The following is a 144,179-nucleotide window of genomic DNA, read 5'->3' as shown; positions in this document are numbered from 1 at the left end:
AACATCTCCTCCCTTCCTATGCAGTTCTCTAATTATGAAATGACCATCATAGGCTGTCAAATTATGGAATGCTACCGGCAAGATAGAAATTTTACGATACTGTAAGTTACACAATTGATGTGCTGATCCCCTGTAAACACCCGTTAAATGACAATGATCGCGAACTTTAATTTCATTATCTGCAATTTCCTTCTCACATATGTGACATAATGTAGACGAAAGAAATTCATTTTCTTGCTCAACAGTTAATGCTAACATTGGTTTCGTATCAAAATAATAGGGCGCAAGCGTGTCCACCAAGTTATACATCTCATCTACGAACCATTTTACACAATCACTACCTCGATAGAGTTTGAAAGAGCACAAATCTCTGTCAAAACTACAGTGTAAATAATATGCTACGCTGTATGGCACATGTTCGTGAATTGGAGTTGAATGTGAGGTGTCATCACTTGGAAAACAAGTAGACACAGGTTTCAGTATGCATTCTGTGTCAGCATACACAATAAAAGGCACTGGCTCTTTAACCTTATACTCGGTAAAGTACACTAGCCGTTCGCTATCCGAAGGCATTATACTTTTGCCCACCGGAAATTGTATACAGTTATTAGTATGCAAAGCTAATTTTTCCTTATTAGAAAAGTAAGACAAAACACCGTCTGCAAATATAAATTCTATTATGGTTCTTCGTAAGAGATGAGCGCACAAGACGTGGAAGATTCTTAATCAAACAAAAGTGATACTTCTCACTGTCGCCAATCTGAAGCATTAGAAGATCTACGATCTTTTCACACGTTTTATGTGAAATGTACAAAGGTACAAGAGTAAACTCTTTTTTGTCATCATTCCGTCCTATGCACACCCAGTTGTTCTCGTCATACTGCGCTCCGAATACATTCACGGAGATTTCGTTTTGATCTTCAAATTTTCTCATGTATCTCATTTCCATCGGGATTGGTATGTCTTTTAAATTTAAAATTGCATTATAATGTGGATAAGAAGAAATGCGATCTACATGATGTTTAGCTGGAACTAAGCCAGCAACTACACTCCACGCAAAGCAAGCATCTCGTGTGTTCCGCAGATTAATAACTGCTTTCTTGTTTCGAATTGCTGTAGGCAACGTTAGACTAGTTGGCGACTTGCCCACGTGAAAACCTACATTTTTATTAATGTTTATCCGCAATTCGCGAATTCGTAGCAGAGACCATCCCGAATCACGAGCCTCGAACTCTGATAATTTTTTCAGAATCGGTCTCGTTACATGTTCGTTGTACCATTCTCTTAAATTAGTACCTTCAGTAATTTCAGCGTTCCTTGAATGAAAATAATTGTTATCGATTTTATCGTGAAGGACATGTTGTGTGCAGAGAACGGTATTTACTTTTAATGCTTGTGTCTTGAGTGCTTCCTTCACGTATTTATTAAACCACACGTAAGATTTATCTAGGAACTCTTCGGGGAGTAAGAAATCATCGTTAACATTTACCACCGCTAGTGTGTACACTCTGCGCCGAAAAGCTTCCTCGATTTGTTTACACTGGAAAGCAGACAAATCTTCTATCTGAAAAGTTAGTCCATTAACAGCGCGAGCGTGAAAATAAATTTCTAACATCTGATTACGCATTTCCTCTAGCTCGTTAAGATTTTCAATCAGCTTGAACTGAGCTTCTTCTCGCTCGTCGCTAGGTTCGAACCGATATGAAATTAGTATTGATCCATTTACCTCCCTCATAAACGCGCGAATGCGTTCAAACGCTCTATCAAAATGAGTTTGCATTCTACCCGCATCTTCATCTGTCTGTAAATTAATGTCTAGTTTCCTACGTTTGCTGCTCGAAGGATACTCCATGACTACAAAAAAAAAAATTACGATTTGGTGCTAAATTTTTCAGCAATCTCAAGACAAGTCCAGCAGTTGCTGTAGCAACGACTTATCAAGAATGTACAATCCGTCATTACACAGTATAACCATCGAGCTAGGTCACTACCTTCTGCATCGCGTGAACAGTGTACAGCTTCGCTAGGAAACTCCTCCTGAAGCTTCCCTAGCAATGTATTACGGTAATAGGAAATGTTATTTGAATTTTGTGACGAAAAGGAAAATTCAATTTTATAAATTTCTTCGAATGTATTATAGCCAAGAAATAGTAGAAAATGTTCATTACTTGAAAGTTCACTCAAAAGAAATCGCACTACAGCAGCTGTCACTTCCTGCTGGCTTTCATAAGCTTTACTCAGGTTCGTCACATATACTGTATAATTAAAAAGAGAACCCCCTCTGTTCCATAGTTCAATACAATTAGCACTCACTTCTTGTTCTTGTTGTGCGCTCAGTTGTCCCGCTTCATCTTCAACAGGCTGTGAAGTAGCGACCACATCCTCCTCTCGATGTACTTGCAGACGACGACTCTGTATGCTTGGATATGCTTGATGTTCAGTTCCTGGTTTAATCTCAACTTTCTTCCACTTCATCATATTACCACCTCGGACCTGAAAAGAAACACCACATACTATTTTCAATTAACAAAACAATTATGCGAATACGGCGAAAAAAAATTACATTAAGAACGAAAATACTCTCTGCATACTTACTTAGTTAAAATAGATGTCGTAACTGATGACATTCTACTGTAGGAAGCACACTTGATGGTAGCCCCTCTCCATGCCTCTGTACATCATTTTCAAGTTGTTTTTTAAAGAATTTATTTCTTCTATTTCTTCTGCTGTAAGTTTTGAGAATTGCGCCGGCAGGAAAACACTCACAGTCTCCTCATCTTCCCCTTCTATATCAACGATTATTTTCCTCCCAAATCTTGTTTCTACCGCTCTCAGCGCTTTAACCTCAAATGGATGGTTAAGTTGCAACTCACTTAACTTTCTATTATGAAATTGTGGTGCCTTGGCAATTTTGTTTAATTTCATTAACATATCCATTTTGTTGAAACTGCTATATCTTTTTTAAAATTAACAAACTAAATAAACTTACACTTACTGAAGAGGAAAGAAAAGTAGTAGTAGTAGAGAACTCTTCCCACTAGATGATAGTTTTCATGTTGTGCTCTGCTCCTTAAATACTCCCTGCCACCACCTTCACTCCTCACCAGTAGGCTGGACTTGTCACTAGTTCACCTTCACTCAAAATTACAACCTACAATAAACATCCTGTTCGTGACAGAGATAACCTTCAACAAGTTAGAAAGCGGATCTTGCCTAGTAACAGCTGCACTGTAGCACTCCTTAGTGTTTCCCCCTCACCCCTCTAGTAAGAGAGGAGTGAGGGATCATTTTTTTTACATAAACTAACATCCTGTTCAGCTTTCACCAGCAAGTGACCTATTAAAGCAAATCCAGTTGCCACATAGTTACTGTACCTTGCCCACAAGAGTAACCTTTCAAGAAAATTAATTACCTCTTACATAAAGACCTCTGAGTGTGTTGTCCTCATTCTACATGTGGTTGACCCCCTTAGCCAGTGAAAGCTACTCCAGCAAAATCCAGTCACAGCACCTTGCCCCCCCACACCTTTCAAGAATTAATTACCTCTCACATTAAGACCTTGCAGTATGTGTAGTTAACATTCCACACACGCCTTGCCAAGTGAGAGGCCCCTTCAGGGAGTGAAGCGCACGGGGCATGCGCAGTGGCTGCCGCTGGTCCAGAATTCTTCTATCGAAAATCTGGTCCAGCTTTCTTCTAGATACTCTACTGTAAATACTTTCAGAATGTACATAGTGTATAGAAACAGAAACTCTCTCGAGATTAATCATCTACTTTGCTTCAAGACAATTTTATGTTTTATTCCTGTACATACTGAAGAATTCTGTGTGAAGCAAATAAATAAGTTATGTTCTTGTAAACCTTATCTCGTTTACAACACAACACATTGGCGACGAGGTAAAAAAAACTACGTGCCATCTGCCACCAACACATTGGCGACGAAGTCAAACAGTGGTCAGTGTGTCGCCCACTCATTCGAAACGAGGTACAAAACTGATTAAATTCTGTGGTCAACTCATTCGCGACAGGGCAACAAACTCCTACAGGATATCATCCACTCATTGGCACAGTGACACTATACTCCGTAACTATCACCACTCCACATTGGAACCTGTACGGCCTCTACCAGCAGTTAGCCTTTTCTACAGTGCAACTATTAGCCTCCGTCGAACTACGGACAGTCAGCCGACATTCCAAGGCTCTCTCTCGCTCGCAGCATCTGTTCGGCCCGCTTCAGCTTGCTTGCTCTCTCACACACTCCCAGCTGTTCCGGTGAAGGTCTCGCCTACAGCCAGCTTAGTACACGCTGCTAGACTAGTTCTTTTCTCTCACGCATCTCAACATGGCTACAGCCGAACAGCTAGCTGCCGTATTGCAAGCTCTACAGCAGCAACAACAGCAATTCATGCAGCAACAACAAGCCGCATTGCTCACAGCTATGCAAACTCTTTCTGTTTCTACACAGCCCTCAGCAATTCCTCCGTTCTCTGCTTTTGATCCGGATAAGGAAGAATGGTCAGTCTATTTCGCCCGCCTACAGCAACATTTCATATGCCATTCCGTCACGGATGACAAGCGCCAACGTGCACTATTTCTCAGTTCGGTTGGCAATGCTACGTGCGAATTACTACAAAAATTAAGTCCAGAGGAGCAACTCTCTGAAGTGCCGTTCGCACAGCTCTTGGCCCGTATCACTGAACACTATGCTAAAACCCCGCACATAGTGGCCGCTCGCTACAAATTTTTTCAGAGCAGGAGCCAACTGCATCAGACTCGTGCTGAATGGATAGCGGAATTGGCGAGGTCTAGCTAAACCCTGCCAGTTGATATGTTCCAAGGACGGTTGTGGTACGCCCTATACCGATTCCCTCATTCGGGATATGGTCATTCTGCATACTCCTGAGGACAAAGTTCGTTTTGACGCTGTCAAGAAGAGTAACCCTTCTTTAGAAGACGTCCAGCGTATTGCTACGGTATACGAACTTACTACCAAGACTGCGGCAGAAATAGCTTCTAAACACGAAGTCGCTCAAGTCTCTACTCCAGCCCGCCAGTCCTCTGCTACCTTCAACCGCGCAGCCAAGTCGCTCTCTACCAAGCATTCTCGCCCGGTTCCCTCTCGTTCTTCTCCAAGGAAGCCCACTTCTAAGAGTAAGTCGCAACTTCTGCCTTCCTGCAGAGGATGTTTCAAACATCATGAACGTCGTGCCTGTCGTTTTTTCAAAGCCACTTGTGAACGATGTAATAAAGTAGGACACATCACGACTGTATGTCAGAGTTCGCTCCGCCCTGCTAAGACTCCTGCAGCGCGCTCGAAGCATATACAGCCCCGACAGGACATGGAAGTTGATCAGATAAATCTTATTCTTCCCACCAAGAATTCTCACAAGATCATCGTTCCTCTATCATTCTCTGATCGCTCTGTCGATTTTCAGTTAGACACTGGATCACCTGTCTCTATCATTAACCTGGCTACATATCACGACTTAGGTTCACCTTCATGCTCTCCAGCTGACATCCAGCTTGTTACATTTAACAAACGGAAGATTGACATTAAAGGCCAAATCACGCTTCCAGCCAGTTATAAAGGAATTCGGAAGGTCATTCCACTACTCGTAGTCAACAACTACACCGCATCGAACATTATGGGCATGGATCTCTTTAATTTATTCGGCTTCCAGATTCATGACAATATCAACGTGGTATCTACTTTGCAACCTACTTCTGATATTAGGTCTCTCCTCGAGCAGTTTCCTGAAGTCTTCGACTCTACGCTCGGAACCACCAAATACTATACAGCTCACATACAGCTGAAATCAGGAGCTAAGCCGCGCTTTTTCAAAGCACGTCCAGTACCCCTGGCACTTCAAGACCAGGTCACTAAGGAGTTAGAAAGATGGGTAGAAGCTGGAATAGTGGTATCAGTCAATTCCAGTCAATGGGCCACTCCACTAGTTGTAATTAAGAAACCTGATGACAATGTACTACTTTGTGGTGATTTCCGATCTACGATCAACACACAAATCGACACAGATATATTTCCAATTCCCCGTCCAGAGGACTTATTCCGTCGTCTAGCTGGTGGACAATTCTTCTCTAGAGTGGATCTTAAAGAAGCCTATCTACAGCTACTTTTAGACGAAGAATCCAAGCAATTTCTCACACTCAACACTCCTATCGGACTGCTCCAGCTCCAGCGCCTCCCGTTCGGCGTCTCTTCCTCAGCGGCTATTTTTCAGTGTTATTTAGCTCAACTCACCGCCTCCATTCCCGGTTGTGCTAACTACCTTGATGATATTATTGTGACCGGCGCAGATCATCAAGAACATCTCCATAATCTGCGCCTTCTTCTCACGAAGTTGAAAGACAATGGCCTACGAGCGAATCTCGCTAAATGCACTTTCTTTCAGCCGCAAGTTCACTACCTGGGACACATCCTCGATAAAAACGGCATTCAACCTAGTGAACGGAATGTCTCGGCGATTGTAAACATGCCTGTACCACAGAACATCAAGCAGCTCCAATCCTTCCTAGGCAAAGCGAACTACTATAACAAGTTCACTCCCCGCTTCGCTTCAGTTGCAGCTCCATTAAACGCCTTACGCAAAAAATGTGTTAAATTTCAATGGTCTCCGCAATGCCAACAGGCCTGGCAAACGATCAACAAAGCCCTTGTTCAAGCTGTTCAACTCACTCATTTTCAGCCTGGCAAGCTCATCACGCTAGCTACTGACGCATCAGATTACGGCGTCGGTGCCGTTCTCTCCCAGAAGGATCGTTACGGACAAGAACGCCCCATCGCCTTTGCTTCGAAGACACTTAATGAGCATCAACGTCGGTACTCCCAGATAGAAAAAGAAGCTTTAGCAATCATCTTTGGTATTCGCCGTTACAATGAATATCTCTACGGCAACCATTTCCTGATCATTACTGATCACAAGCCTCTAGTACACTTATTCCATCCTGGTAATAAGATCACTGAGCATTCCCTCAGAAAGCTTCAAAGATGGTCCATGTTCCTTTCTGATTATTCCTATCAGATCGCCTATCGTGCCACATCCCAGCATTGTAATGCTGATGCCCTCTCTCGCTTACCAGTCGGTCCTGATACCGCCTTCGATTCTCAAGAATCAACAGGTTATTTTCCCAATTAAAGATGATTGAATAAAACATAATATATAACAAATACACCTTAAATAACACTAATTTCCTAAAATAATAACCAAGTTCAAACGAAATCTAGAGACCGTTTTTTATGCATATTTACAGAACCTTAACCCATTAACGCAATGCCTTATATAATATTGTATATTTTCAAATCCTTCGGGTTTAATCTACTAATCATTGTTTTATTCTCTTTGACGTACATCTGGCAACTCAGCCTGATCGATATATTATGTTATAGTTCTCAACTGGCTGCATAATTGCATTGTGAGTTGGAGTGTGCCTCTGTGAGGATCAACAATGGATGCGTGCTTCAAGTAAGTAATTGTTGATAATCTATTCTATTCTATTCTGTTCTATTCTCTTCTATTATATTCTATTCTATTTTATAATTGGATACTTAACAGTAGAAAGGTGCAAAGTGCCAAATTTATGAACAGACGTTATAACAAAAAAAACTGCCCATTGTGCAGTGTCCGAATGTCTTCAGTTAGACATAGAACTCGAAGACACCGTATCCACCTTTCCTATTGACGCTACCTGCATTGCTAAAGCTACGGATAAGGACAGTACACTTGCTACGGTCCGTACTTACATCCGCAATGGTTGGCCCCTTCAGAACAAACTTCCTGCCCACCTTGCGCCTTATCATCGTATTCAGCATCGTCTTACGACTCGTGCCGGAGTTATACTCCTTGAACCCGGCACCACCTTCCGAGTGGTTATCCCACCTAGTCTACAGGCACAAGTGCTCGACTTGTTACACCAAAGTCATTGGGGTATATCCCGTACTAAGCAACTGGCACGTCAACACTGCTACTGGCCTGGTATTGATGCCGCCATCGAAAAGCTCATCCGCCATTGTGAACAATGTCAAATTAATCAGAATGCCCCGTCTTCTGATCTAGCTTCATGGCCTCCTGCTACTTCTCCATGGGAACGAGTTCACATCGATTTCGCAGGTCCTTTCCTCAATTCCATGTGGCTCATCGTCATAGATTCTCTATCGAACTTTCCCTATGTAGTGGATATGCATTCGACTACTACTACAGAAGCTACCATTCGTGCTCTTCAGAAAATATTTACAACTGAAGGCTTACCTCAAGTCCTAATTTCTGACAATGGACCGCAATTTACAGCTACTGCTTTTAAGAACTTCTGTACATATAATGGCATTCGCCATATTCTAGCACCGCCTTTTCACCTTCAATCTAATGGTGAAGCTGAACGCTTTGTACAAACTTTTAGGAAAAGTATGAAAAAAAGCTAGACCAAGCATTGTTACAACTCTTAAGCAACTACAGAAGTCTGCCCGGCGCTGATAATGTCACTCCCGCACAAAAGCTCCATGGACGACCTCACAGAACTTTACTTTCTCTGTTGCAGCCTCTTCCGGCCCAGCCTAAGACCTCGCCAACAAAGTTCACCGTCAACGACAGGGCCTACATAAGGACATTCAAGTCAAACCCGCTCTGGTTACCTGGTGTCATCCGCAAATCTTTGGGCCATCGTCTCTACGAGATTCGGACTGCTGAGAAACGAATTTGCCGCCACCAGGACCAGATACGCGTGCGCTACCGTCCATATCCGGCTATTGATTCTCTTGTTAAGCCAGATAAATCTATTGCTGAACGAGCTTTAGACCATTTAATAACTATGGGTTCCTTTCAGGACGATGCGGCGCCACTCCGCCCAGTCACAGCTCCGGACAATACAACAGAGACGTCAGAAGCTCCTGCCCAGCATCGTAGCCGCCGCCAGCGCCGCCGCCGCTTCACGCCGTATCGGCGTATTTAGGAGGGGAGGGTGTTGTATGTCCTCCGCTCTCTTCGCTCAGCGCCAGCCAGCCGCACGCACGCAAGCGTGGATCATTCGAGACTCGACGCGCAGTCTTCAGTGCGCGTGTCTGTTACGTCGTGTGCAGTATATAAGGAGCTCCCTGTCTGTTACTCATGAAGATTCTCCCCAGTGTCCTGCTCCAGAATACACTGAACGTCGAACACGGAGGCTACTCCTCTTAAAAATGTGTCTCGACCAGGTGGACGGAATTCTGGTAGTATGAGGTTTCACCTCAGGTCACTACTCCACTTTCCCGTTCCTTCATCCATGTCGAGCCCCGATGTTGTATGCCACACATCCCCAAGCTCACTCAAGCTCCGACACACACATTAGATTCTCTAATTGTGGACATAGCTTTCATTTAGTACAAGCTTATGAACTCAGACACTTCAAGTTAGAAGAAAATCTCTTAGCTAATCTATGCTAGTGACAATGATAGTTTTCAACTATCACGAACTATATCTTTCCCAAGAACTATCTTTTCAAGATAGCAGTGAGTGTAAATACATTCAGAGTGTACATAGTGTATAGAAACAGAAACACTCTCAAGATTAATCATCTACTTTGCTTCAAGACAATTTTATGTTTTATTCCTGTACATACTGAAGAATTCTGTGTGAAGCAAATAAATAAGTTGTGTTCTTGTAAACCTTATCTTGTTTAGAACACAACACTCACCATGCTTTTAAATTCGTGGTTGTTCCTCGGGTAGAAAAATTTGAGGAATAAATAATAGAGAACGAAAATAACATTATTACCGACCAAGGAACCACTTATAAAGCACAAAGATGCTTGGTGTCTAAAGGGGGTGCAAAATCCATGTCTAAGGCCCCACAGAATGGTACATGTCGCGAGTAAAATAGAACCATGGTATGTGTCATGTTGGGGTATTAATCAGAAGTAGCGAAGACTCACGGTGTTCCACAAAAGATGGTACTACTCACAAGTATTGCAATACGTACAAGTAACGCAGACCTAAGGTGTGTCTCACACTATGGCCCAACTCAGAGTCAACGCAAACCTAGAAGGTTCCCCACCTAGGTGTACTAAACACGGGCGCCGGTATTCCCGTGATGTTCCTCACATAGTGGGTACTATTCACAGGCAACGCAGACCCACGGTGCTGCACATATAGTGGTACAACTCATAGGCTACGCCCAGACCCGCGGTGGTGCACACATGGGTACGACGCACGGGTACTGGAATCCACTAGGCCAGGCTTTTTACTGCAACGAATCACAAACATATTTCGTACCATGTTAGTGATACTACTCGCAAGTACATGCAACCCATGGTGTTCCCCGCACGATGGTACGAATCAAGAGTAGTTTCATGGTTCTAATGCATTCATCCCTTGGTCGCCCCTTTTAGTCGCCTCGCACGACAGGCAGGGGATACCGTGGGTGTATTATTCGTCAGCCTCCCCCACCCACAGGGGGTGTGTGTTTGGTCCGCGAGAGGTATTTTATTTCCCTCAAGTCCGCCGGCAAGCCGGTTAGGACCCCCCTATCCGCCACCTGGGACGCGCCACGTGGGAGTATCACCTCTCCCCCTGCTACGCCTGCGTAGCAGGTTCGTGGCGCTTAGATGGCAGAAATCATCTAGTAGCATCTGGTAATCGTCGCAGATGTGCTGGAATTAACTGTTTCAGCACTGTACGTACCCAGTGCTTGAAATGCAACCTTGAACTCTGCATTCCTTGCTTTGTTCCTTACCATACAGTTGAATAACGCTAAGAAAAGATAACCAAATCGGTAAACGGTGATAGAGTGATGAACAAATGCTTTTTCTTATGGCTGCCACGTTTTTCATTTCATGGTTTGTTGTACCCATATATTTTACACAAGTGTTTTTGTACATTATATGTTGAATTTGTAGAATGTGCTTGTCGCCTATTAAAATAATAATACATTTACAAAGATATTAATGATAAAATGAAATGCTCCCACTCCCGCCTAGCGTGATCATACGGACACGGTCCCTCACGGGGAAACTACTGGGCGGAAATGCGTAAAACTTCATATACATACTCTAGACACAATCAGAAGCAACATGTATAACAAGCAAATAAAAATTCTTTTAAAAAATCCGGCGTTAACGGGTTAAATAAATTTAATTAAGGTAAATCTCCTTAAATAATTGACATTATTAAACTACATGTAGTATCTTTTACATATTAACATACCTTACAGATAGGGCTTTACATTCATGAGGTCAATAGGGCATGTCTGATTTTAGACGGGGGTGAGTGAAAAATGTCCACTGATGCACCCACCTCATTCAGTGAAGTTAGTGCCCTCACAAGCCATGAGTTAGCCCGAGCCACAGTTCTCACTTTAGGCAGATGAAAAATATACCTTTGCCTAGTATTGCGACGAGGAACATGTAATGGAATCAGGTCCAGTAACGTTGAGCAATCCACTCTGTTCGTCAGACACTTATGAAGAAAGAAAGCATTGGCACATCTGCGGCGTGAGTGCAATGTCCTGTCGCGAACTTACAAGCTAGGTATTTCACAAAAGTAGTTGCACGATCAGGGAAACAAATTAAATAAATCAGAACTCATTTTCCCAAGGAAGATCGTAGCAAGCGTGGAAGCAACTAGGCTAAACAGAGGTCAAGTGGATAGAAAGAGAAATAATACTTACTGACTAAAATCATAATTCATTTTCGGATTACACCAAACTTTATTGAGAGAAGGTTAAGTAATAGTAACTAAATTTCAATTTCAGTCAGGCAAATAAAAGGGATAAAATTAATAGGTGGTAATTAAAGCTTAACCTCAAATCAAGAGAGGAAAGTAAAAAGAAATTAAATTAATAAATCGTAATTAAAGATAAATTTCAAATTCAATGGAGTAAAATAGAAAGGAATTAAATTAATTATACAACCTTCAGGTTCTTTAAAATTAAAAACATGGAAACCAATTAAAATGAAAATAATCTGAGCTCACAAACCAGTACTTTCAAGAAATCTTCAGAGAGGGTAAACTAGGAATAGGAAACAACCCAAAGAAATGAACCCAAGAATGGGGTACTTAATTGATCACTTTTCCCAAACCAGGTTTTCACACAACAAAATATTTCAGAGTGAAAAATGTTCCTTAATGACCACTTCAACTGCAGAACCGGAGCAGTAACATATGAAATCCACAATAAATAGATTCCACCAAAAACATTAGGAAGAAGAAAACAAATAAAATATTTAAGTGATCCACAGTTAGAACAAGTCGTCAAGGTCCAAAATTATCCGCATTAAAATTTTAGTAAATCACAACAGCCAAGCATACGGAGAAATAGAGACGCATTACAGAATCACGTCTCATCCCAAGAGCCGAAATCAACAATCTCACTCGAAAAACGCCCGTCAGCTGTCTGCACATAACAAAGGACAGAGACGGCAAATGTCAAAATAACAGGGGCAACGCCCACACAATGTAAACACTGTTGTCATGGCGACGGGGTCACATGACGAAGGACCACAAAATGGCTACCCACCCAGAAAGAAAAAAACACACAGCCGAATGGTGACAAGAAACAATTTCCAACTCTTAATGACTTCCCTGATGGGGATTTTCAGATTATAAGGAATTAACACGTTGAACAACATTACAACCAGTTACACCAAGCCCCAAATAATTGATAATTAATTTACAATTAAAAAGATCTAAATTACAGTCTTTCATTGATAACGGCAGAATACTTTTCTTGTGCACAAATATGATTTAGACAGCAAAATATTATCCTTTGAAGTACTTCATTAAGCCAAACGAATTTAACTTGGGTTTATCTGGTTCCCTTCTCACATCGTTAGATTTCCTGGTAACAAAAGTGGACGCTTACTTACAGATTGTACTAAGGTCGTAGAGAAAAAAAAATTAATAAAAGGAAATAGAACGGCGATAAGGACATCGCCCCTTGGCAATGCGATCACCCAGGGTCAATTACAACCCACATCCTTTCTTCTTTCTTCACTTAAAACCGGTCAAAATCCAACAGTAATCACAGAAGCAGCTCCGTCGTGTCTTCACTTTTCAAAAACAAAACCAGTCGCCTATTATCGTGCGTGCAAGGAGTAAAAGTGAGTCTAGTTCCGTGGTTGCTCCTAGGTGGCAGCACAGACTCCACAGCATGCCTACCGAAAGCCGGCGCTACAGTGGCGGACAGCGTAACTATTATCTCAAGACATAAGACACTCCTAGATCAATTTCCATGAGTCGAAATAATTATTAAATTTATCCTTGATCAAAAGGCAACTTGACAAGTCTCCAGGCACACCACAATACGCGTCCGAATTCCGTGACAGTTCCTCCTCCCCCGAAAGACTAACATGGGGTAGGACGAAACGAAGATGATCGGAGATAAAGGAGCACTTCAAATATACATGCAATAAAATTTCTTACTTGACGTTTCTAGGAGAAGTGAGGTTACCGGTTAGAACAAGATCCTTGAGCTTACATGATAAGCTGATAACTCAACAGGCAGTTGAAGCAGATCAACGTGCGTCGAAGTCCATAATTAGTTTTGTAGAACAACTTCACATCACTCCATACGATAATGATCTGTTAACACAGAAACAGTTTATTTTGAAGAAGTAATACACCAACCGTTATAGTCACTTCTGATATTTGCACGAGGTTTCATACTAAATTCCCGACGGCAAGAACCAGGTTTCAACAAACTTTAAACAATACTAAGAAATTAATTTTTCTAAATGAAAATTTGGGGCTTTTACTATAGAGAAAGGCACGATTCACATTTTTAAAAAACATTTACATACACCCAGGAAGAAATAGTAAACAAGTAACCCAAGAAATTAGTGCATAAAAATCATTTAACCAAAGGGAAACAAGAAGCATCATGGCCATCGCTACATCATCAGGCATCCAACCACTCCACGAAAGTTACCAACAGAAGAAACAAAGAGATACAAAATAAACCCCAAAGAAGGACCCCAAGAAAGGAGTTACATAGAAAACCAAGAAAAAATTACCCCAGAAAATAATACATAGACCAAGGACAGGTCTCAAACAAATTCAATTAAATAGAAAACAAAGAAAGTTAAAATATACTTTGAGCATAATAGCACAAGCACTACCCATCAGTGAGTTAAATGGTCAATATTTCAAAATCTTCGTTGTAAAACCAAAACTACAGAATCATTTCAAAACTAGGATCAACATCTCACGGATTCAAGGCATCACAAACAGGAAGGGAAAGGAGAAAAGGATACAACTCAACCAATAGAAGAAAAACACAGAAAGCACAGAATTCAGATCAATGCCAATTCCATGACTATCAGATAAACCATTTTCAAGCAAGAGTAGCTCTGAGCCGATCGGTTGGAGATCTTTTTCAAATCAAGATGGTAGGGCTGCGCATAGTCGGTCCTCGACAACAGATCACCCAAGAAATACCAAGCAAGAATAGTTTACAGATCAACAGCAAACACTCCTCTGAGCATAATAAAGAACATGGAATTAACAGGACAGAAACGGAGCTTAAAAAAAAATCAGGAGGGAATACAATCCGGAATCTAATAACCAACCTATTATATGGCATCACTAAATAATTCATCCCACAATGGCACATCCAATCAAATCAAAAGGCAAAGGTGAGACCTCAGATTAGATAACCAAGAAGGAAGATAAGGAGCGATGCCCTACACAACGCACACTACCGGATGTCCCTTACAGAACCACTGGGGAAAAGAAAACGCCATAGAGTGGCACATAACATAAATAGAACCATGTAGTAAAAAAAAGCAAACTCAAAATTACGTCGGATTAGCAGGTAACGCAGAGAAACGTGAGATGAAGCAACCAAGTACACGATACCAAGAAGAAATAAATAGCAAGACAAGTTAATTCACTATGAGTTGCAGATACACCTCTTAATTCCTCCCAAAATCTACTGAGACACAGAGGTACAATTGAAAGAAACACACTCCCATACCAAAGTGCCATAGCTACTAAATACTTGACACGATACCCATAGGAACGACCACAGACAAGACACATGGGTTAACTCATTAGAGTTTAAAAGGTAAACATCTTCCACACCATGATCTTCAGCCATAATTCCATCTCAATAAACATTAAATTAGAATTACTCCACCAAAACATCATAAATCAATGCCCTTAGGCATACCGATTAGGTCCAAGAAGATACATGCTTCGGAAAAGATCCCATTAGCAAACCAAAATAACACTAACAACCAGTAGATAGGTAAATTACATAACACCAGCAGTGATCTGCAACTCAAGAATGAAAACAAACCCTAGATACCACTAAGGTTGAAAGTTAAGGAAATTCAACAACCATACTCAAGTAGTGCACAACCCAATTCCATTACACCAGAAGTAGATATTAGAATTCCAATATAGTTTCCACCCAAGTAAGCAATGTAAATACATTTACCAAACAAAAAAGATCAGGGAACGTTTCACACTTAGAACAAACCCAAAAGTGGTTCACAAGGCTAACCAAGGAGAGAACACAAGGTCATTGAGCTATAGATAAGTACAAGGTATCATTATGTAGGAAATGAGGCTCGATTAAGACACAGAGTCCATGCACTAGGCAAACGAAACATTATCTCCATCACTAACCAACCATACAACATCTAAGCCAATAACCACTCCAAAATAAACGACATAGGACATCACTCGAATCACTACCAATCCCACACACTCACACCCACACAATGAAAAGATGACAGATGGAAATCTTTCACACAGTAAACACACACGATTCATATCACCACAACTACTCTTCAGGATAGCAATGAACAAGTCACATCGCGATAAATTAATCTGGTGTTCAACATTCAATGCGGAAACAACCAGGACATGATTCCTTAGGTTAAATTACCCACTTAATGGATAGAAACTATCTGAGAAGTACAATTAGCAAGGTAAACACCATAAATTACTAAAATGGTAAGTCAGAAGTACACCACACAAGCATCAGTTTTCAAATAAATAATGATGATAATTTGGGAAATAACACAAGAACACTAAAACAGAAAAGATTACCAAAATTTCACAAGTAACAAGTTCCCAATCAGAAAATCATCAATAAGTTACCAAATGAACCATCCGAAAATACTTACACAAGGCAAATAATAAATTCACTCACCAATCATTAGTATGCAAAACAACTTCAACAGAGGGTGTTAATTCTCCACCCGCGTTACACTTAACAAAAGGTTTCAACAAGAAAAATTACCAGTTAACCAGGTTTAATTTGAGAAAGGTGAACACGCCTAATACGTTTAACAATTGGATCACTGACTAAGACGGATACCGGAGTTAGAAACTGCAACAAGGTACAGGGCCCTTGATACCTGGGGGCAAGTTTAGCAGAAAACTTATGGACAGCCTTGCTGATGGGGTAACACTTTACATAGACCTGATCACCAACTTTCAATTCTGATGACCTTCTGTCTTTATCATACCTACTTTTAACCTTTTCGTAGGACACAGCCAAATTTTTCTTCGCCTCATCCCAAATTTTTTGGACATCTTTAGGTTTAGAGAATTCAGGCAACAGATCTTCAATAGACAACAGATTAGACATAGGAGAATATGGAGTATAACAGAACATAAGATCCATAGGTGTCTTCCGGTGAGATTCATGAGTAGCACAGTTGAAGGCGTGGGCCAGCCAATGCAAACAAGAATCCCATTTGCATTGGTTGTCGTGATGATATGCAATCAGAGCAGATCTTAAATTTCTATTTACCGGGCGAGTTGGCCGTGCGTGTAGAGGCGCGCGGCTGTGAGCTTGCATCCGGGAGATAGTAGGTTCGAATCCCACTATCGGCAGCCCTGAAAATGGTTTTCCGTGGTTTCCCATTTTCACACCAGGCAAATGCTGGGGCTGTACCTCAATTAAGGCCACGGCCGCTTCCTTCCAACTCCTAGGCCTTTCCTATCCCATCGTCGGCATAAGACCTATCTGTGTCGGTGCGACGTAAAGCCCCTAGCAAAAAAAAAATTTCTATTTAACCTTTCAGCATATGAAGGGTTCGGATAATAGGGGGTGGTAGTAACGTGGGAGATGGACAATTCAAATAGATATTTCCTGAAAGAATTACTCGTGAAGGAACTAGCATTGTCCGAAACCAGAAACTTGGGAGGACCGAAGGATGAGAAGATGGAATTTAGGCAGTTAATAGAAGTACGGCAGTTGGTGGACCGGGTAGGGAATATCCAGCAAAATCTAGAGAAAGCATCAATACATACAAAGATATGGGTGTTTCCTAGGGAAGAGCGGGGGAAAGGTCCTACGTAGTCTATAAACAACCGTTCCATGGGGCGAGAGGCTTGGGAAGATGACAGCAATCCAATTCTGTTGTTCAAGTTAGGCTTACTAATGCCACAAGATTGGCAAGATTTGATCATCGTTCTAATGTCATGATCCATTTTCTTCCAAATGAAAAACTGCCGGATCTTTTGCCTGGTTTTGTAAGTACCTAGATGGCCACCAATGGGTGAAGAGTGATAGTACTTAAAAATGATGGGTACAAGAACCTTTGGAACAACGATTTTTAGGTTACGGTCCTTCCGACCCTTACAACAAAGGACACCTTTAGACAAAGAATAGGGTTTTACTTCCGTACCATCATTAATTGCGTCTATGATCTTCAATTCAGGATCCGACTTCTGATGATCTTCGAACTCATGATACAATAGAGGAAAGCCTGAAAGGATTGCGCCGACACCAACAGCATTGACTTCAAGTTCTCCCACATTAGGATTCAGTTCAGACTCGTCATTCCCTTCGAACATTCTACTTAAGCAATCTGCAATGACATTCTCAAAACCCCTAATATGACGAACGTTGAACTTGAAAGAAGAAATACGGAGCGCCCACCTGGTTATCCTTCCGGTTCTTTTGGGCCTATTTAGCGCCCAAGAAAGAGCCTGATTGTCTGTTTCCAACTCGAAGTTCACATGCTCAATGAATGGTCTAAACTTTTCAAGAGCGAACAAGACTGCAAGACATTCTAGTTCATAGACTGAGTACTTACTTTCCAAACTATTAAGAGTTCTAGATACATAGGCAATAGGTCTACGCTCACCATCATACTCCTGCAAGAGTACCCCGGCAATAGCCTTATTGGAAGCATCGGTTTGCACAACAAATCGCTTGTTAAAGTCAGGAATTGCCAACACCGGAGCATTGGTCAAGGCAGCTTTCACAGAGTCGAAGGCTACTTGTTGGGCGTTACCCTAGGTGAACTTCACACCTTTGCGTCTAAGACAATTCAAGAGAGCAGCAATTTCTGCAAAATTTGGAATGAATTTCCGAAAAAAAATTGACCATACCAATGAAGCGGGCAACACCTTTAACGTCCCTAGGAGGTTTGAAGTCCCTGATACCTTGAGTTCTAGACTGTTCTATGGAGACACCATCTGAGGAAACTACATGCCCCAGGAAGGACATGCTAGGCTTTGCGAAGGCAACCTTAGATAACTTGACAGTAAGTCCAGCCTTCTTCAGGCGTACCAAAACTTCCCTAATATGTTCTAGATGTTCTTCGATGGTGTTTGAAAAAATTACGACATCGTCCAAATAATTATACACAAACTTGAACTTTATGTCCGACAGAATGGAATTTAGCAGCCTCGACAACACAGCTGCTCCACAGCTCAGACCGAACGGCAGTCTCAGGAACTCATACAGGTTCCAGTCGGTTATAAAGGCAGTTAGGGGAATGGATCTCTTAGAAAGGGGGACCTGGTAGTACGCTTGGTTCAAGTCCAGAACGGTGAAAAACTTCGCCCCAGAAAACCATCCGAAACAAGTGTGGAGATCAGGCAAAGGAATCGATTGGAGTACTATCTTACTATTTAGGGCTCGATAGTCTATCACAGCACGGAAACCGCCAGAGGACTTGGGCACTAAGAACACCGGAGAGGCATATGGAGAGGTAGAAGGTCGGATAACACCATCCTTTTCCATCTGTTCCACAATCTTCTTCAATTCTAGCATACGTGGTGGAGACAGACGATACGGAGGAGATCTGACCGGTTGATGATCTAACAACTCAATGTCATATTCTAGGACATCAGTCAACCCTAATTTACTTGTTAAGACTTCCGGAAATTCTTTACAGAGTTTTCGCACTTGTTCAGCTTCAATTTCCCCTAGATGCCCCAGATCAAGGCAATTCAGATCACTATCCTCGACAGGAGATGGTAACCCACACACGAAGGAATGGGTATCTTCAATGGAGCACCAACCAAAGCAAACTTAACGTCTGGAGAAAATTTAAAAAAGAAATTCCTACTCTGTAAGTCTAACACTAGACCTACGCTAGACAGAAAATTCGAACCAAGAATTACGTTACAAGTCAAATTAGGCGTTACTAAACATCTGACCTTCCAGGTGAATCTGCCAATCCTCAACTTAACCTTGACTGAACCTAAAATTTTCAAAAACTGAGAGTTAGCAGTGACGCATTTGACTTTCGTAGATTCCAATTCCGGCAATTTACATGGAGATTTCATTTTATAGTACCATGTCGAATTAATTAGCCACACCACACTTCCGGTATCAAGTAAAGCGTTTACCGGTTCATTATTGATTTCTACGGGAGTACAAGTACCTTGGGAGGGAACATGAACAGAAATCTTGTTACACTGATGCGGGCAAATAAATTTTTCAGACGTCCAAGGATTTTCAACGCTAGGCCTGTTACATTCTAACTTGTTGTCTTCTAGTCATTGCTTATTACTCTGAACTGACAAAGGGCAGTTTTTCTTGACATGTTGATTGGATCCACAGGAATAGCAACCACCAGAATGACGTTTAACAACTGGACAAGTGTTCCTCAAATGACCTCTAGATCCACAGTTAAAACATTTCCGAACATTTCCATCCTTAGCAACTGAAGAGACAGTAGGATTCTCAGGTCTAACAGGAGGAGGAAGGTTGACAGGTCTGGTAGAGTCACCATGTTTGACGTCCTCAGCGAATGAGCATGCCTCTTCCAGTTCTCGGAAATGGGTGGGACATCGGGTTAAAGAGAGGTAGAACCGATACGAGGGTGATATGCCTTTTAAAATCCTAGCCACCATCTCGCTTTCCTGAACAGAGATCATAAATACCTTGCAGTAATCTTCTCAAGTCCAACACATAAGACAACAAATTTTCATGTAAAAACTGAGTTCTGAAACAGTGTTTGGGAATTAAGCTCTGGAGAGCAAGAGATGGAATGAACTTCCCTAGTACTAGCTCATGGAAAGCATTGATGGATAGGTTCCGTGATATAGCTTCCGAAATCTCTCTTTTCAAAATCCCTTCACAGTGAGGGAATAGAGCACGAAAAATACCCAAATCGTCCACAGAATAAACATTAGCTGTCTCCGTCAGCTCCACAAGAAATCTTAAAAACCTGATGCATTCCTCAATAGAGTTAACAGAAAAATTATTTACTCCTTTAAAAATCTCCTTCAAACAATTAGGAGATGACGCAGAATTAACTCGAGTTAGCAAGTTTTCCAGAACAGAAGTTGTGATACCACAGTTACATGGGTTATGAGGAGAGGATACAATAGTATTTGGAGAAGGTTCAGACGAAGGCGTGATGGAGTTAACTTTCTCAGAAATTCCCATATTACTAACATCGTTGTTGATCAACAAAAGGTCAAGTTCGGCTGAAATGCCCGAAACAATAGTTATTAACTTGATACATTGTCATAATTTCGTCCTCAGGCTTAACAGCAAGAATGTCCTGGATGCGCCCAAGATAGTGATGAGCTCTGGCCTTTAACCTGTTCACTTGAGCTCTCGAAGGAGGTAATTCGGAAAATTCTTCCCTAATAACGTTAATTTCTTGCAACGAGTCACATATCACACTTAAAAATTCCCCACACTTAGTTCGATCAATAATATACAGGTCAATGGGAACATGAACATTTGCTGTCAGTAAGGCAGCACACTCTCCTATGGCACTAGGTACCTCTAAATTCCGGATCGATAGTTCATATATCAACTCAGCCTTTCGAAGCTGATAGGGAAAAATCACAGTACGAGACATAGTTTTTTGGGTAAGGAACACCGAAACCAAGATTACGCCCAATACACACTTCCTTTGCTAAGCTTATTTCCACTAAAGAACAGGCCGATCAACACCCCCAAAGAAAGGTTATGAGTGACGCATAAGAGCCTTCAGGCACCGAGAAAACAATAAGAGATCCAGTAACCTTTACTTCCCGGTTAATTTAGGGTATCCCAAACCCATTGAATCATCAAACACAAGACAGGAAGACACAGATGCACGCCAAGACAAATAACAGTGTGAGATGTTTTCACCTTTCTTCATGCAAATAAAATTCTCAATTACAAGACTGAGAAATTACTAAGAGAAAATCAAATAAAATAACTCACCGGTTGTCAGCCTTATGATTAGATCAAAGCAAATTTCCAGCAGCAAGCTAGCATACCAAGCTCCCAAGCCAAAGAATCAGGAATACATAACCCTCAGATACCTCACACAGCAGCGATGGGCTCCCCCAAGATGACAAAATGCACATGGAACAGAAATATATTTGCATCAACACAAGTCGAATCTTGCCTTCCTCTTTACAACTAAGCACTTTCAAAATGTACCTTGTTATTATTTTAGTCAAGATTCAATAATTCTCAAGATAGGTAAAAAAAACCACTAACAGTTTACTAAAAGGGAAATAGAATCAGAGAGAAAGTTAAAATTCAAACAAAACAAAAGAACCACGCGAACTGATACCAAAATACTGTCGCGAACTTACAAGCTAGGTATTTCACAACAGTAGTTGCACGATCAGGGAAACAAATTAAATAAATCAGAACTAATTTTCCCAAGGAAGATCGTAGCAAGCGTGGAAGCAACTAGGCTAAACAGAGGTCAAGTGGATAGAAAGAGAAATAATGCTTACTGACTAAAATCATAATTCATTTTCGGATTACACCAAACTTTATTGAGAGAAGGTTAAATAATAGTAACTAAATTTCAATTTCAGTCAGGCAAATAAAAGGGATAAAATTAATAGATGGTAATTAAAGCTTAACCTCAAATCAAGAGAGGAAAGTAAAAAGAAATTAAATTAATAAATCGTAATTAAAGATAAATTTCAAATTCAATGGAGTAAAATAGAAAGGAATTAAATTAATTATACAACCTTCAGGTTTGTACCGGGCGGTGCACCTCCATGTCGCTTATTTAAAATTTGCGCCAGTTGAAACTCCTCTGCTGGAGGAAGTCTGAACTTTATCTACGGTATTAATTTTCTACTTTCTCAGAAGATGTCACTACCTGGAAATTTTGGAGTTTTTGAACTGTGTCATTTTCGACGTATTTTTGTTTTGCTTGTAATAAGAAGTGTGAACTTTCTCTTCTAGAGGACACTACTGAAGATCAACAATAGTGCACCCTAGTGCGGAGTGAAAGAACTGTTTTTTTGGAGAAAATTTAATTTCAAAAGTTTGTTCTTTGCTAAATTTCTTTCAGTCATTGTTTAAGTTGGCAATATTAACCCTTTCTTTCCCCTTCTTTTGAATTTAGCCAATCCCGAAATTCTTGAATTAATTTTCCACCAATTATGTGTTTCTTCTTCATATTGTGTAGGGGTTTTCTTGGTTAGCCAATAAAGTTTTTGTGGGAGGGTGTTCTCATTCCCCAAACGCCTCGAACTTTCCGCGAGAGTATATAAACTGCTGATTTTAGGGTCTCCGGGCCACTTCTGTTCCATCTTTTCGTGTGTAAAGAACATAGCAGGGGGCGGGAAGCGCCTCTTTCTTCGGCGGCAGTCAACAACCAGGTAATGGCCGATTAATTACTTCTTTTCTTGCTTGCTCAGCAGTTTAACTCTCGGGGCGGGTCCGAAGTTTTTCCATAATGTAACCTTCCTTAAAATGTAAAGACACTTGGTATCTATTCTATCTTTAAACTGCATATCGGGATAGAGAGTGCTTAACCCTCTCGAGCTCCCACTCATATTGTTTTGAGGTGAACTTATTTTCTCAACCTATTCTTCCTTAACATTATGTAAATTTGTTTCTTTTCTAAAGTCACCTCCGTAGTATGGGATTAGCCCTTGCATCAGTGGCCTAGAGCCAAATTAGGTTTTGAAACAAATACATTAGGAGTGCAGATCGCCTCCTCTCAAATTGTTATTTTAGAGGTCATGTAATTACCCTTTTTCATTTAATAGACCTCAGTAGGTTGGGTATGTTACCCCTGTGTCTATGTCCTGAGAGGACAACTTGAAGGTGGAGTTTGGTGTGGCCTTTGAGAGGTTTAAAGTTTGAGAGCGTGTGGATCGTTCTTGAAAATTAAGTGTTGTATGCCTCGAGGAGGCTTTTCTGTGTAATTTGGAGCAAGTGCTCTTGAACATGAATGGGGTTTTCTGCCCCTCTGGTAAAACTTATTTTGGAGTAAAGTTGGGCTAATTGCCCTAGAAGTGTGAATTCGGGGCTCGAAGCCCAAATACTGTAAATACTGTAATTGCACCTTTTGTTGCCTTGCTACTCTGTACCTGCCGTACTTGCTATTTCTTAATTTTGGAAAGAAAATATAACCTTGTTAAATTTTAAATTAATTTTACTTTCGTAGCTTGAGACCTGTTCACCACCCCGCACCTTCTTTCACCTCTAACTACCACAAAAACACGGTAACAAGGTTCTTTAAAATTAAAAACATGGAAACCAATTAAAATGAAAATAATCTGAGCTCACAAACCAGTACTTTCAAGAAATCTTCAGAGAGGGTAAACTAGGAATAGGAAACAACCCAAAGAAATGAACCCAAGAATGGGGTACTTAATTGATCACTTTTCCCAAACCAGGTTTTCACACAACAAAATATTTCAGAGTGAAAAATGTTCCTTAATGACCACTTCAACTGCAGAACCGGAGCAGTAACATATGAAATCCACAATAAATAGATTCCACCAAAAACATTAGGAAGAAGAAAACAGATAAAATATTTAAGTGATCCACAGTTAGAACAAGTCGTCAAGGACCAAAATTATCCGCATTAAAATTTTAGTAAATCACAACAGCCAAGCATACGGAGAAATAGAGACGCATTACAGAATCACGTCTCATCCCAAGAGCCGAAATCAACAATATCACTCGAAAAACGCCCGTCAGCTGTCTGCACATAACTAAGGACAGAGAGGGCAAATGTCAAAATAACAGGGGCAACGCCCACACACATGTAAACACTGTTGTCATGGCGACGGGGTCACATGACGAAGGACCACAAAATGGCTACCCACCCAGAAAGAAAAAAACACACAGCCGAATGGTGACAAGAAACAATTTCCAACTCTTAATGACATCCCTGGGTGGGGATTTTCAGATTATAAGGAATTAACACGTTGAACAACATTACAACCAGTTACACCAAGCCCCAAATAATTGATAATTAATTTACAATTAAAAAGATCTAAATTACAGTCTTTCATTGGTAACGGCAGAATACTTTTCTTGTGCACAAATATGATTTAGACAGTAAAATATTATCCTTTGAAGTACTTCATTAAGCCAAACGAATTTAACTTGGGTTTATCTGGTTCCCTTCTCACATCGTTAGATTTCCTGGTAACAAAAGTGGACGCTTACTTACAGATTGTACTAAGGTCGTAGAGAAAAAAAAATTAATAAAAGGAAATAGAACGGCGATAAGGACATCGCCCCTTGGCAATGCGATCACCCAGGGTCAATTACAACCCACATCCTTTCTTCTTTCTTCACTTAAAACCGGTCAAAATCCAACAGTAATCACAGAAGCAGCTCCGTCGTGTCTTCACTTTTCAAAAACAAAACCAGTCGCCTATTATCGTGCGTGCAAGGAGTAAAAGTGAGTCTAGTTCCGTGGTTGCTCCTAGGTGGCAGCACAGACTCCACAGCATGCCTACCGAAAGCCGGCGCTACAGTGGCGGACAGCGTAACTATTATCTCAAGACATAAGACACTCCTAGATCAATTTCCATGAGTCGAAATAATTATTAAATTTATCCTTGATCAAAAGGCAACTTGACAAGTCTCCAGGCACACCACAATACGCGTCCGAATTCCGTGACAGTCCTCATGCCCATAGTCTCACAAAAAGACTCGTAATCGGACGAAGGGAGAGAATTACCCAAACCCTTGTAGCTGATCCATTTCATGAACCTTATTTGGACTCTTTCCAAGTTTTGTATTAAATACTCCTGAGAAGGCAGCCACACCTCGCAACAGAATTCTAACGATGGCCTGATTAGGGCGCAAAACAAAGTTATTAGAGTTCTAGGAGAAACAATTTCCTTTCAGAAAGCCAAGTAATTTAAATCCTTTCCTAGAAATCTTGTCTAAATGTTTCTCGAAGGGAAGACCGTAGCAGTTTGAAAGTGTCACACCAAGATCATTTATTTCATTCACACAAGCTATTTGGAAATTGCATAAATGGTAAGGGTAATTTACTGGTTCTAACTTGCGTGAAAATGTAATTGAATTGCATTTTGAAATATTCAAAGCAAGCAGCCACTTTTTACACCAGTGACTTAGTAGGTTTAAGTGAGACTGTAACAACTTACAGTCCAACTCACTATTTAGATCGTCAGCATAGAGAAGGCAATTACTGTGTTGTGTAACTGATGTTATATCATTTGTGAATATGACAAATAATAGAGGACCCCGTCACCTATGTGATTCGATTTAACTTGTTTACCGATCCATACGGTTTTATTTTGGATTTTGGTTTCTTTGACCAGTAATTGATTTTTTTTAAATTTGGGGCTCTGTTTTCGTGTGTTAAATATTTTTTCTTCAGTGTGGTTCTTACATTCTTATTACATTGGACTGCTTAATTTGATCTATGTTTTAAGTTTTGTTTTTCTTCCATGTGTGTTATCCCTCTACAAGAAATTGGTATAAACCCTTCACGTTCCTTCACCGTAGATATTCGTCCCACATTTAAATTTATTAAATTTGAGAAAGTTAAAATTTTGTTGAAAATTATGTACATTGGTGCACCATTTCTAATATTTGTTATTTGGGAAAAATAATTTTAAATTACTATATCCACTTTAGTTTCCCAGATTTACTTATTTTAACAAAGTTTTCTTATATTTTCACCTGTTAATTCCACGAACCTGCTATGCAGGCGTAGCAGGGGGAGAGGTGATACTCCCACGTGGCGCGTCCCAGGTGGCGGATAGGGGGGTCCTAACCGGCTTGCCGGCGGACTTGAGGGAAATAAAATACCTCTCGCGGACCAAACACACACCCCCTGTGGGTGGGGGAGGCTGACGAATAATACACCCACGGTATCCCCTGCCTGTCGTGCGAGGCGACTAAAAGGGGCGACCAAGGGATGAATGAATTAGAACCATGAAACTACTCTTGATTCGTACCATCATGCGGGGAACACCATGGGTTGCATGTACTTGCGAGTAGTATCACTAACATGGTACGACATATGTTTGTGATTCGTTGCAGTAAAAAGCCTGGCCTGGTGGATTCCAGTACCCGTGCGTTGTACCCATGTGGGCAACACCGCGGGTCTGGGCGTAGCCTGTGAGTTGTACCACTATATGAGCGACACCGTGGGTCTGCGTTGCCTGTGATTAGTACTCACTATGTGCGGAACACCACGGGGCCCTTGGGACCGGCACCCGTGACTAGTACCCTAGGTGAGGAAACTCATCGGTTTGCGTTGGCTGTAAGTGGCGCCATTGTGTGCGAAACACCATAGGTCTGCGTTACCTGTACGAAGTACAGTACTTGTGAGTAGTACCATCTTTTGTGGAACACCGTGAGTCTTCGCTACTTCTGATTAATACCCCAACATGACACATACCATGGTTCTATTTTACTCGCGACATGTACCATTCTGTGGGGCCTTAGACGTGGATTTTGCACGCCCTTTAGACACCAAGCATCATTGTGCTTTATAAGTGGTTCCTTGGTCGGTAATAATGTTATTTTCGTTCTCTATTGAATCCGATCCACTGGTTTTTGTTTGCTTGTTTTGTGTTTTGTTGGGTTCCTGTCCATCCATTCATTCTTCATGCCATATTTTATTTTTATTTTGGTCAGTGGATGCCTTTACAATTTTTGTTCTTTCATTTCGTACCATTAGGGGCCGATGACCTTTGATGTTAGGCCCCTTAAAACAACAAGCATCATCATCATCATCACCTGTTAATTCTTTCTTTTTGGGTAATCATTTCCTAAGATTAATTACAGTTTTAATGTAAGTATAGAGGTGTTTTTCATTTAGTAATCATCCTTACATTATCCTAGGAATCCTATTCCTTTTTTTAATGATATGGGTTTCCAGCTTGCTTCCCTAAATGTCTGCTTTATTTCTGGATAAGTTTTATTTCTTGATTTGGTTCATATTGGAATAATTTGTTTGTTCAACCTTCCCATTTCCCCCCTCTCACGTTACCCCAATGGTGTTTGTTGAGCGTAACGACATTCCTGTTTTCCTTGGGGTAATGTTGCAAGGCATGTATCTCATAGCGTATAGAGAGAGTGTTTCTGCTCAAGCATTCGGCTGTGCGGGGACATGTGTTTCAGAAGGATACTACATCAGGGTACATGGCGCTCCCACTTGACGATTTGTGGATAACGTCTGGGCTTTCTGTCGTTGTCACGCACGTACGAGGACCTTCCCCAGGCAGCACCCACCTTAAATTTTGAATTTTAAATATTTTTTTGTCTAGAACTAACCCTTGAGAGGGGACCGATGACCACATGAACCTTTCAGTCGCCTTCTTCGACAGGCAGGGTTTACCTCTGGCTGTATTCAAACCCTTACATCCACAAGCCAATTTGGCCCTTCTAGACGCCTCGTACGACAGGTAAAGGATACTATGTGTGTTAATCTACTACTCCCACCCACATGGGAATCACCTATTTGATGTACTCATCGTATTTCAATTACACCCTGTGGAAGTACCAAGAATTGTACGAAAGAAGGTTTCGCAAATGACCAGAGGAACTATCGACAGCAGAGCTACAGGAAACTATAGCAACTGTCACCGGAGTGAGAGTGAAAAGATGATGTTTGTTGTTTAAAGAAGCTTAACAGCTAGGTCATCGGCCCCTAATGGTACGAGGTGAACGAAATGAAAATTAAAACTTCAAAATGTATCCACTGACTAGAATCTAAAACGTCAAACACAATGGCACCACTGATGGGTAACACAACCCGTGGCGATTCCCACAAAAGGATACTACTGACAAGCAACGCAGACCCATTGTTCCTCACGTAATAGGACTAATCATGGGCGCCAGCCAAACCCTTGGTGTTTCTCATATAATATTACTAATCACAGGCAACGTAGACTCGTTTCTCAGAAAGTGGTACTACTCATAGGTAGCGCAGACCCGTTTTGAACACACGGTAACGACACATTTCAGTGCAGCGTTGCGGCACATGGACACTAGTCCGCGCAGCCGAATGCCCACCCCTCCACCTCGGTGGAATACACACGATAGTACTAGCTACAGGTAACACCCAGATCCGTGGTGCTTCTCACCTAAGGGTACGTAGATCCATGGCGCTCCGTGGTGGTACTAATCGCAAGAAAATCCAATCCATGGTAATGGTACTAATCACAAGTAGTTTCATGGTTCGAAAAATCATCATCCCTTGGTTGCCCCTTTAAGTCGCCTCTTACGACAGGCAGGGGATACCGTGGGTGTATTCATCATCTGCGCCCCCACCCACAGGGGGTGAAAGTGAATAGAGTTTATACGCATCTCATGACGTCTTTTTATTATTTTAATGCATACCATCTATCAAATACAATATAATGAACGAACATTATAATACATTAATTCGGACACAGTCCTGGATACTTGGAATCCTCTTTTGAGTTGCGACAAGTGTCTCGCGGGGAGCCTATCTTGTATACTTCTTGATCGATTATATTGCCACCCATTCCATAGTTACACACGTAGTACTGACTGCACTTCTTCTGGGAACCCTGTCCACCGAAGAAAGCCGTGTACCCACAGCCTATCTCGGACGTATTAGCCCAAACAATCTGCGTGTAGTGGCCAGTCTGCGCGGAGGTCGATCTGGAACAGCATGCCAGAGTAAATAACACAGATATAAAAGTATCGATTGATTGATTGATGATTGTTGTTTAAAGGGGCCTAACATCTAGGTCATCGGCCCCTAATGGTACGAAATGAGACGAAATGGAATGACATATTAAAAGTCTAAAATTCTCCACTGACCAGAATGTAAAAACGTGAGAACGAAGAATGAATGGATGGACATGAATTTAAAACAATCAGTGGTTGCGACCCGCAATGCCTCACATGCACATAAACAGACGTGACAATATAGTATTACTGACCAAGGGACTACTGCTACAGCATAACACTGAATGGATTGTGCGTGCAGTCAAAAGGGGGTCCTAAATCGAAGTTATCGGCCCCTCATAACGGTACTGATCGCTAGCAAAATAGAACCATGGTATTTGTTCTGTTGCGGTACTAATCAAAAGTAGCAGAGACTTGCGGCATTCCACACATTATTGTACTACTCAGAGCTTATGAAATTCGACATATAATACAGACCTATGTTTTTCTCACTTTGCGGCGCCATGTACAGGCAACGCAAACCTATGGTGTTCATCACATAAGAGTACTAACCACAGGGACCTCTCCCTATCCCGTGGTGTTCCTCATATAGTGGGTACTAATCATAGGCAAGGCAGAACCATGGTAGCTATCATCCCATGGTCCTGCTCATATGGTGGTACTAATCACAGGTACTGCAAAAGCCGACCGCGCGGTGCTCCTGTGTGCTACTGATCACAAACCAATTTCGTACCTAATGTAGTAGTACTACGCACAAGTAAAAGCAACCCTTGGTGTTCTCCGCGTGGTGGTACTAATCACAAGTAGTTTCATGGTTCTAATACAATCAACCCTTGGTCGCCCCTTTTAGTCGGCTCTCATGACAGGCAGGGGATACCGTGGGTGTATTATTCGTCTGCCTCCCCCACCCACAGGGGGTGTGTGTTTGGTCCGCGAGAGGTATTTTATTTCCCTCAAGTCCGCCGGCAAGCCGGTGAGGACCCCCCTATCCGCCACCTGGGACGCGCCACGTGGGAGTATCACCTCTCCCCCTGCTACGCCTGAGTAGCAGGTTCGTGGTATAAAAGTATCTTATACATACAAACCATATATACATCTATATAATAAAAGGAAGTGTCTGTGTATTTTGTGTGTGTGTGTCAGCCAAATCTACATGCCCATAGACCTGAAATTAACATAGGTAGATGGAAGAGGATACGAATGCACCTCGAAGCCGGATTTTTCATTTTCGCTTTCGTTGGTGATTTCTGAACGAAAAACAGTCGGAGAACGTGTGTTGGGATATGATAATCCAACGTGCTGTCACCGAGTTTAAAAATGCATAGATTCACTGTCGCAAGGCAACATACATAAGATAGGTAATACAGGTCAAGGAGCCACTTTAAGTCCATGGTGTATGAAGCCATTTTCAATCCCAAACACGAGGAGCCATATTCAGTCAGTCCGTGATATTCGAAGTATTTGTCTGTATATGTGCGATGCGCAGCCAAAACTACGAAACGCGATCTAAAGATGTATTTTCATAACAACGTAAAAAATATAGGCGAACAAACGCTTATTTTCACTTAATATGCCGTAGATAGGATCTGGAGAAAGTGCTGCGATCTGCAATATGTTCTTTGAGAAAGCGTATAAGGTGAAAATGCATACATAATAAATACATACATACTGTTACGATGGTTTGTGGATTTGCAGAGGTGAAAGAAGGTGCTGGTTGGAATAGGTCTCAACTACAGAATTAAAGTTAATTTAAAACTTTGACAAAGGTTATATTTTCAACAGACAACAAGGTTTAACAATTTTCATATAGACTTTCAAAACTCAAATAACAAGTCAGTAACCAGCCAAAATCAGGTACAAAGAAATTACAAGATTTCGGGGGTTATTACCAAAATCTGGGCTTCAAGCCCCAAGTATAATTCCTGAGCTCTCAGCTCACAACTACCATTGCTGAAGGGCATAAAACCCCTAAGTACAAGGAGCACTTGCTCCTAATTACAGTGTTAAGAAAAAGAGCAGTCCCGCTCTCAATTTGACAAGCCTTGCGCCCGTTTTCAATACGAGCTCATTGAAAGCGTATCCTGGCATCAATTAGATTTATTCTCTAAAGAATGGACAAGGAAATAAATCTTATACAGCGAACAGAGAAAGAACCCTGGGTTGACGTGCAAGTGTTTTCGACGAGAGGTTAAAATGCCAACCCGGCCATAAATTCTCACAAGGAATGACCGGGAAGGACAACAGGCGAGCTGGGAGCGAGGATAGACAATTGACCACGAGGAAACAACACACTCGATATCCAGCTTCACGGTTAAAAGTAGTGTGACGGAAGTGTCATAAAAACAATTGAAAAGTAACGCAATTGAGCCCAAGTGATACATTCACAACAGATCTGAACTAACGTCAAAAACATTTGTAAACAGTGTTTGAATATTAACGATAGGGTTAGTGAACAAGAAAAGGTGTTTGGATAACATAATAGTAGATAATTTTAAACACTGGTTTAAAATTTTAATAAGTAATGAGTGGCCGTGAGGAAGAGGAACTGTTGGGCTGTTTAGAGATGGAAAGGATTGATAAGTGATGTGAGGAAACAAGGAAAAGACAGATCTGATTTGTGGCAATTCGGTGGTTTAATATGTAAGTTCAACTATTAAAAAAAAATACAATTAGGAAGTAGCTTTAGTCTAAGGAACTGGAAATTGTCAACAAGTACGTTTGTATATAGTGTATAAATATTAACTATACGGTATAGTGGATGTTTATCTGTAAAAGTTAGCGAATAAGTATTATAAGAGAGATGGACAGAGGCAAGGAAGAGTAAGAGGGGAAGACTGGGGATGGAAGGGGTAGGGGTATAAGAGACAGACGGGTGGGATGGTACAGTCCCATCCCTAGGTGAAAGAGGAAACATGTCCGCTCACAGAATAACAAGTGAATCAAGATGGTGGCAGGAATGAAGTAAGACGACACGATTATAAGCGGAGCAGTAGATAAATGCGTGACGGATCGTATGATGGACCGGCATCCGCCTCTACGATTCGCCACGTAAAATGAGGAGAGAAGTACGAGTTATAGGTGGGGGTAATATCTAACCCGGGAGGAGTGGCTGATAGCGGTGCTCTGGGTGGGATGGCTCTCTCCTCACAGGGAATGCCGCGTGCAGCCAAAGTTTCTTTTTCTTTATGTTTAGTTAGCTGTAGAGAGTAGATATGGGTTAGTATATTAGAATTAAGGTAGGGGATGCCCTAACATGCGGAGGTGTTCCTCGCATGCCAGAGGCATCTCAATAGTTTTAGACAAGTTGGTGCAGTGCCAGGCTGGATATCGCCGGCATGGACACCACTAAATAAGTAGAGTAGTTAGTAAATTGTTTTGTTTGGTTTATATTATTTTGTGAGGTTTTTTGGGTTCATAGTTAATAGTTTTAGTGTAGATAGTTAGAGCTTTACATTATATATAATAGTATGTTAGTTTATATTGTTTTGTTTTGGTTTATATTGTTTTGTTTGGGTTTTTTTTGGTTTATGTGTATATTATGTTCTTTATTGCCTGTAACCGATGGTGCAAACTCGGGTGGCAATAAAGAGTTATCTTATCTTATCTTAACTAACGTCAAAAATACAAAGTGGAGGCCTAGAAAATATGACCAAGCTCGTACAATAGTAGAAAGTTTAACCCAAGCCCGCACAAACAGGGGAAGAATCGAATTCAGTGCAAGGAATCACCACAAACCAGCCAATGAGGAAAAGCGTCATGTAAATTATCCCTGTAGGATTGGTTAAAGGCAAGAGAAACCAAAATGAAGAATATACTGGAGGGAGAAAAACGAGTTGATAAATTTAGCCACGCAGGACATGGAAAGGCACCCTTTAATCCTTAGTGGTATCATAATCGCAGTTGTAGTCTTATCGACATCAGAATTCTTAGTACTGTCGGTCTTAGCATCATTCGTCGAACAGTTTATTTCTCGTTCATAGATTGTCAGACTCTTGTACTTGTGAATCGGCACGCGAGTTCGTGTTACTTTGAACGTCTCACTGGTACACTCTACATATTGACTGGTGACGTTCGTATTTACAGACAGATGCATTGAGACACTGTTATATCGTAGTAATATTTAGATATCACTTTACCTCGTGTCAGAGAGTTGTCTAGGCACTCTGAATCAAAGTTCGGGAACGCAGTTATCTGAACTTATAAGAAAATAATAACCAGAGAAACAGTTATTTTAATCAGAGTTATCATTTTACAATCGAGTCCATTGGAACATGCGCGACGGTGGAAGGCTATTGTTCACCGCATAAAGTGACTAACGGGGCTTGACCGACGTCGAAGTCCAAATCGTGTCCCGGAAATACAGAACAGTGTTAATTGGCAGTGCGGGAAATGTTCTGTCGGGCGACCGCGGCGCGAACGAGAAGGAAGACCCATGAACTGTGAGCAGAGGGAGAGATAGACAATGTTAGCACCGACATTTAAAACCATTACAAATTCTAGGATGCTATAGTAGCCACACAAACTCAGGAGCTCAGTTACACATAGCTCATAAGGTGACCGTAATTTTATAGTGTCACTAGGCTACCGACAAGACAGCAGTGCACGAGATATTCCGGAGACGCAGCCTCAGGAGCAACCTATCCAGGACGAGGGCGCGACAATGGAGAACAGCAGCTGGACCACAGGGAAGACGGAACCGAGATCTGGACATCCGACGCCCACTACAATGATGGCTTAAACAGGATGGGGCCGTCCGATCCGAAGCAAGGAGTGACCGCAAGGCTGAGTAGCAAATATACCATTTTAATCATGTAGCACTTTACGTAGATATTTAGAGGGATTTGTAAATAGTAGTTTTAATTTGTAGAATTTTGTATTTCTAAAGAGGCAATAGCCAGTAACGTAAAAATAAAAGCTAGAAGTGGTAAATGATTCGACCCATTTCATCACATTTCATCTTGTTTGTGAGGGAACTTAACGTAAGAATGCATGTCATTTGGAAATAAAAATGTAAATAAGGGTCAAATCAATGTGGAAAATTACATTTCACTCAGTGACAGTTTTGCTTTCTTAATAAACGCGCAGACAAGCCTCAAATATAATGTCAGGCCTAGTGTAATCTAGTAGTATGCATGCTTTGAAACGAATGAGGACATGCGTGGATATGTGTGATTTTCTACGTATGCTAGAGAATGAATGTGATTGTTACATGCATGTTGTCAATTCGTCGATCATAATTAAGAGGAGAATCATCGAGAGAATTCAAAGTGTTAAATTAAATTAGTGAAATGTTCGGCCGTCAAATGTGTGTTCAGGAGTGTTAAATTCCAGCATCCAGGAATGAACCAGGTAGTAAGATGTAAATTCAAGGAATAATTCCTGTTGTCGTAGGAAGAGTTCATATTTACAGGTCTTCGTATTAATAGAACGGTCTAACTAAACGTGGATAGAGTCTTCATTGTAATGACCCGATAGTCATGTGAATCAGATTATAGTGTACAGACAGGCCTTGGGAAGGTAATAGTAAGATTGAGAAGTGTAATTCCTCAAGTTATAGTGATAGTGAGATTGAGAAGTGTATTTCCTCAAGTCATAGAGATAGTGAGATTGAGAAGTCTAATTCCTCAAGTTATAGAGATTAGGGAGCGTGGGTGATCTCCCAGAGTGTAAATTTCCGCCAGGGCTAGTGTGGTCGGGCGAAGTGAATAGTAAATACCCCAGGGATTGTCATAAACGAAGGCCCATGCGCATTCATCACCCACAGTTTTATTTGATGAGCTAGACAGTGCTTCCGGTAAGTGACCTGGGAAGGGCATATGCTAGGTTCATTTCAGATATAGTCATCGTTGGTATGAATGACAGGCGAACAGTGTTCATGGCTGAAAGTTAATATTATGTATTTTGGTTTGTATGTGAGACTGACATTATGTTTACAGGTGTTGTGAGTGCGTCATGTGTTTAATTTATGTTGTAAATAATGTGTGTCCGTGGTAAATTGAAATCCACGTGAGGGATGATATAAGTGATTTATAATACTGTTTGTGCATAAGTAATTGATTATTGCGATTCATTTTACCAAGCTCTAGAGTTAGTGTTAGTCATCCCTTAAATATTTACGTAGAGGTCGGATAGGATTTCACCACAATGTTTAGTGGGCATGAAATTTGGCTACTCACGCCATTCAACGAGAAATAAAATACAAGCACAGTTTCCGTTTTGCGTCAACATTAAAGAATTAAATCCGCGAGTGTAATATGGTATATTCGTGTTCATTATATATAGGATTTTGGACGTTCATATACGCAATGAATTTTACAGTTATTGAATCCAGGGATGTTTACTTTGTTTTGTTTAATTTGCCTTACAATTTATGTGTTTATTTTGAATAAATTAGGATCTGTTTTAAATCAACTGTTGCCCATTATTCTGTAGATAGCTTCACCCATTATACAGTGTCTGTTTATCGAAGTATATGTTCCCAAAATCTGAAATAGCGGTGAAAGTTCGAATTTTTCATAGAGGGTTAGGACCGGACACGCCTGAGTGGCTGGCTAGTTGTGGCATCACCAGATTTTGGTGGCTATATGGGGATATATAATTGGCTTATCCCAACGTGTGGCTTTATTTTGACGGATTACCGCTTTGTTTGATCGTATAATACACTTCGGCAGTGTTAGTGAGCCACGTCATTAGTAGTTATCGCCGCAATATTAGATAAACCAGGAGAATGTAAGGCGCACTGTGACCATAAGATGAGATTGTGTTCACTGTTTGGCGTCTATTTATAAAGGTAGAGACCCACAACGAGCTAAAAAGTAGTGCACGCGCGGAGATTAATCATTAGAGAATTTTGGAACAATCGTTGTGGCATCTTAAATTATAGGAAATTATCCACGCCATGCGAAAGGGAGGACCTACTTATGTTGTTTAGTCTAGGAGTAATTAATTGTGTGTGACAGAAAGGGTAGAGTCCCGTAACCCGTTTGGAGATACACGTGAAGTGAACCGAAGGAGGAGCGAACATTCAGTTGTCAGTTAGGCCAGATGAAAGAGTTAACGGTCGTGGATATTCAGGGAAAAGTAGGATGACCGAATGTCATGCATATACTTATTACACCTAATCGGGAGGTCATAAATCGGAAAGTGCCTAGTAGGTAAGGACAGGTGACGTCCATTCCGATAGCGGCATTGTGGGGTTTAGCTATTGGGGCACGACGAACAGTTGGTTCGGCGCCCAAAATAACAGACAGACCTAAGGACTAGGATTATTATTATTATTATTATTATTATTATTATTATTATTATTATTATTATCATTATTATTATTGTTGTTACGGAGTTTTCCGTGGTAGTTAGAGGTGAAAGAAGGTGCGGGGGGTGAACAGGTCTCAGGCTACGAAATTAAGGTGAATTTAAAATTTAACAAGGTTATATTTTCTTAGCAAAAACAAGAAATAACAATAATGGCAGGTACAGAGTAGCAAAACCACTAATCGAGAATGTACAATTACAGGATTTGGGGCTCCGAGAGCCAGACACACAATTCTTGAGCAATTAGCCCAACTTTACGATATACAGAATTCAACAAAGGGGCAGAAGACCCCAATCAAGCCCAGGAGCACTTGCTCCCAATTACATCATAAAGCCTCCTCGAGGCGCGCAGAAACAAACTTCAAAAGAGCGATCTGCTCTCAAAGGTTAAGCCTATCAAAGGCCACACCAAACTCCACCTTCAAGTTTTCCTATAATGACATAAACACAGGGGTAAAGATACCCAACCTACTGAGGCCTATTAAGTGAGAAAATTTAATTACCTGGCCTCTAAAATACCAATTTGAGAGGAGGCGAACTTGAGCTCCTAATACACTTTGTTTAAAACCTACTTGGCACTAGGCCGTTAATGCAAGGGCTAATCCCATACTAAAGAGGTGACTTTTAGAAGGAAACAATTTACATCACGTTAAGGAAGAAACGGTTGTGAAAATAAGTTCACCTCAATGCAATATGAGAGGGAGCTCGAGAGGGTTAAGCACTCTCTATCCCAATATGAAGCTTGAAAGAGAATAGATACAAAGAGTCTTTACATTTTAGGGAAAGTTACATGGTGGAAAAGCTTCGGACCCGCCCCGAGAGTTAAACTGCTGAGCTACCAAGAAAAGAAGTTATTAATCGGCCATTACCTGGTTGTTGAACTGCTGCCCGAAGAAAGAGGCGCTACCCGCCCCCTGCTATGTACTTTACACACTGAAAGAAGTTACTGAAGTGGCGCAGAGACCCTAAAATCAGCAGTTTATATACTCTCGCAGAAAGTTCGAGGCGTTTCAGGAAGGAAAACACCCGCCCACAAACATTTTATTGGTGGATAAAGAAAACCCCTACACAAGATGAAGAAGAAACACTTTATTGGTGGAAAATTAATTAAAGAAATTCGGGATTGGCTAAATTCAAAACAAGGGGAAAGAAAGGGTTAATATTGCCAACTTAAACAATGACTGAAAAAATTTAGCAAAGAACAAAGTTTTGAAATTAAAGTTTCTCCAAAAAGCAGTTCTTTCACTTCGCACTAGGGTGCACCGTTGTAGTTCTTCAGTAGTGTCCTCTAGAAGAGAATGTTCACACTTCTTACTACAAGCAAAACAAAAATACGTCGAAAACAACACAGTTCAGAAACTTCAAAATTTCCCAGTAGTGACATCTTCAGGATAACTTAAAAATTAACACATAACACAAAGTTCAGACTTATTCCAGTAGGGGAGTTTCAACTGGCGCAAGGTTTGAATTAGCGGCGTGGAGGTGTACCGCCCGGTACAGACCTCCCCCCCCCCCCCAAAAGTCCCTCCAGGAGTGACACATGAAATTCGTTAAAAACAAGGTCCGAGTTATGATGTTGATCTGGAGATTAATTGCAGAAGAATAAAATATTTCTAAATTTATTCTGATCCAGTTTCAAAATTCTTGTAGTAACTGTTGAAATAATGTCTTTATGTTTGTAGAAGTTGAATTCAGAAGGAAAATTTTAGTTTTTGAAGTTGAGGAAAAAAAATCTTCTAAGTCCACCAGATATTGCTATTGAATTCCCAAGTGTAGTAATTGCTGATAGCAAATGTCCATGTAGTTGATTAAATATTTCGATGTTGATTAAGTTGGATGGCCAGACCGGCCGTTGCAGCTTGTGTCCAAAGGCGGCCGCTCGGACCCCTCAAGTACCCTGAGATACCGCTCGCCCGCACTATGAGAGGAGCAGTGGTGTTGAAGCACGCCGCGCCCGCGGTGAACATGCAGGTCGCGGGCCAGTTACAGGTTGTGCGCCGCACATCAGCCTTGGCCGGGGGGAGGGCTCCGGCTCGCCGTGCACCTGTCGTCCTCGCTGGAGAAGAGGGGGCCCTTCCTCTATCCCAGTCGCGGCACGGCGCCGCGCGGCTGCGGGGGCACTGAAACATTAAAGCTAGGCGGCAGAATTTTGTTGGACCATCATAATTTTTTTTGAGGGCACAGGCTTTGTGGAGAGGTTGAGGGGCCAGCGGCGTGCAGATATCCATGGCATTTTTATAAGCAAGCCACTGTGTGTAGTGGAGCAGGAGACGGGAGCGTGGTAATGGCCGTGGCGACGACAGGATGGCAGTTTAACGGTTCGGGGAAGGTTTTACAAAAATGCTTACATATAAAACAAAATATTATAGAAAGGGCAGAAGGCCTTAAAGGTGAAAACCTCAAAAAAAATATAACCTTCATATTTCTTTCAAGATTATATGAAGCAAGTTAACACAGAAATTACACCGGTTTCACCTGTGACAGGTGAACCCTAAATATCCTCTCGGTGGCTGGATTACTTAATAACAACGTAACCGGCGTCAGGAAATCGAGAATGATACACGGCCCATGAAATCTGGGGGCAAGCTTGATGATGATGATGATGCTTGTTGTTTTAAGGGGCCTAACATCGAAGGTCATCGGCCCCTAATGGTACGAAATGAAAGAACAAAAATTACAAAGGCATCCACTAATCAAAATAAAAATAAAAAATGTCATGAAGAATGAATGGATGGACAGGAACCCAACAAAACACAAAACAAACAAAAACAAAAACCAGTGGATCGGATTCAACAGAGAACGAAAATAACATTATTACCGACCAAGGAACCACTCATGAAGCACAATGATGCTTGGTGTCTAAAGGGGGTGCAAAAACCACGTCTAAGGCCCCACAGAATGGTACATGTCGCGAGTAAAATAGAACCATGGTATGTGTCACGTTGGGGTATTAATCAGAAGTAGCGAGGACTCACGGTGTTCCACAAAATATGGTACTACTCACAAGTATTGTACTTCGTACAGGTAACGCAGACCTATGGTGTTTCGCACACAATGGCGCCACCCACAGCCAACGCAAACCGATGAGTTTCCTCACCTAGGGTACTAGTCACGGGTGCCGGTCCCAAGGGCCCCGTGGTGTTCCGCACATAGTGAGTACTAATCACAGGCAACGCAGACCTACGATGTCGCTCATATAGTGGTACAACTCACAGGCTACGCCCAGACCCGCGGTGTTGCCCACATGGGCACAACGCACGGGTACTGGAATCCACCAGGCCAGGCTTTTTACTGCAACGAATCACAAACATACTTCGTACCATGTTGGTGATACTACTCGCAAGTACATGCAACCCATGGTGTTCCCCGCATGATGGTACGAATCAAGAGTCGTTTCATGGTTCTAATTCATTCATCCCTTGGTCGCCCCTTTTAGTCGCCTCGCACGACAGGCAGGGGATACCGTGGGTGTATTATTCGTCAGCCTCCCCCACCCACAGGGGGTGTGTGTTTGGTCCGCGAGAGGTATTTTATTTCCCTCAAGTCCGCCGGCAAGCCGGTTAGGACCCCCCTATCCGCCACCTGGGACGCGCCACGTGGGAGTATCACCTCTCCCCCTGCTACGCCTGCGTAGCAGGTTCGTGGGGGGCAAGCTTGCCCGCGGGAACAAAGTTCTTGACCATCACCTGGTCACCTACCTTCAAATTGGTGGGTCTCCGTCCACGATCATATCTTTCCCTAACCTTTTCATGAGACACCTTAAGATTGGCTTTAGCCTTCTTCCAAAGATCTTTGATATTATCCGGATCTATTGTCTCGGGTAGAATGTCACTCAGAGACCAGAGGTTAGAGAGCGGCGTGTTGGGAACGAACTTAAACATCAAAGAAGCTGGAGTAAACTTGTGAGATTCATGAACCGCCGAATTCAAAGCAAAAGGTAACCAATGCAGGGACGTGTCCCACCTAGAATGATCTTCATGATAATAGGCAATAAGCGCGGACCTGTGATTACGATTAACCCGTTCAGCCAGAGATGGTTGAGGGTAATAAGCAGAAGTCGTCACATGAGAGATGGACAAGTCAAAACAGAATTTACGAAAAAGATTTGATGTAAACGCCTTAGCATTATCAGACACAATATATTGGCAAGGACCAAAAGAAGCAAAAATAGAATTTAGGCAAGTAATGGTGGACTGAGCGGTAGCCAGCTTAGTCGGAAATAACCAGGAAAATCTTGTAAAACCATCTACGCATACAAAGATGAACTTGTTGGCATTTCCCTTTGACTGGGGGAAGGGTCCTACATAATCAATATACAGGCGTTCCATGGGGCGCGAAGCCTGATGCGAAGACAAAAGGCCTACCTTGGTGGACATGGTGGGTTTACTAAGCAAACAAGATTTACAAGCTTTTACTAGTTCACGGATTTCACCGTCCAAACCCTTCCAGATGAACCTTTCACGAATCTTTTCACGGGTTTTAAAGATTCCAAGATGCCCCCTTAATGGGGTCTCATGATAGTACTTGAAGATCATAGGTACAAGAACAGCTGGAACGACCACCTTCATCATCTTATCATGCCTTGATGGGCAACATAAAACACCATTCCTCAGAACATAAGGGACGACATGTTCCCCAGAAGAAAGGGTTTCCATTATCGGAGCCAGCGTCGGATCTTCAAGTTGGTATTTCTCGATATCCCTAAAGAGCATGGGAGCATCTGTTAAGATGGCATTAACATCAGATAGCATGGACTCGGAAGGTGAAGAACTATCGACCGGATCATGGGTCTCGACCTCGTTGGAAAACATACGGCTGAGTCCATCAGCAACAACATTTTCGGTACCTCGGATATGCCTGACATCGAATTGGAAGGCAGAAATACGGATGGCCCAACGGGCTATACGACCAGTACGACGCAGCCTATCTAAGACCCAGCTTAAGGCTTGATTATCTGTCTCCAGGTCGAATTTGACATGTTCCAGATAGAGGCGGAACTTTTCTAAGGCGAATAAGACTGCCAAACCCTCGAGCTCATAGATGGAATACTTGGCTTCTTGAGCCGATAGAGTCCTAGATGCATAGGCGATGGGTCGCCTCCCTAGTTCAGTCTCTTGAAGAAGGACTGCAGCTACCGCCGACGATGACGCGTCGGATTGGACGATGAATTTTTTTGAGAAATCAGGCATAGCAAGTACAGGGGCATTACAGAGAGCTAATTTAAGATCTTCAACAGCGGCTTGTTGAGAAGGTCCTCACTCGAATTTGATGCCTTTCCTACGAAGAAGGTTTAAGGGCGCCGCTCTATTAGCGAAGTTAGGAATAAACTTCCTGAAGAAATTCACCATACCAATGAACCTGGCGATACCTTTGATGTCATTGGGAGGTTTAAAATCACGGATGGCCTGTGTTCTAGAATGATCGACGGCAACACCCTCAGGTGACACAATATGCCCTCGGAATGACATAGAGGGCTTCGCAAAGGCAACCTTGGACAACTTAACAGTTAACCCAGCCTTACGAAGGCGATTAAGAACTTCTCGCAGATGATCTAGATGTTCTTCAAAAGTCTCCGAAAATACGACGACATCATCCAAGTAGTGATACAAGTACTCAAATTTGATGTCGGAGAAGACCCTATCTAGCAGCCTAGTGAGTACAGCTGCTCCCGTGGGGACCCCGAAAGGCACGCGGTTGTATTCATACAAATTCCAATCCGTGGCAAACGCTGTAATATGTTTAGACTTTTCCGCTAGGGGAATTTGATTGTAGGCCTGATTCAAATCCAAGATGGTGAAGAACTTGGCCTTACGGAACCATGAAAAACAAGAATGAAGGTCGGGAAGGGGCACAGATTGTAACACCACCTTCCGATTGAGAGCGCTATAATCAATGACAGGCCTGAAGCCCCCTTGGGGTTTCGGGACTAGAAAAATAGGCGAAGAATACGCCGGCTTAGAGGGCCTAATAATACCATCCTTCAACATCTGATCGATGATTTCTTTCAGAGCCTTCATTTTAGGTGGAGAAAGCCTATAAGGTGGAAAACGGACAGGAATCGAATCCGTGACCTCAATTTTGTATTCGATAAGGTCAGTAACACCAAGAGTATCAGAGAACACCTCTGGAAACGACTGACACAACATACGAATACTATCAGCCTGCTCCTCAGGTAGATGTCTAAGGTCTAACATCTCATCCTGGGTAGGCGAAATAGATGAACATGACGCAGAATTACATTTTAACAAGGGGATTTTACAATTGGAAGCAAATTTGAATGTGCACGACTTACTCTGAAGATCGAGCACAAGACCCGTGTGAGAAATAAAGTCGGCTCCCAATATGATGGGGCAAGACAAGTGCTTAGCCACAAACAATTTGATTTTCCATGTAAATTTAAAAATACGAATTTTGACATTTACGGAACCGAGAATTTCTAATGGAGATGAATTAGCCGAAACATATTGATGATGATGATGATGATGCTTGTTGTTTTAAGGGGCCTAACATCGAAGGTCATCGGCCCCTAATGGAACGAAATGAATGACATGAGACATGAAGTTAAAATTTTAAAAAGTATCCACTGACTAGAGTTAAAAAAGAATGGTGATGAAGAAAAATGAGGGTGAGATTAAAACAGTCAGTGGATCTAATACGCAATGCCTTATGTTCTATTAAAATAAGAGAAAGTACAGGAAATTGAAGGAATAAGGCATTGCCCAGTAATACAGATATTAACACATAATTTACGTTAGACGTTCAAATAACACATTAAAATGCGCAACACAAAATAAAATGAAGTCAATGAAATAAAAGCGCAACTGACATAAACAACACTAGGACAAAGGACAACATCACACACGATAAAACAGACCGCTATCCCTCATAAAGCGGATGACGAGGTCTGCTGACTGCTCGTCATCGCGCAAGATAAGGGAGATAGTACTCGGAAGGTTAATACTACGGCGCAGATCGACCAGGTCCACGCACTCCGTAAGGATGTGTACCACGGTAAGATGGTCGCCGCAGGTACACACCGGAGGGGGTTCTCCTTTCAGTAGATGGGAGTGCGTCAGGATACCGTGGCCGATCCGAAGGCGACATAATTACACGGCTTCCCTCCGCGAAGCCCGCAGGGAAGTCCTCCATACCTTCGTTGTTCCTTTTATCGCTCTCAGCTTATTGGGAAGTGGGATGGCCTGCCACTCCATCTCCCAATGAGACATAACCAGATGTCTCAGCTGAGAGCGAATATCACTTGCTGGAACCTTGAAAGGCAACGGGGGCAGTGTAACTGCCTCCTTGGCAGCCTGATCTGCTAACTCGTTTCCCTCTATGCCCATGTGGCTGGGGAGCCACACAAACGTAATTCTGGTGCCGGCATCCGAACACCCGGCCAGCAGTTCCTGGATCTGCTGCACCAGAGGGTGTCGAGGGAAACAGGTATCAATAGACTGAAGCGAACTCAAGGAGTCAGAACACACAAGAAAGTGTCGGCGCTCATTGTCTAGCGCGTACCGCAGAGCCTCACAGATAGCATAGAGCTCTGCCGTGTACACACTACAGGTATCCGGGAGAGCAAAAAGAAACCGATCATTGTCGACAACGAACGCACAGCCCACCTTCGTATCTGTTCGTGAACCATCCGTGTAAACGACGACTGAACCTGGATAGCGGCCAAGAACGGACAGGTAGATCCTCCGATAAATCGAAGGGTCCGTGTCTCCTTTCGGGCCAGTGTGCAAATCCAGGATGATTTCAGGTCGTCGCACAACCCACGGAGGTACCCCACTTGGTTGTCTGACAAGGCAAGGAATCGAAGGTACGTCAAACAATTCATAACTGCTATCCAAGCGTATCCCAACCGGCCGCGTCGCACGTGGATGAGCAACGTACAACAAGCGGTTGCCATTGTTGAACACGCAGGGATAGCTCGGATGAAGTGGCATCTGTCACAAATTTGCAGCATATGTAAGTAGTAGTTGCTGGCGCCTCAGGTGTAGAGGCGGCACACAAGACTCAGTGAGCAGGCTAGCGATGGGGCTAGTACGAAAAGCTCCCGTCGCCAACCTAACCCCGCTGTGGTGGATACTGTTCAGCTTCGCAAGAACGCTTGGTCTTGCGGAGCCATATGCTGCACTGCCGTAGTCTAACCGGGATAAAATGTGTGCCCGATAGAATCGCAGGAGCACCACGCGGTCAGCCCCCCAATTAGTGCTGCTAAGAAACTTCAAGAGGTTAAGCCTCTTGGTGCATTGCACTTTTAGCTGCCGCACGTGTGGCTCCCACGATAATTTACTGTCAAAAAGGAGCCCAAGAAATCGGTAGGTGTCAACAACTGGAAGAACGACATTTCCTAGATAAAGCTCAGGATGAGGGTGAAGAGTACGTTGACGACAAAAGTGGACAACGGAGGTCTTTGCGGCAGAAAACCGAAAGCCATGTTCTAAGGTCCACTTCTCCACCCTCCTAATAGCTTGCTGTAACTGTCGCTCTGCGACTGCCATACTGCACGAGCTATAGTGCAGAGCAAAATCATCCACATATAGGGACGGTATTACGGCTGGACCAGCAGCAGCGACAATACCGTTTATGGCAATCGCGAACAGAGTGACACTAAGAACCGATCCCTGTGGGACTCCGTTTTCTTGAACGTGGTATTGCGAATATGTCCTCCCTACTCGGACACGGAATAGACGAAGGGACAAAAAATTCGCAATAAATACCGGCAAGTTACCTCGGAATCTCCATTGATGCAGGACTGAAAGGATGCCATATCGCCAGGTGGTGTCGTAGGCCTTCTCCAAGTCAAAGAAGACAGCTACCAAGTGCTGTTTGCGGAGAAACGCATCCTGGATAGAGCTCTCCAGGCGTACCAAGTGGTCTGTGGTGGATCGAGCGGCTCGAAATCCACATTGGTACTCGGACAAAAGTCCATGTTTCTCCAGACACCACACGAGTCTGCGATTTACCATCCTCTCAAATAGCTTACACAGGCAATTTGTAAGACAAATCGGTCTGTAACTTCCTGCATACTTAGGATCTTTGTCAGGCTTGAGGACAGGGATGACTATGCCCTCTCGCCACTGAGACGGAAAATCACTCTCTGTCCAGATTCGGTTGAACACACGAAGGAGATATAGTAAACTATCATCACTAAGGTGTTTCAACATCTGGTTATGGATGTTATCCGGTCCAGGAGACGTGTCCTTGCAAAGCGCTAAGGCGCTGCGGAGTTCCCACTCCGTAAAGGGCACGTTGTAGTCCTCTGAATCATGGGTGGCAAAACTAAGGTGATGACGTTCTGCCTCCCGCTTCAGAGGGAGGAAATCAGGATTGTAATTCCCGGAGCCAGAGACATCCGCGAAATGACTAGCGAGATGATTAGCAATCGCAAGGGGATCAGTGGCGACACTGCCTGCAATGGAAATTCCCGGTACAGCAGATGATCCTTGAATACCCGAAATTCGTCGAAGTTTCGTCCACACTTGAGATGATGGAGTATGTGACGTCATGGACGACACATATCTCTCCCATGAAGCCTTCTTACTTTGTCGAATAAGAACTCGCGCCTTAGCGCGGAGTTTCTTAAATGTTACCAAGTTGGCCACAGTAGGCTGTCGACGGTAACGTTTATGAGCGCGACGGCGTTCTTTGATGGCTGCTGCTATTTCATCGCTCCACCAAGGAACGTGTTTTCGGCGAGGAGCCCCCGAGAAGAACGGAATGGACTCCTCAGCAGCAGCAAGAATAACTTGGGTGACGTAAGTTATTTCCTCGCCGACGGTCCGCCTGACATCATCGGTAAAGACAGCTAGTGATGTGTACTTTGGCCAATCAGCATGTTTAAGAATCCATCGAGGGGGAGCCTCGACGGGTTTATGTTTCAACAAAGTAAGAATGATGGGAAAATGGTCACTGTCACAGAGATCATCGTGTGCATTCCACCGAAACAGTGGAACCAACGTACGGCTGCATAGACTTACGTCTATGCGAGAGTATGTGCCGTAACGTACACTAAAGTGAGTTGGTTCCCCTGTGTTCAAAATACATAAAACCAGATCTGTTAGAAGTGTTCCCAGCTCTCTTCCTCGTGGGCAAGGCGTTTCAGAGCCCCATATGGGGTGATGGGCGTTAAAATCGCCCAATAAGAGGAAGGGTGGTGGAAGCTGATCTATAAGTTCAGCGACATCATTGATGTTCAGATGCTGGCCAGGTGGAAGATAAACATTACACACTGTTGCTATGACAGGCAGCGAGACGCGAACAGCTACAGCCTCAAGAGGGGTTCTTAATGGAACCTCTTCGCTGTAGCTATCAGAACGTACAAAAATGCCAACGCCTCCGGAAGCCCGGTGAGCATAGTATCGTTCTGTCGAGTATAGTTTGAAATGCCTCAAGACCGTATGATGACCAGGTCTGAAATTGGTCTCCTGAAGACAGACTATACTCGCTGCGTACTCACTAAAAAGCTGACGTAACTCAGCAAGATGCCTGTCATAACCGTTACAATTCCACTGTAACAGTGCCATAGTGTGGACTATAAAAGGAGTGTTAGGTTATGAGCGAAAAAGTGCTCGTAAGCCTAAACACTATCTAGTTCTACATCCGTAGATGTAGAGGACAGTGCGACATCCATTCCGTCATCGAAAGATGGCAGGGGTGTCGCCCAGAACTTCGACGCTTTTCGGGCGCGAGGGGGTCCCCTACGAGGAGAGCGCGCCGGTTTTGGAGCAGGAGTGCCTCCTGGCGCAGACTCATATCCCATAGATGGGGGGCATGACTTCTCCTTCGCAGGGGAAGTCCGAGAGCGCTCAGGACGGGCGCTCTTCTTCCCCTTCTTTTTTTCGTTTTTAGACGGGCTGGGAGATGGTTTCCCAGCCCTGGTCGACGATGCCGCCTCCGCCGGCTGGGGCACGACTTTCGTCGACCTCCTAGGGGGGGGAGACTTAGTCTTCCCCCCTTGCTGTGCCGGCTGGGAACTGCCAGCCGGCACAGACTTCTGGTTGGTCGAAGGTGGGGTGGTCCCCCCCTTCGAGCTTTGACTATTCGCGACGTTGCTGGGAGCAGCAACAGTCGCCTTGGGCGCAGCGGTCTGGACAGGTGTCGAGGTTGTGAATGACGAACCTGGAAGACTCTGAGCTATCAACCTATAGTCTAGTGTACGGGAGGGTGTATTCCTAGAATTAAACTTACGGCGCGCTTCCTGGTAGGAAAGACCATCCAGGGTCTTGATCTCCTGGATCTTCTTCTCACTCAGGTATGTCGGACAGTTCCGATCCCGAGGAGAATGAAAACCGGAGCAGTTAGTGCACTTGTATGGAGTTGTGCACTCCTCCGCGCCGTGAGCTACTCGTCCACATGTACCACATACAGCCTGATTCGAACAGCGAGATACCATATGTCCGAATCGCTGGCATTGATAGCATCGCATAGGAGGCGGGATGTACGGCCTCACATCGCAACGATAAGTTGTTACCTTGACTTTCTCTGGTAACACTGACAACTTGAAAGAGACAATGAAGGCACCAGTTGCAACGTCTTCACCGTTGACCTTGCGCGTAATGCGCCGGACGTGTGTCACGCCACGGTTCTTCATGTCTTCCATCAACTCGTCGTCAGTGTTCAAAATAAGGTCGCGGTGAAAGATGACTCCGCGAACCAGGTTCAAGGATTTATGCTCCTCCACTTTGACGGGGATTTCGCCAAAGTGCTCGCACTTAAGCAACTGATCAGCTTGCAGTGCTGTACGAGTCTTTAGAAGCAAACTACCGTTGCGCATTTTCTTAAGTTCCTCCAGTTCGCCATAGACGCCTTCGATGTGCCGACTAAAAAGGATCGACTTCACCAGCTTAAAATCGTTCCCATCGGTTCTGGTAGCGACCAGAAACCTAGGGAAGCTGGATCCCATTCCTTCACGCTGCGCATGTTCCCAGGGAGTTGAACCTCTCAGGGAAGCAAAAGTTAAAGACTTAGGTGGGCGACCACCTTGTGAGAGCCGACTTCGTTTGGAAGCCATGCCCGATAGCATCCTCCCCGAATGCCACCCACTCCGATCAGGGGTCTCTGTAGCCGAACCAAGCAGCCAAGGCAATACCCACCTGGTCGTAGCAGGTATTGCCCGGGGTCCGATGTTGGACGATGCCTAATACGGCATGACTGAGGCAATAAGTACTAAGACTCCCTTCCTCCAGTCACCCGCAATAGCATGTACCCCATAGCGTTTACAGAGCACTAAGTATAGAGAAAAAAATAAAAATAATTAATAATAATATGTCCTTCTGGCATTCGGCTGTGCGGGGACCTGTGTTGTCAGGCGGATACCACTGCCAAGGTACATGGCGCTCCCACCACGCAATGGTCCTGGGTGGACAGTTGCGGGCTTTTGGGCGTAATCGCACACGTAAGAGGCCCATCTCCGGGCAGCACGCACATCAAAATTTGGAATGGTCTACATCTGACCCTCGGAAAAATAATAATAAAATAAAGAGGGGACCATGGCCACATAACCCTTTAAGTCGCCTTCTACGACAGGCAGGGATTACCTGTGAATGTACTCGACCCCTCCCACCCACAGGAGGTCCAACACGTTATACCAAACCGCAATCCATGTCCGCGCCTAGGTCGCCCCTTTTAGTCGACTCATACGACAGGCAGGGGGTACCGCGGGTGTATTCTACATGTGCGTCCCCCACCCGCAGGGGGTAGTGTGTTTGGTCCGCGAGAGGTATTTTATTTCCCTCAAGTCCGCCGGCAAGCCGGTTAGGACCCCCCTATCCGCCACCTGGGACGCGCCACGTGGGAGTATCACCTCTCCCCCTGCTACGCAGGCGTAGCAGGTTCGTGGCCGAAACATATTGAACAGGAGATGAACCATAGTCAGGTAGTTTACAAACCGTTTTCAATTTTGAATACCATTGATCCGAAATAATTGAACAAACACTGCCTGAATCTAATAGAGCTGTTATAGGCTCATTATTTAACTCAATTTTAAGAAAAGGAACAGGTGCGGGGGTATCTGCCGCAATCCTAAGACACTCTTTGGGGCATTCAAAATATGAATTTGAAGACTGAACGTTCCCTGAATTTACGACCTGTTTGCCAGGGGCTGACCCTTGGGAAGCAGAATTAATCGACTCAGCCGAAGCCGCTAGTCACTTATTATTAGTGACATTGGTGGAAGTTGCACCAGAAGTTGAGCAGGAGGGGGTGCTATTTGAATTTGGGCAATTCTTGGCGATATGTGAGAAAGCCCCACATTTAAAACAGCCTTGTGATGAACCAGCTCCATTATTTGCCCTACTAGATTTGATCAATGGACACTTGTTCCGAAGATGGTCAGGCGACCCGCAAGCGTAACATTTACGAGGTGTGACTGATCGGCGAGGTGGAGGCCGAGTATTACTAAAAGAAGGCGGGGGTTCTTTCGCGACACGCAAAGAATCGGCGTATCTAACTCCTTCCGCTGAGACGGCCAATGCTTCAAGTTTAGAGAAGGTTTGCGGGCACGCCGCGAAACACAAATATGACCTATAGGATGGTGAAATTCCTTCTACAATAGCCTGTACAATCTGATCTTCAGGAAAATGAAGAGCAAACACCCTAGTATAAAACTTAATGTCTTGTATGAAATCAGCCAGATTTTCATCCAATCTTTGTACTCGATAATAGTACTTCTGAATCAGAGATGACCTCGCGCGAGCAGGAATAAAATTTGCAAGCAAGTGTGCGTGAAAATCTTCAATAGATGACTGTTCAGCTATGGCTCTTACTATTTTGTCTGAGAGAATACCTATTGCATAGGGATAGATGATTTGCAATATCTGACATGGAGAAAGAGAAAAAACAACAAGGGCATGATCCTGAAATTCAACTAAAAACCTTAAGAAAGAAATAACTTCACTGGTAGTGTTAACCGAAAACTTCGAGATACCTCTGAGCAACATTGCCAATGGATGAGGCAAGCTGCTGAACCCAGGTGACATCGTAGGTAAAGGTTTCAGTGGCAAAGAAGTTAATTCATAACGTACATTATTCAACGATGCACGGCGTTCAGACTCGTTGTCCAATGGGGCAGAGATCGTTTGAGCTCCAACGGATATCCTATTGACTTCTCCCTTAGGAGGCTCTTCCTCGCTACCTACATTCACCGTGGTGGGTTGATCGATTTTGGGAGGAACTTCCCCAGTTAACAATTGGGTAACCTTACTGGATAATTCAGAAATACTTTCAAGCAACGTACTAGCTTCCTTCCTCTGAACGTCATTCAACTTCAGAGACAATAGATCGTTAACTCTATTTGAAAAATGAAATAGCCTGGCTTGCACACGCTTAATTTGATTCGGAGAAGGATCATTTTCGTCAAAAAAACTAACTACAGATGCTAGCCCAGTAGTATTCTCGGTGATCGTGGAAAGAGAGTCGGCAATTTCTTTCTCTCCCAAAGTGGGGATGGAAATGGGCAAATCAAGGGACTCTCTAAGCTTGTTTGTGTCTACTGCAACCGTGCCTCCAGATTGCACATTTCTAATAGTCAATTCATAGATCAACTCCTCCTTGCGCAAATAGTTAAGATGGAGAACATCGCGAGGGCCGGGCATGATGACAGAACAATTTTGAAAAAGGAAAATTTAAAAATTCCAGCAAATGAGAAAATTGTTAGAGTTCGAATCAAAACAATGTTTAGCCGTCAAAAGGGGCTAAATTGAGACCCATTCAACCACGCTCTGCTACCACTTGTTACGGAGTTTTCCGTGGTAGTTAGAGGTGAAAGAAGGTGCGGGGGGTGAACAGGTCTCAGGCTACGAAATTAAAGTGAATTTAAAATTTAACAAGATTATATTTTCTTAGCAAAAACAAGAAATAACAATAATGGCAGGTACAGAGTAGCAAAACCACTAATCGAGAATGTACAATTACAGGATTTGGGGCTCCGAGAGCCAGACACACAATTCTTGAGCAATTAGCCCAACTTTACGATATACAGAATTCAACAAAGGGGCAGAAGACCCCAATCAAGCCCAGGAGCACTTGCTCCCAATTACATCATAAAGCCTCCTCGAGGCGCGCAGAAACAAACTTCAAAAGAGCGATCTGCTCTCAAAGGTTAAGCCTATCAAAGGCCACACCAAACTCCACCTTCAAGTTTTCCTATAATGACATAAACACAGGGGTAAAGATACCCAACCTACTGAGGTCTATTAAGTGAGAAAATTTAATTACCTGGCCTCTAAAATACCAATTTGAGAGGAGGCGAACTTGCGCTCCTAATACACTTTGTTTAAAACCTACTTGGCATTAGGCCGTTAATGCAAGGGCTAATCCCATACTAAAGAGGTGACTTTTAGAAGGAAACAATTTACATCACGTTAAGGAAGAAACGGTTGTGAAAATAAGTTCACCTCAATGCAATATGAGAGGGAGCTCGAGAGGGTTAAGCACTCTCTATCCCAATATGAAGCTTGAAAGAGAATAGATACAAAAATTCTTTACATTTTAGGGAAAGTTACATGGTGGAAAAGCTTCGGACCCGCCCCGAGAGTTAAACTGCTGAGCTAGCAAGAAAAGAAGTTATTAATCGGCCATTACCTGGTTGTTGAACTGCTGCCCGGAGAAAGAGGCGCTACCCGCCCCCTGCTATGTACTTTACACACTGAAAGAAGTTACTGAAGTGGCGCAGAGACCCTAAAATCAGCAGTTTATATACTCTCGCAGAATGTTCGAGGCGTTTCAGGAAGGAAAACACCCGCCCACAAACATTTTATTGGTGGATTAAGAAAACCCCTACACAAGATGAAGAAGAAACACATTATTGGTGGAAAATTAATTAAAGAAATTCGGGATTGGCTAAATTCAAAACAAGGGGAAAGAAAGGATTAATATTGCCAACTTAAACAATGACTGAAAGAAATTTAGCAAAGAACAAACTTGTGAAATTAAATTTTCTCCAAAAAAACAGTTCTTTCACTTCGCACTAGGGTGCACCGTTGTAGTTCTTCAGTAGTGTCCTCTAGAAGAGAATGTTCACACTTCTTACTACAAGCAAAACAAAAATACGTCGAAAACAACACAGTTCAGAAACTTCAAAATTTCCCAGTAGTGACATCTTCAGGATAACTTGAAAATTAACACATAAGACAAAGTTCAGACTTATTCCAGTAGGGGAGTTTCAACTGGCGCAAGGTTTGAATTAGCGGCGTGGAGGTGTACCGCCCGGTACAATTATTATTATTATTATTCATAGTAAGGGCAACAGGAGGCTTATTTAAGTGTTAAATTGAAAATGTCAGCTTGTGCATAACCTGTTTGTAGAGGTTTTCTCGAAAGTAAATGCTGTGAGTTGCGATCACACGAATTCTCAAATTTAAATAAGCTGGACATCGGAGAACAAATTAAAGGAAGGAAGAAAGTCTTGTATTTTATCGCTCGAATATAAATGGTTACGCCGAGCTGAGGGTCGGACATATCCCAATGTTATTAGATTTGGTTGAACATGGCGACAGTGGAGGAGATAAGCGAGCTGATGGGACAGTTTCGAGAAGAGATGCGTCTTCAATTAGAGAAGGTGTCATTAGAATGTAGTGAGAGTAGGAAGGACGTGAGCGAACAGATCGCGCAGAAGAGTAAAATCACGAGCGAACAGATCGCGCAGCAGAGTAAGGACGTGAGCGAACAGATCGCGCAGCAGAGTAAAATCACGAGTGAACAGATCGCGCAGCACAGTAAGGACGTGAGCGAACAGATCGCGCAGAACAGTAAAATCACGAGCGAACAGATCGCGCAGCACAGTAAGGACGTGAGCGAACAGATCGCGCAGAACAGTAAAGTCACGAGTGAACAAATCGCGCAAAATAGTCACGACACGAGCGAGCAAATAACTCAGATCGTTAGCACACACATCGCGCAAGTCAAGGAGCAGGTAGACCAAGTGCGCAACGAAATGAAAAGCGAAGGAAATGAGACGCGGACCGAGGTAAAGCGAATAAGCAGGGAATTAAGTACGATGCGGGAAGAGATGGATTCAACTCGAAACGAGGTAGATAACCTTCGGAGAGAAGTGCAGGAGTCACTCGTAAAAATGTCAGAAGATGTCGGAGAACGCTTCAGTACATTTAAGGCTGAATTATCGGAGGAGATCGAAGCTGTAAAAATTATGAATGACGAAAGCACCAAAAAGACGAGGGAAGAATTCCAGATACGAGATGAAGAAAGAAAGAATGAACGTGATGAAATACATCGGAAAATAGAGGAAGAAGTGAAGATAGGAAAGGCAGAAATCCAAAGTGAGCTAGAATCGATACAAAAGAGTATCATAGAAAAGATTGAGTCTGGACAGGAAGTCATTCACAAAAATGGAATTGAATTAGCGGAAGAAGTGGTGAATTGGGGATAGCGCCATAAGAAGATGGAGGCGAGAGTAGAAGCCACTAATAATCAGGTTCAGGAAATGAAAAGGGACTTTGGAACTCACGCGGGAATGAGCTTGAATCTGCAGAGAGAACTGTCGCAGGTAAGAGTAGGAGAGTATCGGTCGTTACTATACCAGAAGAACGCGAGTCAACACGCGTATTTCTTAGCGCCAGACACGAGAAATGACACAACAAAGACAGGACTCATGGCCGATAAAACCATCCCAGACCAAAGTAGCATCCACAGTAATGGAGAGGGTATAAACCAGCCTCGAAATGCCCAGGTCTCCACTCCGATAATTAACACTATTAAAACCAGTGATGACAGGCCTAGGAAATTTACGGGTCAATCTAATTACACGCCAAAGGCTTTTCTTAGGGAACTTCAAGACTACATAAGCGAGAACCGAATCCCACCGGAAAGACAATTAAAATTGGTCGAGAAATCGCTGGACGGAATGGCCTTAAATTGGTTCAGAGCATTCTCATATTCATTCGAAAGCTATGAGGAGTTTAAATCAGCGTTCCTAAACAAGTACTGGAACGTGGAGGCACAGCAACTATTACGATTGGAGCTGTACTCACGTAAATATTCGGCTAACTCACCTACACGTTAAGCAGATTATTTTATTGTTCAGCTTCAGCGTCTAAAGGAACTAGACAATGCTCCCACAGAACAGGAGCTTATCAACGCAACTGAAAAACAATTACCGGTGGAGGTGCAACGAATTATGGTCGCGGCGAACGTGAAAACCCTCGTCGAAGCCGAAGACACACTAAGGCATCTCGACCAAACGACAAACCACGTTCCGCATCGAGGCAATAAGCAACCTGAACACCTCGTCAATACAATTGAGGCTGTGGGAAATGATAGTCGCCCAGGAGCCAGAGATCAAGGTACTGACACTCGAGAGAGGGAAGAAAATACGTGGCGACCAAGAGCCAGGAACAGATATTACGAACGAAGCCCGTGGGAACCAGAGAATGGACGCTGGAATGACCGAAACTCGAGACGAGGAATCGATAGAGAGAGATGGAGGCCAGGAAAGGGGCAAGGAGCTCAGGGATACCCGTACCAGTCACGAAGGTATTACCAGAACCAGCGACCTAACAATAGAAGGCGGGAGAGACACGAACCACAGGACTTCAGAAGTAACCTAGAGGAGCGACACCGCAAATCAGAGCGCTACTAGAACGAGCTAGAGAAAGCTCAAAGGGAAAGCGATAAATGGAAAGAGGCAATTCTGGAAACTCGAAATGGCGATCAGGAAGAAGGGGCCGCCAGCTTAGAACGTCAGCGGGAAAGACAGCGAGCCAGGTCAAGTAATCTAAATCCCCTCGCTACCAGCTACGACGGTCTGCCGTCTAAAAAAAATTACTCAACATAAATGAGGAGATAGTCTGGGAACACCCTATGAACCCAAAGGATGACAGCTGGGTCATCGCACAAATTGACTCCTGGGTGGTTTCTCCAGAAGATTTAATAGAAGAAAGCGTGAGCGGAAGACCCGTCATCAGCCGCACATTACCTGTCATCTCGGTTACAATTAATCAGACAGTCGTCCCGAGCCTGATTGACACAGGCGCGTCAGTGAGCATAGTCACGCAGACGTTACTTAATCAACCTAAGAAGGAAGTTCGGATCCCTATCTTGCCTACATCGAACCTAAAACTCAAGGGTATCTTACCAGATAAATCTATGGTCTGTAAAGAGCAAGCTTATTTACAAGTCAAAATTGGCAAAGACGTGTTCGAACACACCTTTATTGTACTTTCAAAATGTAGTTATGACATTATCTTGGGGGCAGATTTCATGAGGATATTTGAGGCCACTATTGACATGCAGTCGAACCAAGTCTGGTTTCGCAAGGAGGGCTCTATTGTAGGAGCGTCCTTGCAGCAGAGGGGCGAGACAAGCGACCAGACTAACTAATGATTTTACAGCCGGTTAGGATGGCAGACGAGGGCCAGACATGCCAGCCGTGGAAGGGGGCAGACATTCTTGAAGACTGAGAGTGAAGGCTTTATTGCGACTCTACAGAAGGAGGCTCGTGACCCAGTTATCTCAGCGGTGACAGCTACGGTAGAAGAGGCAAAAATCCCACCGGACGGAAAGGAGAAATTACGAGAGATCCTGGATGATAATAGTGTGGTATTCGATTCGAAACCCGGCCGGATTAAAAATTTCGTATATTCGTTACAGAGCATAGATTGGAAACCTTAAGATTTACCCGATACCCACGAAGTTTTACCCGGAGGTAAAGCAAGCTATTCAACAGATGGAAGAGGACGGCATAATTCAGAAGTGCCCGAGCCCTTTCGCCAGCCCATTGGTAGTAATAAAGAAAGCTGACGGTTCAGTGCGCATATGTTTGGATTCGCGTGAGACTAACTTAAGGCTGGTGCCGGAGTACGAACGGGTACCCCCTATCCGAGAAATACTCATGAGGTTCAGAGAAAAGAAGTATTTCACAGTAATGGATTTGACCAGCTCATTCCACCACATAGAACTCGAAGAAAAATCATGGCTTCTGACGGGATTTTTATTCGACCAACAATCATATACGTTCCTACAGCTTCCGTTCGGATTGAAGACAGCAAGTTCCGCTTTAATCCGAGCACTAGAAAGTAATCTTACTCCCGAAGTTAAGGAGTTTACCGTGCGCTACGTAGATGACCTTTTGGTTGCATCTGACACCTTAGAAGAACACTTAGAACATGTGGGTGCATTGCTAAGGAACCTCAGGGAAGCTAACTTCAAGGTGAACCTGAATAAATCAAAATTTTGCCAGAAGGAAGTGCTGTTTTTAGGACACGTCATCGACGGGGAAGGCGTCCGACCGAATCCGGTGAAGATAGAAGCAATCCAGAATTTCCCTAAACCTGTGAGGGTGAAGAATGTGAGGCAATTCTTAGGGGTAACGCAGTTTTTCTCCAGCCATTGTCCTAACTACACCGAGACGGTAGCACCCCTACAGGAATTACTACGGAAGAACAATCGTTGGGCATGGCGCGAAGAGCACAATGTAGCGTTCGAGAGAACGAAGACAATGCTCTTGGAAAGCATAAAGTTAGGATACCCGGATTACGAGAAGCCATTTATTATTCAGATTGATGCTTCAGCCGTGGCATAGGGGCGATTTTGTATCAGGAAGAATCGAACCCGGAGCGGAAGAAGACTTACCTGTCTTTCATGAGTAGGAGATTACGAACCCATGAAGGAAAATACACGGCCACGGAGTTGGAAATGCTTGCCATCATTACCGCTCTCCAACACTGGAAAAAGACGGTATACGGATTTCACATTGTGCTTAGGACGGATCACAAGGCGCTAACATTCATGCTGACAACGGACATTGCGAATGAAAGAGTAAGCAGGTGGGGGTTGTTCGCACAGCAATTCGACGTCACCTGGGAGCATTGTGCGGGCAAAGAAAACCTACTTGCCGATGCCTTAAGTCGAAATCCTAATTCAGAAGAAACGAGCATTCACCAGATCACTTTGACGACGGAGGATGAGGAAATTCTCACCAAGTTAGAACACATCCGGGAAGGACAGGAGCGTGACCCATTCACAGGAATAATGATAAAATTCTTCAAGAGAGAACTAGCACCCGAACACCCAGAACACTTAAATGCCCGGAGATTATCAGTACACTACCATTACTTTAACGGTATACTGCACAAATTTATCGACCCAGATCATACAAAACTCCGTATTGTCGTGCCAACATCTTATCAGAAAGACTTAGTAAAGCACGCTCACCGTATCACGAGACACGCTGGAATTGACAAAACACGGGCAGTAATTATAGAAACATTCGTATGGTCCAATCTTAGGGACACAGTCAGAGAGGTCATTAAGAGATGTGATACTTGTCAACGAGTAAAGCCGAATTCCTTTCTTTTAAAGCAACCTCCGAAACCATTGTTACCCTCTAAGCCTCGCGAACTTTTCGCAATGGATTTATTCGGCCCCACTGTCCCGAGTCGTAGGAGATGTCGTTTCATCGTGGTTACAGTGGACGTCTTCTCAAAATTCATAGTCCTGAGTCCCATACAGAAGGCCACGTCTAAACAGGTTATTAGCAGAATCAAAAATCACGTGATTCCAACACTAAGGAAGCCCGAGTATTTACTGAATGACCACGGAGCTCAGTTCACATCAGCTGTGTTTCGACAGACCATGGAGGAGCTGGGAACAAAACATACGCTCTCTAGTATAAGGCACGCGGAGGGAAACCCGAGTGAACGCGTCATGGCCGAAATAGCTAAATTATGTCGCACATATTGCCCAGACCGACACACCAAATGGGTTGAAGTACTTCCCATTATCAGTGAATGTATCAATAACACAGTACACGAATCCACGGGGATGGTCCCGGCAATTGTACATTTTAATCGGTACCCGGTACGTCCGTAGCAGAATAGGATACCATGTCCAGTCGACCCGAGACCGGCACATGAGCTGTGCATACAAAACACATCTGAATATCTGAAAAGGCAGGCAGAGAGAAGGTTACGACGTGTCCGGGGGAAGAGATACCATCGGCCCTTACGAGTAGGCGAATTAGTGTTAATCAGAAGGCCGGCCGTGTCTGACGTAGCGGCCAAGATCTACGCGAAATTCTGTAGATTATACATTGGTCCCTACAAGATAGTTCACAACATGGGAAACAACGCCTACCGAGTCCAGAGCCTGGACGTAACAACGGAAAGTGTGTATAATGCAGCCCATCTCAAGGTGTACTATCTACCAGAGGATGAGGAACAAGACGAAAATCCAGAGCAGTCTGGAATCACTCAAGAACCAGATAAAGAAGAAGAAGAAGAAGATGGAGTGGATGACGAGCTCAACGTGATCGAAGAGGAGACCTAAGAATCCGAAGATAATGGAGAAGACGACACAGGAGACAATGAGGCACACAATGCGCTAAGGTCAGCGGAAGAAAGAGAAGAAATCATAATGATAAATGCGGTGGCCACGGCAATCCGAGAAGGAAAGGAAATCCACAAGGAAAAGGAATCGAAGCTAGGACCCATGGGTCAAGTTGCGGAGGAACTGTTGGAACTACCATATGCGCAGGATGTCTCGGAAGAGAGGAAGAAATTATGGGCAATACGCAAGCAACTGGGGGAATTAGAACGAAGGGAAAATGCCAGGCTGAAACAAGAAAAACAAGACTTATTACTAGCCCGTGAATTTCGAAGGAAACAGAAGGAGGCGTGGGAAAGGAACGGTTATGACGAGAGTGTAATAGTTTAGTAAAAACCTTCATTGCATTTCATGATTTTTCTAAAATCGTACTACCCGGGACATGCGCCCGTTTTCAATACGAGCTCATTGAAAGCGTATCCTGGCATCAATTATATTTATTCTCTAAAGAATGGACAAGCAAATAAATCTTATACAGCGAACAGAGAAAGAACCCTGGGTTAACGTGCAAGTGTTTTCGACGAGTGGTTAAAATGCCAACCCGGCCATAAATTCTCACAAGGAATGACCGGGAAGGACAACAGTCGGGTTGGGAGCGAGGAAAGACAATTGACCAGGAGGAAACAATACACTCGATATCCAGCTTCACGGTTAAAAGTAGTGTGACGGAAGTGTCATAAAAACAATTGAAAAGTAACGCAATTGAGCCCAAGTGATACATTCACAACAGATCTGAACTAACGTCAAAAATATAAAGTGGAGGCCTAGAAAATATGACCAAGCTCGTACAATAGTAGAAAGTTTAACCCAAGCCCGCACAAACAGGGGAAGAATCGAATTCAGTGCAAGGAATCACCACAAACCAGCCAATGAGGAAAAGCGTCATGTAAATTATCCCTGTAGGATTGGTTAAAGGCAAGAGAAACCAAAATGAAGAATATACTGGAGGGAGAAAAACGAGTTAATAAATTTAGCCACGCAGGACATGGAAAGGCACTCTTTAATCCTTAGTGGTATCATAATCGCAGTTGTAGTCTTATCGACATCAGAATTCTTAGTACTGTCGGTCTTAGCATCATTCGTCGAACAGTTTATTTCTCGTTCATAGATTGTCAGACTCTTGTACTTGTGAATCGGCACGCGAGTTCGTGTTACTTTGAACGTCTCACTGGTACACTCTACATATTGACTGGTGACGTTCGTATTTACAGACAGATGCATTGAGACACTGTTATATCGTAGTAATATTTAGATATCACTTTACCTCGTGTCAGAGAGTTGTCTAGGCACTCTGAATCAAAGTTCGGGAACGCAGTTATCTGAACTTATAAGAAAATAATAACCAGAGAAACAGTTATTTTAATCAGAGTTATCATTTTACAATCGAGTCCATTGGAACATGCGCGACGGTGCAAGGCTATTGTTCACCGCATAAAGTGACTAACGGGGCTTGACCGACGTCGAAGTCCAAATCGTGTCCCGGAAATACAGAACAGTGTTAATTGGCAGTGCGGGAAATGTTCTGTCGGGCGACCGCGGCGCGAACGAGAGGGGAGACCCATGAACTGTGAGCAGAGGGAGAGATAGACAATGTTAGCACCGACATTTAAAACCATTACAAATTCTAGGATGCTATAGTAGCCACACAAACTCCGGAGCTCAGTTACACATAGCTCATAAGGTGACCGTAATTTTATAGTATCACTAGGCTACCGACAAGACAGCAGTGCACGAGATATTCCGGAGACGCAGCCTCAGGAGCAATCTATCCAGGACGAGGGCGCGACAATGGAGAACAGCAGCTGGACCACAGGGAAGACGGAACTGAGATCTGGACATCCGACGCCCACTACAATGATGGCTTAAACAGGATGGGGCCGTCCGATCCGAAGCAAGGAGTGACCGCAAGGCTGAGTAGCAAATATACCATTTTAATCATGTAGCACTTTACGTAGATATTTAGAGGGATTTGTAAATAGTAGTTTTAATTTGTAGAATTTTGTATTTCTAAAGAGGCAATAGCCAGTAACGTAAGAGTAAAAGCTAGAAGTGGTAAATGATTCGACCCATTTCATCACATTTCATCTTGTTTGTGAGGGAACTTAACGTAAGAATGCATGTCATTTGGAAATAAAAATGTAAATAAGGGTCAAATCAATGTGGAAAATTACATTCCACTCAGTGACAGTTTTGCTTTCTTAATAAACGCGCAGACAAGCCTCAAATATAATGTCAGGCCTAGTGTAATCTAGTAGTATGCATGCTTTGAAACGAATGAGGACATGCGTGGATATGTGTGATTTTCTACGTATGCTAGAGAATGAATGTGATTGTTACATGCATGTTGTCAATTCGTCGATCATAATTAAGAGGAGAATCATCGAGAGAATTCAAAGTGTTAAATTAAATTAGTGAAATGTTCGGCCGTCAAATGTGTGTTTAGGAGTGTTAAATTCCAGGTAGTAGTAGTTTTAATTTGTAGAATTTTGTATTTCTAAAGAGGCAATAGCCAGTAACGTAAGATCCGAAGCAAGGAGTGACCGGAAGGCTGAGTAGCAAACATACCATTTTAATCATGTAGCACTTTACGTAGATATTTAGAGGGATTTGTAAACAGTAGTAGTAAGATGTAAATTCAAGGAATAATTCCTGTTGTCGTTCATATTTACAGGTCTTCGTATTAATAGAACGGTCTAACTAAACGTGGATAGAGTCTTCATTGTAATGACACGATAGTCATGTGAATCAGATTATAGTGTACAGACAGGCCTTGGAAAGGTAATAGTAAGATTGAGAAGTGTAATTCCTCAAGTTATAGAGATAGTGAGATTGAGAAGTGTAATTCCTCAAGTTGTAGAGATTAGGGAGCGTGTGTGATCTCCCAGAGTGTAGAAATTCCGCCAGGGCTAGCGTGGTCGGGCGAAGTGAACAGTTACTGTAATTACCCCAATGACTGTCATAAACGAAGGCCCATGCGCATTCATCACCCACAGTTATGTTTAATGAGTTAGACAGTGCTTCCGGTAAGTGACCTGGGAAGGGCATATGCTAGGTTCATTTCAGAGATAGTCATCGTTGGTATGAATGACAGGCGAACAGTGTTCATGGCTGAAAGTTAATATTATGTATTTTGGTTTGTATGTGAGACTGACATTATGTTTACAGGTGTTGTGAGTGCGTCATGTGTTTAATTTATGTTGTAAATAATGTGTGTCCGTGGTAAATTGAAATCCACGTGAGGGATGATATAAGTGATTTGATAATAGGCCTACTGTTTGTGCATAAGTAATTGATTATTGCGATTCATTTTACCAAGCTCTAGAGTTAGTGTTAGTCATCCCTTAAATGTTTACGTAGAGGTCGGATAGGATTTCACCACAATGTTTTGTGGGCATGAAATTTGGCTACTCACGCCATTCAACGAGAAATAAAATACAAGCACAGTTTCCGTTTTGCGTCAACATTAAAGAATTAAATCCGCGAGTGTAATATTGCATATTCGTGTTCATTAGATATAGGACTTTGGACGTTCATATACGCAATGAATTTTACAGTTATTGAATCCAGGGATGTTTACTTTGTTTTGTTTAATTTGCCTTACTATTTATGTGTTTATTTTTAATAAATTAGGATCTGTTTTAAATCAACTGTTGCCCATTATTCTGTAGATAGCTTCACCCATTATACAGTGTCTGTTTATCGAAGTATATGTTCCCAAGATCTGAAAGAGCGGTGAAAGTTCGAATTTTTCATAGAGGGTTAGGACCGGACACGCCTGAGTGGCTGGCTAGTTGGGGCATCACCAGATTTTGGTGGCTATATGGGGACAGCCTATCAAAGGCTACAACAAACTTCATTTCTATCTGCCCTTAAGGCACACTAAGAAACAGGGGTATTTGATACCCAACCTACGGGGCCTTTACATGAGGAAAATAAAACATCATGTTAAGTTACTGGCCCACAATTCCAAATAGAATGGAGACGAAGCTTGCACTCCTAATACACTTTTAAAACCTACTTGGCACTAGGCCGCTTACGCAAGGGCTAATCCCATACTAAGGAGCTGACACGATAAGAAAACTTTATTACATTACGAAGAGAAGAAAAACGGTTATGAAAACGTAGTCACCTCAAAACAATATGAGTGGGAGCTCGAGAGGTTTAGGCACTTCCTATCCCAATTTGTAGTTAAAAAGACGGAATTTTTACCAAATATCTATTACATTTTAAAGATAGGTTACATGAGAAAAGTTTCGAACCTGCCCCGAGGGTTAAACTGCTGAGCTAGCAAAAAAAAAGTTATTAAACGGCCATTACCTTGTGGATGAACTGCTGCCCGAAGAAAGAGGAGCTTCCCGCCTCCTGCTACATAGTCACACACTAAGCAAGATGTCGATGAAGTGGCACCGAGACAAGAAAATCAGCAGTTTATATACCCCCGTGGAACATTCGAGACCTTTCAAGAATGAGTACACACACCCCCTCAACTTTATTGGATAGCTTAAAGCAACATCTCCATATCGGAGAAGACATACGTTATTGGTCAAAAATTAATTAGAGAAATTTGGGATTGGCTAAATTCAAAACAAGCGGGAAGAAATGATTAATGTTGCCAACCCACAAACCACAGAACAAAATTTAGTAAGGTCAAAAACTTATGAACACAAAACTTCTTCAAGAAGGTTCATTCCTTTGCAACAGATTGCGTAATCCTAGTTTTTTCTCTGTAGAGACATCTAGAAGAGAATGTCCACACTTCTTGATACGGGATAAACAAACACAAGTCGAAATAGACACAGTTCAGAACACTTCAAAATTACACCATTTACCGCAGTGACATCTTTTAAGAAATAGTAAAATTAGTTCAGTTTTCAAGGTTCCAAACTTCTCCTGTAGAGGAGTTTAAACTGGCGCAATATTTGAATGAGCGGCATGGAGGTGTAGCGCCCGGTACACATACATACATACATACATAAATACATACATACATACATACATACATACATACATACATACATAAGGCAATTCGTTATGCATGACATTAAAAGGACGTGGTAAGGGATTGACAATAGAAGTGAAGGACCAAAACATTAGCAGTGCAAAAGAGATCAGATAACAATAATAATAATAATAATAATAATAATAATAATAATAATAATAATAATAATAATAATAATAATAATAATAATAATAATAATAATTGTTACCGTGTTTTGGTGGTAGGTAGAGGTGAAAGAAGGTGCGGGGTGGTGAACGGGTCTCAAGCTACGAAATTATAGTGCATGTAAAATTAACAAGGTTATATTTTCTTTTCCAAATAACGAAATAACAATCATGGCAGGTACAGAGTAGCAAGGCAATAAAAATACAATTACAATATTTACAGGATTTGGGCTTCGAGCCCCAGCCTCACACTTCTTGAGCAATTAGCCCAGTTTTACCCCAAAATACAAGTTTCAACAGAGAGGCAGAAAACCCCATTCATACCTAGGAGCACTTGCTCCAAAGTACACAGAAAGGCCTCCTTGAGGCGCGCAGAAAACAAAATTTTCGGGTTTATAGCAAATTGCTCTCAAAATTCAGGCCTGTCAAAGGCCACACCTAATTCCACCTTCAAGCTGTCCTCCAAGGACATATACACAGGGGTAAAATACCCAACCTACTGAGGTCTATTAAATGAGAAGAAGGTTAATTACATGACCTCTAAAATAACAATTAGAGAGGAGGCGATCTACACTCCTAATGCATTTGTTTTTAAAACCTAATCTGGCTCTAGGCCACTAATACAAGGGCTAATCCCATACTACAGAGGTGACTTAAGAAGGACACAATTTACATTACGTTAAAGAAGAATAGGTAGAGAAAAAAATAAGTTCACCTCAAAACAATATGAGTGGGAGCTCGAGAGGGTTAAGCACTCTCTATCCCAATATGTAGTTTAAAAGATAGAATAGATACAAGTTTCTTTACATTTTAAGGAAGGTTACATAATGGAAAAACTTCGGACCCGCCCCGAGAGTTAAACTGCTGAGCTAGCAAGAAAAGAAGTAATTAGTCGGCCATTACCTGGTTGTTGACTGTCGCCGAAGAAAGAGGCGCTTCCCGCCCCCTGCTATGTACTTTACACACTGAAAGATGGAACAGAAGTGGCCCGGAGACCCTAAAATCAGCAGTTTATATCCTCTCGCGAAAAGTTCGAGGCGTTAGGGGAATGAGAACACCCTCCCACAAAAACTTTATTGGGTAGGATACAGCAACATATTCAAGTTGGGGGAAGATACATCGGATTGGTCAGAAATTAATTAAAGAAATTCGGGATTGGCTAAATACAAAACAAGGGGAAAGAGAGGGGTATACAGCCAACTTAAACAATAACAGAAAGAAATTTAACAAGAAACAAACTTTAGAAATAAAAATTTCTCCAAAAAAAGAAAACCAGTTCTTTCACTCCGCACTAGGGTGCACTATTGTTGATCTTCAGTAGTGTCCTCTAGAAGAGAAAGTTCACACTTCTTACTACAAGCAAAACAAAAATACGTCGAAAATGACACAGTTCAAAAACTCCAAATTTTTCCACGTAGTGACATCTTCTGAGAAACTTGAAAATTAATACCGTCCATAAAGTTCAGACTTCCTCCAGCAGAGGAGTTTCAATTGGCGCACATTTTAAATTAGCGGCGTGGAGGTGTACCGCCCGGTGCAATAATAATAATAATAATAATAATAATAATAATAATAATAATGATAATAATAATAATTGTACCGGGCGGTACACCTCCACGCCGCTAGTTCAAATATTGCGCCAGTTGAAACTCCTCTACAGGAGAAAGCCTGAACTTTAACAAACTGAATTAACTCAACGGTTTCTCGGAAGATGTCACCACTGTAAATTTGGTAATTTTGAAGTGTTCTGAACTGTGTCTATTTCGATTTGTGTTTGTTTGATCCGTATCAAGAAGTTGGGGCATTCTCTAACAGATGTCTCTACCAAAAACTATGATAACGCACTCTGGTGTAAAGGAATGTAGTCTCCTGAAGAAATATTATATTCCTAAGTTTTGTTTTACTAAATTTTCTTCTATGGTTTGTGGGTTGGCAATATAAATCCTTTCTTTCCGCCTGTTTTGAATTCAGCCAATCCCGAATTTTCTAAATTAATTTTCCTCCAATCCTAGGTTTCTTGTTCATGTTGTGTGTAATTTTTGATGTTAGCCAATAAAGGGAGGGGGTGTGGCGCTTTTATTTCACGAAAGGTCTCGAAGCTTCCTTGTGGGTATAAAACTGCTGAGGATCATGGCTCGTCGCCACTCCATCGACATCTTGCTTAGTGTGTGAATATGTAGCAGGGGGCGGGAAGCGCCTCTTTCTTCGGGCAGCACTTCATCAACAAGGTAATGGCCGTTTAATAACTTTATTTCTTGCTAGCTCAGCAGTTTAACCCCCGCGGCAGGTTCGAAACTTTTCTCATGTAACCTACTTTTAAAATGTAATAGACATTTGGTAAAAATTCCGTCTCTTTAACTACAAATTGGGATAGAGAGTGCCTTACCCTCTCGAGCTCCCACTCATATTGTTTTGAGGTGACTACGTTTTCATTACCGATTTTCTTCTTTTCTTAATGTAATAAAGTTTTCTTATACGAGTCACCTCCTTAGTATGGGATTAGCCCTTGTGTAAGGGGCCTAGTGCCAAGTAGGTTTTAAAAGTGTATTAGGAGTGCAAGTTACGCCTCCAGTCAATTTGGTATTTTGGGCAATGTAATTAACCTGTTCCTTTTCTGAGTAGGCCCAGTAGGTTGGGTACATGATACCCCTGTGTAAATTTGTAAGTTGTGTCTGCAGGCAAGTGATTGTAAAAGTCGAGGATGCCTTTAATAGGCGTGAGTAACTGAGAGCCGGTTCGCTCGTTTCGCATTAGGTTTTGAGTGCCTCTAGAAGGCCGGAATGTGTTAGGTGAGAGCAAGTGCTCTTTGATTTCAGGGGAATTCTGCCCCAGGTAGTCTGGTTGCATATTGGTAATGTGGAGCTTGGAGCTCATTAATTATTCACCCGGGGCTTGAACCCCAGCAAATGTAATTTCTTAACTTGCTTTCCTGCTACTTGGTATCTGTTACCCTGTTGTTGTTATTTGTTGATTTTGAAAAGAAAATATAACCTTTGTTAAAGTTTTAAATTAACTTTAATTTTGTAGTTGAGACCTATTCCAGCCCGCACCTTCTTTCACCTCTGCTGTTCCACAGAGACTCGGAATAATAATAATAATAATAATAATAATAATAATAATAATAATAATAATAATAATAATAATAATAATTGTTCCGAGGTATCTGTGGAACAGCAGAGGTGAAAGAAGGTGCGGGGGTGAACAGGTCTCAGGCTACGAAATTAAAGTTAATTTAAAATTTAACAAGGTTATATTTTCTTTGCAAAATCAAGAAATAACAAGAATGGCAGGTACAGAATAGCAAAGCCACTATTCGAGAATGTACAATTACAGAGTTACAGGATTTGGGCTCCGAGAGCCAGACACACAATTCTTGAGAAAGTAGCCCAATTTTACGATATACAGAATTCAACAAAGGGGCAGAAGACCCCAATCATGCCCAGGAGCACTTGCTCCCAATTACACAGTAAAGCATCCTCGAGGCACGCGGAACCAAATTTCAAAAAGAGCAAACCGCTCTCAACGTTCAAGCCTATCAAAGGCCACACGAAATTCCACCTTCAAGCTGTCCTCCAAGGACATAGACACAGGGGTACAAATACCCAACCTACTGAGGCCTATTAAGTGAGAAAAAGTTAATTACATGGCCTCTAAAATACCAATTTGAGAGGAGGCGAACAGCACTCCTAACACACTTTATATAAAACCTACTTGGCACTAGGCCGTTACTGCAAGGGCTAATCCCATACTAAAGAGGTGACTTTAGAATGAAACAATTTACATTACGTTAAGGAAGAAACGGTTGTGAAAAATAAGTTCACCTCAATGCAATATGAGTGGGAGCTCGAGAGGGTTAAGTACTCTCTATCCCAATATGTAGCTTAAAAGAGAAAGAATTGACACCGAGTGTCTTTACATTATTACAGGAAAGTTACATGGAAAAGGCTTCGGACCTGCCCGAGAGTTAAACTGCTGAGCTAGCAAGGAAAGAAGTTATTAAAAGGCCATTACCTTGTGGATGAACTGCTGCCCGAAGAAAGAGGCGCTTCCCGCCCCCTGCTACGTACTTTACACACTGAAAGATGTTACTGAAGTGGCGCGGAGACCCGAAAATCAGCAGTTTATATACTCTCGCGGAAAGTTCGAGGCGTTTCAGGAATGAGAACACCCTGCCACAAAAACTTTATTGGCTAGGGTTAAGCAACATATCCCCTTTGAAGAAGATACACCTGATTGGTCATAAATTAATTAAAGAAATTCGGGATTGGCTAAATTCAAAACAAGGGGAAAGAAAGGGTTATACAGCCAACTTAAACAATAACAGAAAGAAATTTAACAAGGAACAAACTTTTGAAATAAAAATTTCTCCAAAAAACAGTTCTTTCACTTCGCACTAGGGTGCACCATGGTAGTTCTTCAGTAGTGTCCTCTAGAAGAGAAAGTTCACACTTCTTACTACAGGTAAAACAAAAATACATGGAAAACGACCCAGTTCAGAAACTTCAAAATTTCCAAGTAGTGACAACTTTTGAGAAACTTGAAAATTAACACATTAGATAAGTTCTGACTTCCTCCAGTAGGGGAGTTTCAACTGGCGCAAAGTTTGAATTAGCGACGTGGAGGTGTACCACCCGGTACAATAATAATTGTACCGGCTGGTACACCTCTACGCCACACATTTGAATTTTCCGCCTTAAAGTACTCCTCTACAGGAGGAACTCTGAACTTTAACAACTGTATCAACTCATAAGTTTTCTCAGAAGATGTCACTACCGTAAATTTTGTGATTACGAAGTTGTCAGTACTGTGTGGAGTTCAACTTGTTTTGTTTTCTATTGATCAAGAAGTGTGGACATTCTCTGATAGATGTCTCTACAAAAAACTATGATCATGCACCCTGGTGTGAAGTTAAGGAACTTTCTGAAGAAATTTTGTATTCATAAGTTTTATCTTTACTAAATTTCGTATTTTCATTTGTGGGTTGGCAATATTAATCTTTTCTTTCCGCCAGTTTCGAATTGAGCCAATCCAGAATTTCTGTAATTAATTTATGACCAATCGTGTCCTTCTTCGATTTTGATGTGTAACTGTAAGCTACCCAATAAACGACTGTGGTTGTGTCTTAATTATTCATGAAAGGTCTCGAATCTTCCCCGGGAGTATAAAAACTGCTGATTTTCCTGTCTCTCCGCCACTCGAACAACATCTAGCCTAGTGTATGGAAGTGTAGCAGGAGGCGGGAAGCGCCTCTTTCATCCGGCAGCAGCTCTTCAACAAGGTAATGGCCACTTAACTTCTTTATTTCTTGCTAGCTCAGCAGTTTAACCCGCGGGGAAGGTCCGAAACCTTTATTAGTGACCTATCTTCAAACATGTAAATTGCCGTCACTTTTGTAAAACTTCATACATCTTTAACTGTAAATCGGGGATAGAGAGTGCTTTATCCTCTCGAGCTCCCCTTCATTTTGAATTTGAGGTGACTACGTTTTCGTAACCGTTCTTCTACTCTTCCTTAATGTGTTCAATTTATTCTGTATACGAGTCACTTCCATAGTTTGGGAATAGCCCCTGTTTAATCGGCCTAGTGCATCTTAGGTTTTAAGAAGTTTCATGTAGGGGTGCAGATTCACGCCTCCATTCAGTTTTGCATTTTGGGCCATTAACTTAACCTATTATTTTTCTACTAAGGCCCATTAGGTTGGGCACAAGATACCCTTGTTTCTGTGTAAGTGTGCCTTGAGGGCAGTTAATAGCAAAGTCCGTTGTGGCCTTTGATAGGTTCAGAATATTGAAAGCGGGTCAGCTCTTTTATTTGTGGTAAATGTGCCTCTAGGAGGCTTGACACTGCTAGGTGGGGGCAAGTGCTCCATGTAATTAGGGGATTTCTGCCCTTTGGTAATACGTGGTTGTGAGCTGAGTGCTCAGAAATTGTAAAAATTAGGACTGGTGGCCCAGATTGTTAAAGTGTCTCTAAATCTTGGCTTTCCTGGCCTTATACCTGATTTGACTTATTTGTTAAAATCTGAAGTTTTATGTGAAAATTGTTATGTTTTGCTAATTTCAAAAATATAACCTTTAATGCAATTTTAATCAATAACTCAGCTTTGTAGTTAGACCCATTCCAGCCCGCACATTCTTTCACCTCTGCTGTTCCACGGGTAGCTCCGTATTATTATTATTATTATTATTATTATTATTATTATTATTATTATTATTATTATTATTATTATTATTATTATTATTGTACCGGGCGGTACACCTCCACGCCGCTAATTCAAAAGGTGCGCCAGTTGAAACTCCTCTGCTGGAGGAAACCTGAACTTTATTGACGGTATTAATTTTCTACTTTCTCAGAAGATGTCACTACCTGTAAATTTCGAAGTTTTAGAACTGTGTCATTTTTTATGTGTTTTTGTTTTGCTTGAAGTAAGAAGTGTGAACTTTCTCTTCTAGAGGACACTACTGAAGAACTACAATAGTGCACCCTAGTGCGAAGAAAAAGAACTGTTCTTTGGAGAAATTTTTATTTCAAAAGTTTGTTTCTTGTTAAATTTCCTTCTGTTATGGTTTTAGTTGGCTGTATACCCCTCTCTTTCTCCTTGTTTTCTATTCAACCAATCCCGAATTTCTTAACTTAATTTTCCACCAATAATGTGTTTCTTCTTCATCTTGTGCAGGGGTTTCTCTTTATTCTCCAATAAAGTGATTGTGGGCGGGTGTTTTCATTCCCCTAACGCCTAGAACCTTCCGCGAGAGTATATAAACTGCTGATTTTAGGGTCTCTGCGCCACTTCTGTTCCATCTCTCAGTGTGTAAAGTACATAGCAGGGGGCGGGAAGCGCCTCTTTCTTCGGCAGCGGTCAACAACAAGGTAATGGCCAATTAATAACTTCTTTCTTTGCTAGCTCAGCAGTTTAACTCTCGGGGCGGGTCCGAAGTTTTTCCGTTATGTAACCTTCCTTAAAAATGTAAAGAATCTGGTATCTATTTTACCTTTTAAACTACGTATTGGGATAGAGAGTGCTTAACCCTCTCGATCTCCCACTCATATTGTTTTGAGGTGAACTTTTTTCTCAACCTATTCTTCCTTAACATTATGTAAATTTGTTTCTTTTCTAAAGTCACCTCCGTAGTATGGGATTAGCCCTTGCATCAGTGGCCTAAGAGCCAAATTAGGTTTTAAAAACAAAGTGTATTAGGAGTGCCGATCGCCTCCTCTCAAATTGTTATTTTGGAGGTCATGTAATCAACCTTCTTTTCATTTAATAGACCTCAGTAGGTTGGGTATTTTACCCCTGTGTCTATGTCCAGTGAGGACAACTCGAAGGTGGAGTTTGGTGTGGCCTTTGAGAGGCTTAAAGTTGAGAGCGAGTGGCTCTTTTTGAAAATTGAGTGTTGTATGCCTCGTGGAGGCTTTTCAGTGTAATTTGGAGCAAGGGCTCCTAGGCATGAATGGGGCTTTCTGCCCCTGTGTTGAAACTTGTGTTTGGGGTAAAACTGAGCTGATTGCCCAAGCATTGTGAAGTCACGGCGCGAAGCCCAAATCCTGTAAATATTGTAACTACCCTTTTGGCTTGCTACTTTGTACCTGCCATGCTTGTTATTTCCTTATTTTGAAAAGAAAATATAACCTTGTTAAATTTTAAATTAATTTTACTTTCGTAGCTTGAGACCCGTTCACACCCGCACCTTCTTTCACCTCTACCTACCACGGAAAGCTCCGTAACAAGTGGTAGCAGAGCGTGGTTGAATGGGTCTCATTTTAGCCCCTTTTGACGGCTAAATATTGTTCTGTTCCGAACTCTAACCATTTTCTCAGTTGCTGGAATTTTTTTAGGTTTTCAAAATTGATCTGTCACCATGCCCGGCCCTCGCGATGTTCTCCATCTTAACTATTTGCGCAAGGAGGAGTTGATCTATGAGTTAACTATCAGAAATGTACAATCTGGAGGCACGGTTGCAGTAGACACAAACAAGCTTAGAGAGTCCCTAGATTTGCCCATTTCCATCCCCAATTTGGGAGAGAAAGAAATTGACGACTCTCTTTCCACGATCACGGAGAATATTACTGGGCTAGCTTCTGTAGTTAGTTTTTTTTGATGAAAATGATCCTTCTCCTAACCAAATTAAGCGTGTGCAAGCTAGGCTGTTTCATTTTTCAAATAGAGTTAACGATCTGTTGTCTCTAAAGTTGAATGACGTTCAGAAGAAGGAAGCTAGTACGCTGCTTGAAAATATGTCTGAATTATCTAGCAAGGTCACTCAATTGTTAACTGGGGAAGTTCCTCCCAAAACTGATCAACCCGCCACGATGAATGCTGGGAGCGAGGAAGAGCCCCCTAAGGGAGAAGTCAAAAGGATAACCGTTGCTGCTCAAACTATCTCTGCCCCATTAGACAACGAGTCTGAACGTCGTAACTCATTGAATAATGTACGTTCTGAATTAACTTCTTTGCCACTTAAACCTTTACCGACTATGTCACCCGGGTTTAGCAGCTTGCCTCATCCATTGGCAATGTTGCTAAGAGGTATCTCTAAGTTTTCCGTTAATACCACCAGTGAAGTAATTTCATTTTTAAGATTTCTAGTTGAATTTCAGGATCATGCCCTTGTTTTTTCTCTTTCTCCATGTCAAATTTTGCAAATTATCTATCCTTATGCAATTGGTATTCTCTCTGACAAAATAGTAAGAGCCATAGCCGAACAGTCATCTATTGAAGATTTTCATGCACACCTGCTTGCAAATTTTATTCCCGCCCGCGCGAGGTCATCTCTGATTCAGAAGTACTATTATCGTGTACAGCGTTTGGATGAAAACCTGGCTGACTTCATCCAAGATATTAAATTCTATACTAGGGTGTTTGCTCTTCACTTTCCGGAGGATCAGATTGTACAGGCTATTGTAGAGGGAATTTCACCTCCCTATAGGTCATATTTGTGTTTCGCGGCGTGCCCGCAAACTTTCTCTGAACTTGAAGCATTGGCCGTCTCAGCAGAAGGAGTTAGATACGCCGATTCTTTGCGTGTAGCGAAAGAACCCCCGCCTTCCTTTAGTAATACTCGGCCTCCACCTCGCCGATCAGTCACCCCTCGTAAATGTTATGCTTGTGGGTCGCCTGACCACCTGCGCAATAAGTGTCCACTGATCAAGTCGAGTGGGAAAAGGAATGGGGCTGGTTCATCACAAGGCTGTTTTAAATGTGGGGCTTTCTCACATATCGCCAAGAATTGCCCAAACTCAAATAGCACCCCCTCCTGCTCAACTTCTGGTGCAAATTCCACCTATGCCAATAATAAAAAGTGACTAGTGGCTTCGGCTGAGTCGACTAATCCATCTTCCCGAGACTCAGCCCCTGGTAAACAGGTTGTAAATTCAGGGAACGAGCAGTCTTCAAATTCATCTTTTGAATGCCCTAAAGAATGTCTTAGGATTGCGGCGGATACCCCCGCACCTATTCCTTTTCTTAAGATTGAGTTAAATAACGAGCCTATAACCGCTCTATTAGATTCAGGTAGTGTTTGTTCAATTATTTCGGACCAATGGTATTCAAAATTTAAGTCTGTTTGTAAACAACCTGACTATGTCTCCTCTCCTGTTCAATATGTTTCGGCTAATTCATCCCCATTAGAAATTCTAGGTTCCTTACCGGTCAAAATTCGTATTTTTAAATTTACATGGAAAACCAAACTGTTTGTGGCTAAGCACTTGTCTTGCCCCATCATACTGGGAGCGGACTTCATTTCTCACACTGGTCTTGTGCTCGATCTTCAGAGTAAGTCGTGCACATTCAAATTTGCGTCCAAATGTAAAATTCCCTTGTTAAAGTGTAATTCTGTATCATGTTCATCTATTTCGCCTACCCAGGATGAGATGTTGTTAGACCTTAGACATCTACCTGAGGAGCAGGCTGATAGTATTCGTAAATTATGTCAGTCATTTCCAGAGGTGTTCTCTGATACTCTTGGTGTTACTGACCTTATTGAATACAAAATTGAGGTCACGGATTCGATTCCTGTCCGTTTTCCACCATATAGGCTATCTCCACCTAAAATGAAGGCATTGAAAGAAATCATCGATCAAATGTTGAAGGATGGTATTATTAGGCCCTCTAAGTCGGCGTATTCTTCGACTATTTTTCTAGTCCCGAAACCCCAAGGAGGCTTCAGGCCTGTCATTGATTATAGGGCTCTCAATCGGAAGGTGGTGTTACAATCTGTGCCCCTTCCCGACCTTCATTCTTGTTTTTCATGGTTCCGTAAGGCCAAGTTCTTTACTATCTTGGACCTGAATCAGGCCTATAATCAAATTCCCCTTGCCGAAGAGTCTAAACACCTCACAACGTTTGCCACGGACTGGAACTTATACGAATACAACCGCGTGCCTTTCGGGCTCCCCACGGGAGCAGCTGTACTCACTAGGCTACTAGATAGGGTCTTCTCCGACATCAAATTTGAGTACTTATATCACTACTTGGATGATGTCGTCGTATTTTCAGAGACTTTTGAAGAACATCTAGATCATCTGCGAGAAGTTCTCAATCGCCTTCGTAAGGCTGGGTTAACTGTTAAGTTGTCCAAGGTTGCCTTTGCTAAGCCCTCTATGTCATTCCTAGGGCATATTGTATCACCTGATGGTTTAGCAGTCGATCATTCTAGAACACAGGCCATCCGTGATTTTAAACCTCCCAAGGACATTAAAGGTATCGCCAGGTTCATTGGTATGGTGAATTTCTTCAGGAAGTTTATTCCTAACTTCGCTAATAGAGCGGCGCCCTTAAACCTTCTTCGTAGGAAAGGCATCAAATTCGAGTGGGGACCTTCTCAACAAGCCGCTTTTGAAGATCTTAAATTAGCTCTCTGTAATGCCCCTGTACTTGCTATGCCTGATTTCTCGAAGAAATTCATCGTCCAAACCGACGCGTCGTCGTCAGCAGTAGCGGCAGTCCTTCTTCAAGAGACTGAACTAGGGAGGCGACCCATCGCCTATGCGTCTAGGATATTGTCGGCTCAAGAAGCCAAGTATTCCATCTATGAGCTCGAAGGTTTGGCAGTCTTATTCGCCTTAGAGAAGTTCCGACTCTATCTGGAACACGTCAAATTTGACCTGGAGACAGATAATCAAGCCTTAAGCTGGGTCTTAGGTAGGCCGCGTCGTACTGGTCGTATAGCCCGTTGGGCCATCCGTATTTCTGCCTTCCAATTCGATGTCAGGCATATCAGAGGTACCGAAAATATTGTTGCTGATGGACTCAGCCGTATGTTTTGCAACGACGTCGAGACCCATGAACCGGTCGATAGTTCATCACCTTCCGAGTCCATACTATCTGATGTTAATGCCATCTTAACAGATGTTCCCATGCTCTTTAGGGATATCGAGAAATACCAACGTGAAGATCCGACGCTGGCTCCGATAATGGAAACCCTTTCTTCTGGGGAACATGTCGTCCCTTATGTTCTGAGGAATGGTGTTCTATGTTGCCCCTCGAGGCATGATAAGATGATGAAAGTTGTCGTTCCAGCTGTTCTTGTACCTATGATCTTCAAGTATTATCATGAGACCCCATTAGGAGGGCATCTTGGAATCTTTAAAACTCGTGAGAAGATTCGTGAAATGTTCATCTGGAAAGGTATGGACGGTGAAATCCGTGAACTAGTGAAGGCTTGCAAACCCTGTTTGCTCAGTAAACCAACCATGTCCACCAAGGTAGGCCTTTTGTCTTCTCATCAAGCGTCGCGCCCCATGGAACGCCTGTATATTGATTATGTAGGACCCTTCCCCCAGTCTAAGGGAAATGCTAACAAGTTTATCTTGGTATGCGTAGACGGCTTTACTAGATTTTCCTGGTTATTTCCGACTAAGCTGGCTACCGCTCAGTCTACCATTACTTGCTTAAATTCTATTTTTGCCTCTTTTGGTCCGTGCCAATATATTGTGTCTGATAATGCTAAGGCGTTCACATCTAATCTTTTTCGTAAATTCTGTTTCGACTTGTCCATCTCTCATGTAACTACTTCTGCTTATTACCCTCAACCATCTCTGGCTGAACGGGTTAACCGTAATCTCAGGTCCGCGCTTATTGCCTATCATCATGAAGATCATTCCAGGTGGGATACGTCCCTGCATTGGTTAGCTTTTGCTTTGAATTCGGCGGTTCATGAATCACATAAATTTACTCCAGCCTCTTTGATGTTCAAGTTTGTTCCCAACACGCCGCTCTCTAACCTCTGGTCTCTGAGTGACATTCTACCCGAGACAATAGATCCGGACATCATTAAAGATCTTTGGAAGAAGGCTAAAGCCAATCTTAAAGTCTCTCATGAAAAGGTTAGGGAAAGGTATGATCGTGGACGGAGACCCACCCCTTTGAAAGTAGGTGACCAAGTTATGATCAAGAATTTTGTTCCCGCGGGCAAGCTTGCCCCCAGATTTCATGGGCCATGTGTCATTCTCGATTTTCTTACGCCGGTTACGTTGTTATTAAGTAATCCAGCCACCGAGAGGATATTTAGGGTTCACCTGTCACAGGTGAAACCAGTGTAAATTTTGTGTCAACTTGCTTCATATAATCGTGAAAGGAATATGAAGGTTATATTTTTTTTGAGTTTCACCTTTAAGGCTTTCTGCCCCTTCTATAAAATTTAGTTTCATATGTAAGTATTTTTGTAAACCCTCCCCGCACCGTTAAACTGCCATTCTGTCCTTACCACGGCCATTACCACGCTCCCGTCTCCTGCTATACACACTGTGGCTTGATTCTATTAAATGCCATGGATATCTGCACGCCGCTGGCCCCTCAACCTCTCCACCAAGCCTGTGCCCTCAAAAGAAATGATGATGGTCCAACAATATTCTGCCGCCTAGCTTTAATGTTTCAGTGCCCCCGCAGCCGCGCGGCGCTGTGCCGCGACTGGGCTTGAGGAAGGGCCCCCTCGACCCCAGCGAGGACGACATGTGCACGGCGAGCCGGAGCTCTCCTCCCGGCCAAGGCTGATGTGCGGCGCACGACCTGCTACTTGCCCGCAGCCTGTATATGTTCACCGCGGGCGCGGCGTGTTTCAACACCACTGCTCCCCTCATAGTGCGGGCGAGCGGTATCTCAGGGTACTTGAGGGGTCCGAGCGGCCTCCTCTGGACGCAAGCTGCAACGGCCGGTCTGGCCATCCAACTTAATCAACATCAACTACATGGACAGTTACTATAAGAGATGACTACACTTGGGAATTCAACAACAAAATCTGGTGGACTTAGAAAATTTTTTTCCTCGATTTTAAAACTAAAGTTTTCCTTCTCAATTCAACTTCTACAAACATAAAAACTTTACTTCTCCAGTTACAACAAAAATTTTGAAACTGAATCAAACCACATTAAGAAAATCTTATACATTTTTCGGCAATTAATCTCCACATCTACATCAAAACTTGGACCTAGTTTTCAAACAAATTTCATGTGTCACCCCTGGAGGAACATTTGGGGGGGGGGGAGGTCTGTACCGGGCGGTACACCTCCACGCCGCTAATTCAAATGGTGCGCCAGTTGAAACTCCTCTGCTGGAGGAAACCTGAACTTTATTGACGGTATTGATGATGATGATGCTTGTTGTTTTAAGGGGCCTAACATCGAAGGTCATCGGCCCCTAATGGTACGAAATGAAAGAACAAAAATTACAAAGGCATCCACTGACCAAAATAAAAATAAAAAGTCATGAAGAATGAATGGATGGACAGGAACCCAACAAAACACAAAACAAACAAACAAAAACAAAAACCAGTGGATCGGATTCAATAGAGAACGAAAATAACATTATTACCGACCAAGGAACCACTTATAAAGCACAAAGATGCTTGGTGTCTAAAGGGGGTGCAAAATCCACGTCTAAGGCCCCACAGAATGGTACATGTCGGGAGTAAAATAGAACCTTGGTATGTGTCATGTTGGGGTATTAATCAGAAGTAGCGAAGACTCACGGTGTTCCACAAAAGATGGTACTACTCACAAGTACTGTACTTCGTACAGGTAACGCAGACCTATGGTGTTTCGCACACAATGGCGCCACTTACAGCCAACGCAAACCGATGAGTTTCCTCACCTAGGGTACTAGTCACGGGTGCCGGTCCCAAGGGCCCCGGGGTGTTCCGCACATAGTGAGTACTAATCACAGGCAACGCAGACCCACGGTGTCGCTCATATAGTGGTACAACTCACAGGCTACGCCCAGACCCGCGTTGTTGCCCACATGGGTACAATGCACGGGTACTGGAATCCACCAGGCCAGGCTTTTTACTGCAACGAATCACAAACGTATTTCGTACCATGTTAGTGAGACTACTCGCAAGTACATGCAACCCATGGTGTTCCCCGCATGATGGTACGAATCAAGAGTAGTTTCATGGTTCTAATTCATTCATCCCTTGGTCGCCCCTTTTAGTCGCCTCGCACGACAGGCAGGGGATACCGTGGGTGTATTATTCGTCAGACTCCCCCACCCACAGCGGGTGTGTGTTTGGTCCGCGAGAGGTATTTTATTTCCCTCAAGTCCGCCGGCAAGCCGGTTAGGACCCCCCTATCCGCCACCTGGGACGCGCCACGTGGGAGTATCACCTCTCCCCCTGCTACGCCTGCGTAGCAGGTTCGTGGTATTGACGGTATTAATTTTCTACTTTCTCAGAAGATGTCACTACCTGTAAATTTCGGAGTTTTAGAACTGTGTCATTTTTGATGTGTTTTTGTTTTGCTTGAAGTAAGAAGTGTGAACTTTCTCTTCTAGAGGACTCTACTGAAGAACTACAATATTGCACCCTAGTGCGAAGAAAAAGAACTGTTCTTTGGAGAAATTTTTATTTCAAAAGTTTGTTTCTTGTTAAATTTCCGTCTGTTATGGTTTAAGTTGGCTGTATACCCCTCTCTTTCTCCTTGTTTTGTATTCAACCAATCCCGAATTTCTTAACTTAATTTTCCACCAATAATGTGTTTCTTCTTCATCTTGTGTAGGGGTTTCTCTTTATTCTCCAATAAAGTGATTGTGGGCGGGTGTTCTCATTCCCCTAACGCCTAGAACCTTCCGCGAGAGTATATAAACTGCTGATTTTAGGGTCTCTGCGCCACTTCTGTTCCATCTTTCAGTGTGTAAAGTACATAGCAGGGGGCGGGAAGCGCCTCTTTCTTCGGCAGCGGTCAACAACAAGGTAATGGCCAATTAATAACTTCTTTCTTTGCTAGCTCAGCAGTTTAACTCTCGGGGCGGGTCCGAAGTTTTTCCGTTATGTAACCTTCCTTAAAAATGTAAAGAATCTGGTATCTATTTTACCTTTTAAACTACGTATTGGGATAGAGAGTGCTTAACCCTCTCGATATCCCACTCATATTGTTTTGAGGTGAACTTTTTTCTCAACCTATTCTTCCTTAACATTATGTAAATTTGTTTCTTTTCTAAAGTCACCTCCGTAGTATGGGATTAGCCCTTGCATCAGTGGCCTAAGAGCCAAATTAGGTTTTAAAAACAAAGTGTATTAGGAGTGCCGATCGCCTCCTCTCAAATTGTTATTTTGGAGGTCATGTAATCAACCTTCTTTTCATTTAATAGACCTCAGTAGGTTGGGTATTTTACCCCTGTGTCTATGTCCAGTGAGGACAACTCGAAGGTGGAGTTTGGTGTGGCCTTTGAGAGGCTTAAAGTTGAGAGCGAGTGGCTCTTTTTGAAAATTGAGTGTTGTATGCCTCGTGGAGGCTTTTCAGTGTAATTTGGAGCAAGGGCTCCTAGGCATGAATGGGGTTTTCTGCCCCTCTGTTGAAACTTGTGTTTGGGGTAAAACTGAGCTGATTGCCCAAGCATTGTGAAGTCAGGGCGCGAAGCCCAAATCCTGTAAATATTGTAACTACCCTTTTGACTTGCTACTTTGTACCTGCCATGCTTGTTATTTCCTTATTTTGAAAAGAAAATATAACCTTGTTAAATTTTAAATTAATTTTACTTTCGTAGCTTGAGACCCGTTCACACCCGCACCTTCTTTCACCTCTACCTACCACGGAAAGCTCCGTAACAATTATTATTATTATTATTATTATTATTATTATTATTATTATTATTATTATTATTATTGTACCGAAGCTACACCCGCCCCGCGCATTTAAAACTAGCGCCTTGCAGAAGGTCATCTAGATCAGGAAAACTGAAACTCATTTTGGAAATAGTGTGAACATTTCCCAACATATGTCGCTACTATCAACTTACGTCGCATACTGTGGGGTGAGGATAACCTACTAATTTTAAAAATAATTTTGTGTATCAAGGTTTCCTAAACTGAATTGGTTACTGGTTGTTTTTGATACTCATAAGTTATCAACACTTCTCTCTCTTCCCGCCAACTTAAGATGTTGGCCAATGAAAAATTATGTATATTTATTTAAGCAACCAATCACGGTTTTTTAAATTTATTTGATTGTCCAATGAAAATTGGTGTGTGTGTCAGGGTTTCCACCCAGATAAATCTGGAACCTTCCTCTCAGCTATATAAGCTGGCACATTTTGAGCCATGTTGTCTTTGGGATCCTTCCAGTCTACTCGTCCATTTTCGGGAGGTCCACCAGCTCAAGGTAATGGCCATTTCGGCTTAACTATATAATAGTATACGAAAGCTAGCTCGAGGGGAAGGTTTCAAATTTATTTCGCAATGTAACTTTTATTTCTTAATGTAAATTCTCATTCACGTCTAAAGAACTTACTCGAAATAGGGAATAAACAATTATACCCTCTTGTATACCCCTTCAACTTGGTGTCGAGGTGATGAAGATTTTGTGACCTTTAAAAATACCTAGTAATTTCTGAAACGTAAATATTTTTCTGCATCTAGTCACCTTCGTAGTACAGGCTTAATCTCTGTAACGTCGGGCCGTTAGCCCAAATTTGGTTTTAAGCATTTCATGTATTTTTCAAGGAGTGCACGAGTTCGCCATGACATTTTAGAAGTTCGGAAAGTAAATTTAGCCTTTTGTTTTTATCAAAGGCCACGTAGAATGGGTACTTGTTGCCCCTGTTAAAGTCAAATTTATTCATTTCATTGCAAGGCAAATCAGACTGTTGAGCAGTTAAGACACTGAATACTGTTTGTTTTGTTAAATGTAGGTTGAGCCTTTGATAGGCCTGGAACTTGTAAATTTCGATGATAACCTCCTAAAGTGTAAACTTGAAGAACGAAGACGCTCCTCCACTGATGTAACATTTGGGAGATCCGTCTCCATGACTGTTGGTAAAAAGGTGATGATGATGATGATTATGATGCTTGTTGTTTAAAGGGGCTTAACATCGAGGTCATCGGCCCCTAATGGTACGAAATGAAATAACAAAAAATTCAAATTCATCCACTGACTAAAATAAAATAAAAAATGTCATGAAGAATGAATGGATGGACATGAACCCTACCAAAAAACAAAAACAAACAAACAAACAAACAAACAAACAAACAAAAACAGTGGATCAGACTCAAAAAGAAGGTACTTAGAGTATTACTGACCAAGGGACCATTTATAAAGCACAATGATGCTTGATATCTAAAGGGGTGCTAAATTCACGTCTAAGGCCCCACAGAATGGTACATGTCACGAGTAAAGTAGAACCATGGTATTTGTCATTTTGGGGTACAGATCAAAAGTAGCGAAGACTCCCGGTGGTCCACACAAGATGGTACTCCTCACAAGTATTGCAATTCGTACAGTGAACGCAGACCTATGGTGTTTCTCACACAATGGCGCCACTCATAGCCAACGCAAACCGGTAAGGTTCCTACTTAGGTGTACTAGTCACGGGCGCCGGTATTCCCGTGATGTTCCTCACATAGTGGGTACCAATCACAGCAACGCTGACCCACGGTGCCGCCTATATAGCGGTACAACTCACAGGCTACGCCCAGACCAGCAGTGTTGCTCACATGCGTACAACGCACGGGTACTGGAATCCACCACGCCAGGCTTTTTATTGCAACTAATCACAAACCTATTTCGTACCAATTTAGTGATACTACTCGCAAGTACATGCAACCCATGGTGTTACCCGCATGATGGTACGAATCAAGAGTAGTTTCATGGTTCTAATTCAATCATCCCTTGGTCGCCCCTTTTAGTCGCCTCTTACGACAGGCAGGGGATACCGCGGGTGTATTCTACATGTGCGTCCCCCACCCGCAGGGGGTAGTGTGTTTGGTCCGCGAGAGGTATTTTATTTCCCTCAAGTCCGCCGGCAAGCCGGTTAGGACCCCCCTAACCGCCACCTGGGACGCGCCACGTGGGAGTATCACCTCTCCCACTGCTACGCCTGCGTAACAGGTTCGTGCTTGGTAAAAAGGAGCAAGAGTTCTCAGGTAAAATTGGTAATTAGGGGACATAAGCTCAGGTTGATAATTGGATATTAGTTAATTATTCTGATTGTCATAACATTGTTCTGTACCTGATTTATTATTTGCTGAACAATCTCACCACTCACCAGCCTCTAGGTCCCCGCTACCACCTAGGGGTGATGAGGTGAAAAAAACCTTATCCACCAGGGAGAGAGAAAGAGAGAGAGAAAAAAAGGACGGGGAGAGAGAGAGAGAGAGAGAGAGAGAGAGAGGGAGAGAGATAGAGACCCTGGTGAGAAGGTTGTTAGCGTGTCCGCCCCAAAATGGGAGTAATAGCGAACACGAGGAAGAAGAAGGGCACAAGAAGAAAAACAACAAGTACAGTCACAGAATTAAAAACAAGAAACCATAGAAATAACTTACCGGAAGCAGCAAGGAAGACAACTAAAGGCCGTGGAAATTAAAGCACAAGAAAAACGGTGGCAGTGCTCCACCGAACGTGGCGAATGAAAACCAGCATTTACATGAAGTAAAAAAAAAAAAATTTAATGGAAGGGCAAAAGGTAGGTAACAAACCAAGTTATTAAGATGATAAAGCCTAAGTTTATTTTTAAAGCGTAATGGCAAAATGTAAATAAAATCAACATAAGGTTGAAAAATGGAAAAGGAAATTAACAATAAGTAAAATAAATTAGAATATACCCAGGTGGGGTTTTAAAGAAAATTAATTCATTACTAAATAACAATTAATGAAAAATAAATACTCTTTAACAGATAATAAATGGGGAGCTTTATGAAAACAACAAAGAAGGAAAGGGGTGACCTCCGTACCAAATAAAATGTAATCAGAAAACAACGGGAAACAAAAGACTTTCTTACATAAATGTTACCTTTAAATTAAATGTGATCGATCACGGATAGTTAAATAAATTTAAAAATATTAAGTTAACAATTATTCAAAAAATGGATCATCAACGCGGTCTTTTCTCATAATTACCAAATTTGAAATCGTTCAGTTACCACCAAGGACAGTTTCCAAGACAAACAGAATTTTACGTTAAAAAAAAACCTCCTCACGCGGGGCAAGGAAAAGGTAACACAACATTAAAAGGAGGAGAAAATAAACAAATTAGTTTAAACAGTAACCGATACACTCGGCCCCGAAGAATAAAATCAAAGATCCACACAGGCACAACACGCCAGACAACAATTCACCCGACAACAATCCACACACGAACCGTTGCCAAGGTAACGACAAGAAACAAGCAAGGCCTCCTAAAACACGGAGGAAAAACAGGCCAGAGAAAATAATTAAATTCACCCAAACCCCAGAAGGGGGGGGGGGGGAGAAGAAAACATACCGAACGAATTAGAAAACAAAACACAGGAAAGCAAACAGAAAGCCGAAAGAGGTAAGGTTCGGTACCTTGGAGACTGTACCTTGGTTTACAAGGAAAGTTACAATTTAAAATGCCAAAGTAGATCAGTAAAATTTTAAATTAATAATTCCAATTTAGTTCATGGTGAACCTTCCACATTACTGTGATTAGTTGCCGAAACAGTTTTCCAGATCTTCGATACCACACACGCAAATAGGAATAAATTTAACGGCGAAGTCCAAATATTTATTATTATTATTATTATTATTATTATTATTTTTCCAGAAATCTTCGAAAATATCAAAATCCTCTTCAGGACGACTTTTAGAATGATTTCAAACACTGGTACATACCTTTGGTGATGAAGAAATGAGAGGAGTTTTAACCTGACATTGTTGACGAAGAAAATACAGTCACCGCTGGCATCCAGACCTCGTTGTGAAGTATCCAGACGAAACAATAAAACCAAAACAAAATCAGAAGGAATGGCAGGAGGTCTCCAATTAGTTCATCTGGGGCAAATCCCCGTTATCGGGGAGATTACGGTGGTTTCCAGCTACTCCACGACTCCATGACGCCGGACACAAACCCACACGAGCACGCTATCATGGCTGACTCCAGCGAACTGCCTCTCGCGTCGGCAAGCAAGCGAGGAGGAGGCCAGTTTTGCCTGGTAGTTAGGCCTGCGCATGCGCGGCCAAACAGAGCTAGGAGATACTGCGCGCGGCCTACATTAGTTTAAAACGGTATGTCGAGCAGTCCATTGACACAGATATTCTAGGGCTCACAGGCCAGTTCAAAATGTTTATAAGGGGGAGGCTCACATAATTTAATATTGTCTCAGCCCTCCCGCCCCGAATCGACAACAAAACCTCATGCACATGCCATCAATGATGAGGTGGTCACACATACACTAAATTTGGGCGGAGTAGTCCAACAGAAAACGACCACCAAGATTAACTAATATTAGTTAGTAGTTCACATGACCAGGTTAATAGTCCAAGACACAGTTCCATATCACATAGTTTTTAGAAATAATTGGCGGGTGCGATCAACATCAGTGTCCAGAAACGTTAACCGACCACTCGGAAAATCACCAGAGTAATGTTTGTCATCAAATAGAGAGCACAATGACCAGAGTTCACCAAAGTTTCAGGTTCACCTAATACACATGTTTTCTATGCATCACACAATGATACAGTTTATGACACATGACGCAGTTCACCTTGAGGTTTGGCAACTCTTACACTAATCACAGATATACTGACCAAAATTAATCCAAAACCACATGTTTATAAGTCCACGCATTCAGGTTATTTTCTCAAGCACGGTGGTAAATTAATTTTTAATGCATGAATACCTTTACAAGTCTCCTTTGAAATTAAGGAAACGCATGATCTTGTGTTGCAAAAAGGTTACAACCGGGGAAATGAAACGCACCGGAAAACCCGAATGGGGGCAAAACCACAAGAAGAGGGAGGAACAAAAAACAAATCAGGAAATTAAAGTAGGTGAGTTTTCAGTTACAGGATCCACAGATCCGCCAATTAACTTTACATAGGCTAGTTACCAACAAACTAGCTGAAGCCCAGAGCTCTCCACTTGGTCCAATATAGTACCAAAGGAAACGAAGGGTCCATACAACGACAATTAAGAAATCAAAGGGAAACTACATAAAATACACCATGTTACACTGCCACGAAGGACACTTAGCCATGACACGTAGAGAAACAATGAACAAGAACACATAGAAACATAGGGTACAATCCAACACATAATACCAACTAGGACAAAGACAGATATCCCTAAGGATCAAGAACATAACGGAAGGGAAATCAGTAATATTACTCAAGCACTCATCATCTACAAGAAAAATATATAAGTAAAGGTACAGGACCACTCCAAAGAATAGACGTCCTTGGAACATATGGTTTAGAATATCAGACGTTAAACTAAGAGGACACATGAAAGACCTATCAAATTACACTTTTAGATATCGGAGTGACACACACACAACCACAGAGTGGCGAACTCGTCAATCAGTCCAAGGGTCAAGAACGAGGGGTTGAGCAAAATACAAACCACACTGGGATCGGCAACTTATCCAGGATCACCAACAAAACACAGGTAAGGACTCAAGCATAGAAAACTAATTTTTGAACAGACCAACGGAAAACCATCAGAGAGAAGGGACACAGAACCTACACGAGTTACAGATAGGTAAGACAGGCAACAGTAGCCTCGATGGGCAATCAGGAGACTCCTATAGGTTACCAGATGGAAAAATCGCGATCAGTCAGTCATCCATAACGGCCACATCAAGGTACAACTACCAAAAATAAATGCACGGGGCAACGTGGTACAGAATAGCAACCACAAACCTAATTCAGCGTGAGGAAGAACAAGTCGAAAATCACAGAGCCAAGAGATAACTAAGAATGGCCCACCCTAAGGTGTGCTTCTTCGGAGTAGTGGATACCAAACCAACAACCAAATCTACCGTGACACAGAGGTAAATTAAAGGACAAATCGCATCCCAACCAAGGTGTCTTGACAGCCAAACAACGTAATCCAAAACACGATTACCTAAATAATGACAAGGTAGCAGCACGGGTTATTAATAGAGAGGTAAAGGATAACTATCCTCAACGCGTGCTCACAGACTACAACCTAACAGCACAATACCAAGCAGAAATTACAACAGCAAACCAGGTACAGATTAAGGACTAGGTCCATCCCACAGAAGCACAAAAGGAGAAATATCCTCAGGAAGGAAGTCCGACAGTACCACTGAAAACTCCACACGCCAACCGGTAGATAAGGAAAATTACACAACGTTACTAACGGTCCACATTTCAAAAGGATCCAAACAACTCACAACAACATTACCAAGTTACAACACAGGAGATACAACCATAATGCTGGCAGGAGTGCACCAACCGAACGCCCACAGGAAAAATCGGAGACAGATTTTCTACATAACCCCAAAACCAAAAGGTTAGGAAGATAAATTCAGCCCAAAAACCCATTACAGGAAAAATAATATAGAGGGTTCACGCATAGAAAACCACCTTTAGAACAGCCGCGAAGAGTGCCCAAAGGTAGGAGTGTCAGATCTCTCAATCATGGATGAATACAAACATCAGTATCCGGAAAAGGAACACCTTTAAGACACGCGGTCCATGCAGAAGGCAAGCAGGGAACCTTTCCGACACCAATAGATCGAAACACACCCCAATCAGAAATCGTACAATACTAAAAAGGCACAAATAGCAACCCAATCATGACTAAGCACCACACATCATCAGACACACGCACACTATGAAAGGATGACAAAATGGTAAACACTCAGGCACCAGACACACTCCCTTACATTCCATCCCAGGCACACCATAGCTCAGCAATGATTAAGTCACAAGATGATCAAAGGGTTCAGCGGAAGGAATCCGATGCGGAGCCACAGAAGAAACAAGTCATTGAAATTACATAAGCCTAGAGAAAACAGAGGGACAACAAAGCACAATTTAAGTTAGATGTCATCAGATTTCCCCAATGGAACCTCGGTAGCGCACCACATAAGCATAAGGCTATATAACGAGGATATCTATTGCAAGGTATTAATACCACCATCACAGGACAATTAAGGAAAGACAATTTCTAACTACAAGGATCCACACCTAGAAACAGTAACATACAAGAAGTACTAAATCAGAGTCACCAACACGAGGCACAGAAGGACCAGATTGACTCGCTCGCCATCCCACAGTATGTGTGCTAAATTCACTAACGATACAGGTCAGTTACCAAAGGTGCATTCATCCAGCGGAAGATGCGGTACAATTTGCCAGATCAACCGGGTTTAATTTGAGAAACATGAACGCGCCTAATACGCTTGGCTACAGGGTCACTTACCAAAATTGAAACGGGAGACAAGAACTCCAACACAGTGCACGGGCCTTGGTACCTAGGGGCAAGTTTTGCCGAAAACTTATTCACAGCCTTACTCATTGGGTAGCACTTAACATACACGAGATCACCAACATTGAATTTTGACGGTTTCCTACCTTTATCGTACTGCTTTTTGACCTTTTCGTATGACACAGCTAGATTCCTTTTTGCTTCGTTCCAGATCTTTTGAACATCATTAGGCCTAGATAGGTCTGGGAGAAGATCCTCAATACATAGCAGGTTAGACATAGGGGAGTACGGAGTATAGCCAAACATTAAAGACATAGGCGTCTTACCATGGGACTCATGAGTAGCGGAATTGAAAGCATGGGCCAACCAATGCAGACAGGAGTCCCATTTGGACTGGTTGCCATGATGATACGCTATCAACGCAGATTTTAAGTTCCGATTCAACCTCTCTGCATAAGAAGGATTTGGATAGTATGGAATAGTGGTGACATGTGAAATGCCCAACTCAAACAGATACCTTTTGAAGGAGTTACTGGTGAAAGAACTAGCGTTGTCAGACACTAAGAACTTAGGTGGGCCAAATGATGCAAAGATGGAATTTAGACAGGAGATAGAGGTACGTGAATTAGTGGACCTGGTGGGAAAGATCCAACAGAACCGGGAGAAGGCATCAATACAGACAAAAATGTGGGTGTTTCCCAAGGAAGATCGGGGGAGGGGTCCTACGAAATCTATGAACAGTCGTTCCATGGGGCGCGAAGCTTGTGATGAAGACAATAATCCTACCCGGTTATTCAAATTAGGTTTGCTGATGGCGCAAGATTTACAAGATTTGACCATGTTCCTGATATCACTATCCATTTTCTTCCAAACAAAGAATTGCCTGATTTTCAACCGAGTTTTGAAATTTCCTAGATGGCCGCCAAGGGGTGAACAGTGGTAATACTTGAAAATGACAGGTACCAAAACCTTAGGAACGACAATTTTGGAATTATGGTCCTTGCGACCCTTACAACAGAGAACACCCTTAGATAAGGAGTAAGGTTTCACTTCAATCCCGCTACTGATTGTATCAATGATCCTTTTCAGATCCGGATCAGTTTTTTGATGATCTCCAATTTCTTGATACAGCAATGGGGAGTCGGTGAGGATGGCACTAACTCCCACCGTATTGACAGCAAGCTCATCGACACATGGGTTGGCTTCCGCACAAGGGTGACCTTCAAACATCCTGCTCAAGCCATCGGCGATGACGTTCTCAGACCCACGAATGTGGCGAACATTGAAATTAAAGGATGAGATCCGTAATGCCCATCTAGTTATCCTACCGGTCCTTTTGGGTCGGTTCAACACCCAAGAAAGAGCCTGATTGTCGGTTTCCAGATCAAAGTTGACGTGTTCAATGAACGATCGAAATTTTTCCAGAGCAAACAGCACGGCTAGACACTCTAGTTCATAAATGGAGTACTTAGACTCCAGATCATTGAGGACCCTGGATACGTAGGCCACGGGCCTACGCCCATCTTCATGTTCTTGTAACAGAACGCCAGCGATAGCACGCCCGGAGGCATCAGTTTGGACAATGAAACGTTTCTCGAAATCGGGAATAGCTAACAAAGGTGCATTAATCAGTGCGACCTTCAATGAATTAAAAGCTTCCTCCTGGGCTTTACCCCAAGTAAATTTTACCTTCTTTTTCCTAAGGTCGTTCAACGGGGCAGCCACTTCAGCAAAGTTAGGGATGAATTTTCTAAAGAAATTGACCATACCAATGAATCGAGCAACGCCTTTGACATCTTTGGGGGGTGGAAAATCCCTAATGGCTTGAGTTCTGGAATGATCTATGGAAACGCCTTCAGAAGAAACTACATGTCCCAAGAAAGACATGCTGGGTCTGGCGAAAGCTACCTTTGATAACTTCACTGTAAGGCCGGCTTTCCTTAACCGTAGCAATACTTCCCTAACGTGCACCATATGTTCCTCGAAGGTCTTCGAATAAATTAATAAATCGTCCAGGTAATTAAAGACATAGCTGAACTTAATGTCAGAGAGAATGGAATTTAACAACCTCGACAACACAGCTGCTCCACAGCTTAGCCCGAACGGGAGTCTGAGGAACTCATACAAGTTCCAGTCGGTGATGAAGGCAGTGAGGGGAATTGATCTCTTCGATAATGGCACTTGGTAATAAGCCTGGTTCAAATCCAGGACAGTGAAAAATTTCGCACCTGAGAACCATCCAAAACAAGTATGAAGGTCGGGTAGGGGAATAGATTGGAGTACAATCTTATTATTTAGAGCCCTATAATCAATCACAGCACGATAACCACCAGAAGGTTTGGGTACCAAGAACACAGGGGACGCATACGGGGAAGTCGAAGGTCTGATCACTCCGTCTCTTTCCATTTGCTCAATGATTTTCTTTAATTCCAACATACGGGGTGGGGAAAGGCGATAAGGAGGGGATCGAACAGGCTGCAGGTCCGACAACTCAATGTCATACTCTAGTACGTTGGTCAAGCCTAACTTGCTAGTGAACACATCGGGAAATTCCCTGCAAAGATCACGAACTTGCTGTGCTTCGGCATCTCCTAAATGATTCAGGTCAAGCCGATCGATGTCACTAGACTCATCTGACTCAGGGTAACCCACACACAAAACTTTAGGCAATTTCAAGGGAACGTTAATCAATTCAAATTTCAGGTCAGGAGAAAATTTAAAAAAGAAATTTCGACACTGAGGATCCAAAACGACACCAGCCCAAGATAGAAAATTGGTACCCAGAATAATGTTACATGATAAATTGGATGTCACCAAACACTTGATCTTCCAAGTGAAATTCCCAATCCTCAACTTGACCTTCACAGTCCCCAAAATATTTAAGAACTGACAATTAGCCGAAACGCATCTTAAGTTAGTGGGTTTTATTTCCGGAAGTTTACACGAGGATTTCTTTTGACAATACCAGGCATAATTCATCAAGCATACTGCGCTTCCAGTATCAAGAAGGGCATCTACGGGTTCATTGTTGACTTCGACAAATGTGCACGTGCCAGAGGAGGGGGCATGAGCAGAAATACTATTGCACCTAGGGGGACACACCGGTTTCTTACGAGATTCAGGGTTTACAAACTTAGAATTGGCAGACTTTGCCCTTTCCCTTTCTAGTCATTGAGTACCATTTCTGTCTACCAAGGGGCAATTTCTTTTAACATGCTGTCTAGAGCCACAGGAATAGCAAGCGCCTGGACCACGTCTAACGTCAGGGCAGGAATTTCTTAGATGATTTCGGGACCCACAGTTGTAACATTTACGGGCATTCACTACCTTAGGTGTTGACAGAAGGACGGGACAATTGGTAGTAGTAGGGGGAGGGAAATTCACAGGTCTGGAGGCATCCCCATGTTTGACATCTTCAGCAAAGGAACAGGCCTCTTCCAATTCTTGAAAGGTAGTAGGGCAACGGGTTAAGGAAAGATAGGAGCGGTACGCAGGAGATATTCCTTTTAAAATTCTAGAGACCATTTCACATTCTGGCACAGAAATTCTAAAAACCTTGCAAAAGAATCGCAGATCCAGCACATAAGTTAGCAAGTTCTCATGCAGGAACTGGGTCCGAAAACAGTGTTGGGGCACAAGACTTTGGAGAGCAAGAGAGGGAATAAATTTGGAAAGGACAAGTTCATGAAAGGTACTAATCGATAAATTTTTAGAGATAGCTTCAGAAATTTCTCTCTTTAGAATCCCTTCACAATGAGGGAAGAGGGCGCGGAAGATCCCCAAATCATCGACTGAGTACACATTACCAGTCTCGGTCAACTCCACCAAAAACCGTAGGAACCGAATACACTCATCTATAGAATTTACAGAAAAGGACTTCACTCCCCGAAAGACTTCCTTTAAACAGTTAGGCGATGACGCCGAATTTAGCTTAGAGACTAAGGTTTCCAGTAAAGGAGCAGTCACACAACACGGACCTTGGGCATGGGTCGAGGACGCAATTTGGTGGGAAGAGACACTCTGGGTAGGTACAGAAGGGTTAAGTGCAGTCGCAATAGAACAATTCTCCATATCTCTGTTAATCAACAGCAAATCTAAATCAGAGGTGATGCCAGAAACCACCGTTAACAATCTAGCACATTCTGACACAAAAACAGAATCAGGCTTAATAGATAATAAATCCAGAATTCGGCCCGAGTAGTGGTCAGCTCTGGCCCTCAGCCGGTTTACTTGGGCTTTAGACGGAGGCAATTCAATAAACTCTTCGCGAATAATATTAATTTCGTTAAGATTGTCACAGATCAGGTTAAGGTACTCACCCACTCGACTCCTGTCAATAGAAAATACATTAATGGGGACCTGGGAGTTGGCTGATAGCAAGGCAGCGCACTCAGCAACAGTACGGGCAGGTTCAAGGCCACGAATGGATAACTCGTACTCCAATTCGGCACGACGCAGGAAGGAGGGGTTCGTAACGGCACGCGCCATGGTAGCAAACATGGAACAAAATAATCAAAAAATTACACAAGATCCTTGCACTCCCTTTTACAATAGTTATTGACAATAACACTTTTAGCTTCTTAATTTTTGGTTTCCATCCGCCAACATTCGCCACAGCACTGCACCGAGCAAGGGTAGGAGGGGAGGAAAGTTAGGTTGCGCAAGGCAGAAACAACAGAGATTAGGCAGCAGAGCAACAACAGTGGAACAACAAACAACCACGCTCTGCTACCACTCTCACCACTCACCAGCCTCTAGGTCCCCGCTACCACCTAGGGGTGATGAGGTGAAAAAAACCTTATCCACCAGGGAGAGAGAAAGAGAGAGAGAAAAAAAGGACGGGGAGAGAGAGAGAGAGAGAGAGAGAGAGAGAGAGGGAGAGAGATAGAGACCCTGGTGAGAAGGTTGTTAGCGTGTCCGCCCCAAAATGGGAGTAATAGCGAACACGAGGAAGAAGAAGGGCACAAGAAGAAAAACAACAAGTACAGTCACAGAATTAAAAACAAGAAACCATAGAAATAACTTACCGGAAGCAGCAAGGAAGACAACTAAAGGCCGTGGAAATTAAAGCACAAGAAAAACGGTGGCAGTGCTCCACCGAACGTGGCGAATGAAAACCAGCATTTACATGAAGTAAAAAAAAAAAAATTTAATGGAAGGGCAAAAGGTAGGTAACAAACCAAGTTATTAAGATGATAAAGCCTAAGTTTATTTTTAAAGCGTAATGGCAAAATGTAAATAAAATCAACATAAGGTTGAAAAATGGAAAAGGAAATTAACAATAAGTAAAATAAATTAGAATATACCCAGGTGGGGTTTTAAAGAAAATTAATTCATTACTAAATAACAATTAATGAAAAATAAATACTCTTTAACAGATAATAAATGGGGAGCTTTATGAAAACAACAAAGAAGGAAAGGGGTGACCTCCGTACCAAATAAAATGTAATCAGAAAACAACGGGAAACAAAAGACTTTCTTACATAAATGTTACCTTTAAATTAAATGTGATCGATCACGGATAGTTAAATAAATTTAAAAATATTAAGTTAACAATTATTCAAAAAATGGATCATCAACGCGGTCTTTTCTCATAATTACCAAATTTGAAATCGTTCAGTTACCACCAAGGACAGTTTCCAAGACAAACAGAATTTTACGTTAAAAAAAAACCTCCTCACGCGGGGCAAGGAAAAGGTAACACAACATTAAAAGGAGGAGAAAATAAACAAATTAGTTTAAACAGTAACCGATACACTCGGCCCCGAAGAATAAAATCAAAGATCCACACAGGCACAACACGCCAGACAACAATTCACCCGACAACAATCCACACACGAACCGTTGCCAAGGTAACGACAAGAAACAAGCAAGGCCTCCTAAAACACGGAGGAAAAACAGGCCAGAGAAAATAATTAAATTCACCCAAACCCCAGAAGGGGGGGGGGGGAGAAGAAAACATACCGAACGAATTAGAAAACAAAACACAGGAAAGCAAACAGAAAGCCGAAAGAGGTAAGGTTCGGTACCTTGGAGACTGTACCTTGGTTTACAAGGAAAGTTACAATTTAAAATGCCAAAGTAGATCAGTAAAATTTTAAATTAATAATTCCAATTTAGTTCATGGTGAACCTTCCACATTACTGTGATTAGTTGCCGAAACAGTTTTCCAGATCTTCGATACCACACACGCAAATAGGAATAAATTTAACGGCGAAGTCCAAATATTTATTATTATTATTATTATTATTATTATTATTTTTCCAGAAATCTTCGAAAATATCAAAATCCTCTTCAGGACGACTTTTAGAATGATTTCAAACACTGGTACATACCTTTGGTGATGAAGAAATGAGAGGAGTTTTAACCTGACATTGTTGACGAAGAAAATACAGTCACCGCTGGCATCCAGACCTCGTTGTGAAGTATCCAGACGAAACAATAAAACCAAAACAAAATCAGAAGGAATGGCAGGAGGTCTCCAATTAGTTCATCTGGGGCAAATCCCCGTTATCGGGGAGATTACGGTGGTTTCCAGCTACTCCACGACTCCATGACGCCGGACACAAACCCACACGAGCACGCTATCATGGCTGACTCCAGCGAACTGCCTCTCGCGTCGGCAAGCAAGCGAGGAGGAGGCCAGTTTTGCCTGGTAGTTAGGCCTGCGCATGCGCGGCCAAACAGAGCTAGGAGATACTGCGCGCGGCCTACATTAGTTTAAAACGGTATGTCGAGCAGTCCATTGACACAGATATTCTAGGGCTCACAGGCCAGTTCAAAATGTTTATAAGGGGGAGGCTCACATAATTTAATATTGTCTCAACAAAGTGCAAAGTTTAAAATAGAAAACAAAGGATATAAGGGAGAAATACAGCTCAAATTTTAAAGTTTTAAATTAATCTTCTGACTCTTCTATACCCACCCATTCATGCCCGCAACTTCTTTCACCTCTGCGTTCCACAGAATCTCTAAATAATAATAATAATAATAATAATAATAATAATAATAATAATAATAATAATAATAATAATAATAATAATAATAATAATAATAATAATAATAACATGGAGCATTCAATAACACCGTTGAAATGAGCATTTTATGATTAGCCCAAATAGTAAAAGCGATATTTCAATGTGCTCAGGTACGAATCCCCAAGCCGGTAGATTCACTGGCACGTGAAACAACTGCTGTCTATATGTAGGATATTTGAAGACTAAACAAACGTTTATAGTATGTGAATCTATGTACACAGGATCTGGAGAAGTTGCTATGTTCTTCAACATGTTTTTTTGAGAAGGCATACCAGGTGGGCAAATGTAAGGTAAGGGGGGCCCCACCTACAGATAGACTGCTGTTTGCCTTACAAGTAATGATGATGATGATGATGATGTTTGTTCTTTAAAGGGGCCTAACATCGAGTTCATAGGCCCCTAATGGCCCGAAATGAAATAACAAAAGGTTAAAATTAATCCACTGACCAAAATAAAACAAAAAAATGTCATGAAGAATGAATGGATGGACATCAACCCAACAAAAACAAAAACAAACAAACAAAACAGTGGATCAGACTAAAGAAAATCGTAAATACAGGTATTACTGACCAAGGGACCACTCATAAAGCACAATGATGCTTGATGCCTAAAGGGGTGTAAAATCCATGTCTAAGGCCCCACAGAATGGTACATGTCGCGAGTAAAGTAGAACCATGGTATTTGTCATGTTGGGCCTACTAATCAAAAGTAGCGAAGACTCACGCTGTTCCACACAAGATGGTACTACTCACTAGTTTTGTACTTCGTACAGGTAACGCAGACCTATGGTGTTTCTCACATAATGGCGCCACTCATAGCCAACGCAAACCGATGAGTTTCCTCACCTAGGTGTACTAGTCACGGGTGCCGTTCCCACGGGCCCCGTGGTGTTCCTTACATAGTGGGTACTAAGCACAGGCAACGCAGACCCACGGTGTCGCTCATATAGTGGTACAACTCACAGGCAACGCCCAGACCCGCGGTGTTGCTCATATGGGTACGACGCATGGGTACTGCAAAACCCCCAGGCCAGGCTCTATACTGCTACTAATCACAAACCTATTTCGTACCTAATATAGTGGTACTACTCGCAAGTACATGCAACCCATGGTGTTCCCCGCGTGATGGTACGAATCAAAAGTAGTTTCATGGTTCTAATTCCATCATCCCTTGCTCGCCCCTTGTAGTCGCCTCTTATGACAGGCAGGGGATACCGCGGGTGTATTCTACATGTGCGTCCCCCACCCGCAGGGGGTAGTGTGTTTGGTCCGCGAGAGGTATTTTATTTCCCTCAAGTCCGCCGGCAAGCCGGTTAGGACCCCCCTATCCGCCACCTGGGACGCGCCACGTGGGAGTATCACCTCTCCCCCTACTACGCCAGCGTAGTAGGATCGTGGCCCTACAAGTAACACAGATAGAAGAATTTGTTTCGAATAAAAAATGTTCTTTGATACAGCTTTTCACCGGGTATCACAAATAAATCATTGTAAATATATCCGTGGTTCCCACATAGCTCAATTATGTAAATTGGTCTTATTTCCTGCTCTAACATGTAATAAGGCCCGCAGTGGAAGAGTACCTTAACCTCATCTCTATGGGAAATTAAGAGGTCAAATTGGAAGAGGAAATGGCATGTTTTGTAGATAAGAAGTTTTAAAAAACACGTTCATTAATTCAAAAATATTTATGTTGAATTATTAAAATTGAAAATATAATATGGAACATTTCACCCTGCTAAGTTAGGATATCTCAATTTTCCTCTTTAAAAGTTACAGGAAGCATCATTTCCTCTCATCTTATTTCGAGAAACTAAGCTAATGTGCTTTAAAATCTAATCAAAACCACTAAATATAAAAATCATAAACTTAAAACACAAAAACATTTAAAAAACACTTAATTTTCAAAGTCATTTTTAACTTTTTCTTTCACGTAAAGTAAATTAGTTTTTTAAATAACATTTAATTCTGCATGAAATAAGAGTCTTTGATGTTTTGAAAACGAAGTCTGAAAACAATCTTCCTTGTCGTTTATAGTCGGTCCACCAAACACTTCATCTCTTCTCTTGTCAATTCAGTAACGGTCACTGCGAGCGTCTCAGCTCAAATCTCAAACAGGAGTGAGCGGCTCCTGGTACTATGGCCAGAGATCGGTGACATCATTTATGTGAAGTGGCTGGCTGGCCTGGTGGAAAATAAACATTACACACTGTTGCTATGACAGGCAGCGGAACGTGAACAGCTACAGCCTCAAGCGGGGTTGTTAATGGAACCTCTTCGCTGTGGGTATCGGAACGTACAAAAATGCCAACGCCACTGGAAGCCCGGTGAGCATAATATTGTTCTGGCCAGTATAGTCTGAAATTTCTAGAGACCGTATTTTTCGAAGCGACGGATCCCTTCATCTTCTTTTTCTCTCTCTCTTTATCCCCTGTGGGTGGGGGACGCAGACGAATAATACACCCACGGCGACCAATTAGAACCATGAAATTACCTTTGATTCGTACCATCATGCGGGGAACACCAGGGGTTGCCTGTACTTGCGAGTAGTACCACTAAATTAGGTATGAAATAGGTTTGTGATTAGTAGCAGTAAAGAGGCTGGCCTGGGGGTTTCCAGTACCCGGGCTTCGTACCCATGTGAGCAACACCGCGGGTCTGGGCGTAGCCTGTGAGTTGTACCGCTATATGAGCGGCACCGAGGGTCTGCGTTGCCTGTGATTAGTACCCACTATGTGAGGAACACCACGGGATAGTGCGAGTCCCTGTGGTTAGTATACTCGATGAGGAACCTTATCGGTTTGCGTTGGCTATGAGTGGAGCCACTGTGTGAGAAACACCACAGGTCTGCGTTCCCTGTACGAAGTACAATACTTGTGAGTAGTACCATTTTGTGTGGAACACCGTGACTCTTCTCTACTTTTGATTAGTACTCCAACATGACAGATACCATGGTTCTACTTTGCTCGCGACATGTACCATTCTGTGGAGCCTTAGACCCCTTTAGACATCAAGCATCATTGTGCTTTATAAGTGGTCCCTTGGTCAGTAATACTATTATTTATGATTTTTTTAAAGTCTGATCCACTGTTTTTCGTTTTTTTGTGTTTCTTGTTGGGTTCATGTCCATCCATCCATTCTTCATGACATTTTTTATTTCATTTTTGGTCAGTGGATGAATTTGAACTTTTGTTATTTCGTTTCGTACCATTAGGGGCCGATGACCTCGATTTTAGGCCCCTTTAAACAACAAGCATCGTCATCATCATCATGATCATCATCAAAAATAATATCCGATTAACGCCGGGAACTACAGCTAGTACATAAGTAAAAGTGGTGTCGTCGCCATATTACCTGTCTGTGTCGGTACGACGTAAAGCAAAAAATATTAAAAGTGGTGGTGGTGATGGTGGTGGTGGTAGTGACTATTGTTTTAATAGCAAGTACAACCGGGCAACCTTCCTCTATTAACGCTAATCAGAGTGAAAATATGGAAGAGATCCAACACATCAAAGAATGATTGCATAGTCCAAAGAAAGACAAAGGCCATCCAAGGCATGGAAATGAAAAACTTCATAGGCTTCCATGCGTTATACCATTGGGCCAGAAAAGAACAAGATTTGACCTAAGGAGTTCGGATAGGATTAGATGAAAGTGAGGAGCCTGTCACAAGAAGTGGAAGCAATGCCACGACTTGAAATTTACTCTCACTCATAATATGAATGACGAGATCAGCAATTTTACCGCCATCGGCTAGTTTGAGTTCGAGGTTCTCCTGCAGACCGAAGTTCTGTCTTAGGCCAGAGATATCGGCACACACTGTGAGAATGTGGGCCACAGTGAATTCGGCACTACACGAACACACTGGAGGGTCTTCCCTCTTCAGGAGGCAATCGTGCGTAGATCCTCCATGACCTATCCTCAGCCTACATAAAACTACGGCATCTCTCCATGAATGCTGGAAAGAGGACTGCCACACGGCAGTTGTCTTCTGAACTGCTCTTAGATTGTTGGGAGTTCGGATAGCTAGCCACAACGATTCCCAGGACGCCAAGATGGTTCGACGTAGCTGAGAACAAATATCCATAGGAGGTACGTTCATAGCTCTAGGTGGTAAAAGTGCCGCTTCTTTCGCAGCTTCATCTCCCGCAATCCCAACATGGCTTGCGAGCCATGCGAAAGTGATTCTCGTGACAGCATCATAAACTAGCTAGAAGATCATGAATCCATTGTACCAGTGGGTGTTGTGCGAAATAGATGTCACAAGACTGCAGAGAACTTAGCGAGTCGGTACACAGGAGAAAGAGGTCTCCTTCGTCAACCACTGCAAACTGCAGAGCTTCTAAAATGACGAAGAACTCCTAAGTATGCACGCTACAGACAGTAGGAAGCAATTTATTCGTTGCAATATGACCGGAGACGAAAGTCCAACACAAATTTTCAGCGAGCTTAGAACCATCAGTGAAGACATGTCGGGCTGTCGGCGACTGGTGAACAGAGTTCTGGAAAAACCTGAAACGGCATAAGAAATCAAACTTACCTATATTTGGTTATGATGCTTTTGTCGAAGTCCTTAACTTCACTGTACCAGCTGTCCATGGGGAATTTCCAATCCGGAGAGTTCGGCAAAGTATCGCATGGCCACGAATTGGAGATAGCAATATTCTGTCCGACCCACCAGTAAGTTTCTGCAACACAGTTTGTTTATAAGCTGTGAAAGACTTTAATTGAGTTGGTACCATCTGTCTCAAATGTACAAAAATGGCTAACACTGATGTGTCTATATCTGAAATCTCCTTAAGTTAAATCGTTGAGATATCCAGTCCAAAAGATTTAACGTTACACTTTTTAATCCTAGAACATGCAATGTTAAATATTGAGGTGGAAGCCATATTTGGCAGCTTTTACTCGCCTAAATAAAATGCAAAATATCATCGTGATATGAAGTAAATCTGCGAAATTTTATATATGGACATAAAGCTAATACACTGAGAATTGTCGTGGCGACACGAAATTGCATTAAGGTTTCCACAAGAAAATGATGATGATGATGCTTGTTTCAAGGGGCCTAACAGCGAAGGTCATCGGCCCCTAATGGAACGAGATGGACGACAGGATACATGACAGTTAAAATTTTAAAATGTACCCACTGACTAGAGTTCAAAAAATGGGAATGGAAAATGAGCATGAGATTAAAACAATCAGTGGATCTGATTCGCAATGCCTTATTTTGTAATAAAATAAGAGAAAATAGAGGAGACAAAGGAATAAGGCATTGCTTGCTAGGACAGATATATATACGTACTTAACATTAGACATTAAAAGAACACATTAAAATGCGCAACACAAACTAAAATGAAGTCAATGTGATAAAAGCGCAAGGGACACAAAAAAAACACTAGGACAAAGGACATCATCACACACGATGAAACAGACCACTATCCCTCATAAAGCGGATGACGAGGTCTGGTGACTGTTCGGCATCACGCAAGATAAGGGAAATTGTACTCGGAAGGTTACGGCGCAGATCGACCAGGTCCACACACTCCGTAAGGATGTGTACCACGGTAAGGTGTTCGCCGCAGGTACACATCGGAGGCGGTTCCCCTTTCAAAAGATGCGAGTGAGTCAGGAAACCATGGCCGATCCGAAGACGACATAATACCACGGCTTCCCTCCGCGAAGCCCGAAGGAAAGTCCTCTAAACCTTCGTTGTTCCTTTTATCGCTCGCAGCTTATTGGGAAGTGGAATGGCCTGCCACTCCATCTCCCAATAGGACACCACCAGGTGTCTCAGCTGAGAGCGAATATCACTGGCTGGAACCTTGAAAGGCAACGGGGGCAGTGTAACTGCCTCCTGGTGGTGATTATTGTTTTAATAATAATAATGTTATTTGCTTTACGTCCCACTAACTACTTTTTAAGGTCTTCGGAGACGCCGAGGTGCCGGAATTTAGTCCCGCAGGAGTTCTTTAACGTGCCAGTAAATCTACAGACACGGGGCTGTCGTATTTGAGCACCTTCAAATACCACCGGACTGAGCCAGGATCGAACCTGCCATGTTGGGATTAGAAGGCCAGCGCCTTAACCGTCTGAGCCACTCAGCCCGGCGATTATTGTTTTAAGAGGAAGTACAACTAGGCAACCATCCTCTATATAACACTAATCAGAGAGGAAAATGGAAGGGATCCGACGCTTCGAAAAATGAAGATATTGGTCAAAGAAAGACAAGGGCCACGAAGGGCGTGAAAATGAAAGACTCCCTAGCCCTCGTAAACCTAATAGCGTCGGGGTCGGAAAAAACAAGAGTTGACCAAGGGAGGTCGGATAGGAGAGATGAAAGTGAGGAGCCTGGCACAAGTAGTGGAAGCAATGCCAGGACACAGCTAAGGGCCTCGTGGTCGCCAACCCACGCTCCAATGTTCTGAGCCCCTGAGGCCCCTTTTAGTCGCCTCTTACGACAGGCAGGAGATACCGTTAGTGTTAATCTACCGCCCCCACCCACAGGGGGTAACTGCCTCATTGGCAGCCTTATCTGCTAATTGATTTCCCTCTATGCCCATGTGGCTTGGAAGCCACAGAAACGTGATTCTGGTGCCGGCATCCGAACACCCGGCCAGCAGGTCCTGAATCCGCTGCACCAGAGGGTGCTGAGGGAAACAAGTATCAATAGACTGGAGCGAACTCAAGGAGTCACTACACACGAGAAAGTGTCGGCGCTCATTGTACAGTGCGTACCGCAGAGCTTCGCGGCTAGCATAGAGCTCGGCTATGTACACACTACAGGTTTCTGGGAGAGCGAAAAGAAACCTATCATTGTCGACAACGAACGCACAGCCCACCTTCGTGTCTGTCCTCGAACCATCCGTGTAGACGACGACTGAACTTGAATAGCGGCCAACAACGGACAGGAAGAGCCTCCGATAAATCGAAGGGCCCGCGTTTTCTTTCGGGCCAGTGTGCAGATCCAGGATTATTTCAGGTCGGCTTACTACCCACGGAGGTACCCCACTTGGTTGTCTGAGAAGGCAAGGAATCGAAGGTACGTCGAACAATCGGTAACTGCTATCCAAGCGTATTCCAACCAGCCGCGTTGCTTGAAGACAAGCAGCGTACAGCAAACGGTTGCCATTGTTGAACACGCAAGGATAGCTTGGATGAAGTGGCATCTGTCGCAAATTTGCAGCAGACGTAAGTAGGACTTGCTGGCGCCTCAGAGGTAAAGGTGGCACACCAGACTCAGCGAGCAGGCTGGCAATGGGGCTTGTACGGTAAGCTCCCGTCGCCAACCTAACCCCGCTGTGGTGGATGCTGTTCAGCGTCCCAAGCACACTTGGTCCTGCTGAACCATATGCTGCACTGCCGTAGTCTAACCTGGATAAAATGTGTGCCCGGTAAAATCGGAGAAGTACCACGCGGTCAGCTCCCAAATTAGTGCTGCTAAGAAACATCAAGAGGTTAAACCTCTTGGTGAATTGCACTTTGAGCTCCCGCACGTGTGGCTCCTACGATAATTTACTGTCAAAAAGAAGCCCAAGGAATCAGTAAGTGTCAACAACTGGAAGAACGACATTTCCTAAATAAAGCTCAGGATGTGGCTGAAGAGTGCGGTGACGACAAAAGTGGACAACGGAGGTCTTTGCGGCAGAAAACCGAAAGCAATGTTCTACGGTCCACTTCTCCACACCCCTAATTGCTTGCTGTAATTGTCGCTCTGCGACTGCCATACTGCACGACCTATAATGCAGAGCAAAATCGTCCACATATAGCGACGGTATTACTGCTGGACCAGCAGCGACAATACCGTTTATGGCAATCGCGAACCGAATGACACTAAGGACCGATCCCCGTGGGACTCCGTTTTCTTGAACGTGATATTGCGAATATGTCCTCCCTACTCGGACACGGAATAGACGGAGGGACAAAAAATTCGCAATAAATACCGGCAAGTTACCGTATGATGTCCAGGTCTGAAGTTGGTCTCCTGAATACAGACTATACTCGCTGCGTACTCACTAATGAGCTGACGTAACTCAGCAAGATGCCTGTCATAACCGTTACAATTCCACTGTAACAGTGCCATAGTGTGGACTATAAAAGGAGTGTTAGGTTATGAGCGACAAAATGCTCGTAAGCCTAAACACTATCTAGGTCGACATCCGTAGATGTAGAGGACAGCGCGATATCCACCCCGTCATCGAAAGATGGCAGGGGTGCCGCCCAGAACTTCAACGCTTTTCGGGCGCGAGGGGGTCCCCTACGAGGAGAGCGCGCAAGTTTGGGAGCAGGAGTGCCTCCTGGCGCAGACTCATACCCCCCAAATGATGATGATGATGATGCTTGTTGTTTTAAGGGGCCTAACATCGAAGGTCATCGGCCCCTAATGGAACGAGATGGACGACAGGATATATGACAGTTAAAATTTTAAAAACGTATCCACTGACCAGAGTTTTAAAAAATGGTGATGGAAAATGAGTATGAGATTAAAACAGTCAGTGGATCTGATTCGCAATACCCCCCACCAGATGGGGGGGCATGACTTCTCCTTCGCAGGGGAAGCCCGGGAACGCTCAGCAGGGGCGCCGTTCTTCCCCTTCTTTTTTTCTAGTTTAGACGGGCTGGGAGATGGTTTCCCAACCCTGGTCGACGGCTGGGAACTGCCAGCCTGCACAGACTTCAGGTTGGTCGAAGGTGGGGTGGTCCCCCCCTTCGAGCTTTGACTATTTGCGACGTTGCTGGGAGCAGCAACAGTCGCCTTGGGCGCAGCGGTCTGGAAAGGTGTCGAGGTTGAAAATGACGAACCTGGAAGACTCTGAGCTATCAAGCTATAGTCGAGTGTACGGGCAGGTGTATTCGCAGAATTAAACTTACGGCGCGCTTCCTGGTAGGAAAAACCATCCAGGGTCTTCATCTCCTGGATCTTCTTCTCACTCAGGTATTTCGGACAATTCCGATCCCGAGGAGAATGAAAACCGGAGCAGTTAGTGCACTTGTCTGGAGTTGTGCACTCCTCCGCGCCGTGAGCTACTCGTCCACATGTACCACATGCAGCCTGATTCGAACAGCGAGATACCATATGTCCGAATCGCTGGCATTGATAGCATGGCATAGGAGGCGGGATGTACGGCCTCACATCGCAACGATAAGTTGTTACCTTGACTTTCTCTGGTAACACTGACAACTTGAAAGAGACAATGAAGGCACCAGTGGCAAGGTCTTCACCATTGACCTTGCGCGTAATGCGCCGTACGTGTGTCACGCCACGATTCTTCATGTCTTCCATCAACTCGTCGTCAGTTTTCCAAATAAGGTCGCGGTGTAAGATGACTCCGCGACCAGGTTCAAGGACTTATGCTCCTCCATTTTGACGGGGATTTCGCCAAACTGCTCGCACTTAAGCAACTGATCAGCTTGCAGTGCTATACGAGTCTTTAGAAGCAAACTACCGTTGCGCATTTTCTTAAGATCCTCCAGTTCGCATTAGACGCCTTCGATGTGCCTACTAAACAGGATCGACTTCACCAGCTTAAAGTCGTGCCCATCGGTTCTGGTAGCGACCAGAAACTTAGGAAAGCTGGATCCCATTCCCAGGGAGTTTATCCTCTCAGGGAAGCGAAAGTTAAAGACTTAGGTGGGGGACCACCATGAGAGAGCCGATTAGTTTGGAAGCCATGCCCGATAGCTTCCTCCCCGAATGCCACCCACTCCGATCAGGGGTCTCTGTAGCCGAACCAAGCAGCCAAGGCAATACCCACCTGGTCATAGCAGGTACTGCCCGGGGTCCGATGTTGGACGATGCCTAATACGGGATGACTGAGGCAATGAGCACTAGGACTCCCTTCCTCCAGTCACCCGCAATAGCATGTACCCCATAGCGTGTACAGAGGACTAAATATAGAGAAAAAAATAAAAAATAATTAATAATACTATGTCCTTCTGGCATTCGGCTGTGCGGGGACCTGTGTTGTCAGGCGGATACTACTGCCAAGGTACATGGCGCTCCCACCACGCGATGGTCCTGGGTGGACAGTTGCGGGCTTTTGGGCGTAATTGCACACGTAAGAGGCCCATCTCTGGGCAGCACGCACATCAAAATTTGGAATGGTCTACATCTCACCCTCGGAAAAATAAAATAAAATAAAGAGGGGACTATGGCCACATGACCCTTTAAGTCGCCTTCTACGACAGGCAGGGATTACCTGTGAATGTACTCGACCCCTCCCATCCACAGGAGGTCCAACACATTATACCAAACCGCAATCCATGTCCGCGCCTAGGTCGCCCCTTTTAGTCGACTCATACGACAGGCAGGGGGGCACCGCGGGTGTATTCTACATGTGCGTCCCCCACCCTCATGGGGTAGTGTGTTTGGTCCGCGAGAGGTATTTCATTTCCCTCAAGCCCGCCGGCAAGCCGGTTAGGACCCCCCTATCCGCCACCTGGGACGCGCCACGTGGGAGTATCACCTCTCCCCCTGCTACGCCTTCGTAGCAGGTTCGTGGTGGAGCGTTTGGAAGCACAAGTCGAACATCAAATAGGTGAATACCAAGGAGGGTTCAGGAAAGGTCGCTCAACAGCTGAACAGATCCAAAATCTCAAAACGATCATCAGATATTGTACACTAAGGCCCAAGCACTATGTGTCTGTCTTTGTGGACTTTAAGAATGCGTACAACTCCATTGACCGGGAAGTCCTGCTAAACATCTTAAATGAATTTGGAGTTGATTTGAAACTGCTGGCATTAATTAGAGCCACCCTGACCGATACAAAATCCAAGATGAAGTTCCACGGATGTCTCTCGCATTCCTTTGACATCAAAACAGGAGTCCGACAAGGTAATGGGCTATCCCCGATACTCTTCAACTATGTTCTTGAAAAGATCATCAGAACCTGGCGAGTGAGATTACATGAAACCAACTGCAGTCCATTGAGAATAGGAACCAAATCCAAGGGGATCGCAACAGACTGCTTAGCATTTGCCGATAATATTGCTGTTCTCTCAAACGACATAGAAACCGCTAGAGCTCAAGTTGAAATTTTAAAGGAAATTGCCGAACAAACTGGTTTGCAGATATCGTTTGAGAAAACAGAAGTAATGACTAACATCAAAGAGGCTCCACCAAAACTCCATACAAAATACGGGGACATCACCCGAGTAGACAAATTCAAATACCTGGGTGAGATCATCATGAAAAATGGACTGGACAAAGAAGCACTTCAGGAGCGAGTACGCAAACTGAAAATAGCCTACCAAACATCCCGCACGATCTACAACAAAAAAAATGCCTTTCCCAAGACACCAAGATACGTCACTATGAAACAGTTCTGAAGCCAGTAGTTCTATATGCAGCAACAAAGCACTCCTTGAAGAACTGGAGAAAAGAGAACGCAAAATTGTGAGAGGAATCTTGGGATGAAAGTACAGAAATGGAATCTATCAAAAGAGATCCAACAAGGAAGTCTACAGCAAAATAGAGAAAATTACCGACACAATCAGAAAAAGACGGACACGATTTTACGGTCATATGAAAAGAATGGACGGAAGAAAGTTAACAAAAGTAATCTTTCACTTTTTTTATTCAAACCTCAAAACCAAAGAAGACCTGCAAATGCTACATATCTCAGCTGAAGACGCCCTTAACAGAGATCTCTTCCGCAAGAAAATATTGACGAACGGGCTAAACCGAGACGAGCAACCGAAGAGAAGACACGGTGCCCCTTGGACAGAGGAGCGTAAGCAGGCCCACTCACAAAGAATGAGGGAAATTTGGGCTCTAAAGAAGGCCAAGTTCAGTGTCAAATGCAACAAGACTTTTTTTTTTTTGCTAGTTGCTTTACGTCACGCCGACACTGGTAGGTCTTATCCCTTTCAGACCTGAAAGAAAATTGGAGGTGTGAATTTTTGTTTGTACGTCAAGAACTGACTAAAATGCTCCTCAATACACATATTAATAGTTTATTTTACAAAATAAAACCTAACATCCGAAAAACAGGACCCACACAATTGTGCGTATCAAAATTCAAAACATCGTTGTATCACGTACGATGGTGTAGCTTCAAAATTTACGTTCACTAACCAATGTACAGACTTCATTGAATATATTCCGGTATTCAGTACAGCTTCTAGATTAATATAAACGCAGTAAATAAATACTTACTTTCGGCAATACTGCTTCCTGCCATCTCGCCGATCAACTGTGCTTTTTAAACTCTTCTTCCTTCGCCCTGGCAGTCAAGCGCATACTAAAATCAATTGAAATACACGCCACGTGTCCTGCACAATCACTGCAGTCCGGTGTAGCGCCGAAAAAACATCAAATACGGTCAGGGATAACTAAAATGCGAATCCGCACAATTGTGCGTACTCGGTCTGAAAGGGTTATGGCGACGATGGGACAGGGAGGGGCTGGGAGTGTGAAGGAAGCGGCCGTGGCCCTATTTAAGGTACAGCCCCAGCATTTGCCTGGTGTGAAAATGGGAAACCACGGAAAACCATTTTCAGGGCTGCCGACAGTGGGGTTCGAACCTACTATCTCCCGAATACTGGATAGCAACAAGACTTAACGTGGTCCTTGATGGCCCCAGCGAATTATATATATAATGATAATAATAATAATAATAATAATAATAATAATAATAATAATAATAATAATAATAATAATAATAACCATACCCGGTCAGCTTGCGTGGATGATGGGGGCCCTCAACCCTGACACGGCGCGTTCCACTGGCTGATAGGGAAAGCTCCTCTAGATATGTAGGACAGGTGTGAATACGGCTTAGCCAAATAAGCACCCGGGGATCAACTGAGGTGACAAGAATAATGGTAAATGGCTTCAACGGCAGAAGAGGATATATCGCAAAGGCAGGGAGGGCGGAAGAACCAACTTAAATCCACTTCGCATCTGACTTGCAGCAAGCGGCAGTGGTCAGCGTCTGTCTCCAACGGCTGAACATCATATCACCTGGCTGTAGGTTATATAAAACAAAACCAACCACGAGGAGTTATAAAACTGTGTCTCGGAAAATGCCGCTGCCTGGGGTACGCCATGGCATCTCTGGAGTCACCGCTAGGGATGACAGCATGCAAGCCGGTGATGGTGAGGTCGTAAGCTGCTGGCCTCCCACAGGATCACCCGAACAAGCTACAGTACGATCATGGCGGAACACAATAACCTGATCATCATACCGGACCCGGTGCGAGTGCTTTTGTGCCAAGTACAATCTCACGTATCAGAAAGCCCAAAAAACCGCATTAAATGGAACAATGATATGAACGAATTCATCATGCGAGCATATCTTCGAATAACCCGTCTTGAAACTGAAATTGCCGGATACAGGCAACAACAAGACACAACCTTTATAAATCAATACCCAACAATGAAAGTTACTAAATAACGCATTGCAGATCAACGACGATCAATCATCAAGAAAAATTTGATCCCAGGACCTGTTCTTAATAGAACAGGACATGAAGTAACACAAGAACTCTATCCACATCTTCATAACACCTACCGAACCTGACTCAACTATTAACACGCCACCAGATACTGATGTAACAATATATACAAGTACTCCCGAAGTAATACTTTCATATAACTCCGACCTCCACATCAAGACCCTTCTGGAATATTCTGGTACCGATCCTACACAACGACCCATACGGCCAAGAAAGCTATCATCCAAAAAGCTAGGAAAAATCGTTGAAGTTCTTAATTCGAAAGTCTTCCCAGAATATCTGGTGGCCAGCGAGGTCTGCGGACCTGAATCCTATTAGGACATGCCTGGGATGCATTGGGGAGGCGAACTACATCCCGTCAGCCTCCACCAAGGACCTTTCAACACCTTCGCATTGCCCTTTTGGTGGGATGGAATCGACTGCCACAAGAGCTCTTGGACAATCTGATAGAGAGCATGTGTGGGCGTTAGGAATAACCATACACCCTATTAACAGAATATTTTGTTATGGAAGACATTGCCAAGTTTTGTTAGTTGTTGTCAAAGGTGCACCTTAGCTATCAGAATCTCTCTGACACTGTTCTTTTGGACAAGTTGTGAGAGTCATCTTCCGTTTGTTCAGCAATCCGTCTGACATTCCTATCAGGCGGTATGGCCTCGTTTAGTGATTATGCTTAACTTTTGTAAACTAGTGTACGTGATGTAATTATTTCTGTTGTAAATATTTTTAGATATATGTGTAGTTTCATATTCAAGAGCGTGACTCCTTGCATACGCCGAGTCAGCCCATTATGTTACCGGCATAAGCCTACCTTGTAGTAGTAATAATAATAATAATAACAATACATTTACGAGGTCAAGAATGTCCTACATTTCTTACAATTCACCAGCCTTACGATTCTTTCGTGGATAACGTAATTTTTCTTTCGATTTATCGGAACCCTGTCTCTCCTCAGGGTGGACTCAGAGGATACATTACCTGTATGTACACCTGCATGTCGTAAGAAGGTACAAAGAGGGCAACAACCAAAGAAATTGCATTTCCTTTGTCGTCTCTAAAGCCCACCAAAGAACATATCAATGATTCTATGCTTTTCAGTGTAGCGGAGAAAATGTTCGAGTTCGATGTTGGTTTTTTTGTTTGTTTGTTGGTATTGCATACTGCACAGAACAATAATGAAAACTGCCAATAGCAATTCTACCAGAATCGCAACACAGGACCACTGCAGGTGGATGAACAAACTACAGAGAAATTTGATATTTTGTACTATTTGGGAAGAATTGTAACAGGTAAAGGAGGAGCCGTATAAATAAAGCCACGGGTGTTTGGAAACGGCCTCTATAACAGAACCAAACTGAGGGTCTTTAATAGCAATGTAGTCTGTATTGCTGTATGCGCGTGAAACTTGGAGGGTAACCAAGCAGCTGACAAGAAATATTCTGTCTTAGAATTATACTAGGCATACACTGCTAAGAAACAGTATCGATGATGATGATGATGATGCTTGTTGTTTTAAGGGGCCTAACATCTAGGTCATCGACCCCTGATGGTACGAAATGAGACGAAATGCAATGACAAAATAAAAATCCAAAATCCTCCACTGACCAGAATGCAAAGCGTGAGGACGAAGAATGAACGGATGGATATGAAGTTAAAACAATCAGTGGAGCCGACCCGCAATGCCTCAGTCTCAGAAACTGACGGAAAACAATAGTAATACTGACCAAGGGACTGCTTCTAGAGCTCAAGACTGAATCGATAACGCTTGCAAGCTAAAGGGGTCCAAAATATAAGTCATCGGCCTCTCATAATGGTACTTATCGCTTGGAAAGTAGAACCATGGTATTTGTCATTGTGCGGTACCAGTCAGAGGTGTCGTAGACTTGCGGTATACCACACATTATGGTACTACTCACAGGTAATGAAATTCGCACATGTAATACAGACCTATGGTGTTTCGCACATAGCGGCGCCATTTACAGGCAACGCAAACCTATGGTGTTCATCACATAAGTGTACTAACCACAGGGACTCGTACTATCCCGTGGTGTTCCTTATATAGTGGGTACTAAGCATAGGCAAGCCAGAATCCTGGTGTCGCTCATGTAGTGCTACTAATCACAGGTACCGTAAAAGCTTGGCCGCGCGGTGTTCCTGCGTGTTACTAATCACAAACCTATTTGGTACCTGACATAGTGGTACTACGCGCAAGTAATAGCGACCCATTGTGTTCCCCGCGTGTTGGTACTAATCACAAGTAGTTTCATGGTTCTAATCCAATCGTCCCTTGGCCGCCCCTTTTAGTCGCCCCTTACGACAGGCAGGGGATACCTTGGGTGTATTCTTCGTCTGCGTCCCTCACCCACAGGGGGTTGTGTGTTTGGTCCGCGAGAGATATTTTATTTCCCTCAAGTCCACCGGCAAGCCGGTTAGGACCCTCCTATCCGCCACCTGGGAGTATCACCTCTCCCCCTGCTACGCCAGCGTAGTAGGTTCGTGGAGAAATAGTATCAGATGAGGTACTCTGTAAACGATCACGTCAATTACCGATCCACCAGAAGATCAAGAGTAGGTAATAGCAGTCGATAGGACAAACATTGTGAAGATCTGATGATGATGATGATGGTGATGATGATTGTTGTTTGAAAGGGCCTAACATTTAGGTCACCGGTCCCTAAATGGTACGAGATGAACGAAACGAAAATTAAAACTTCAAAACGTATCCACTGATCTAAATCTAAAACGAATGATGGTGAAAAAAGAAAGATTGTGAAACAAAAACAATCAGTGGATCCAATTCGCAATGCATTGATTACTGGGGGTGATACTCATTATGTACAGGGGTGCAAAAGCCGACCAATCACAGGCCACGTATATGCATGGTGTTGCTCACGTAGTTGTATTAATCATATGAAATGTAGACCCACGGTGCATCACACATTATGGCAACACTCACAAGCAACACAAACCCATGGTGTTCCTCACATAATGGTACTACTACTCTCAGGCAACGCAAACCCATGGTGTTCCCCGCATAATGGTACTACTACTCTCAGGCAACGCAAACCCATGGTGTTCCTCACATAATGACACTACTACTCTCAGGCAACGCAAACCCATTATTTTACTCACACAGTGGTAATAATCACGGACGCCAGCCAAACCCCTGGTTTTTCTCACTCTTCTCACTGGCACTGGTGTTTCTCAGAAAGTGGTACTACTCATAGATAACGCAGACTAATTCTGAACACAGTGGATCCGACCGACACACTATGACCATTATCACAAACAACGCCCAGACACGTAGTGTTTCTCGTATAATCGTCCTCCTCCTATGTAACGTAGACCCATGGTTTTCATCGCAAGGTGCTATTAGTCGCAAGTAGCATCGACCCATGATGTTCCGCACATAATGGTACTAATCACAGGTATCGTCACGGTTCTAATGTCACCATCCCTCGGTCGCCCTATTAGTCGCCTCTTACGACAGGCAAGGGATACCGTGGGTGTATTCTTCATCTTCGTTCCCCACCCACAGGAGGTAGTGTGTTTGGTCCGCGAGAGCTATTTTATTTCACTCAAGTCCACCGGCAAGCCGGTTAGGACCGCCCTCCCCCCTTCCGCCGCCTGTGGCGCACCTTGTGGGACTATCACCTCTCCCCCTTCTTCGCCAGCGTAGTAGCTTCGTGAGACAGAGGAGGAGACAAGTGGAGGAGGAGAGTCAAACCGAATAGCTCAGCACAGAACGAGAAGGCGAAAATTGGTTCCGATCCTATGCTCCTCCCCAGGAGTTTAAGGAAATATTTCAAGTCATTGCTACGAGATATACCTGTATTCTTTACAGATAAATTGGACAGCAAATTACATTTGATTTTCATTCATTTTTACAAAACAAAGTTAAATGCCCGAATAGTGTCAAAAACAAAGAGGGAACAGCCGCTCATCCAGTCGACCACAATTGACTGTGAATCCCTAGAGAATTTCTAGCCTGCTACTTACCGGTATTTCTGCAGGTGTCGTGTTGATATTCGCACTGGTCGGCCCAGCGTTGAGCGATGCTGGCCAGTTCGTCACTCCAAGTCTGGAAAGAAAAAAGCGACTTATAAGACTTTCTGTTGTAAATGTGTCTTCTCTGAAGAGGCCTGAAATGTAACCTCGAGTCCCCCGAGGAGGTGCAGCTCTTTTGAGGCACACCCCCAATGGAGGTGAGCTGCATGAATCTTTCTTTACCACATACCAGAGCTCCTCCCAATTTTTAATACCTCGCTGTACCGAGAATAAAGCTCGGCCTCCGAGTACGGTGTTTAACGGATCCGGACGGCCTGAAATGATTGTCAGATTACAATAAATTCTTTTAAACTTTATTTTCGGAATATCTTTGAGCAACCCTTCTAGGCGAGGGCCGTAGAATTCATCCACAGTAACCACTGCCTGTTGAAAGACGTGACAAACTGAAACTTTCAGGAGTTTTCCTGTCGGTGGTCTCCAGCTGAGTCTGGCATAATTTCTACTTTGCAGTATCAGCCTCCTCGCGTTCACTTTTCCTATCCATCCTCACTAAAGATGCGACTAAAAGCGACCCCAAGGGCCCAGAGATTAGTACCGGCATTGCCCCCCCTTACCTGTACCAAGCTCCTCACTTTCAACAATACTATCAGACCTCCATTAACCAACTCTCGTTCTTTTCCGACCGCGACGGTATTGGGTGTAGACATGGCGACCTAGGGAGTTTTTCATTTCCACACCATTCGCGGCCCGTGTCTTCCTTTGGCCAATGTCGCATCCCTTCCATTTTTTCTCTGTAAGTAGTGTTAAGAGGATGGTTGCCTAGTTGTGCTTCATCTTAAAGCAATAATCATCACCATTCCCCTGATGTTAGTGATGATGCTTGTTTTAAGGGGCCTAACATCCATGTCATCGGCCCCTGAATCACCATTTTCTTATACAACAATAATTGATGATGATGATGATGCTTGTTGTTTAAAGGGGCCTAACATCGAGGTCATCGGCCCCTAATGGTACGAAATGAAATAACAAAAAATTCAGATTCATCCACTGAACAAAACGAAATAAAAAATGTCATGAAGAATGAATGGATGGACATGAACCCTACAAAAAAACAAAAAAACAGTGGATCAGACACAAAAAAGATCGTGAATAATAGTATTACTGACCAAGGGACCACTTATAAAGCACAATGATGCTTGATGTCAATAGGGGTGCAAAATCCACGACTAAGGCCCCACAGAATGGTACATGTCGCGAGTAAAGTAGAACCATGGTATTTATCATTTTGGGGTACTAATCAAAAGTAGCGAAGACTCACGGTGTTCCTCACAAGATGGTACTACTCACAAGTATTGTACTTCGTACAGGTAACGCAGACCTATGGTGTTTCGCACACAATGGTGCCACTTACAGCCAACGCAAACCGATGAGTTTCCTCACCTAGGTGTACTAGTCACGGGTGCCGGTCCCAAGGGCCCCGTGGTGTTCCTCACATAGTGAGTACTAATCACAGGCAACGCAGACCCACGGTGTCGCTCATATAGTGGTACAACTCACAGGCTACGCCCAGACCCACGGTGTTACCCACATGGGTACAACGCACGGGTACTGGAATCCACCAGGCCAGGCTTTTTACTGCAACTAATCGCAAACCTATTTCGTACCAAGTTAGTGATACTACTCGCAAGTACATGCAACCCATGGTGTTCCCCGCATGATGGTACGAATCAAGAGTAGTTTCATGGTTCTAAGTCAATCATCCCCTGGTCGGCGCTTGTAGTCGCCTCTTACGACAGGCAGGGGATACCGCGGGTGTATTCTACATGTGCGTCCCCCACCCGCAGGGGGTAGTGTGTTTGGTCCGCGAGAGGTATTTTATTTCCCCCAAGTCCGCCGGCAAGCCGGTTAGGACCCCCCTATCTGCCACCTGGGACGCGCCACGTGGGAGTATCACCTCTCCCCCTGCTACGCCTGCACAGCAGGTTCGTGCCAACAATAATTACTACCAACGATTAAGCCTACCTTTCAAGCCATCTTCACCCGCGGATCGAGGTGGTGGTGATAATTGTTTTAACAGGAAGTAGAGCTCGCGCAGTTAAACAACAGCTTTGCTTTCCTTCTGCCTGCCAGCCGGCGATCCTTCGTCTCCAGCGCACCTCCCTCTGTACACCTTACTTGGATCAGAGGTGCACGCGGCTGGCTGCGCAGTAGTTAGTTAATTTGAGGCAAGCTTGGCGATAACACGTCTCCCGAACAGTGCACTTTGCGTTGTGACTGTTGACTTGTGCGAAACAGTAGTGATAACAATATGCCTCCCGTCCTTTCAAAACTATACAGAAAAAACTCTTCGTTCGCAGGGTCGAGAAATAGTGTCTAACGTGTTACAGTTCGTGCAGAAAGAAGCCGATGAAAACAAATTTATTATTCCAGCCAAAAGAGTGCAGGAGCGTGCGTGTGCTGCAACTCGTGTAAGTGCGTGCACCGTGAAGTCAGTGAAGAAACAATTGCTACAGGTCCAGGCAGGAACATTTCAATACACCTAGCAAGAATTAAAAAAAAAAAAAAAGCGTCCGTGCACTGGAGTAGATGATTTTGACATGTGTATTGTTCGAAGGACAATCAAGGAATTTTATATAACTGAGAAAGAAATTCCGACTGTGAAATCTGAGTGGGCGAAACTACGAAAAATTATACAGCACAAGGGACAATGCAGTAGTTTTCAAAGAACTTGGATTTCGGTGGAAAAGCGTGGAAACTGACAGGTGTTTGCTAATTGAGCGTAATGATATTCGAAGTGCTCGAATCACATTTTTACGTTCTCTTACTAGGTATCGTCAGGAGGGTCGCCCTATAGTTTACAGTGATAAAACCTACATTAACAGCTCACACACAACACCGAAGGCTTCCTATGACACCACATCTCCTACAGAGGGTCATAATTCGCCGATATCGAAAGGACAGCGCCTTATTATCGCTCATGCAGGCTATGAGCTGGGTTTTGTCCGAATACCCTCTTGATATTTAAATCAAACCAGGCACCCGGCGATTACCATAGAGAAGTGAATGCCACGAACTACATGAAATGGGTGAAAGAAATGCTTCTGCCAAACTTGCCACCAAAATTTGCTCTTGTGATAGACAATGCACCCTATCACAACGTTCAGTATGATAAATGCCCCACTTCTAACACTCGCAAACAGGAAATGCAGAACTGGCTAACAGAGCACAACATACCTTACGGAAATGATATGTTCAAGAATGAACTTTAGAGATCAATAAACCTCGAAGTAAGAGCTATATTCTGGACCGTCTTTTACGTGAATACGGGCACACTGTTCTTCGCTTGCCGGCTTATCATCCAGATTTGAACAGCACCGAAAAAATCTGGGGTGATGTGAAACAATGGGTGGCACAGAAAAACACAACCTTCAAGCTGGATGATGTTAGAAATCTTTGCGTTCAAAGATTTTCTTAAATTGGTGCGGAAAAGTGCGGTTCAGTATGCCGTCATGTCAGAGAGATTGAAGACCAATATATACAGTCGGAAGGCCTTTCGGAACCTGAAATTGAGCGCCTAACAATTAATGTGACTAACAGCAGCAGCAGTGAAGATGAATCGTCAAGCAGTGGCTCGGATAGTGAAAGTGAGTTGACATGGCTGGGATTGAACAACTACAGCCTTAGCTCTTTACATTATGAGCTCTATAAACATGATATTTTTTGTTAAGAGTTTGCGAGGCAACAGAGTTCTTGTGGTAATGTATCGTTGTTATTCAGGATTTGAATAAACTACCATAACCGGTATAATTATTATGATTGGTGCCTTTCTAGCTTGACGTTAAACAATGGACTCGCGAAGTGAGAAATAAAATTTACCACTCCAGCAAAAATATAAATTGCAAATGGAAGGCGACTGTAGCTGTAGGAAATAACAGCCTATGATGATGATGATGCTCATGCTTGTTGTTTAAAGGGGCCTAACATCGAGGTCATCGGGCCCTAATGGTACGAATTGAAATAACAACAAGAAATTCAAAAGCATCCACTGACAGAAATAAAATAAAATATGTCATGAAGAATGAATGGGTGGACATGAACGCAACAAAAACAAAAAACAAACAAACAAACAAAACAAAACAGTGGATCAGACTCAAAAAATATTGGAAATAACACTATTAGTGACCAAGGGACCGCTTATAAAGCACAATGATGTTAATGGCACTTATCGGTAGTAAAGGAGAACCATGGTATTTCTCAAGCTGCAGTACTAATCAATGGTAGCGTAAACTCACGGTGTTCCAAACATTAAGGTACTACTCACAAGTATTGTAAGTCGTAAAGGTAACGCAGGCCTATGATGTTTCTCATAAAATTGCGCCACTCATAGCCAACGCAAACCGATGAGGTTCCTCACCTAGGTGTACTAACCACAGAGACTCGCACTATCTCGTGGTGTTCCTCACATAGTGGGTACTAATCACAGGCAACGCAGACCCACGGTGTCGCTCGTATAGTGGTACAACTCACAGGCAACGCCCAGACCCGTGGTGTTGCTCACATGGGTACGACTCACGGGTACTGGAAACCCACACTGAACCCCGCTTGAGTGCTACGAATCACAAAACTATTGAGTACCTAACAGAGTGGTACTACTCGCAAATAAAAGAGACCCATGGTGTTCCACGCGTGATGGTACTAATCACAAGTAGTTTCATGGTTCTAATACAATCATCCCTTGGTCGCCCCTTTTAGTCGCCTCTCACGACAGTCAGGGGATACCGTGGGTGTATTATTCGTCTGCGTACCCCAACCACAGCGGGTATGTCTCCATTTAATTGCTCATCACTGTAAAACACTGTCTTCTGAAGGTAAGGCAGCAGTCTTATAAACTTGTATGCTCGACACGTGCGAAGGGACGTGCTTTTTTTGGGAACGCGGGTGAGGAGGGCAAACAAGTTGAGAGATGAACCGACTATACCTTACTGTTTCCAGAACTATAAGCCTTGCTCGGGCCCTATCGCTTGACACAGATGCCAGGGTACCGTTTACGTCTGGAAATATCTATAGGGGGTCGGCAGATTGCTTAATTTAGGACCTCCTATAAAAATAATCTCCATTGCACATCATATTGAAACATGTATTTTTGTTTCACGCCTACCTAACTTCTGATTGTTTGTTCGCGTATAAGTCCTTTGGGGGCACTGTCATACTTTCCATCATTCCTTAGAATCAAAGACATGAAGCGCAAACAAGTTTAAAAATTAAATTCACATTAAGAGATTATATTGACCGGCCTGAAACCAAGTAGTTTTTCGGAGATTTCTGATATTTGTTTTTTTTAACATATATTAGTTCTAGTCGTTGTAATTACAACTACCGCGTTTTTAGCTCAGAGCATGCAAAATAATGAAAGCAACAAATATGAATCTAGGAAGCGATGAGGATTCCTGTCTCACTATAAAGGAACTTAACAAACAAAATTATTTTTCTTACCAGCTTCTTCATGTTGCTTGCGGTCGGCTGACCTCCAGGACTCCCTCGCGTCTCCTGCCCCCTAGCAACCTTGTCCCGGAGCTCGTTGTGTTTATTCAGAATTGCATTCCTCTGGTTCGAGTCAACTCCTCTGAGATACAAAGGCTGACACTTGTTGCCCATACCCTGCAAGTTACAAATGTATATTAGTTTACGAACATCGTGACGACAAAGTACATGCAGTCGAAATCGGTTACGATTCCGAATGGGCCATCAATCAACAGTCCTTAGAGCCAATAGCCGCGCAAAAAGATTTTGTTTTTGTTGCCAAGTATTACGCCGCACACATACATGGTTAACTAACAGAAATAAGTTATAACTTCAAGAAACGTAACTGAAATAAGTACCGTGTGTACAGTACAGTATTTATGCAGTGGAACTGCGAGATTCATTGGCTTTCCATCGAAGAATAAGTCCATATTATATACTTTGCTGCTTAAACAATTTAAGTAATTATACCTCAAAATTCCAGGGTTCCTGATGATGCTTGTAGTTTCAAGGGGCCTAAGATCGAAAGTCATCGGCCCGTAATGGAACGCGATGGACCACACGATATATTGATAGTTAAAATTTTAAAATGCATCCACTGACTAGAGTTAAAAAATGGTGATGAAGAAAAATAAGCATGAGATTAAAACAATCAGTGGATCTAATTCGCAATGGTAGTACAGATATACAGTATATACATAATTTACAACAGAAGTTAAAATAACACATTAATATACGCAACACAGACTAAAATGAAGTCAATGGGATAAAAGCGCAATTAACACAAATACACTAGGAATAAGGACCTCATTACACATGATAAAACAGACCAATATCCCTCATAAAGCGGATGACGAGGTGGCTGACTGCTAACATCTCGCAAAATAAGGGAGATTGTACGCAGGAGGTTAAGACTACGGCGCAGATCGACCAGGCCCACACACTCCGCAAGGATGTGTACCACAGAAAGATGATCACCGCACGTACACACCGGATGGAGTTCTCCATTCAATAGACAGGAGTGAGTCAGGATGCCGTCGCCAATCCGAAGACGACATAATACCTCCGCGAAGCCCGAAGGGAAGTCCTCCATACCTTCGTTGTTTCTCTTATCGCTCTCAGCTTATTTGAAAGTAGAATGGCCTGCCGCGCCATCTCCCCATGGGACATAACCAGATGTCTCAGCTGAGTACGAATATGACTGGCTGGAAACTTGAAAGGCAACGGGGGCAGTGTAACTGCCTCCTTGACAGCCTGATCTGCTAATTCATTTCCCTCTTCACTTGGAAGCCACATAAATGTGATTCTGGTGCCGGCATCCGAACACCGGGCCAGCCAGAGAGTGCTGACGTTAACAAGTATCAATAGACTGTTGCGAGCTCAAGGAGTCGGTGCACAGAACAAAGTGTCGGCGCTCATCGACGGACATCGCAGAGCTTCACAGATGGCATAGAGCTCTGCTGTGTACACACTACAGGTTTCCGGGAGAACAAACAGAACCTATCAGTGTCGACAACGAACACACAGCCCACCTTCGATTCTGTCCTTCAACCATCCGTGTAGACGACGACTGAACCTGGATATCGGACAAAAACGGACATGAAGAGCCTCCGATAAATCGAAGGGTCCGTGTTTCCATTCGGGCCAGTGTGCAGATCCAGGATTATTTCAGGTCGTCGTACTAGCCACGAAGATACCCCACTTGGTTTTCCGACAAGGCAAGGAACCGAAGGTACGTGAAACAATCTGTAATTGCTATCCAAGCGAATACCAACCGGCCACGTTGCTCGAGGACAAGCAGCGTACAGCAAACGGTTCACATGGTTGAACACGCAAGGATAGCTTGGATGAACTGGCATCTGTCGCAAATTTGCAGCATACGAAAGAAGCATATGCTGGCGCCTCAGATGTAAAGGCAGCACACCAGACTCAACGAGCAGGCTGGCAATGGGGCTTGTACGGAAAGCTCCCGTCGCCAAACTAACCCCGCTGTGGTGGATGCTGTTTAGCTTGGCCTTGCTGAGCCATATGCTGCACTGCCATAGTCTAACCTGGATAAAATGTGTACCCGGTAAAATCGGAGCAGCACCAATTGGTCAGCTCCCCAATTTGTGCTGCTAAGAAACTTCAAGAGGTTAAGCCTCTTGGTGCATTGCACTTTGAGCTCCCGCACGTGTGATGATGATGATGATGCTTGTTGTTTTAAGGGGCCTAACATCGAAGGTCATCGGCCCCTAATGGAATGAAATGAATGACATGAGACATGAAGTTAAAAATTTAAAAAGTATCCACTGACTAAAGTTAAAAAAGAATGGTGATGAAGAAAAATGAGGGTGAGATTAAAACAGTCGGTGGATCTAATACGCAATGCCTTACGTTCTATTAAAATAAGAGAAAGTACAGGAAATCGAAGGAATAAGGCATTGCCCTGTAATACAGATATTAACACATAATTTACGTTAGACGTTCAAATAACACATTAAAATGCGCAACACAAACTAAAATGAAGTCAATGAGATAAAAGCGCAACTGACATAAACAACACGAAGACAAAGGACATCATCACACACGATAAAACAGACCGCTATCCCTCATAAAGCGGATGACGAGGTCTGCTGACTGCTCGTCATCGCGCAAGATAAGGGAGATACTACTCGGAAGGTTAATACTACGGCGCAGATCGACCAGGTCCACGCACTCCGTAAGGATGTGTACCACGGTAAGATGGTCGCCGCAGGTACACACCGGAGGGGGTTCTCCTTTCAGTAGATGGGAGTGCGTCAAGATACCGTGGCCGATCCGAAGGCGACATAATACCACGGCTTCCCTCCGCGAAGCCCGAAGGGAAGTCCTCCATACCTTCGTTGTTCCTTTTATCGCTCTCAGCTTATTGGGAAGTGGGATGGCCTGCCACTCCATCTCCCAATGAGACATAACCAGATGTCTCAGCTGAGAGCGAATATCACTTGCTGGAACCTTGAAAGGCAACGGGGGCAGTGTAACTGCCTCCTTGGCAGCCTCATCTGCTAACTCGTTTCCCTCTATGCCCATGTGGCTGGGGAGCCACACAAACGTAATTCTGGTGCCGGCATCCGAACACCCGGCCAGCAGGTCCTGGATCCGCTGCACCAGAGGGTGTCGAGGGAAACAGGTATCAATAGACTGAAGCGAACTCAAGGAGTCAGTACACACAAGAATGAGTCGGCGCTCATTGTCTAGTGCGTACCGCAGAGCCTCACAGATAGCATAGAGCTCTGCCGTGTACACACTACAGGTGTCCGGGAGAGCAAAAAGAAACCGATCATTGTCGACAACGAACGCACAGCCCACATTCGTATCTGTCCTTGAACCATCCGTGTAAGCGACGACTGAACCTGGATAGCGGCCAAGAACGGACAGGTAGATCCTCCGATAAATCGAAGGGTCCGTGTCTCCTTTCGGGCCAGTGTGCAAATCCAGGATGATTTCAGGTCGTCGTACAACCCACGGAGGTACCCCACTTGGTTGTCTGACAAGGCAAGGAATCGAAGGTACGTCAAACAATTCATAACTGCTATTCAAGCGTATCCCAACCGGCCGCGTCGCACGAGGATGAGCAACGTACAACAAACGGTTGCCATTGTTGAACACGCAGGGATAGCTCGGATGAAGTGGCATCTGTCGCAAATTTGCAGCATACATAAGTAGTAGTTGCTGGCGCCTCAGGTGTAAAGGCGGCACACCAGACTCAGCAAGCAGGCTAGCGATGGGGCTAGTACGAAAAGCTCCCGTCGCCAACCTAACCCCGCTGTGGTGGATACTGTTCAGCTTCGCAAGAACGCTTGGTCTTGCGGAGCCATATGCTGCACTGCCGTAGTCTAACCGGGATAAAATGTGTGCCCGATAGAATCGCAGGAGCACCACGCGGTCAGCTCCCCAATTTGTGCTGCTAAGAAACTTCAAGAGGTTAAGCCTCTTGGTGCATTGCACTTTTAGCTCCCGCACGTGTGGCTCCCACGATAATTTATTGTCAAAAAGGAGCCCAAGAAATCGGTAGGTGTCAACAACTGGAAGAACGACATTTCCTAGATAAAGCTCAGGATGAGGGTGAAGAGTACGTTGACGACAAAAGCGGACAACGGAAGTCTTTGCGGCAGAAAACCGAAAGCCATGTTCTAAGGTCCACTTCTCCACCCACCTAATAGCTTGCTGTAACTGTCGCTCTGCGACTGCCATACTGCACGAGCTATAGTGCAGAGCAAAATCATCCACATATAGGGACGGTATTACGGCTGGACCAGCAGCAGCGACAATACCGTTTATGGCAATCGCGAACAGGGTGACACTAAGAACCGATCCCTGTGGGACTCCATTTTCTTGAACGTGGTATTGCGAATATGTCCTCCCTACTCGGACACGGAATAGACGGAGGGACAAAAAATTCACAATAAATACCGGCAAGTTACCTCGGAATCTCCATTGATGCAGGACTGAAAGGATGCCATATCGCCAGGTGGTGTCGTAGGCCTTCTCCAAGTCAAAGAATACAGCTACCAAGTGCTGTTTGCGGAGAAACGCATCCTGGATAGAGCTCTCCAGGCGTACCACGTGGTCTGTGGTGGATCGAGCGGCTCGAAATCCACATTAGTACTCGGACAAGAGTCCTTGTTTCTCCAGACACCACACGAGTCTGCGATTTACCATCCTCTCAAATAGCTTACACGGGCAATTTGTAAGACAAATCGGTCTGTAACTTCCTGCATACTTAGGGTCTTTGTCAGGCTTGAGGACAGGGATGACTATGCCCTCTCGCCACTGAGACGGATAATCACCCTCTGTCCAGATTCGGTTGAACACACGAAGGAGATATAGTAAACTATCATCACTAAGGTGTTTCAACATCTGGTTATGGATGTTGTCCGGTCCAGGAGACGTGTCCTTGCAAAGCGCTAAGGCGCTGCGGAGTTCCCACTCCGTAAAGGGCACGTTGTAGTCCTCTGAAGCTTGGGTGGCAAAACTAAGGTGATGACGTTCTGCCTCCCGCTTCAGAGGGAGGAAATCAGGATTGTAATTCCCGGAGCCAGAGACATCCGCGAAATGACAAGCGAGATGATTAGCAATCGCGAGGGGATCAGTGGCGACACTGCCTGCAGTGGAAATTCCCGGTACAGCAGATGATCCTTGAATACCCGAAATTCGTCGAAGTTTCGTCCACACTTGAGATGATGGAGTATGTGACGTCATGGACGACACATATCTCTCCCATGAAGCCGTCTTACTTTGTCGAATAAGACCTCGCGCCTTAGCGCGGAGTTTCTTAAATGTTACCAAGTTGGCCACAGTAGGCTGTCGACGGTAACGTTTATGAGCGCGACGGCGTTCTTTGATGGCTGCTGCTATTTCATCGTTCCACCAAGGAACGAGTTTTCGGCGAGGAGCCCCCGAGAAAAACGGAATGGACTCCTCAGCAGCAGCAAGAATAACTTGGGTGACGTAAGTTATTCCTCGCCGACGGTCTGCCTGACATCATCGTGAAAGACAGCTAGTGATGTGTACTTTGGCCAAGCAGCATGTTTAAGAATCCATCGAGGGGGAGCCTCGACGGGTTTGTGTTTCAACAAAGTAAGAATGATGGGAAAATGGTCACTGTCACAGAGATCATCGTGTGCATTCCACCGGAACAGTGGAACCAACGTCCGGCTGCATAGACTTACGTCTATGCGAGAGTATGTGCCGTAACGTACACTAAAGTGAGCTGGTTCCCCGGTGTTCAAAATACATAAATCCAGATCTGTTAGAAGTGTTTCCAACTCTCTTCCTCGGGGACAAGGTGTCTCAGAGCCCCATATGGGGTGATGGGCGTTAAAATCGCCCAATAAGAGGAAGGGTGGTGGAAGCTGATCTATAAGATCAGCGACATCATTGATGTTCAGATGCTGGCCTGGTGGAAGATAAACATTACACACTGTTGCTATGACAGGCAGCGAGACGCGAACAGCTACAGCCTCAAGAGGGGGTTCTTAATGGAACTTCTTCGCTGTAACTATCAGAACGTACAAAAATGCCAACGCCTCCGGAAGCCCGGTGAGCATAGTATCGTTCTGTCGAGTAGTTTGAAATGCCTCAAGACCGTATGATGACCAGGTCTGAAATTGGTCTCCTGAATACAGACTATACTCGCTGCGAACTCACTGATAAGCTGACGTAACTCAGCAAGATGCCTGTCATAACCATTACAATTCCACTGTAACAGTGCCATAGTGTGGACGATATAAGTAGTGTTAGGTTATGAGCAATAAAATGCTCACAAACCTAAGGACTATCAACATCTACATCCGTAGATGTAGTGGACAGCGCGACATCCATCTCGTCGTCAACAGACGGCGGGGATGCCGCCCAGAACTTCGACGTTTTTCGGGGGCGAAGGGGTCCCTAACGAGGAGAGCGCGCAGGTTTCGGAGCAGGAGTACCGCCCGGCGCAGACTCATACCCCCCAGACGGGGGGCATGACTTCTCCTTCGCAGGGGAAGTCCGAGAGCGCTCAGGACGGGCGCTCTTCTTCCCCTTTTCCTTTTCTAGTTTAGACGGGCGGGGAGATGGTTTCCCAGCCCTGGTCGACAAAGCCGCCTCCGCCGGCTGGGGCACGACTTTCGTCGACCTCCTAGGGGGGGAGACTTAGTCTTCCCCCCATGCTGTGCCGGCTGGGGACTGCCAGCCTGCACAGACTTCTGGTTGGTCGAAGGTGGGGTGGTCCCCCCTTCGAGCTTTTACTCTTTGCGACGTCGCTGGGAGCAGCAACAGTCGCCTTGGGCGCAGCGATCAGCACAGGTGACGATGTTGAAAATGATGAACCTGGAAGACTCTGAGCTATCATGCTGTAGTCGAGTGTACGGGCAGGTGTATTCGTGGAATTAAACTTACGGCGCGCTTACTGGTAGGAAAGACCATCCAGGGTCTTGATCTTCTGGATCTTCTTCTCACTCAGGTATATCGGACAGTTCCGATCCCGAGGAGAATGAAAACCGGAGCAGTTAGTGCACTTGTACGGAGTTGTGCACTCCTCCGCGCCGTGAGCTACTCGTCCACATGTACCACATACAGCCTGATTCGAACAGCGAGATACCATATGTCCGAATCGCTGGCATTGATAGCATCGCATAGGAGGCGGGATGTACGGCCTCACATCGCAACGATAAGTTGTTACCTTGACTTTCTCTGGTAACACTGACAACTTGAAAGAGACAATGAAGGCACCAGTGGCAATGTCTTCACCGTTGACCTTGCGCGTAATGCGCCGGACGTGTGTCACGCCACGGTTCTTCATGTCTTCCATCAGCTCGTCGTCAGTGTTCAAAATAAGGTCGCGGTGAAAGATGACTCCGCGAACCAGGTTCAAGGACTTATGCTCCTCCACTTTGACGGGGATTTCGCCAAAGTGGTCGCACTTAAGCAGCTGATCAGCTTGCAGTGCTGTGCGAGTCTTCATAAGCAAACTACCGTTGCGCATTTTCTTAAGGTCCTCAAGTTCGCCGTAAACGCCTTCGATGTGTCGACTAAAAAGGACCGACTTCACCAGCTTAAAATCATGCCCATCGGTTCTGGTAGCGACCAGAAACCTAGGGAAGCTGGATCCCATTCCTTCACGCTGCGCATGTTCCCAGGGAGCTGAACCTCTCAGGGAAGCAAAAGTTAAAGACTTAGCTGGAGGACCACCTTGAGAAGGACGACTTCGTTTGGAAGCCATTCCCGATAGCATCCTCCCCGAATGCCACCCACTCCGATCAGGGGTCTCTGTAGCCGAACCAAGCAGCCAAGGCAATACCCACCTTGTCGTAGCAGGTACTGCCCGGGGTCTGATGTTGGACGATGCCTAATACGGGATGACGGAGGCAATGAGCACTAGGGCTCCCTTCCTCCAGTCACCCGCAATAGCATGTACCCCATAGCGTGTACAGAGCACTAAATATAGAGAAAAAAATTAAAAGAATTAATAATAATATGTCCTTCTGGCATTCGGCTGTGCGGGGACCTGTGTTGTCAGGCGGATACCACTGCCAAGGTACATGGCGCTCCCACCACGCAATGGTCCTGGGTGGACAGTTGCGGGCTTTTGGGCGTAATCGCACACGTAAGAGGCCCATCTCCGGGCAGCACGCACATCAAAATTTGGAATGGTCTACATCTGACCCTCGGAAAAATAATAAAAAAATAAAGAGGGGACCATGGCCACATGACCCTTTAAGTCGCCTTCTACGACAGGCAGGTATTACCTGTGAATGTACTCGACCCCTCCCATCCACAGGAGGTCCAACACATTATACCAAACCGCAATCCATGTCCGCGCCTAGGTCGCAGGGTGTACCGCGGGTGTATTCTACATGTGCGTCCCCCACCCGCAGGGGGTAGTGTGTTTGGTCCGCGAGAGGTATTTTATTTCCCTCAAGTCCGCCGGCAAGCCGGTTAGGACCCCCCTATCCGCCACCTGGGACGCGCCACGTGGGAGTATCACCTCTCCCCCTGCTACGCCTTCGTAGCAGGTTCGTGGTCCCGCACGTGTGGCTCCCACGATAATTTACCGTCAAAAAGGAGCGCAAGGAATCGGTAAGTGTCAACAACTGGAAGAACGACATTTCCTAAATAAAGCTCAGGATGTGGGTGAAGAGTACGGTGACGACAAAAGTGGACAACGGAGGTCTTTGCGGCAGAAAACCGAAAGCAATGTTGTAAGGTCCACTTCTCCACCCTCCTAATTGCTTGCTGTAATTGTCGCTCTGAGACTGCCATACTGCACGACCTATAGTGCAGAGCAAAATCGTCCACATATAGCGACGGTATTACTGCTGGACCAGCAGCAGCGACAATACCGTTTATGGCAATCGCGAACAGAGTTACACTAAGAACCGATCCCTGTGGGACTCCATTTTCTTGACGTGATATTGCGAATATGTCCTCCCTACTCGGACAGGGAATAGACGGAGGGACAAAAAATTCGCAATAAATACCGGCAAGTTTCCTCGGAATCTCCATTGATGCAGGACTGAAAGGATACCATATAGCCATGTGGTGTCGTAGGCCTTCTCTAAGTCAAAGAAAACAGCTACCAAGTGCTGTTTACGGAGAAACGCATCCTGGATAGAGCTCTCCAGGCGGACCAAGTGGTCAGTGGTGTATCGAGCGGCTCGAAAACCACACTGGTATTCGGACAAGAGTCCTTGTTTCTCCAGACACCACACGAGTCGGCGATTTGCCATCCTCTCAAATAGCTTACACAGGCAGTTGGTAAGACAAATCGGCCCGTAACTTCCTGCATCCTTAGGATCTTTGTCAGGCTTGAGGACAGGAATGACTATGCCCTCTCGCCACTGAGACGGAAAATCACCCTCCATCCAGATACGGTTGAACACACGAAGGAGATAGAGTAGACTATCATCACTAAGATGTTTCAACATCTGGTTATGGATGTTGTCCGGTCCAGGAGACGTGTCGTTGGAAAGCGCTAGGGCGCTGCGGAGTTCCCACTCCGTAGAAGGCACGTTGTAGTCCTCTGAAGCTTGAGAGGCAAAATTAAGGTGATGACGTTCTAATTCCCGCTTCACTGCGAGGAAATCAGGATGGAAATTCCCGGAGCCAGATATATCCGCGAAATGACTGGCGTGATGGTCAGCAATCAGGAGGGGTTCAGTGACGATATTGCCTGCAATGGAAATTCCCGGTACAGAAGATGATCCTTGGAGTTGTTTAAAGGGGCCTAACATCGAGGTCATCGGCCCCTAATGGTATGAAATGATATGACTTTTTTTTTTTGAAAATCCACTGACCGAAATAAATAAAAATGTCATGAAAAATGAATGGATGGACATGAATCCAAAAAAAATAACAAAAACAAGCAAAAAACAAACAAACAAAAGAACAGTGGATCCGACTCAAAAACGGTCATAAATAATAGTATTACTGACCAAGGGACCACTTATAAAGCATTGTCCTGAATCGATTATGCTTGATGTCTAACGGGGTCCAAAAACCAGGTCTACGGGTCCTCAGTATGGTACAAGTCGCGAGTACAGTAGAACCATGATATTTCTCGAGCTGCGGTACTAATCAAAGGTAGCGTAAACTCGCGGTGTTCCAAGCATTAAGGTACTACTCACAAGTATTGTACGTCGTAAAGGTAACGCAGACCTATGGTGTTTCTCACACAATGGCGCCATTCAGAGCCAACGCAAACCGATGAGGTTCCTCTCCTAGGTGTACTAAACACGGGCGCCGGTATTCCCGTGGTGTTCCTACAGAGTGGGTACTAATCACTGGCAACGCAGACCTACGGTGTCGCTCATATAGTGGTACAACTCACAGGCTACGCCCAGACGCGTGGTGTCGCTCATACGGGTACAACTCACAGGCAACGCCCAGACCTGTGGTGTTGCACACACGGGCACGACTCACGGGTACTGGAAACCAACACTGAACCCCCCTCGAGTGCTACGAATCACAAAAATATGGAGTACATAACAGAGTGGTACTACTCGCAAGTAAAAGCGACCGATGGTGTTCCACGCGTGATGGTACTAATCAAAAGGAGTTTAATGGTTCTAATCCAAGCATCCCTTGGTCGCCCCTTTTAGTCGCCTCTCACGACAGGCAGGGGATACCGTGGGTGTATTATTCGTCTGCCTCCCCCACCCACAGGGGGTGTGTGTTTGGTCCGCGAGAGGTATTTTATTTCCCTCTAGTCTGCCGGCAAGCCGGTTAGGACCCCCCTATCCGCCACCTGGGACGCGCCACGTGGGAGTGTCACCTCTCCCGCTGCTACGCTTGCGTAACAGGTTCGTGGACGTCGAAACTTAGTTCACACTTGAGATGATGGAGTATGTGACGTCATAGACGACACATATCTCTCCCATGAAGCCTTCTTACTTTGACGAATAAGAACTCGCGCCTTAGCGCGGAATTTTTTGAATGTTGCCAAGTTGGCCGCAATAGGCTGTCTACGGTAACGTTTGGGAGCGCGACGGCGTTCTTTGATAGCTGCTGCTATTTCTTCGTTCCACCAAGGAACGAGTTTTCAGCGAGGGGTCCCCGAGTAGAACGGAATGGACTCCTCAGTAGCAGCAAGGATAACTCGGGTGATGTAAGTTATTTCCTCGCCGACAGTCCGCCTGATATCATCGTTAAAGGCAGCTAACGATGATTACTTTGGCCAATCAGCATGTTTCAAAATCCATCGAGGGGGAGCCACGACGGATTTTTGGTTCTTCAAAGTAAGAATGATGGGAAAAGGGTCACTGTCACAGAGATCATCGTGTGTATTCCACCGAAGCAGTGGAACCAACGTTCGGCTGCATAGACTTAGGTCGATGCGAGAATACGTGCCATAACGTACACTAAAGTGAGTTGGTTCCCCTGTGTTCAAAATACATAAATCCAGCTCTGTTACTAATGTTTCCAGCTCTCTCCCCTTGGGGCAAGGCGTCTCCGAGCCCCATATGGGGTGATGGGCGTTAAGATCGCCCAATAAGAGGAAGGGAGGTGGTAGCAGATCTATAAGATCAGTGACATCATTTATGGTAAGAGCGTGACCTGGTGGAAAATAAACAATACACCCTGTTGTTATGACAGGCAGCGGAACGCGAACAGTTACAGCCTCGTGTGAAGTTCTTAATGGAACCTCTTCGCTGTAGGTATCAGAACGTACACAAATGCAACACCACTGGACGCCCGGTGAGCATAGTACCGTTCTGTCGATTATAGTCTGAAGTTGGTCTCCTGAATACAGACTATACTCGCTGCGTACTCACTAATGAACTGACGTAACTCAGCAAGATGCCTATCATAACCGTTACAATTCCACTTTAACAGTGCCATAGTGTGGACTATAAAAGGAGTGTTAGGTTATGAGCGACATAATTCTCGTAAGCCTAAACACTATCTAGTTCTACATCCGTAGATGTAGAGGACAGCGCGACATCCATCCCGTCATCAAAAGATGGCAGGGGAGCCGCCCAGAACTTCGACGCTTTTCGGGGGCGAGGGGGTCCCCTACGAGGAGAGCGCGCAGGTTTGGGAGCAGGAGTGCCTCCTGGCGCAGACTCATACCCCCCAGATGGGGGGCATAACTTCTCGTTCGCAGGGGAAGTCCGAGAGCGCTCAGCACGGGCGCTCTTCTTCGACTTCTTTTTTTCTAATTTAGACTGGCTGGGAGATGGTTTCCCAACCCTGGTCGACGATGCCGCCTCCGCTTGCTGGGGCACGAGTTTCGTCCACCTCCTAGGGGGGAGAGACTTAGTCTTCCCCCCTTGCTGTGCCGGCTGGGAACTGCTAGCCTGCACAGACTTCTGGTTGGTCGAAGGTGGGGTGGTCCCCCCTTCGAGATTTAACTATTTGCGACCTTGCTGGGAGCAGCATGAGTCGCGTTTGGCGCAGCGGTCTGGACAGGTGTCGAGGTTGATAATGACGTACGTGGAAGACTCTGAGCTATCAAACTATAGTCGAGACCATCCAGGGTCTTGATCTCCTGGATCTTCTTCTCACTCAGGTGTGTCGGACAATTCCGATCCCGAGGAGAATGAAAACCGGAGCAGTTGGTGCACTTGTATGGAGTTGTGCACTCCTCCGCGCCGTGAGCTACTCGTCCGCATGTACCACATACAGCCTGATTCGAACAGCGAGATACCATATGTCCGAATCGCTGGCATTGATGGCATCGCATAGGAGGCGGGATGTACGGCCTCACATCGCAAAGATAAGTTGTTACCTTGACTTTCTCTGGTAACACTGACAACTTGAAAGAGACAATGAAGGCACCAGTGGCAACGTCTTCACCGTTTACCTTGCGCGTATTGCGCCGGACGTGTGTCACGCCACGGTTCTTCATGTCTTCCATCAACTCGTCGTCAGTGTTCAAAATAAGGTCGCGGTGAAAGATGACTCCGCGAACCAGGTTCAAGGACTTATGCTCCTCGACTTTGACGGGGATTTCGCCAAAGTGCTCGCACTTAAGCAACTGATCAGCTTGCAGTGCTCTACGAGTCTTTAGAAACAAACTACCGTTGCGCATTTTCTTAAGTTCCTCCAGTTCGCCATAGACGCCTTTGATGTGCCTACTAAACAGGATCGACTTCACCAGCTTAAAATCGTGCCCATCGTTTCTGGTAGCGACCAGAATTCTAGGGAAGCTGGATCCCATTCCTTCACGCTGCGCATTTTCCCAGGGAGTGGAACCTCTCAGGGATGCAAAAGTTGACTTATGTGGGGGACCACCTTGAGAGAGCCGACTCCGTTTGGAAGCTATGCCCGATAGCTTCGCCCCGAATGCCACCCAAGGCAATACCCACCTGGTCATAGGAGGTACTGCCCGGGTTCCGATGTTGGACGATGCCTAATACGGGATGACTGAGGCAATGAGCACTGAGACTCCCTTCCTCCAGCCACCCGCAATAGCATGTACCCCATAGCGTGTACAGAGCACTAAATATAGAGAAAAAATTAATGATGATGATGATGATGCTTGTTGTTTAAAGGGGCCTAACATCGAGGTCTTCGGCCCCTAATGGTACGAAATGAAACGACAAAGTAAAAGTTCATAATTATCCACTGACCAAAATAAAAAATGCCATGAAGAATGAATGAGCGAATGAATGAATGAATGAACATGAATTTAAAACAATAAGTGGATCCGACTCAAAAACCTATCATAGTTAATAGTATTACTGACCAAGGGACCACTTCCAAGGCAAATAGAGGATGCTTGGTGTCTAAATGGGTCCAAAATACAAGTCAAAGGCCCCTCAGAATGGTACTTATCGCTAGTAATGTAGAACCATGGTATCTGTCCTGTTGCGGTACTAAGCATTGGTAGCAGAGACTTGCGGTATTCCACACATTATTGTACTACTCAAAGCTTATGAAATTCGACATTAATACAGACCTATGTTTTTCTCACTCTGCGGCGACATTCACAGGCAACGCAAACCTATGATGTTCATCACATTATAATACTAACCACAGGGACCTCTCCCTATCCCGTGGTGTTCCTCATATAGTGGGTACTAATCACAGGTAAGGCAGGTCCATGGTAGCTATTATCCCATGGTCCCGCTCATATGGTGGTACTAATCACAGGTACTGCAAAAGCCGACCGCGCGGTGCTCCTGTGTGCTACTAATCACAAACCCATTTCGTACCTAATATAGTGGTACTACGCACAAGTAAAAGCGACCCTTGGTGTTCTCCGCGTGGTGGTACTAATCACATGTAGTTGCATGGTTCGAATACAACCATCCCTTGTTCGCCCCTTTTAGTCGGCTCTCACGACAGGCAGGGGATACCGTGGGTGTATTATTCGTCTGCCTCCCCCACCCACAGGGGGTGTGTGTTTGGTCCGCGAGAGGTATTTTATTTCCCTCAAGTCCGCCGGCAAGCCGGTTAGGACCCCCCTATCCGCCACCTGGGACGCGCCACGTGGGAGTATCACCTCTCCCCCTGATACGCATGCGTAGCAGGTTCGTGGCAATATATTGTGTCTGATAATGCTAAGGCTTTCACATCTAATCTATTTCGTAAATTTTGTTTTGATCTGTCTATATCTCATGTGACAACTTCTGCTTATTACCCTCAACCATCTCTGGCTGAACGGGTTAATCGTAATCTCAGGTCAGCGCTTATTGCCTATCATCATGAAGATCATTCCAGGTGGGACACGTCCCTGCAATGGTTAGCTTTCGCTCTAAATTCGGTTGTTCATGAATCACATAGATTTACTCCAGCTTCATTGATGTTCAAGTTTGTTCCCAACACGCCGCTCTCCAACCTTTGGTCTTTGAGTGATATTCTACCTGAGACAATAGATCCAGATAATATTAAAGATCTTTGGAAGAAGGCTAAAGCCAAAGTGTCTCATGAAAAGGTTAGGGAAAGATATGATCGTGGACGGAGACCCACCAATTTGAAGGTAGGTGACCAGGTGATGGTCAAAAATTTTGTTCCCGCGGGCAAGCTTGCCCCCAGATTTCATGGGCCGTGTATTATTCTCGATTTCCTTACACCCGTTACCTTATTACTAAGCAATCCAGCCACCGAGAGGATATTTAGGGTTCACCTGTCGCAGGTGAAACCGGTTTAACTTCCGCGCTAACGTACCTGATTTTATATTTGTTTTAACATCTTTGAAAGAATTCGGAAGGTTATATTTTTTGTTTCATTTTGAGGCCTTCTGCCCTTGGAATCACGTTGTTTGTATTTAAGCATGTATTGTAAAACCTTCCCCGACCAGTTAAACTGCCATCATGTCCTTACCATGGCCATTTCCACGCTCCCGTCTCCTGCTCAACAACACACAGTGGATATTTAAATTAAATAAATATTTCCACGCCGTTGGCCCCTCAGTTCCACCACAATGAATGTACCCTAAAATCATTGTGGTCCAACAAAATTCTGCCGCCGAGATCTTAATGTTTTAGTGCCCCCGCAGCAGCGCGGCGCCGTACCGCCACTGAGGTGGGGTATGGGCCCGCCCCTCTCCAGTGAGGCCATCCAGGGTACGGCGAGCCGGAGCCCTCCTCCCGGCCAAGGCTGATGTGCGGCGCACAACCTGCAACTTGCCCGCGACCTGTATGTTCGCCGCGGGCGCGGCGTGCTTCAACTCCACTACTCCTCTCATAGTGATGATGATGATGATGATGCTTGTTGTTTTAAGGGGCCTAACATCGAAGGTCAGCGGCCCCTAATGGTACGAAATGAAGGAACAAAAATTGCAAAGGCATCCACTGACAAAAATAAAAATAAAATATGTCATGAAGAATGAATGGATGGACAGGAACTCAACAAAACACAAAACAAACAAACAAAAACCAGTGGATCGGACTCAATACAGATCGAAAATAACATTATTACAGACCAAGGAACCACTTATAAAGCACAATGATGCTTGGTGTCTAAAGGGGGTGCAAAATCCAAGTCTAAGGCCCCACAGAATGGTACATGTCGCGAGTAAAATAGAACCATGGTATGTGTCATCTTGGGGTATTAATCAGAAGTAGCGAAGACTCACGGTGTTCCACAAAAGATGGTACTACTCACAAGTATTGCAATACGTACAAGTAACGCAGACCTATGGTGTGTCTCACACAATGGCCCAACTCAGAGTCAACGCAAACCGAGAAGGTTCCCCACCTAGGTGTACTAAACACGGGCGCCGGTATTCCCGTGGTGTTCCTCACATAGTGGGTACTAATCACAGGCAACGCAGACCCACGGTGCTGCTCATATAGTGGTACAACTCACAGGCTACGCCCAGACCCGCGGTGTTGCACACATGGGTACGACGCACGGGTACTGGAATCCGCCAGGCCAGGCTTTTACTGCTACTAATCGCAAACCTATTCCGTACCGAATTTAGTGGTACTACTCGCAAGTACAGGCAACCTATGGTGTTCCCCGCGTGATGGTACAATTCAAAATTAGTTTCATGGTTCTAATTCAGTCAGCCCTTGGTCGCCCCTTTTAGTCGCCTCTTACGACAGGCAGGGGATACCGCGGGTGTATTCTACATGTGCGTCCCCCACCCGCAGGGGGTACTCCTCTCATAGTGCGGGCGAGCGGTATCTCAGGGTACTTGAGGGGTCCGAGCGGCCTCCTCTGGACACAAGCAGCGGCGGCTGGTCTGGCCGTCAAACCTTATCAACATTGAATGTACTTAATCAGCTACATGGACATTTAATATCAACAATTACTACTTTTTTTGATTCAACGGCAATATTTAGTGGACTTAGAAGATTTTTCTTCCCTTTCAAGAATTAAAAGTTTTTCCTTCTGAATTCAACTTCTACAAGCATAAAGGCTTTACATCTAAAGTATCCACAAAGAATTTTGAAACTGGATCCAATCATTTAAGAAAATCTGGTTGTAAATACTTCTGCAATTAACTTCTATATCAACATTATAACTTGGACCTTATTTTAAAACAAAAGTTTATGTTCTTCTGTGTTTCCCCTTGGAGGCACTTTTGGGGGGCAGGTCTGTACCGGGCGGTACACCTCCGCTCCGCTAATTCAAACATTGCGCCAGTTGAAACTCATCTACTGGAGGAAGCCTGAACTTTAACTACTGTGTTAATTCTCTAGTTTCTCTGAAGATGCCCCTACTTGTAAATTTTGAAGAGTTCTGAACTGTGTCTTTTTCGATTTATTTTTGTTTTCTCTGTAGTGAGAAGTGTGAACATTCGCTTCTAGATGGCACCTCTTAAGAACTACAATTGTGCACTCTAGTGCGAAGTGAAGGAACTTTTCTTTGAAGAAATTTTGTACTCATAAGTTTGCTCTTTGTTAAATTTCTTTCTGTCATTGTTTGAGTTGGCAATGTTAATCCGTTCGTTCCGCCAGTTTTGAAATGAGCCAATCCCGATTTTCTTAAATTAATTTTCGACTAATCGGGGGGCTTTCTTCCCAACCTACTCTGTAACTGTGTTCGGTAACCAATAAAAGCTCGTGGGCGGGTGTTATCATTCATGAAAGGTCTCAAATGTTCCACGAGGGTATATAAACTGCTGATTTTCGGGTCTCTGCGCCACTTCAGTAACATATATCATAGTGTAAATTATGTAGCAGGGGGCGGGAAGCGCCTCTTTCGTCGGGCAGCAGTTCTTCAATAAGGTAATGGCTTTTTAATAACTTCTTTTCTTGCTAGCTCAGCAGTTTAACTCTCGGGGCAGGTTCGAAAGCTTTTACCATGTAACTTTCCTCTGAAATGTAAAAGACTCTTGATTTAAATTCTGCCTCTGGAACTACATATGGGGATAGAGAGTGCTTAACCCTCTCGAGCTCCCACTCATATTGCTTTGAGGTGAACTTATTTTCACTACTGTTTCTTCCCTTCTAATGTAATGTAAATCGTTTCCTTATATAAGTCATCTCTTTAGTATGGGATTAGCCCTTGCATTAGCGGCCTAGTGCCAAGTAGGTTTCAATAAGGCGTATTTGGAGTGCAGTTTCGCCTCCTCTCAAGTTGGTATTTTGGAGGCCATGTAATTGTCCTGTTTCTTCACTTAAGAGGCCTCAGTAGGTTGGGTATTTTTTACTCCTGTGTGTATGTCCTTGGAGGACAGCTTGAATGTGGAGTTTGGTGTGCCCTTTGATAGGCTGGAACTTTGAGAGCGGGTTGCTCTTCCAAAACAAAAATTGTTTCTGTGTGCCTCGAGGAGGCTTTACTGGGTAATTGGGAGTAAGTGCTCCCGGGCATGATAGGGGTTTTCTCCCCTTTTGTTGAATCTTGTATATTCGAGTAAAGTTGGGCTTATTGGCTCAAGGATTGTAAGTCAGGGTCTCGACGCCCAAATCCTGTAACCTCGGTAATTGTACTTTTTTCATTGGTTGCTATGCTACTATGTACCTGTCATTCTTGTTATTTCTTGATTTTGCAAAGAAAATATAACCTTGTTAAATTTTATCTTAACTTTAAGTTCGTAAGTTGAGACCTGTTCACCCCAGCACCTTCTTTCACCTCTAACTACCACGGAAAACTCCGTAATAATAATAATAATAATAATAATAATAATAATAATAATAATAATAATAATAATAATAATAATAATATCAGTTGGCTAAACTGAATTGTTTGTCGATTGCTTTTGGTGTTCTAAGGTTACTAGCACTTCTATCTCTTCCCACCTCCTTAAATTTTCCTCCAGTCACAAATTTCGGTATTTAATTTTGTAACCCATCAAAATCGTGGATGTGTAACAGGGCTCTGGCCCAGAGAGTTCTGGAACCTTCCTCTCCGCTATAAAAGCTGGGACTTTTGGGCCATATTGCCTTTCCATCGTTCTAGTCAGGAAGCTTAGATTGTGTTCGTAGAGGATGCAAGGGGCAAACCTCGCCCACCGTCGGAAGGCCCACGTACTCAAGGTAATGTCCGACTACTTTTAATCATGTGATAGTATCAACAAGGTAACTTGAGGGGAAGGTTTCAAATATCTTTCGTAATGTAAACTTCAATCGGTCAATGTAAATTTTCAAACAAGTCTAAGGGCCTTATTGTAAATGAAATGAATGGCGTATGGCTTCCAGTGCTGGGAGTGTCCGAGGACATGTTCGGCTCGCCAGCTGCAGGCGACCTGCGCGTCGTGATGGGGATGAATTGATGATGAAGACGTCACACACATCCAGCCCTCGAGCCAGCGAAATTAACCAATGATGGTTAAAATTCCCGGGACCCCGATGACCAAAAGCCAGCATGCTAACCATTTAGCCATGGAGCCGGACACATTATTCTTAGGGAATAAAGAGTATGAACCCCCGTTTAAGTCCCATTCAACTTGGTATTGGAGTGACTATGATTTTGTAACATTTACAATTTATCTCTTTTTTCGAACTTAATACCTTTCTCCTTCTAGCCACCTCTGCAGTGTAGGCTTATCCTCTGTAACTTCGGATCATAAGCCCACATAAGGTTTTCAAGAATTTCAAGTGTATTGCAAAGGAGGGGAAGTGTTTGCCTCCCAGCGTTTTAGTTTCCGACCGATAACTTAAGCCTTTCTTTTGACCACTAAGGCCATGTGTAATGGGCACTTATTCCATCTGTTAAAATTTAACTATTTCTATGTAACTTCGACTGTCGAGCGAGTAAGACAGTGATAATCTGTTTGCTAGTCAGCTAATGTAAAATTTAGATTGTGCCTTGGAGAGGCTAGATTGGAATATGTTTTGGAGAACAGTCTCCTAGATAGTTAATTGTTTGGAGCAAAGACGCTCTTTTGAATGTTGTAAATTCTGGAGCCCCATCTCCTTACATGTAACTGACTGGAGCAGTTTGAGCTACCTAATTCATCTCTTAAAAATCATTCTGTCCATTGTACCACATCGTTCTTAGGTTTCAAATAACTATTGTTAGAAGAGCTGAAGAGATTCCCTATCGTCTATCCAACCGTTATCTGCTATTTTTCAACAAAGATTAAAATTTGAAAAGAAAAAACAAAAGCAAGGAAAGAAATAAAATTTCAAAATTTAAATTATACTTTGATTTTTTCTCTGTCCGTCCACTCACACCCGCACATTCATACACCCCTCTGGTTCACGAAAACACTATAATAATTGTACCGGTTGGTACACCTATACGCCGCACATTTGAATTTTCCGCCTTAAAGTACTCCTCTACAGCTGAAACTCTGAACTTTAAAACTGAATTAATTCAACCGTTTATCAGAAGATGTCACTGTGTTAATTTCGAATTGTTTTTGTTTACTAATTATCAAGAAGTGTGGACATTCTCTCACAGATGTCTCTACCAAAAACTATGATCATGCACCCTGGTGCGAAGTGATGGAACTTTTCTTGAAGATATTTTATACTCATAAGTTTTCCTATAACTAAATTTCGTTCTTTCATTTGTGGGTTCGTAATATAAATCTTTCCTTTCCGCCAGTTTTGAAGTTAGCCAATCAATAATTTCTGTCATTAAGTTTCTTCCCCAATTTTTGATGTGTAAATTTTAGTTAGCCAATAAACGCATGTGGGTGTGTCGTAATTATTCATGAAAGGTCTCGAATCTTCCCCGAGAGTATAAAACTGCTGATTTTCCTGGCTCTCGGCCATTTCAACAACATCTAGCTTAGTGTATGAAAGTATAGAAGGGTGCGAGTAGCGCCTCTTCCTTCGGGCAGCAGCTCTTCAACAAAGGTAATGGCCTTTCAACATCTTTATTTCTTGCTAGCTCAGCAGTTTAGCCCTCGGGGAAGGTCCGAAATATTTTCAATGTAACCCACCTCTCTAAAATTGTAACTTAGCGCCGGCTTATGTAAAAATTTCTTATTACTTTAACTGTAAAGCGGAGATAGAGAGTGCTTTACCCTCTCGAGCTCCCCTTCATTTTGAATTGAGGTGACTACGTTTTCATAAACCGATTTTCTACTCTTTATTAAAATTTTCTTATACGAGTCACCTCCCTAGTTTGGGAATAGCCCCTGTATCATCGGCCTAGTGCCTCTTAGGTTTTATAAGGTTTCATGTAGGAGTGCAAGCAACGCCTCCATTCACCATGGTATTTTGGGCCATTTAATTAATCTGTTCTTTTCCACTGAGACCCAGTAGGTTGGGTATGAGATTCCCCCGTTTCATTTAAAGTAAGCGGTGCCTTGATGGTAATTTGTGTAATAGTCTGGTATTGCCTTTAATAGACTTGAAAAATTGAGAGCGGCTCAGCTCTTTTTTTGTGTTTGAAAAGTGCATCTGGGAGGCTTGAGGTTAAAAGTTGGGAGCAAGCACTCCTTGAATGAAGGGGTTTTCTGCCCTTTGAATAAATGAGTGTACCTTGGTAATGTTGGGCTAGTAGCTCAAGGATTGTGTATCTGAGGCTCGAAGCCAGAACTTGTAATGATCCCATAGAACTTGTGCTTTCATGCTCTAGTTTATAAATTATACCTTATACCTGATTTTGGCTTGTTGATTTGTTACTTGTTGAATTTGAGTCTATATGAAAATTGTTAAGTTCTGAAAATATAAACTTTATTGACATTTTAATTCATCTTTCAGCTTTGTGTTAGACCCATTCCAGCCCGCACCTTCCTTCACCTCTGCCTTCCACGGATAACTCCGTAACAATAATAATAATAATAATAATAATAATAATAATAATAATAATAATAATAATAATAATAATAATAATTGTACCGGGCGGTACACCTCCACGCCGCTAATTTAAAAATTGCGCCAGGTGAAACTCCTCTGCTGGAGGAAGTCTGAACTTTATCTACGCTGTTAATTCTTTACCTTCTCAGAAGATGTCACCACGTGGAAAATTTTGAGTTTTTGAACTGTGTCATTTTTTATGTGTTTTTGTTTCGCTTGAAGTAAGAAGTGTAAACTTTCTCTCCTAGAGGACACTACTGAAGATCAACAATAGTGCAACCTAGTGCGGAGTCAAAGAACTATTTTGTTGGAGAAAATTTAATTTCAAGAGTTTGTTCTTTGTTAAATTTCTTTCAGTCATTGTTTAAGTCGGCAATATTCACCCCTTCTTTCCCCTTGTGTTGAACCTAACCAATCCCGAATTTCTTAAATTAATTTCTATCCAATCAGATGTATCTTCCCCCAACTTGAATATGTTGCTGTGTCCTACCCAATAAAGTGTTTGTGGGAGGGTGTTTTTATTCCCCTAACGCCTAGAAACTTCCGCGAGAGTATTTAAACTGCTGATTTTTGGGTCTCTCGGCCACTTCTGTTCCATCTTTCAGTGTATTAAGTACATAGCAGGAGGCGGGAAGCGCCTCTTTCCTCGGCAGCGGTCAGCAACAAGGTAATGGCCGATTAATAAATTCTTTCTTTGCTAGCTCAGCAGTTTAACTTTCGGGGCGGGTTCTAAGCGTTCCACTATGTAACCTTTTCCTAAAATGTAACTTCTCTTTTCATCTATTCTCTTGTAAAGCTACATACTGGGATAGAGAGTGCTAACCCTCTCGAGCTCCCACTCACATTGTCTGGAGGTGAACTTATTTTCTCAACCAATTCTTCCGTAATGTAATGTAAATTGTTATTTTCTTAAGTCACCTCTGTAGTATGGGATTAGCCCTTGCACTAACGGCCTAAGGCCAAGTAGGTCTTAAACAAAGTGTATTAGGAGTGCAAGTTCGCCTCCCCTCAAATTGTATTTTAGAGGTCATGTATTAACCTTCTTGTCATTTAATAGACCTCAGTAGGTTGGGTATTTTACCCCTGTGTATATGTCCTTTGAGGACAGCTTAAAGGTGGAGTTTGGTGTGGCCTGGGAGAGGCTTAAAATTGAGAGCGAGTGGCTCTTTTGAAAATTGTATATTGTATGCCTCGAGGAGGCTTTTCAGTGTAATTTGGAGCAAGGGCTCCTAGGTATGAATGGGGTTTTCTGCCCCTCCGTTAAAATTGTGTTTGGGGTAAAACTGAGCTGATTGCCCAAGAATTATGTTTCTGACTTTTGAAGCCCCAAATGGGGTACCTATGTAAATGTATTTTTCAATTGTGTTTCGGCTACTAAGTACCTGTTCTATTTGTTGTTACCTAATTTTGAAAAGAAAATATAACCTTGTTAAATTTTAAAATTAATTTCACTTTAGTAGCTTGAGACCTATTCACCACCCAGCACCTTCTTTCATGCATAACTACCACCAAAACACGGTAACAATAATAATAATAATAATAATAATAATAATACGCGTTTCATTTTTTCGTTCTATTTTTGTGAGTAACCCGCCCCCTACTTTTTCTCCAAGTATTTCTGATAAACGCTGAGGTATAGTTCACATATATTTCAAGCATGGTTCCTTTTAAAAAATTAAAACAATATATTTTCACATCCCTTGTAATTTTAACACCTTTAAAACATATACCTTATAAATACTCTTTTTCAATTAAGTTGGAAAAAATGTCCTAAATCTCAAGAAGAGAACTGCAAGCGTTTACCTGATACTTGCACATGGTGTGATCTGAGCATATGTTGCAGTAGTTCTGAGCGGTCGAGAAAGGAGCGGATATGGCCGCCAACAGCATCACCAGTAAAGTGGGTAGCAACATATTGAGAAACCTACAACAGAAAGTGAAGAAATGAGCCAGATGATAGATATCAATCAATGACGACTTATCTGCATTTGGAGCAGTTGCCCAGGTGGCAGATTCCATATCTCTTGCTTACTTAGTCTTTTCTTAAATAATTGCAAAGAATTGGGAGATTTATTGAAAATCTCCATTGGTAAATTACTCCAGTCCCTAACTCCTCTTCCTATAAATGAAAATTTGTCCCAAATCGTCTTCCTGAATTCCAACTTTTATCTTCACATCGCAAAATTTTCACTTTTAAAGACATCAACCAAACTCATTCGTCTACCAATGTTATTCCACGCCATCTCCCCACTGACAACTCGGAACTTTACACTTAGTCGATGATGATGATGATGATGCTGCTTGTTGTTTTAAGGAGCCTAACATCGAAGGTCATCGGCCCCTAATGGTACGAAATGAAAGAACAAAATTTTCAAAGGCATCCACTGACCAAAATAAAAATAAAATATGTCATGAAGAATGAACGGATGGATGGATGGACAGGAACCAAACAAAACACAAAACAAACACACAAACAAACAAACAAACAAACAAAAACCAGTGGATCAGACTCAAAACAGATTGAAAATAACATTATTACCGACCAAGGAACCACTTATAAAGCACAATGATGCTTGGTGTCTAAAGGGGGTGCAAAATCCACGTCTAAGGCCCCACAGAATGGTACATGTCGCGAGTAAAATAGAACCATGGTATGTGTCATGTTGGGGTATTAATCAGAAGTAGCGAAGACTCACGGTGTTCCACAAAAGATGGTACTACTCACAAGTGTTGCAATACGTACAAGTAACGCAGACCTATGGTGTGTCTCACACAATGGCGCAACTCATAGCCAACGCAAACCGAGAAGGTTCCCCGCCTAGGTGTACTAAACACGGGCGCCGGTATTCCCGTGGTGTTCCTCACATAGTGGGTACTAATCACAGGCAACGCAGACCCACGGTGCTGCTCATATAGTGGTACAACTCACAGGCTACACCCAGACCCGCGGTGTTGCTCACATGGGTACGACGCACGGGTACTGGAATCCACCAGGCCAGGCTTTTACTGCTACTAATCACAAACCTATTTCGTACCAAATTTAGTGGTACTACTCGCAAGTACAGGCAACCTATGGTGTTCCCCGCGTGATGGTACGATTCAAAATTAGTTTCATGGTTCTAATTCAGGCAGCTCTTGGTCGCCCCTTTTAGTCGCCTCCTACGACAGGCAGGGGATACCGCGGGTGTATTCTACATGTGCGTCCCCCACCCGCAGGGGGTTGTGTCTTTGGTCCGCGAGAGGTATTTTATTTCCCTCAAGTCAGCCGGCAAGCCGGTTAGAACCCCCCTATCCGCCACCTGGGACGCGCCACGCGGGACTTTCACCTCTCCCCCTGCTACGCCATCGTAGTAGATTCGTGGTACACTTAGTCGAGCAGCTCGTCTCCTTTCTCCAAAAATCCTCCCAGCATAAATGTGTAACATTTTCGTAACGCTACAGTTTTGTCGGAAGTCCGCCAGAAAAAATCTAGTTGCTTTTCTTTGATTTATTTCCAGTTTTCGAATCAAGTAATCCTGGTGAGGGTCCCGTACACCTGAACCATACTCTACTTGGGGTCTTACCAGAGACTTGTATGCATTCTCCTCTACATCCTTACTACAACCCCTAATACCCTCATAACCATGTGCAAAGATCTGTAGCCTTCAGTTACAATCCCGTTTATATGATTACCCCAATGAAGCCTTTTCGTTATATTAACACCTTGGTACTTAAAGTTATACCCATTAAGAATTTTCACCCCATCAACGTAGTAATTACAATTGGGAGGACATTCCCTATTACTGAAGACAACCTGACCTTTAACCCTTTTTTCATAATACAAGGCTGCTATCCATAGAGGTGGCCAAAAGTGTTTGTAAAACTGCAAATTTGTCGAAGGCCGTGTCTTGGCTTAGCCTGCTTTTTTTCTTTTGCCTTTTGTTTAAAGGGGCCTAACATCGAGGCCATCGACCCCTAATGGTACGAAAGGGAATTACAACAAAAACTTCAAAATCATCCACTGACCTAAATAAAGAAAATGTCATGAAGGAGGAATGGATGTACATGAACCAAAAAACAACAACAACAAAACGAGCAAGAACAGAAAAGGAGTGGATCCAACTCAAAAAAGATCATAGATAATTTATTACTGACCAAGGGACCACTCATGAAGCACAATGCTGATGCTGATGCTGATGATGATGATGATGATGATGATGATGATGATGATGCTTGCTGTTTAAAGGGGCCTGACATCGAGGTCATCGGCCCCTAATGGTACGAAAGGGAATTACAACAAAAACTTCAAAATCATCCACTGACCAAAATAAAGAAAATGTCATGAAGAATGAATGGATGGACATGAAACCAAAAAATACCAAAACCAAAACAAAAAACAGAATATTCAACTAAAAGAAAGATCATACATAGTAGTAACACTGACCAAGGTACCACTTATAAAGCGAAATCTTGAATCGAGTATGCTTGATGTCTACAGGGGTCCAAAATCCACGTCTAAGGCCCCACAGAATGGTACATGTCGCGAGTAAAGTAGAACCATGCTATTTGTCATGTTGGGGTACTAAGCAAAAGTAGCAAAGACTCTCGGTGTTCCACACAAGATGGTACTACTCACAAGTATTGTACTTCGTACAGGTAACGCAAACCTATGGTGTTTCTCATACAAAGGCGCCAGTCATAGCCAACGCAAACCGATTAGTTTCCTCACCTAGGTGTACTAGTCACGGGTGCCGGTCCCACGGGCCCCGCGGTGTTCCTCATATAGTGGGTACTAATCACAGGCAACGCAGACCCACGGTGTTTCTCACAATGGTACTAATCACGGGTACTGGAAACCCACAGGGGAACCACTCTGTGCTGCTACTAATCACAAACCTATTGTGTACCAAATATAGTGGTACTACTCGTAAGTAAAGGCGACCCATCCGCGTGATGGTACTAATAAATAGTAGTTTCATGGTTCTAATACCAGCACCCCTTGGTCGCCCTTTTTAGTCGCCTCTCACGACAGGCAGGGGATACC

The 144,179-nt window shown here is 43.5% G+C and overlaps 1 protein-coding gene across 1 annotated transcript; it reads right to left on the bottom strand.

Moving 5' to 3' along the window:
* Positions 1 to 28,797: 28,797 nt before the first annotated feature.
* LOC136872574 (venom allergen 5.02-like) lies at positions 28,798 to 141,072 on the bottom strand. The gene is made up of 5 exons (XM_067146376.2): positions 140,960 to 141,072; positions 117,537 to 117,701; positions 112,035 to 112,116; positions 99,117 to 99,264; positions 28,798 to 29,072 (listed from the first exon to the last, which is right to left on the bottom strand). Exons 1-5 carry the CDS (start codon positions 141,068 to 141,070, stop codon positions 28,826 to 28,828), a joined length of 753 nt encoding a protein of 250 aa, XP_067002477.2. The 5' UTR covers positions 141,071 to 141,072; the 3' UTR covers positions 28,798 to 28,825.
* Between the last annotated feature and the right edge of the window lie 3,107 nt (positions 141,073 to 144,179).

The sequence above is a fragment of the Anabrus simplex genome, chromosome 4 (genome assembly GCF_040414725.1).
Source record: "Anabrus simplex isolate iqAnaSimp1 chromosome 4, ASM4041472v1, whole genome shotgun sequence".
NCBI lineage: Eukaryota > Metazoa > Arthropoda > Insecta > Orthoptera > Tettigoniidae > Anabrus > Anabrus simplex.
Note: the sequence above shows the minus strand (reverse complement) of the source record. Positions and strands in the feature narration are given on the sequence as shown.

Excerpts from the sequence above, each read along its gene's own strand:
- LOC136872574 (XM_067146376.2), bottom strand. The coding sequence starts at position 141,070 with ATGTTGCTACCCACTTTACTGGTGATGCTGTTGGCGGCCATATCCGCT. Across the intron at positions 112,117-117,536 it reads CAAGCAACATGAAGAAGCTG|ACTTGGAGTGACGAACTGGC; the intron begins GTAAGAAAAATA and ends TTTTCTTTCCAG. Across the intron at positions 29,073-99,116 it reads AGCATCATAACCAAATATAG|ATCGACCTCCGCGCAGACTG; the intron begins GTAAGTTTGATT and ends ATGCTGTTCCAG.